A 144,179-nucleotide genomic window follows, 5' to 3' on the forward strand; every position below is an offset into this window, starting at 1 on the left:
ATCATTTTTATTCTTAGGTTTGTTTATATGGTGTATCACATTGATTGACTGATTTCTGGACATTGAGCCACATTTGCATCCCTAAGATAAATCCCACTTGATCATTGTGTAGAATCCTTTTAATGTATTATTGAATTTGGTTTGCTAATATTTTGTTGAGAACATCTATCTTCATCAGTGATATTGGCCTGCAATTTTCTTTTTTATGGTGTCTTTCTCTGGTTTTAGTATCAGAATGATGCTGGCCTTGTAGGTGAGTTTGGAAGTATTTCTTCCTCTTGAATTTTCTGCAATTATTTAAGAAAGATAGGCGTTAATTTCTTCAAATGTTTAGTAAAATTCACTTGTGAAGCTGTCTGTTCCTGGACTTGTGCTTGTTGAGAGGTTTTTTTTTTTTTAAATTAGTGACTCAATTTCATTACTGTGAATTGGTTGGCTCATGTTTCCTATTTCTTCCTGATTAGTCTTAGTAAATTCTGCATTTCTAGGAATTTACCCATTTTTTCTGGTTTGTCCATTTTATTAGTCTGTAATTGTTCATAGTAATCTTATTTAATATTTTGTACTTCTCTGGTGTCAGTTGTAACTTCTCTTTCATTTCTGATTTTATTGATTTGGGCCCTCTCTATTTTCTCTTGATTAGTCTGTCTAAAGGTTCATCAATTTTGTTTATCTTTCAAATCACCAGATTTTAGTTTCATTGATCTTTTCCATTTTTTTCTTAGTTTCTATTTCATTTATTTCTGCTCAGATTGTTGTTATTTTTTCTTCTACTAACTTTGGGTTTTTTCTTCTCCTTTTTCTATTTACCATAGGTGTTATGTTAGGCCGTTTATTTGTGGTTTTTCTTATTTCCTGAGGTAGGCTTGTATTGATATAAACTTCCCTCTTAGAAATGCTTTTCCCTGTTTCCCAGTTATGTTTCCATTTTTCACTTGTCTCCAGGTATTTTCTTTTTAATTTCCTCAATTTCCTAATTGACTTCTTCAGTAACTCATTGGTTGTTTGTTAGAATATTATTTAGCTTCCATGTATTTGTGATTTTTGCAGTTTTTTCCTTGTAGTTGATTTCTAGTCTCATACCATTGTGGTTGGAAAAGATGCTTGATGTGATTTCAATCTTCTCACATTTACTGAGACTTGTTTTGTGGCCTAGTATGTGATCTATCCTGGAGAATGTTTCATGTGCACTTGAAAAGGATGTGTATTCTGCTGATTTTGGATAGAAAGTTATATATATATGTATATATATATATATATATATATGTGTGTGTGTGTGTGTGTGTGTGTGTGTGTGTGTGTATAAAACTTGTTCCAATGTGCCATTTAAGGCTAATCGTTTTTTATTGATTTTCTGTCTGAATAATATTTTCTTTGAGGTAAGTGGGGTATTAAAGTTCCCTAATATTATTATATTATTCTCAATATCTCCTTTTATGTCTCTAAATATTTGCTTTATATATTTAGGTGCTCCTATGTTAGATACATGTAGTTTTATGAATGTTATATCCTCTTCTTAGATTGACCCCTTTATCATTATATAATGCCTTTTGTCTTTCATTATAGTCTTTGCTTAAAAATCTATTTTGTCTGATATAAGTATTTTGACCCCAGCATTCTTTTCATTTCCATTTACTTAGAATATATTTTCCATCCCCTCACTTTCAGTCTCTGTGTGTGTATCTCTTAAACAAGTCTTTTGTAAGCAACATATATGGCTCTTATTTTTCATTCACTCATCAACCATATGTATTTTCTTGGAGAGTTCAGTTCATTTACATTTAAGGTAATTGTTGCTAGTTATGTGCATATTTCCATTTTGTTAACCATTTTCTCATTTTTTCTGTAATTCTTTTTGTTCCCTCCTTTTTCTTTTGCTCTCTTCCTTTGTGATTTGAAACTATCTTTAGTGTTATGCTTGGATTCTTTTTTCTTTGTGTGTGTGTATTTATTATAAATGATTATTCTACATTGATTGTCTCTTAAGATTGATCATATTCTAACAACCCTGACTTTCTACTCCTCCCACTACATTTAATATTTTTGACATTATATTTTGCATCTTTTTCTTTTGTGTATCCCTTAACTACTTATTGTGGATATAGATATTTTACTACTTTGTCTTTTAAAGATCCTAATAGTGAATGGTCTACTACTTTTACCATATGTTTGCCTTTACCAGTGAGACTTTCTTTTATAATGTTCATATTTCTAGTTGTGATATATTTTTTGCTTAGAGAAGTCCCTTTAACATTTCTTGTACAGCTGGTTTAGTGGTGCTGAACTCTCTTGGCTTTTTTGTAAGCCCCTTGATCTCTCCTTCAAACTTGAATTATAGTCTTACTCTATAACAAAATTATAGAGTATTTTTGTTTGTAGATTTTATTCTTTAATTACTTTGAATATGTTATGACACTCCCTTCAGGCTCCTGTAAAGTCAGCTGGGAGTCCCATGGGAATTCCCTTATAACCAGCTGCATTTCCCTTGCTTCTTTAAGATTCCCTCTTTAAATTTTTTTTTTTTTGCCATTTTTAACTACAGTGTGTATTAGTATGTTTCTCTTAGGATTCATCTTATTTGGGACTCTCTGTGATTCCTGGACCTAGATGTCTGTTTCTCTTCCTAGGTTAAGGAAGTTTTCAGCTATTATTTATTCAAATAAGTTTATGCCCCTCTCTCTCTCTCTTCTTCTGGAACCCCTATAATAGGAATATTACTATGCTTGAGGTTGCCCTAGAGGTCTATTAAACTGTCTTCATTTTTTAAATTATTATTTTTTATTTTTTTCTGTTCAGCTTGGGTAATTTCCATTACTACATCTTCCAGTTTGCTGGTTCATTCCTTTGTATTATCTAATCTACTGTTGATTCCTTCTAGTATAAGTTTTAAGTTACTGTATCCTTCAGCTCTGTTTTCTTTCTTCCTTATGTGTTCTAACTCTTTCTTAATCTTCTCACTGTGTTCATCCATTCTTCTTTTGAGTTTGTTGTGCATCTTTATGATCATTACCTTGAACTCTTTATCAAGTAGATTGCTTATCTGCACTTCATTTATTTCTTCTCCTGTGGTTTTATCTTGTTCCTTCATTTGGAACATATTCATTTGTTGACACTTGTGCCTAAATCATTGGGTTTAATTCTATATATTTTTTACGTTAGTTACTTTTCCTGATCTTGGAAAAGTAGCCTTAGGTAGGAGACTTCCTATCTGTTCTGGTGGCACACTTTCTTCTGGTTGCCAGAGCTGTATGCTCTAAGGGTTCCCAATGTATGAGTCCTTATGTGGGGGTGGTTCTGATTACTGTGGATAAACTGATAAGCATGGCTAGCCCCATGGCCTCTCTGGTTGCCCAGCCCTCCTTGTTGAAGAGGCTGCTGAACTGCTGGTGGGTGGGGTCAGTTCCTATTGCATCTGGCAGCAGGGCCTGTGTGTCCCCAACAGGTGCTAGCCTGCTCTTGGGCATAGTAAGATCCCTTGTGGCCTCTGTGAGGCATTTTTCTAAGTGCTTTATATATGATAATGCAAAATTTTCAATGACACTCTAAAATAGGCACTGTTACTGATTTATTTTTCTGATAAGAAATTTGTGGCACATAGCATGTGTTGGAAATATCTAGACCATAGAACTCATAAGTGGTAGCACTTGAATTAGAACAGAGTAGGTCTGGTTAGGAGACACATTCTCAACAATTGACAAACCAAGGTGCTTCTCAAGACAGAAATACAGGAGGCTGAGTGTAGTGCTTTGGGGATACATTGACAGACAAGGATACAAAAACAGAACAAAAGATAGAGACAGACACAGAGGAAGAGAAAGAGGAGAAAGAAGAGGGTACAGAAAGATAATGGAATTTTTTAAAGTACAGTAACAGGAGATAAAAGAGAAAAGGAATAATAAATCAAAGTGTGAAATTAAAATTTTATATAATCCTTCAATCACACAATTAGAAAGAGGAACAATTAGTAACAGTTACAAGAGAACATACTGAGCAGTAAATATAAAGGGGTTAAAAGCTTAAGACATCATCACAAGATATCTGCCAATTAACATGCAGATTATCTTAATAAGACACATATTTATTTGTTCATCTGATGAAATAGTGGTTAAAATTATATTTAATTCTTGTGTCTTAATTGAACTTCACAGACAATTGAAGATTTATGAAAAAATGCATATGATATTTTAGTCACAATGACTTATTTTGCTCTAAAGTTCAATATTAAGAATTCTGTATAAAATATTTAATTTATTGATGATTTCCTCAATAATCTCAGGAAAGAATTAATTGCTCCAGAGGGTCAAAAGAGATGCCTGGTAACTTTGGTTAATATTGTAAAAAACATAGTCTATAAGCATCAATATTTTTTCTGTCATTGGAGATAATGACCCATTTTTTCTTATATTTGTGGAAAGAAAAATTTACTACTGTTTATTTTAAACATAGCATCTGAACCATTAAAGTTATGAGAAATAAATATTAATTTTCTCAAAAAATAAATCTGTGAATATGAATGGAAATCAGTGTCACAGTTTCTAGATTTGCTGTTTTAGTAGTATCAGTACTAACTGATAAAATATGGCCCAGAGAATTTGTTTCAAGATCACAAATATTAGAGAAAAAATCTATATCTCATTTACTCAGTGAACAGTCTATAAATTGGACATTCACAGAGGCACAAGATCATTGACTACTCTTTCAGAATTCAATTTTATGCTTCCTAAGTTAGATCTAGAGCTAGCTTATTTTGGGATAGCAGGTTGGGGATAATATACAAATTTGTAAAATCATGTTTAGCCCATTTTCAGCTAAATCACACTCAATTCAGGAACAAACCCCGAAAACAGATGAGTCAATAAAAAGGACTTGCAAAAGATTCCTTTGTGGATATTGCTATTATGTTTTAAAAAGATTTTATACAATGAAGTTAAAGATAATTGTAATTGATCAAACTTTGCATCTAGAACTTTTCACACAAAAGAGAATCGGTGGAATTATTTGTGTGTTTCAATTTAATCAACTGTATTTTATTTTAAATTTTTATTCTGTGTTTATGTGTGGTTTAGCTTAATTTTCCCTGTGACTGGAAGTGTATAAAGTTTAGCAGTAAAATGCTGTGCTTTAAGGAAGGCTGCTTATTCTGAAGAAAATGTTTCCTTCAATGACCTATAGGCACAGATATGATCATCTTATTATGCACCCTTTGTGTTTTAACAAAGAAAAAGAAAACATGACTTTTATGTTTGAATTCATGTAGAAAATCACACAAACAGGCATTACCCATTCACAATGATCATTTTCCTGCTTTGTTTGGAATAATGTTATTTTATTTTTATATTTTATTGGAGAATAGTTGATTTAAAATGTTGTGATAGGCTCAGGGGAACAGCAAAGTGAATCAGTTACACACATACACATATCCACTCTTTTTAAGATTCTTTTTCCGTATATGCCATTACAGAGTATTGAGTAGAGTTCCCTGTGTTATACAGTAAATCCTTACTGGTTATCTATTTTATGTATAGTTGGGTGTATATGTCATCCCAATCTCTCAATTTTTTCCTCCTGCCATTTTCCCACAGTAACCATAAGTTTGTTTCTACATCTGTGACTCTATTTCTCTTTGGAAATAAGTTCATTTGTACATTTTTTTATATTCCACATATAAGTGATTTCACATGATATTTGTCTTTCTCTGACTTACTTAGTATGACAATCTGTAGGTCCATCCATGTTGCTGCAAATGACATTATTTCCTTCTTTTTTATGACCGAGTAATATTCCATTCTATATATTACAACATCTTTATTTTCCACTCCTCTGTTGATGGGCAGTTGGTTGCTTTCTTGTCTTGGTTATTGTAGATACTGCTGCAATGAATATTGGGGTGCATGTACCTTTTTGAATTATGGCTTTCTCCAGAAGTGGGATGGTTGGATCATATGTTTGCTCAATATTTGTTTTTTTAAGGAATCTCCATACTCTTCTCCATAAGGGTTGTACCAATTTACATTCCCGCAAACAGGGTGGGAGGGTTCCCTTTTCTCCGCAACCTTGCCAGTGTTTATTATTTGTAGATTTTTTGACCATGGCCTTTCTTACTGGTGTGAGGTGATACCTCATTGTAGTTTTGATTTGCATTTCTCTAATAATTAGCAATATTGAACATATTTTCATGTGCCTCTTGGCCATCTGTATGTTTTCTTTGGAGAAATGTCTATTTAGATCTTCCAATCATTGTTTGATTAGGTTGTTGGGTTTTTTGTTTGTTTGTTTGTTTTGATATTGAGCTACATGAGTTCTTTGCATATTTTGGAGATTAATCCCTTATCAGTCACTTTGTTTGCAAATATTTTCTCCCATTCTGTGGGTTGTCTTTTTGTTTTGTTTATGGTTTCCTTTGTTGTGCTAAGCTTTTAAGTTTAACTAGGCCCCATCCATTTATTTTTGTTTTTATTTTCATTACTCTAGTAGCTGGATCAGAAAAGATCTTGCTGTAATCTATGTAAGAGAGTGTTCTGCCAATGTTTTCCTCTAAGAGTTTACAGTATCCAGACTTACATTTAGGTCTTTAATTCATTTTGAGTTTATTTTTGTGTATGGTGTAGAGAGTGTTCTAATTTCATTTCTGTTACATGTATCTGTCTAGTTATCCCAGTACCACTTATAGAAAACACTGTCTTTTCTCCATTGTATATTTTTGTCCCCTTTGCCTTAGATTAGTTGATCATAGGTGCATGGATATATCTCTGGACTTTGTATCCTCTTCCATTGATCTACATTTCTGCTTTGGTGCCAGTACCATAGTGTTTTGTTTACTGTAGCTTTGTAGTATAGTCTGAAGTCAAGGAGTCTGATTCCTCCAGCTCCATTTTTCTTTCTCAAGATTGCTTTGGCAACTCAGAGACATTTGTGTTTTCATACATATTTAAAATTTTTCATTCTAATTCTGTGAAAAATGCCATTGGTAATTTGATAGAGATTGCACTGAATCTGTAGATTGCTTTGGCTAATATGGTCATCTTCACAATATTGATTCTTCCTATCCAAGAACATGGTATATCATTCTGTTTGTATCATCTTTGATTTCTTTCATCAGCATTTTATACTACAAGCAACTATACTCCAATAAAATGGACAACCTAGAAGAAATGGAAAAATTGTTAGAAAGATACAAACTTTGAAGACTGAACCAGGAAAAAATAGAAAAAATGGACAAACCAATCACAAGTACTGAAATTGAAACTGATTAAAAAACTTCCATCAAAATAAGTTCAGGACCAGATGGCTTCACAGGCAAATTTTCCCAAATATATACAGAAGAAATAACACCTACCTTTCTGAAACTCTTCCAAAAAAAAAAACGCAGAGGAAGGAACATTCCCAAACTCAGTCTACCCTGATATCACCCGGATATTAAAACCAGACAAAGATACCACAAAAAAGAAAAGTATAGGCCAATATCACTGGTAAACATAGATGCAAAAGTCTTCAACAAAATACTACAAATTGAATCTAATAACACATTAAAAGGATCATACACCATGATCAAATGCGATTTATCCCAGGCATGCAAAGATTCTTTAATAGATGCAAATAAATCAATGTGATACACCACATGAAACAACTGAAGAATGAAAAACTTATGATCATCTCAATAGATGCAGAAAATGCTTCTGACAAAGTTCAACACCGATTTATGAAAAAAACACTCCAGAAAGTGGGCATAGAGGGAAACTACCTCAACATAATAAAGGTCATATATGACAACCCCACAGCTAATATCATACTCAACAGTGAATAGCTGAAAGAATTTCCTCTAAGATAAGGAAAAAGATAAGGATGTCCACTCCTGCCACTTTTATTCAATATAGTTTTGGAAGTCCTAGCTACAGTAAGCAGAGAAGAAAAAGAAATAAAAGGAATTCCAACTGTAAAAGAAGTAAAACTGTCACTGTTTGCAGGTTATATGATACTATACATAGACAATCCTAAACATGCTACCAGAAAATTACTAGAGTTCATCAATGAATTTGGTAAAGTTGAAGGAAACAAAATTAATACACATAAACCTTTTGCATTCCTACACACTAACAATGAAATATCAGAAGGAGAAATTAAGGAAACAATCCCAATTACCATCGCATCCAAAAATATAAAATATGTAGGAATAAACTTACCTGAGGCAAAATACCTGTACTCTGAAGTAATGTTATTTCAATCCACCTTAGTAAAATGTTTTGTCGCTGGGTATGACTTTAAATTTATTTTGCAGTATACTTACAATATTATTTAGATGAATCTCCTTGAATTGATTCCTATCATCTGACAGGGCAGTGGTTTTTAATGTGACTACAGGTTTATGTCTCCTGCAGGCACAAAACTACTTACATTATGATGTTAATTGTTTAAAATTAAAAAGAGAAAGATAAAATTAGTTCATATGTATTATTTTGTCTACAATCATGATCTTAAATAAATATAAATAATTAATGATATTTATTCTATTGAAATAAAATGTAGCATTATACTGCTACATACAACCTTTTCCTAAGTATTTTATGTTGAATACAATTCTAATGAAAGAGTTATACTGAGTCATAACAAGGCACTGACCAAAAAATAATCAGCAATAGATATGAAGATCAACATTATAAAAACTCTTAAAAGAAAAATTTGCCCAAATCCTCAAAATGATTTGAGGCTGGGGATAGCAGGGGGAACAAGAAAAGGTGGTGTTGTATTGAGAAATAGCTTTATATCTAAAACATATCATTTTTTTTAATATTCCAGGTATTTTGGTCTCCACAGTAGCTTCACTCTGTAAATCACTCATAAGATTCTGATGTCCTCTAAGGCTTGACCCAAATAACATGTGCTATTAATGAGGACGGGGTAGAAAGTAAAACAAAAGTTTTTGTTTGGGTAATGTGGATCTATTCTACTCTACACAAAGGATGGTTGCTGGTACTTCCCTGGTTGCTCAGTGGTTAAGAATCTGCCCACCCATGCAGGGGACACAGCTTCAAGCCCTGGTCCTGGAAAATCCCACATTCCACGGGACAACAGAGACCATGCACCACAACTAATGAGCCTGCACTCTAGAGCCTGTGAGCCACAACTACTGAAGCCCATGCACCTAGAGCACATGCTCCACAACAAGAGAGGCCACCACATTGGGAGATTGTTGACATATATACACTAATATGTATTAAAATAGACAACTAATAAGAACATGCTGTATAAAAAATAAATTAAATTTTAAAATACCAAAATAACCAAAGACACAAGAGAGGCCACCACAATGAGAAACCTGCGTACCACAACGAAGAGTAGCCCCCATTCACTGCAACTAGAGAAAGACTGCACACAGCAACAAAGACCCAATGCAGCCAAAAATAAATAAATAAATTTATAAAAATAAAAAGGGATGATTGCTGTTTTTTGTTTGTTTTTAATTGAATTTGCTTAATAGAGAATCATGAAATTGAATTCCATCTTAGCTGTTATCCAAGAAATGAAATGGGGGGAAATTAAATTTTGATGTCTCCCAGGGAGTGGAAAAATTTGACTAGGGCATGGGCTGATCACTGATGCCCAGAAAAGACAGACATGGAGAAAATGAAATAGTGGGCCTAAAGATCTGGGAGCTGGGCTGTAATCCATACTGGATATTTGTCATTTTGCATCAAAGTGGGAGAGGAACCAGTAAAATAATGGGAATAGTGAAGTAAGGCAGAAGTCAGAAAGGAAGTCACTACATTGCCACAGGACTTACAGTACAATTGCAAAAATAAGTATGATACAGATAATAACTACTAATTTTTAAACACTTCAAAGTTACAAAGAACTTTTATGTAAACTATTTATAGCAACAGATGTATATTTATATCAATCTATCCATCTATCTATCACCTATTTCATCTATCTATCAAGTGAAAGAGACAATGAGATACATAATTGGTAAGGCATATTAGTTCTGAGTGCTTGTAATGTAAATAATATGTATTTGATTTCTGATAAACCTGGATACATCTCTAGTATGAACATGACAAATAATTTAATCCTTCTGAGCATATTTTTCTCAACATCATGATGCTGCTTACCTTCTTTGCAAATTTATTGTGAGATTCTATGAAATCATTAAGTCTTTTCTTTGGGATTGGATTTAAAGTCCTCACTTCCAGAAAACAATTTAGAAAAAAAAAACTGCCTCCATTTAAGTAATTTTGAAAATTATCATCTCTCAGCTAAAGAGTGCACACATCTTTGGGTATCATATAAACATAAATTAACTATAGATACTTGTTAAATAATTGCTGGGAATTAGGAACATAAGTACAGATTTTACATTCATCCTATTTATTTTATTAACATTTCTTAAGCCAGCTGTCCTCTGAGAACCTCTTGGTTATTTTCATTGCCTTTACTGTCTACTGAAGTATGAAGAACAGCTAAAATAAAATTAATGTCATCTTTTGATAGAAAAAAATTTATATTCTTTATGTGGTTTAGCTTGAAAAAATTTACAGTTGTACAAATCAGAATGGGTCGATGAATAAACAAGTGAGTAGATGGTATGCTTTATTTCTAAAATAAATAATAAAAATCTGTCCACATCTGGATTATAGTGTCAAAAATATGGTAATGAGTCCATCAGTGAAATTACTCTTGGAATGTGATTACAAAATTGAAAAATATACTATTGTAATTCAGTTATCCTATATTTGAATGAGATTACCTCTTACTCTATTTTTTTAAGGCCATACAGTATTTTATTTTATTTTTTAACATCTTTATTGGAGAATAATTGTTTTACAATGGTGTGTTAGTTTCTGCTTTATAACAAACTGAATCAGTTATACATATACATATGCTCCCATATCTCTTCCCTCCTGCATATCCCTCCCTCCCACCCTCCTTATCCCACCCCTCTAGGTGGTCACAAAGCACCGAGCTGATCTCCCTGTGCTATGTGGCTGCTTCCCACTAGCTATCTGTTTTACATTTGGTATGTATATATATCCATGCCACTTTCACACTATATCACAGCTTCCCCTTCCCCTTCCCCATATCTTCAAGTCTATGCTATAGTAGGTCTGTGTCTTTATTCCCATCTTACCCCGAGGTTTTTAATGACTTTTTTTCTTCTTAGATTCCAGTATTTGTTTTTCTCTTTCTGACTTACTTCATGCTGTATGACACACTCTATGTCCATCCACCTCACTACAGATAACTCAATTTCATTTCTTTTTATGGCTGAGTAATATTCCATTGTATATATGTGCCACATCTTCTTAACCATTAATCTGTTGATGAACACTTAGGTTGCTTCCATGTCCTGGTGATTGCAAATAGAGCTGCAATGAACATTTTGGTGCACGACTATTTTTGAATTATGGGTTATTCAGGGTATATGACCAGTAGTGGGATTTCTGGGTTGTATGGTAGTTTTATTTCTAGTTTTTTTAGGAACCTCCATACTGTACTCCATAGTGGCTGTATCAATTTATATTCCCACTAATAGCGCAAGAGTGTTCCCTTTTCTCCACACCCTCTCCAGCATTTATTGTTTCTAGATTTTTTGATGATGGCTATTCTGACTGGTGTGAGATGATATCTCATTGTAGTTTTGATTTGCATTTCTCTAATTATTAATGATGTTGAGCATTCTTTCATGTGTTTGTTGGCAGTCTGTGTATCTTCTTTGGAGAAATGTCTACTTATATCTTCAGGCCATTTTTGGATTGTGTTGTTTGTTTGTTTGTTATTGATCTGTATGAGCTGCTTATAAATTTTGGAGATTAATCATTTGCCAATTGCTTCATTTGCAAATATTTTCTCCAATTCTGAGCCTTGTCTTTTGGCCTTTTTTATGGTTTCCTTTGCTGTGCAAAAGCTTTGAAGTTTCCTTAGGTCCCATTTGTTTATTTTTGTTTTTATTTCCATTTCTATAGGAGGTGGGTCAAAAAGGATCTTGCTGAGATTTATGTCACAGAGTGTTCTGCTTGTTTTCCTCTAAGAGTTTGATAATGTCTGGCCTTACATTTATGTCTTTAATCCATTTTGTCTTTATTTTTGTGTACGGTGTTAGGGAGTGTGCTAATCTCATACTTTTACATGTACCTCTCCAGTTTTCCCAGCACCACTTATTGAAGAGTCTGTCTTTTCTCCACTGTATATTCTGACCTCCTTTATCAAAGATAAGGTGACCATATGTGTGTTGCATTATCTCTGGGCATTCTATGCTGTTCCATTGATCTATCTTTCTGTTTTTGTGCCAGTACCATACTGTCTTGATTACTATAGCTTTGTAGAATAGTCTGAAGTCAGGGATCCTGATTCCTCCAGCTCCGTTTTTCATTCTCAAGATTGCTTTGGCTATGCAAGGTCTTTTGTGTTTCCATACAAACTGTGAAATCTTTTGTTCTAGTTCTGTGAAAATGCCAGTGGCAGTTTGATAGGGATTGCATTGAATCTATAGACTGCTTTGGGTAGTAGAGTTATTTTCACAATCTTGATTCTTCCAATCAAAGAACATTGTATATCTCTGCATCTATTTGTATCATTTTTAATTTCTTTCATCAGTGTCATAATTCTCTGCATACAGGTCTTTTGTCTCCTTAGGTAGGTTTATTCCTAGATATTTTATTCTTTTCATTGCAATGGTAAATGGGAGTGTTCCTTATTTTCACTTCCAGATTTTTCATCATTAGGGTTTAAGAATGCAGAGATTTCTGTGCATTAATTTTGTATCCTGCTACTTTACCAAATTCATTGATTAGCTCAAGTAGATTTCTTTTTCTTTTTTTTATCATTCCACAACTTTATTTTATTTTATTTTATTTATTTTATTTTTTATTTTTATTATTATTTTCTGCTTTATAACAAAGTGAATCAGTCATACATATACATCTGTTCTGCCATCCCTTCCCTCTTGCATCTCCCTCCCTCCCACCCTCCTATCCCACCCCTCCAGGCGGTCACAAAGCACCGAGCTGATCTCCCTGTGCTATGTGGCTGCTTCCCACTATCTATCTACCTTACGTTTGGTGCTCTATATATGTCCATGCCTCTCTCGCTTTGTCACAGCTTACCCTTCCCCCTCTCCATATCCTCAAGTCCATTCTCAAGTAAGTCTGTGTCTTTATTCCTGTTTTACCCCTAGGTTCTTCATGACAATATTTTTCTTAAATTCAATATATATGTGTTAGCATACAGTATAAGACTTCTCTTTCTGACTTACTTCACTCTGTATGACAGACTCTAGGTCTATCCACCTCATTACAAATAGCTCAGATTCATTTCTTTTTATGGCTGAGTAATATTCCATTGTATATATGTGCCACACCTTCTTTATTCATTCATCCAATGATGGACACTTAGGTTGTTTCCATCTCCGGGCTATTGTGAATAGGGCTGCAATGAACATTTTGGTACATGTCCCTTTTTGAATTATGGTTTTCTCAGGGTATATGCCTAGTAGTGGGATTGCTGGGTCATATGGTAGTTCTATTTGTAGTTTTTAAATGAACCTCCATACTGTTCTCCATAGTGGCTGTATCAATTTACATTCCCAGTAATAGTGCAAGAGTGTTCCCTTTTCCGCACACCCTCTCCAGCATTTATTGTTTCTAGATTTTTTGATGATGTCCATTATGACTGGTGTGAGATGATATCTCATTGTAGTTTTGATTTGCATTTCTCTAATGATTAATGATGTTGAGCATTCTTTCATATGTTTGTTGGCAGTCTGTATATCTTCTTTGGAGAAATGCCTATTTAAGTCTTCTGACCATTTTTGGATTGGGTTGTTTTTTTGCTATTGAGCTGCATGAGCTGCTTATAAATTTTGGAAATTAATCCTTTGTCAGTTACTTCATTTGAAAATATTTTCTCCCATTCTGAGGGTTGTCTTTTGGTCTTGTTTATGGTTTCCTTTGCTGTGCAAAAGCTTTGAAGTTTCATTAGGTCCCATTTGTTTATCTTTGTTTTTATTTCCATTTCTCTAGGAGGTGGGTCCAAAAGGATCTTGCTCTGATTTGTCTCATAGAGTGTTCTGCCTATGTATTCCTCTAAGAGTTTGATAGTTTCTGGCCTTACATTTAGGTCTTTAATCCATTTTGAGCTTATTTTTGTGTATGGTGTTAGGGAATGATCTAATCTCATACTTTTACATGTCTCTGTCCAGCTTTCCCAGCACCACTTATTGAAGAAGCTCTCCTTTCTCCACTGTACATCCCTGCCTTTATCAAAGATAAGTTGACCATATGTGCGTGAGCTTATCTCTGGGCTTTCTATCCTGTTCCATTGATCTATCTTTCTGTTTTTGTGCCAGTACCACACTGTCTTGATTACTGTAGCTTAGTAGTATAGTCTGAAGTCAGGGAGCCTGATTCCTCCAGCTCCATTTTTCGTTCTCAAGATTGCTTTGGCTATTCGGGGTCTTTTGTTTTTCCAAACAAATTTTGAAATTTTTTGTTCTAGTTCTGTGAAAAATGCCAGTGGTAGTTTGATAGGGATTGCATTGAATCTGTAGATTACTTTGGGTACTAGAGTCATTTTCACAATATTGACTCTTCCAATCCAGAAACATGGTATATCTCTCCATCTATTTGTATCATCTTTAATTTCTTTCAGCAGTGTCTTATAATTTTCTGCATACAGGTCTTTTGTCTCCTTAGGTAGGTTTATTCCTAGATATTTTATTCTTTTTGTTGCACTGGTAAATGGGAGTGTTTTCTTGATTTCACTTTCAGATTTTTCATCATTAGTGTATAAGAATGCCAGAGATTTCTGTGCATTAATTTTGTATCCTGCTAGTTTACCAAATTCATTGATTAGCTCTAGTAGTTTTCTGGTAGCATCTTTAGGATTCTCTATGTATAGTATCATGTCATCTGCAAACAGTGACAGCTTTCCTTCTTCTTTTCCAATTTGGTTTCCTTTTATTTCCTTTTCTACTCTGATTGCTGTGGCTAAAACTTCCAAAACTGGGTTGAATAAGAGTGGTGACAGTGGGCAGCCTTGTCTTGTTCCTGATCTTAGTGGAAATGGTTTCAGTTTTTCACCATTGAGGAAGATGTTGACTGTGGGTTTGTCATATATGGCCTTTATTATGTCAAGTAATGTTCTGTCCATGTCTACTTTCTGCAGGGTTTTTATCATAAATCGGTGTTGAATTTTGTTGAAAGCTTTCTCTGCATCTATTGAGATGATCATATGGTTTTTCTCCTTCAATTTGTTAATATGGTGTATCACGTTGATTGATTTGCATATATTGAAGAATCCTTGCATTCCTGGAATAAACCCCACTTGATCATGGTATATGATCCTTTTAATGTGCTGTTGGATTCTGTTTGCTAGTATTTTGTTGATGTTTTTGCATCTATGTTCATCAGTGATATTGGCCTGTGGTTTTCTTTCTTTTTGACATCCTTGCCTGGTTTTGGTTTCAGGGTGATGGTGGCCTCGTATAATGAGTTTGGGAGTGTTCCTCCCTCTGCTATATTTTTGAAGAGTTTGAGAAATATAGGTGTTAGCTCTTGTCTAAATGTTTGAAAGAATTCACCTGTGACGCCATCTGGTCCTGGGCTTTTGTTGGCTGGAAGATTTTTAATCACAGTTTCAATTTCAGCACTTGTGATTGTGCTATTCAGATTTTCTATTTCTTCCTGATTCAGTGTTTGCAGGTTGTGCATTTCTAAGAATTTGTCCATTTCTTCCAGGTTGTCCATTTTATTGGCATAGAGTTGCTTGTAGTAATCTCTCATGATCTTTTGTATTTCTGCAGTGTCAGTTGTTACTTCTCCTTTTTCATTTCTAATTCAATTGATTTGAGTCTTCTCCCTTTTTTTTCTTGATGAGTCTGGTTAATGGTTTATCAATTTTGTTTATCTTCTCAAAGAACCAGCTTTTAATTTAATTTTATTTTAATTTTATTTATCTTTGCTATTGTTTCCTTCATTTCTTTTTCATTTATTTCTGATATGATCTTTATGATTTCTTTCCTTCTGCTAACTTTGGGGTGTTTTTCTTCTTCTTTCTCTAATTGTTTTAGGAGCAAGGTCAGGTTGTTTACTCGAGATGTTTCCTGTTTCTTAAGGTGGGATTGTATTGCTATAAACTTCCCCCTTAGAACTGCTTTTGCTGCATCCCATAGGATTCGTGTCTCCATTGTCATTTGTTTCTAGGTATTTTTTTAATTTCCTCTTTGATTTCTTCAGTGATCACTTCGATATTAATTAGGTTAGCCTCCATATGTTGTATTTTTTTCAGATCTTTTCCTGTAATTGACCTCTAGTCTCATAGCATTGTGGTCAGCAAGGATATTTGATACAATTTCAATTTTCTTAAATTTACCAAGGTTTGATTTGTGACCCAAGATATGATCTATCCTGGAGAATGTTCCATGAGCACTTGAGAAAAATGTGTATTCTGTTGTTTTTGGATGGAATGTCCTATAAATATCAATTAAGTCCATTTTGTTTAATGTATCATTTAAAGCTTGTGTTTCCTTATTTATTTTCATTTTGGATGATCTGTCCATTGGTGAAGGTGGGGTGTTGATGTCCCTTACTATGAGTATGTTACTATCGATTTCCCCTTTTATGGCTGTTAGTATTTGCCTTATGTATTGAGGTGCTCCTATGTTGGGTGCATAAATATTTATAATTGTTATATCTTCTTGGATCGATCCCTTGATCATTATGTAGTGTCCTTCTTTGTCTCTTCTAATAGTCTTTATTTTAAAGTCTATTTTGTCTGATATAAGAATGGCTACTCCAGCTTTCTTTTGATTTCCATTTGCATGGAATACCTCTTTCCATCCCCTTACTTTCATTTGTATTTGTCTCTAGGTCTGAAGTGGGTCTCTTGTAGACAGCATATATATGGGTCTTGTTTTTGTATCCATTCAGCCAATCTGTGTCTTTTGGTGGGAGCATTTAGTCCATTTACATTTAAGTTAATTATTGATATGTATGTTCCTATTCCCATTTCCTTAATTGTTTTGTGTTATTTATTGTACGTACTTTCCTTCTGTTGTGTTTCTTGCCTAGAGAAGTTTCTTTAGCATTTGTTGTAAAGCTGGTTTGGTGGTGCTGAACTCTCTCAGCTTTTGCTTGTGTGTAAAATTTTAATTTCTCCATCATATCTGAATGAGATCCTTGCTGGGTAGAGTAATCTTGGTTGCAGGTTTTTCTCCTTCATCAATTTAAATATGTCCTGCCACTCTCTTCTCTCTTGTAAGGTTTCTGCTGAGAGATCAGCTGTTAACCTTATTGGGATTCCCTTGTGTGTTATTTGTTGTTTTTCCTTTGCTGCTTTTAATATGTTTTCTTTGTGTTTAATTTTTGACAGTTTGATTAATATGTGTCTTGGCGTATTTCTCCTTGGATTTATTCTGTATGGGACTCTCTGTCCTTCCTTGACTTGATTAACTATTTCCTTTCCTATATTAGGGAAGTTTTCAACTATAATCTCTTCAAATATTTTCTCAGTCCCTTTCTTTTTCTCTTCTTCTTCTGGAACACCTATAATTCGAATGTTGGTGCATTTAATGTTGTCCCAGAGGTCTCTGAGACTGTTCTCTGTTCTTTTCATTCTTTTTCTTTATTCTGCTGTGCAGCAGTTATTTCCACTATTTTATCTTCCAGGTCACTTATCCGTTCTTCTGCCTATGTTATTCTGCTATTGATCTCATTGAGAGTATTTTTCATTTCATTTATTGTGTTTTTAATCGATGCTTGATTCATCTTTAGTTCTTCTAGGTTCTTCTTAACTGTTTCTTGCATTTTGTCTATTCTAGTTCCAAGATTTTGCATCATCTTTACTATAATTATTCTGAATTCTTTTTCAGGTAGGCTGCCTATTTCGTCTTCATTTGTTAGGTCTGGTGGGCTTTTATCTTGCTCCTTCACCTGCTGTGTGTTTTTCTGTCTTCTCATTTCACTTATCTTACTGTGTTTGGTGTCTCCTTTTTGCAGGCTGCAGATTCGTAGTTCCCGTTGTTTTTGGTGACTGTCCCCATTGGCTCAGGTGGTTTCAGTGGGTTGTGTAGGCTTCCTGGTGGAGGGGACTAGTGTCTGTGTTCTGGTGGATGAGGCTTGATCTTGTCTTTCTCGTGGACAGGTCTACATCCGGTGGTGTGTTTTGGGGATGCCTTTGGGCTTATTATGTTTTTAGGCAGCCTCTCTGCTAATGGGTGGGGTTGTGTTCCTCTCTTGCTAGTTGCTTGACATAGGGTGACCAGCACTGTAGCTTGCTTGTTGTTGAGTGAAGCTGGGTGCTGGTGTTGAGAAGGAGATCTCTGGGAGATTTTCACCGCTTGGTATTATGTGGATCTGGAAGGTCTCTTGTGGACCCGTGTTCTGAAGTTGGCTCTCCCACTTCAGAGGCACAGCACTGACTCCTGGCTGCAGCACCAAGAGCCTTTCATTTACCCGGCTCAGAATAAAAGGGAGAAAAAGTAGAAAGAAATAATTAGTAGAAGAAAGAAAGAGAGAAAGAAAGAAATAAAGAAGGAAAGAAAGGAAGGAAGGAAGGAATAAAGAAATAAAGAAAGAAAGAAAGAAAGAAAGAAAGAAAGAAAGAAAGAAAGAGGTAGGGAGGAAGGAAAGATAGAAAGGAGGCAGGGAGGGAGGAAAGAAAGAGAGGAAGAAAGAGAGAAAGGAAGAAAGAAGGGAGGGAGGGCGGAAGGCAAGAAAGAAAGAAAGAGAGGAGGGAGGGAGGGAGGAAAGGAAGAAAGGAATAAAGAAAGAAAGGAGGGGGGAGGGAGGGAGGAAGGGAAGGTAGGAAAAAGAGAAAGAGAGAAGGTAAAGTAAAATAGAATAAAGTATGATAAAATATAGTATCATTATTAAAATAAAAAAGTAATTATTAAAAAAAACCCGACGGAGAGAACCCTGGGCCAAATGGTGGAAGCAAAGCTCTACAGAGAAAATCTCACACAGAAGCATACACATACACATTCACAAAAAGAGAACAAGGGGAAAAAATCATAAATCTTGCTCACAAAGTCCACCTCCTCAATTTGGGATAATTCATTGTAAAAAGAGGAAAAGGGGAAAAAGTCTTAAATCTTGCTCTAAAAGTCCGCTTCCTCAATTTGGGATAATTCGTTGTAAAAAGAGGAAAAGGGGAAAAAGTCTTAAATCTTGCTCTCAAAGTCCACCTCCTCAATTTGGGATAATTTGTTGTAAAAAGAGGAAAAGGGGAAAAAATCTTAAATCTTGTCCTCAAAGTTCATCTCCTCAATTTGGGATGATTCATTGTCTATTCATGTATTCCACAGATGCAGGGTACATCAAGTTGATTGTGGAGCTTTAATCCACTGCTTCTGAGGCTGCACAGAGAGATTCCCCTGTCTCTTCTGTGTTCTCACAGCTCCTGGGTCTCAGCTTTGGATTTGGCCCTGCCTCTCCATGTAGGTCGCCGGAGGGCATCTGTTCTTTGCTCAGACAGGATGGGTTTAAAGGAGCCACTGATTCGGGGGCTTTGGCTCCCTCAGGCCGAGGAGAGGGAAGGGCACGGTGTGCGAGCCGAGCCTGCGGCGGCAGAGGCCGGTGTGACGTTGCACCAGCCCAAGGTGCTCAGTGCGCTTTCCAGGGGAAGCCATCCCTGGATCCCGGGACCCCGGCAGTGGCGGGCTTCACAGGCTCCCCGGAAAGGGGGCGTGGACAGTGACCTGTGCTCGCACACAGGCCTCTTGGCAGTGGCAGCAGCAGCCCCAGCGTCCCACGCTCGTTTCCATGGTCTGCGCCTTTAGCCATGGCTCACGCCTGTCTCTGGAGCTCCTTTAAGCAGCGCTCTTAATCCCCTCTCCTCACGCACCAGGAAACAAAGGGGGAAGAAAATGTCTCTTGCCTCTTCGGCAGCTCCAGACTTTTTCCTGGAATCCCTCCGGGCTAGCCGTGGTGCACTAACCCCTTCAGGCTCTCTTCTCACCGCCAGCCCCAGTCCTCTCCCTGTGCTCCAACTGAAACCCGATACCCGAGCCTCAGCTCCCAGCCCCGCCCACCCTGGTGGCTGAGCAGACAAGTCTCTCGGGCAGGTGAGTTCTGGTCTGCACTGATCCTCTGTGCAGGAATATCTCCGCTTTTCCCTCCACACCCTTGTTGCTGTGCTCTCCTCCACGGCTCTGAAGCTTTCCCCCTCCGCCACCCACAATCTCCGCCCAAGAAGGGGCTTCCTAGTGTGTGGAAATCATTCCTCCTTCATGGCTCCCGCCCACTGGTGCAGGTCCCGTCCCTATCCTTTTGTCTCTGTTTATTCTTTTTTCTTTTGTCCTACCCAGGTATGTGGGGAGTTTCTTGCCTTTTGGGGGGTCTGAGGTCTTCTGTCAGCGTTCAGTAGGTGTTCTGTAGGAGTTGTTCCACGTGTAGATGAATTTCTGATGTATCTGTGGGGAGGAAGGTGATCTCCACGTCTTACACTTCTGCCATCTTCCCCCGGGATCGCTCTAATAGTTTTCTGCAAGCATCTTTAGGATTCTCTATGTATAGTATCATGTCACCTGCAAAGAGTGACAGCTTTACTTCTTCTTTTCCAATTTGGATTCCTTTTATTTCTTTTTCTTCTCTGATTTCTGAGGCTAAAGCTTCCAAAACTATTGAATAAGTGGGCAACCTTGTCTTTTCCTGATCTTAGTGGAAATGGTTTCATTTTTTCACCATTGAGGACAATGTTGGCTGTGGGTTTGTCTTATATGGCCTTTATTATTTTGAGGAATGTTCCCTCTATGCCTACTTTCTGCAGGGTTTTTATCATAAATGGGTGTCAATTTTGTCGAAAGATTTCTCTGCATCTATTGAGATGATCATATGGTTTTTGTACTTCAATATGTTTATATGGTGTATCACATTGATTTATTTGCATATATTGAAGAATCCTTGCATTCCTGGAATAAACCCCACTTGATCATGTTGTATGATCCTTTTAATGTGCTGTTGGATTCTCTTTGCTAGTATTTTGCTGATGATTTTTAAATCTATATTCATTAGTGAATTTGCCCTGTAGTGTTCTTTCTTAGTGACATCTTTGTCTGGTTTTGGTATCAGGATGATGGTGGCTTCATAGAATGAGCTTGGGAGTGTTCCTCTTTCTGCTATATTTTGGAAGAGTTTGAGAAGGATAGGTGTTAACTCTTCTCTAAATGTGTGATAGAATTAGCCTGTGAAGCCATCTGGTCCTGGGCTTTTGTTTGTTGGAAGATATTTCATCACAGTTTCAATTCCAGTGCTTGTGATTTGTCTGTTTATATTTTCTATTTCTTCCTGGTTCAACATCGGCAGGTTGTGCATTTCTAAGTATTTGTGCATTCCTTCCAGGTTGTCCATTTTATTGGCATAGTGTTGCTTGTAGTAATCTCTCACAATATTTTGTATTTCTGCAGTGTCAGTTGTTACTTCTTTTTCATTTCTAATTATATTTATTTGAGTCCTCTCCCTTTTTTTCTTGATGAGTCTGGCTAGTGGTTTATCAATTTTGTTTATCTTCTCAAAGAACCAGCTTTTAATTTTATTGATCTTTGCTATCATTTCCTGCATTTCTTTTTCATTTATTTCCAATCTGATCATTATGGTTGCTTTCCTTCTGCTAACTTTGGGGTTTTTTTTGTTCTTCTTTCTCTAATTGCTTTAAGTGCAAGGTTAGGTTGTTTTTTTTTTTTTTTTTTTTTTTTTTTTTTGCTGTACGCGGGCCTCTCACTGCTGTGGCCTCTCCCGTTGCGGAGCACAGGCTCCGGACACACAGGCTCCGTGGCCATGGCTCGCGGGCCCAGCCGCTCCGCGGCATGTGGGATCTTCCGGGATAGGGGCACGAACCCGTGTCCCCTGCATCGGCAGGCGGACTCTCAACCACTGCGCCACCAGGGAAGCCCGGTTAGGTTGTTTATTTGAGATGTTTCCTGTTTCTTAATGTAAGATTTTATTGCTTTAAATATCCCTCTTAGAACTGCTTTTGCTATATCCTATAGGTTTTGGGTCATCGTGTCTCCATTGTCATTTGTTTCTAGGTATTTTTTATTTCCTCTTTGATTTCTTCAGTGATCACTTCGTTATTAAGTAGTGTATTGTTTAGCCTCCATGTATTTGTATTTTTTACAGACCTTTTCCTGTAATTGATATCTAGTCTCATAACATTGTGGTCGGAAAAGATACTTGATACAATTTCAATTTTCTTAAATTTACCAAGGCTAGAGTTATGACCAAATATATGATTTATCCCGGAGAATATTTTATGAGCACTTGAGAAAAATAAATATTCTGTCATTTTTCGATGGAATGTCCTATAAATATCAATTAAGTCCATCTTGTTTAATATATCATTTAAAGCTTGTTTTTCCTTATTTATTTTCATTTTGGATGATCTGTCCATTGTTTAAAGTGGGGTGTTGAAGTCCCCTACTATGATTGCGTTACTGTCGATTTCCCATTTTCTGGCTATTAGTATTTGCCTTATGTATTCAGGTGCTCCTATATTACGTACATAAATATTTACAATTGTTATATCTTCTCCTTGGATCAATCACTACATCATTATGTAGTGTCCTTCTTTGTCTCTTGTAATAGTGTTTATTTTTTTATCTATTTTTATTATTTTATTTTATTTTTTTGCGGTACATGGGCCTCTCACTGTTGTGGCACCTCCCACTGTGGAGCACAGGCTCCAGACACACAGGCTCAGCGCCCATGGTTCACTGGTCCAACCTCTCCATGGCATGTGGGATCTTCCTGAACCGGGCATGAACCCATGCTCCCTGCATTGGCAGGTGGACTCTCAACCACTGTGCCACCAGGGAAGCCTTATTTTAAAGTCTATTTTGTCTGATATAAGAATTGCTACTCCAACTTTCTTCTGATTTCCATTTGCACGAAATATCTTTTACCATCTCCTCACTTTCAGTCTGTTTGTGTCCCTAGGTCTGAAGTGGGTTTCTTGTAGACAGCATATAAACGGGTTTTGTTTCTGTATCCATTCAGCCCCTCTGTGTCTTTTAGTGAGAACATTTAATCCATGTATATTTAAGGTAATTATCAATATATATGTTCCTATTCCCATTTTCTTAATTATTTTGGGTTTGTTTTTGTAGGTCTTTTCCTTCTCTTATGTTTCTTGTCTAGAGAAGTTCCTTTAGCACTTGTTGTAAAGCTGGTTTGGTGGTGCTGATATCTCTCAGCTTTTGCTTTTCTGTAAAGGTTTTAATTTCTCCATCAAATCTGAGTGTGATCCTTGCTTTGTAGAGTAGTCTTGGTTGTAGAATTTTCTCGTTCTTCACCTTAAATATGTCCTGCCACTCCCTTCTGGCTCACAGAGTTTCTGCTTAAAGATCAGCTGTTAACCTTATGGGGATTCCCTTGTGTGTTATTTGTTGTTTTTCCCTTGCTGTTTTTAATATGTTTTCTTTGTAGTTAATTTTTGATAGTTTGATTAATATGTGATGTGTCTTGGAGTGTTTCTCCTTGGATTTATCCTGTATGGGACTCTCTGTGAGAGTCTGAACTTGATTCCTGAAATTGATTAACTATTTCCTTTCCCATATTAGGGAAGTTTTCAATTATAATCTCTTCAAATATTTTCTCAGTCCCTTTCTTTTTCTCTTCTTCTTCTGGGACCCCTATAACTCGAAGGTTGGTGCATTTAATGTTGTCCAAGAGGTCTCTGAGACTGTCCTCAGTTCTTTTCATTTTTTTTTTTATTCTTATCTGCAGTAGTTATTTCCACTATTTTATCTTCCAGGTGACTTACCCTTTCTTCTCCCTCAGTTTTTCTGCTATTGATCTCTTCTAAATGTTTTTAAATTTCATTTATTGTATTGCTCCTCATTGCTTGTTTCCTCTTTAGTCCTTCTAGGTCCTTGTTAAATGTTTCTTGCATTTCCTCTCTTCTATTTCCATGATTTTGGATCATCTTTATTAACATTATTCTGAATTCTTTTTTTCAGGTAGACTGCCTATTTCCTCTTCATTTGTTAGGTCTGGTGGGTTTTTACCTTGCTCCTTCATCTGCTGTGTTTTTTTCTGTCTTTTCAATTTGCTTATCTTACTGTGTTTATGGTCTCCTTTTTGCAGGCTGCAGGTTCGTAGTTCCCGTTGTTTTTGGTGTCTGTCCCCAGTGGCTAAGGTTGGTTCAGTGGGTTGTGTAGTCTTCCTGGTGGAAGGGACTAGTGCCTGTGCTCTGGTGGATGAGGCTGCATCCTGTCTTTCTGGTGGGCAGGTCCAAGTCTGGTGTTGTTTTGGGGTGTCTGTGGTCTTATTTTGATTTTAGGCAGCCTCTCTGCTAATGGATGGGGCTGTGTTCCTGTCTTGCTAGTTGTTTGGCATAAGGTGTCCAGCACTGTAGCTTGCTGGCCATTGAGTGAAGCTGGGTCCTGGTGTTGAAATGGAGATCTCTGGGAGATTTTTGCCATTTTATATTACGTGGAGCTGAGAGGTCTCTTGTGGTTCAGTGTCTTGAAGTTGGCTCTCCCACCTCAATGGTAGATCTGTGACTCCTGGCTGGTGCACCAAGGGCCTGTCATCCACATGGCTCAGAATAGAAGGGAGAAAAAATAGTAAGAAATAAAGAGGATAAAATAAAATAAAGTAAGATAAAATAAAATAAAGTAAGATAAAATAAAATAAAGTTATTAAAATAAAAAAATCTTTATTAAGAATAAAAAATAAAAACCCCAACAACAACAGCATAAAAACGGGTGGACAGAACACTAGGACAAATAGTGTATGCAAAACTACACAGACAAAATCTCACACAGAAGCATACACATACACACTCACAAAAAGTGGAAAAAGGGATAAAATAATTTATCTTGCTCCCAAAGTCCACCTCCTCAATTTTGGATGATTCGTTGTCTCTTCAGCTATTCCACAGATGCAGGGTACATCAATTTGATTGTGGAGCTTTAATCCACTGCTTCTGAGGCTGTTGGGAGAAATTTCCCCTTTCTCATTGTTCGCACAGCTCCCAGGGGTTCAGCTTTGGATTTGGCCCCGCTTCTGTGTGCAGGTCGCCTGAGGGCATCTGTTTTCGCTCAGACACAACAGGGTTAAAGCAGCAGCTGATTTGGTGGCTCTGGCTCACTCAGGCCCATGGGGAGGGAGGTGTACGGATGCGGGGCGAGCCTGTTGCAGAAGAGGCCAGCGTGATGTTGCACCAGCCTGAGGCCCACCGTGCATTCTCCTGGGGAAGTTGTCCCTCGATCATGGGACCCTGTCAGTGGCGGGCTGCACAGGCTCCCTGAGGGGGGCAGTGTGGATAGTGACCTGTGCTTGTACACAGGCTTCTTTGTGGCAGCAGCAGCAGCCTTAGCTTCTCATGTCTGTCTCTGGGGTCTGTGCTGATAGCTGTGGCTCACGCCCGTCTCTGGAGCTCCTTTAAGCAGTGCTCTGAATCCCCTCTCCTCGCTCACCAGGAAACAGAGAGGCAAGAAAAAGTCTCTTGTCTCTTTGGCAGATCCAGACTTTTTCCCGACCCCCTCCTGGCTAGCTGTGGCACACTAGCCCCTTCAGGCTGTGCTCACGCCACCAACCCCAATCCTCTCCCTGGGCTCAGACTGAGAGCCTCAGCTCCCAGCCCCACCCGCCCCGGCGGGTGAGCAGACAATCCTCTTGGGCTGGTGAGCGCTGGTCAGCACTGATCCTCTGTGTGGGAATCTTTCCACTTTGCCCTCCACAACCCTGTTGCTGCACTCTCCTCTGTGGCTCTGAAACTTCCCCCTCTGCCATATGCAGTCTCTGACCATGAAGGGGCTTCTAGTGTGTGGAAACCTTTCCTCCTTCATAGCTCCCTCCCACTGGTGCAGGTCCCATCCCTATTGTTTTGCCTCTTTTTTTTCTTTTTTCTTTGGCCCTACCCAGCTATGTGGGGGAGTTTCTTGCCTTTTGGGAGGTCTGAGGTCTTCTGCCAACGTTCAGTTGGTGTTCTATAGGAGCAGTTCCACGTGTAGATGTATTTCTGATATATCTGTGGCGAGGAAGGTGATATCTGCATCCTACTCTTCCGCCATCTTCTCAAATCCCCTCTCTTACTCTTGAATAATATTCAAAATGGATTTACAAGATTTCGTGAATGAGAGACTTGGATTTTCATTAAATTTTGTTAGTTTTCAAAGGCAAACTCTAGGGCTTCCTTGGTGGCGCAGTGGTTGAGAGTCTGCCTGCCGATGCAGGGGACACGGGTTTGTGCCCCGGTCTGGGAGGATCCCACATGCCACGGAGCGGCTGGGCCCGTGAGCCATGACCGCTGAGCCTGCACGTCTGGAGCCTGTGCTCCACAATGGGAGAGGCCACAACAGTGAGAGGCCTGCATACTGCAAAAAAAAAAAAAAAAAAGAAAAAAAAAGAAAACTCTATCACTCCTTAAGTTGAATAGACTAGATCCATATTACTCAAGTAAAACCTTGTTTTCTGCTTACCAATGTACTAAAGAGATTTAAGGCACCTAATTTCCTTTTGCCTATAATATTTACCCAGTGTTGAATTTTGAGGCCTATTCCATAGAAACGATTTAGTCCTTTCCTCTCTTGAAGTCTACATTCTTTCAACTTTGCCTCCTAATTTGTTTCTCCTGTCTGCTTAAATTTGTAATGTTTTAAGTCCTACTATATTGCAGTTTCCAATAAAAGGAGATTGAACGCTTCTTTTAATCACAGCTGTGAATTCTGTATATAAATGTTTTGCATTTACGTTTGTGAACTGAAGTTTCCTAAATCCAGTGTTTATATGCTGAAACAAAATTATCACTTCCAAAATGTTACCTTTTCCTTGACACTATTTTCTTTCATTTGTATAATCTGTGTGCCCCCAAGTGTCACTGTTTTACAAAGACAACATTTTTTTCCTTTATTGCTTCCAGGGGCTCTAGCCAAGTCTTGGAATTTAAGAACTAGTGTAGGAGGTATTTCATTTTTTATTACAGGCTTGTGTTTTCAAGTTAAAAAGGTGGCTTACCTTAGTTCTGTAACTGAATAATGACAGTTTTTCAAGGAAATAGCTGGTCATTAGAACCAATACACTCATAGATAATGAGAACAACAAAATGAAGAATGACAAGAGCATACAGTGTTATGGCAACTTGTGTGTCTATTTGTAAATTAAAGTTACTCACACAGCTATATGAAAAACACAAGGCACATTGTACTGTATATTCAATAGATAAAAGGTATATCAAAGAAACTATTGACCTGTATCACTCAGAAGCATGCTTACAAAAAACGTATTTTGAAATGAATGGCAAAACAAATTGTGATCATAATGGTGAAGAATGAAAATTCTCTTGACTATATCATAGTGATTGTCAAACCTTTCAAAGATCCTAGCTAGATGGTATATATAATGCCAGCATAGCTCCATGTTGTCTGCTTTGCTAAAACTGTAAAATTGTTCTGGTTATCTTTTATGATCCCCTCTCTCTCAGAATCTTTATTCCTTAACTTCCATCCTCTTCTCACTTGGCCCATTTCTACATCTCAACAGGCCCTACAAAAATATATATTTTTAAATTTTTGTGCTGTAGCTACTTAAGGCAGTCATAGAAGATTCCAGCTGAGCTAAACAGTATATTTGTGCTTTGTTAAAACATAATGTGTTTTTGCTACATTTACAGTTTCTTTCTTATTACAGTGTTTTTCAAGATTCTATCTCTTTTACAACATATCTGTATTTCCCCAATGCTGTTTATGATATTCCAAAAATGTGTACACAACATTCTTCTCCATAGATGTTGATGTGATTCCCATATCATGATCCAGGAGCCCTCTCAATATAAATGTGCCCTTGATGGATGGTGAACACCTCTGATATTTATAGTATAATTGTTGGAATCACTGGATAGGATTAGTGATCTGTGAAGGAAACCTGCTAGGCTTGCTGAGACTTTGTGCTTTAGAGTTCAATTATACTGTTAACAGCAATTTATATGTCCAAGACATAAATATATAATTAAATTAATTAATTGTAATATGCACATGTTCTGCTCAATGCTCCTTTAATTAATTAAAACATCATGTGTCCTACTGTATTTAATTCTTTCTTCTAATATTTTTTTTTCTTTTATTGTATAGTTCATTACAAGAAACATTATATTGGCTGAGTTGAAATATAGATTTCCCTATCATACTTTGTATAACATTAAATTGAAGTAATGCTTAATTTTAACTGCAGATTCTATAACTTGATTATTTGACTCTTCCTAAAATCCTGCATAGAACTTCTGATTTCCAGTCTGGCCTATGAGAAACTTGGAAGTTGTCACTTCTTTTAACATGAGAGAAAAGAAAAAGACTGAATAAAAAGAAAAATATTGATCTATCAGAGAACTTAGATTACAGTGCAAACTACTGCCCCACCAACTTGAAGATACAGACAGGTGGATACAGAGCATCACAGCTTACTGGAACATAAGTGTAGAAGCAGAAAACTGCATTGGAAGGAGTACCAGAGTAAGAAAACCTAAACTTTTAAATTTCTGAAGGCTCCATATGGACAAATTTGAGAGATAAGATTCGGGGGATGGGGGTGCTGTCATAGAAAGGCCTTTCATGAATTTTATATCCAGCAGCCTTACTAGCTTCTTATGGTGAAGATCAGGGAAAAAAAAATTCCCTGCTCCATCAGGGATAGTGGAAAATAGACATTTTGTAATTCACCCAGAGTATTCTATTCTTCTTAACTCAGCCTCACTTCAAGAGTATTTCAGTGAGCCTGCCCAACTGAAGTATTCTCCCCATTTGACCTGGGGGAAGGTAAATACCAAATTCTAGCCCTCACTAACCATCCTGTTTCACCTAAGGGGGAGCAAAGAAAGCAAAACTGAACAGCACTTGTGTAGGTCACAGCACAGGAGCACAAGCTCACTAAAAGACTGAGATCTGGTCATGGGAGTATAGAACACCAACCCTCCACTCACAGTTCACTACCATATCAGTAAGGCTCCTGTGTAATAACTCAGGAATACAACTATAATCTCTAAACAATAAGCTGTGTATCTCACATGTTAAAAAGAAGTCTCTAGAGAAACCCAAAGACAACAAGGAAGACTAAAACAAGGACACTAGAGAAAATTTTAACCTTTAACAATTACAACTACAGCAAACAGTAAACACAGCCTAACCACTAGTCAGATAAATACAAAACTTCACACTAAAGGCTTATTTACCTAATTCCTTTTACCCAGTGTATCATATCCAGCTTTTCATTTTTAGTTACAAATCATACTAAAAGACAGAAAACACTGTTTTAGAGACATATCAAACATCAGAAACACACTCAGATATGGCAGACATGTTGTAATTTTTAGACTGGGAATTTAAAACAGCAATAATTAAAGTGCTAAGGACTTTAACGGAAAAGTGGATAACATTCAAGAACAGGTGAATAATTTCAACAGAGAGATTGAAACTCTCTTAAAAGATCACGTATTCATGAAGCTCAGAGAACATCAAGCAAGAAAATACCATAAAATATAGACCAAGTCATATAATAATCTACCCGCAGAAAAGTGAAGAAAAATCTTGAAAGAACCAGAGGAAAAAAATCTCAGTATCTCCACTGCCGCTTATAGCATTAGTTGATGCATCTTTAACAATTCTTGGTAGACTTTGGGCACTCTTTCTCAATCCTTGAAGTGCTAGTAAATGGCTCAGTCTCTCTCTCTCTCTCATTCCTTCTGACCAAATTTTTACTGGTTTCAGTATTCAATTAGTTAGTCTTATCTCTCCTTAATTTTGTTCTACCCTTCACCTGAGTCACAAATTTCAGGGCCATATCCTAGGAGTTGTCATTACCAATAGCTTCACTTACCTCATAATATCATTACCTCATAATCCACAATCAAATAGCAAACTCTATTTGCTATATAAATCTTGGTTACAACTATTCTAACTCACCAAGCATTCCAATTCATTGATTCTTCCTTTATAATTTCCTGTCATTTCTCCATCTAACCCCACTTCCATCCTTTCAATGTCTATATTCCTAGAGCTACCATAAAAATTTCTCACTGTCCACATCTGGTTCTAATTTCAATTCATAATTGCTCAAATCAGGGATGCCCTTAAATCTGCCCCGTAATCCTACAACATGTCTGTACTTTTTCACTTTCACCCTCTTCAAGACAATTACACACATCAGCCTATGCATAGCTTTGTTTTACCATGGGAAAATATCTATATACACAGAATCTGTCTTCTCAGCTGTTAAGATAGAAATGTTCATCAGTTATACATACACATATGTTCCCATATCTCTTCCCTCTTGCATCTCCCTCCCTGCCACCCTCCCTATCCCACCCCTCCAGACAGTCACAAAGCACTGAGCTGATCTCCCTGTGCTATGAGGCTGCTTCCCACTAGCTATCTACCTTATGTTTGGTAGTGTATATATGTCCATGCCTCTCTCTCGCTTTGTCAAATCTTACCCTTCCCCCCTCCCCATATCCTCAAGTCCATTCTCAAGTAGGTCTGTGTCTTTATTCCTGTCTTACCCCTAGGTTCTTCATGACATTTTTTTCCTTAAATTCCATATATATGTGTTAGCATACGGTATTTGTCTTTCTCTTTCTGACTTACTTCACTCTGTATGACACACTCTAGGTCTATCCACCTATTACAAATAGCTCAATTGTGTCTCTTTTTATGGCTGAGTAATATTCCATTGTATATATGTGCCACATCTTCTTTATCCATTCATCTGATAATGGACACTTAGGTTGTTTCCATCTCTGGGCTATTGTAAATAGATCTTCAATGAACATTTTGGTACATGACTCTTTTTGAATTATGGTTTTCTCAGAGTATATGCCTAGTAGTGGGATTGCTGGGTCGTATGGTAGTTCTATTTTTAGTTTTTTAAGGAACCTCCATACTGTTCTCCATAGTGGCTCTACCAATACACATTCCCACCGGCAGTGCAAGAGTGTCCCCTATTCTCCACACCCTCTCCAGCATTTATTGTTTCTAGATTTCTTGATGATGGCCATTCTGACTGGTGTGAGATGATATGTCATTGTAGTTTTGATTTGCATTTCTCTAATGATTAATGATGTTGAGCATTCTTTCATGCGTTTCTTGCCAGTCTGTATATCTTCTTTGGAGAAATGTCTATTTAGGTCTTCTGCCCATTTTTGGATTGGGTTGTTTGTTTTTTTGGTATTGAGCTGCATGAGCTGCTTATAAATTTTGGAGATTAATCCTTTGTCAGTTGCTTCATTTGCAAATATTTTCTCCCATTCTGAGGGTTGCCTTTTGATCTTGTTTATAGTTTCCTTTGCTGTGCAAAAGCTTTTAAGTTTCATTTGGTCCCATTTGTTTAATTTTGTTTTTATTTCCATTTCTCTAGGAGGTGGGTCGAAAAGGACCTTGCTGTGATTTATGTCATAGAGTGTTCTGCCTATGTTTTCCTCTAAGAGTCTGATAGTTTCTGGCCTTACATATGTATATGTATAAATGGTTCACTTTGTTATAAAGCAGAAACTAACACACACACACACACAAAGGAGATGGGGAGCAGGGAAAGAAAGAGATGGAGTGAGCAAACAGGTGCATTAAACAGAATTTTATGACTTGACAATTTTTGTTACATTATTATATTGATATAAACCTTGGCAAAAAAACTCTTTGAAGGTCCATCTGGAAAGAATTGACTACTGGACCAGAAAAATAACTCAGTAAATTCTTGAAGTATTTGAAATGAAATAATACTATTCTTTAAATTCCTTCATTTAAATTTTGACAAAATAAGTGAAACATGGAGATTCTCCAAGAAAGAAAAATAATGGAATAAACAAAAGGACAAAGCCTCCCTTCCTCCCCTCAATGATTAATGATATAAATAAAGAAGAAGAAACTGTATTTCTTTATAGAAAAATAAAAGATAGAAATGTTCAGCACCTTATCTAAACTAATTGCTACATATATGCTTCAGATCCCCTTCTCTATTGTTAGTCCAGGAATTTTCTCCAGCAATTTTCCCCTTTCTCTCCTGCATCATTAGTTGTTTGTTTTATGCTTTTTCTCCCTTCCACATAATTTTCCTCCCAGTATACAAAAATGTGTATCAATTTCTCTACAATCAAAATAAATTTCTTCTACAACCCAATATTCCACTCCTAATACTGTCCCAATTTTTTGCCAAACTTTATGGGAGAGGGAGAGGAAGGCTGAGAGAGTTATGTATTCTCTGTGTTCCTGTTTTATTTTTTCCATATTATCTTTCCCATTATAATTAGAATTTCACTCTCACTTTTTCAATGACACAAAACCTTACTTTTCCAAAACCCACTTCCTCTTTCTTAAAATACCCACCTCTGCCCCAGATATAATTCTCTCTTACCTTTCTTCCTTTTTTACTAGTCACTTCCTTTTAGTCTTCTGCTCTTAAACACTGAAATTTCAAGAAAATGTTTTGAGGAATATTTCATTGCTTTATTTAGATTTCTGTGTTTATTAAATCCAGATTATCTTATCCAAGCCCATATCTTTATAGACAATCTAATTACCAGATTTTTCTTCACTTCCATTCCAATTCTTGTCTTCTAGTACCCCCTCCATCTCTTGATGGTCTTTTGCAGAAATCTCCAACATTTCCTACCTACACCCATTCTTGTTCCTTCCATAATATCATATTCTCACAATTTTCCCTAGCTCACTTGTTTAAAGTTACAACAGTCTCCTTGGCATCCCTAGAATGCAATCAAATTGTTCATAGGACTTTTGCCAGCACTACTGTCTCTGACTAGGAAACTCTTCCCTGAAATATTTACATTGTTTGATCCCTCATTTTCTTCAGTTTGTGCTGTGAATTAAAAATGCCACCTGTCATATCAGTAAACAAAGATGTTGCAGCCGTCAAACTATCACATTACAGCCACCCCGATGGTGAGACCTGGAGGAACTCAGGATGGAGGCAGGACGCCCTCCATCTAGCAGTCAGCCACTGTAGCCACCCACAACAGTACACCCTGAGGAGACTCAGGATGAGATGCCCAGGATACTGGCCCCAGTTGAGGTACACATGAAAAGAATGATTTCAAGAAGCCCAGATTTTGCATCTCCCCATAAATAGAAAAGTGCTAAATTCCTTAACTTGAGATATCTGGTTTTCCTTAATTAACAGTTATCCTATGTTCTGACTTCCTCGTCTTTGTTGCAAAAACTCCTACATATCCTGGCTCCCACCCTTGCCTCTTTGGAGCAGTTTCTTAGAGTCAGTCTCTTAGAGTCATCTCTTAGAGTCATCTCTGAGATGCTGTGTCCCAGGCTTAACTCCTCAGTTTTGTCTACCAAATAAAACATAACTCTCAACTTTTAGGTTGTGCATTTTTTTTCTTTTTTCTTTTTTGTCAATGGTGCTCGTTTCCCTTTATGGAGGAATCTTCTTTAGACATTCTTTGTATCACAACTTTCTCAGCCTCATTCTTTTACAGCTTCTTATTCATTGCAATGATTACTACCTGAAATATATTTGTTTATTTTCCCCTACTAATGGAAGCTCCAAAAATACATTTTGAAAGAATGAAGGAACTAAATACATTTTTATTTTCAAGTAACTGAAGTATCTCTACTATTGTTTCCTTCTCTATTATTTCATAATGGTAATATCTATATTTTCCATACATTTTTTGCAACATAAGTCTTTAGGAAGAAAAGGATAACTTTATTCATTTATTTTTTTTTTATTTTTAACATCTTTATTGGAGTATAATTGCTTTACAATGGTGTGTTAGTTTCTGCTTTATAACAAAGTGAATCAGTTATACATATACATATGTTCCCATATCTCTTCCCTCTTGTGTCTCCCTCACTCCCAAACTCCCTATCCCACCCCTCTAGGTGGTCACAAAACACCGAGCTGATCTCCCTGTGCTATGCAGCTGCTTCCCACTAGCTATCTATTTTACGTTTGGTAGTGCATATATGAGAGCATTTTCTTTTTTCTTTTTCTTTTTTTTTTGCAGTACGCGGGCCTCTCACTGCCGTGGCCTCTCCCATTGTGGAGCACAGGCTCTGGACGTGCAGGCTCAGTGGCCATGGCTCATGGGCCCAGCCGCTCCATGGCATGTGGGATCTTCCCGGACCGGGGCATGAGCCCACGTCCCCTGCATCGGCAGGTGGACTCTCAACCACTGCACCACCAGAGAAGCCCTATGAGGACATTTTCAATTGTCTTAATTACAGTTCAGTAAAAGTAGTTAAATGCTCATTGAGTTTTATACAAGGTGGCCTTAAAAATCTTACCTCAGATAGGGCAGTGACTTACATTACAGTTGCTCATCTGAATTCTTATTGTCTGTATAATTGGTCATTTGTTACTCTTCTTAGTATTGTTACACCACACTTTCTAGTCTTTTAAACAGTGCAATGGTTTCTTCTAAACAGCTGTTCATTTTTAGAAAGTAGTTGAATTCTATTAAAAATTTAACCTAAAATAAATTTGCCTCAGGTATATGGTTTTTAAGAAAAGTTATCTTTGTTTATAAAGGAGATATTTCAAATTTAAGAACTGGAAAATATGTTGAGTGAAAGGCCTAGCTAAATCCCCTTAATCTTTCTTCAATTTGTACCATGTTTATTTAAGTAATCAGAGATGGGAGATACATAAATTCACAGATGCACCAGACATAAAATTAACTGCAATGACAAATAAGAGGCTGTAAAGGACAGGTTAATTCTAAGGCTGTCAATTGTTTTAAAATATCAACAATGTAAATGGCATTAAATTAAAATATGTGCAGTAATTTATGCAGTTGTAAGAAACTTCAAAATTTAAATGATTCCTATGTCCAGTAATAAAAAACTATTGAGATGGTTCTCCTTATGTAATTGTGTGTAAGAACTGTCTACAGTGTACTAACCAGACAAATGAAGAATATTGTTTCCCATTATACTTATGAATGGTATTGCTGTTAACCATATATGACTGAAAAGGCTAAAAAGTCTCATAGATGTCCTTGTTTAATAGTGAATTACATATCCCCTTCAAAAATAAATTGATATATTTGTTAAACTTACACAATCCGCACGTGTGCACATGGGTTTGTATATGCTGACACAATGGATTCAATTTTATTTTATCATTTTCCTGTACTTCTTAAATCTACTTTTCTAAAAACTTAAACACAAGCAAATTTAACATCAAAAGACAGTTTCTTTAAACCAAGCAATAAATAAATCAGGATACTAATATAGAAAGATATGAAAAAGTTAACTTTCAGAAGAACAGAGCAGTAAAAACAAGGTCTGTCCAAACTCTTCATTAATAATTGAAACATGGATGCATGAGTGAAATGTTTTGTAAGTAATGAGCTCTAGGTATAAATATTTAACATTTTGTTTATGATATGTCTTAAATTATGTCTAAATGTTAACAAGGATGTCATACTTGACAGAACAATGGACATAAATATTTCAAAGCAGCAAACTTGACAGGTTGAAGCAAATGAAACACAAAGCACCTTCCATGTTCTTCTGAGCTCTTCAACCTTCAGATATGTGCTTTTTAAGTTTAATCAGAACAAAGTATTTCTGCACCAAAGCCAATGTTTATATCAGTCAAGATCAAAGCTTTACTGAAACTTATTTAAAGTACACTTAACAGACAAATAATGCATACAAAGTAAAGTGTCTGTGATATAAGAAGAATCAACAAATAAGATGAATATCTGAAGTGAAATGATTTCCTTAAAAGCTAATGCATTCTATTTTGTTTTCTGACCTACCTTCTTACAAAGACATATGTAGATCATGGACAATTATTCATGGACAATTCATTTTTTGTGTGTCTTTATTTTTTTTAATTGGTGTAGAGTTGCTTTACAATGTTGTGTTAGTTTCTGATGTACAGCAAAGTGAATCAGCTATATGTATACATACATCTCCTCTTTTTGGATTTCCTTCCCGTTGAGGTCACCACAGAGCATTAAGTAGAGTTACCTGTGCTATACAGCAGGTTCTCATTAGTTATCTCTTTTATACATAATGGTGTATATATGTCAATCCCAATGTCCCAATTCATTCCATTGCTCTACACACACACTTGCATACATACACACACTTGCATACATACACACACACACATAGACATACACAGAAATACATAAACCTAGCAGAAAATGGATAAGATAGATTACACTTATCCTTTACCTGAAAAAAAAATTCTGATAGTGCTACAGTAATATAATATCATGTAAGATAATTTAGGCATATACTTCAGCCAATATTTTTTTCTTACCTAATAGCAAATGTTTTACCCTAACCTAATAAATGATAAATATAGACAAGATCATATAGATGTCTTTAAATAATAACAAATATATGGAAACAGGATTAAAACAAAAGCTCAGATTCCACCATAATTCAGCCACAGATAAGCTGTGTAGCTTTAGAAAAGTCACTCATTCTCCTGAAATAATATTGTGCTCATAAAGTAATAAAAGGAAAGGTTATCATTATATTCGATTATAATATAAAATTATTTGACAGTATAAAATTAAAAAGCTAGGCAAGCCTTGAAAGTGTTTGATGAAACAATATTCAAGGGCCATAATATAGAAACATCTCTATTAGTGTGAGCATCTAGACTGCTGACTCTCAGTAGTAGAGAGAGCGATTTTTACTAAATTATTGAATTTTACCAGACAATACCTATTTTTGCTTTTGTTTTACATGGTAATAGTCATGTTATGTTTCATTTTATTACTCTTGTATGTTTTGTTCTGACAGTATAATTTCCCTGAAATTACTCCTTCAGAGACTATCATCACTTTCCTATAGCTATATCAATGTTTTCTCAGAACGTTTTCTCATCCTAAAACACATGACTACCTATGACGATTCCAATTACTGTTTTTAACCTCCTCTCACACATTTTATTTATTTGTTTACCCATTTACTCTATAAATAAAATAAGTTTTTACTGTAAATTGTGGCTCTAATTATGACCCCTGAACTCTTACTCAAAACTTAACATTATGTTTCTAGTACATATTCTAACACTGCATACTCATTTCTGTTAAAATAAACCAATGATTTTAAAATTCCCCAAACGATCTCACAACTTAAAATTCAACTTTACTGTCAGAGAATAAACCTGGATATTTCCTTGATTCCTTCCCTAAAGTTCATTTCAATTTTGAATGCTGGTTGGTTTTCTGTTCCTGAGTTCATCAACTTCAAATACTTGAGTGTATAATTCAGTGTCTGCTGTTTCTTTAAACTGTGCTGAATTTTCTCATTTCTATCATAGGTGTCCATATTGTATAAATTTTACTTTATAATTATTTTTCAAATCTTTTCACTTATCCTTGTGACCACTGCTATTATGTAATCTTAGCTGTCATCCTCTCTCAGCTGGATTATTGAAGTTACACCTGAATTCTTTATTTCTTTAATAAACTTTCCTAGCATCTCTATACACTTAATACAAGCTTGTCATGCTGAACTGTAAAAATGATTGTTTCACTCATCATTATAAGAAAACCAATATCTTTTTTTTGGTCAAAATATAAAGGCAAATTTCTTAAGACAGAAGTTTCTTCATAGTTTATCTTGTATGACACTCTAAGTTGTTATCCAGTTTCTGTTCCCTATTCTCTACAATATTTCAGTCCTGTATATACTTCATGTTATTTCTTACTGTAGGGCCTTTGTACATGTTATTTCTTCTGCTTCCCTCCTCTTTTTTTTTTTTTTTTTTGCGGTACACAGACCTCTCACTGTTGTGGCCTCTCCCCTTGTGGAGCACAGGCTCTGGACGCACAGGCTCAGCGGCCATGGCTCACGGGTCCAGCCACTCCACGGCATGTGGGATCTTCCTGGACTGGGGTACAAACCCGTGTCCCCTGCACTGTCAGGCAGACTCTTAACCACTGTGCCAACAGGGAAGCCCTTCTCTCCTCTTTTTAACACAGATTACTTTTGGTCATTCAATCCAGCTCAAACTCCCTTTTCTATAAATGCATCTAGGAGATTCATTAACTTCTCATTTGAAAAACTTTTTCACAATCACAATTTTATTAATGTCTGTCTTTCACACTAGATTGTAAACCTATGAAGTCATGGAATATTTGTGTTTATATTCAGCATTATATCCCATGCATATACTAAATACTAGAAATCTGTTATATAAATGAACATCAAGAATAACATCTCATGTAGTTGTCCAGTTTTCCCAGCTCCATTTATTGAAGAGGCTATCTTGTCTCCATTGTATATTCTTGCCTCTTTTGTCATAGATTAGGTGACCATAGGTGGGTTTATCTCTGTGCTTTCTATCCTGTACCATTGATTTATATTTCTGTTTTGTGCCAGTACCATTCTGTCTTGATTACTGTAGCTTTGTAATGTAGTCTGAAGTTGGGAAGCCTGATTCCTCCAGCTACATTTTACTTTCTCAGAATTGCTTTGGCTATTCAGGGTCTTTTGTGTTTCCATACAAATTGTGAATTTTTTTGTTATAATTCTGTAAAAAATTCCATTGGTATTTGATATGGATTGAATTGAACCAAAACAAACAAACAAAAAAACAAAAAGAATAACATGTCAGCTTGGTCATTTTTGAGCCTAACACTATTTCTTTCTTCTTGTGTATAGACAATTGATCCTGATTTACCATTAGAATAGATTTATACTTTTCTGTTAGCTACCATTTTATTAATTTGTAAAAAGGAAATGATATAATGTAATGTTTATGATTTGCCTTAATTTAAAAAAACAACACATTACTAAAACATCTAGAGGAGATTTCAATAGTATACACTTTTACTATAATCTATATTTATGTGAAACTATCAAATTTAGAGCTAAAATAAATTGATATTTTAATAAACACATTTTTTTAGTTTATTTTGATTAAAAAAATTAAAAGTGGGCTTCCCTGGTGGCGCAGTGGTTGAGAGTCTGCCTGCCGATGCAGGGGACATGGGTTCATGCCCCGGTCCAGGAGGATCCCACATGCCGTGGAGTGGCTGGGCCTGTGAGCCATGGACACTGACCCTGTGCGTCTGGAGCCTGTGCTCTGCAATGGGAGAGGCCACAACAGTGAGAAGACCGCATACCACAAAAAAAAAAAAAATTAAAAGTATTTTTAACTTAAGCCAAATATGATTTATATTATTTTAATTGTCCAGTATGTTATAATAAAAATATTATTGTCATTATTATTATTTCTAATTTTAAAATTAGCATAAAATCCTTTACATATCAGTTACCCATTTTGTTTGTGTATATTGTTATTCATTTTACTCATATCTGTTATTAAATGCAAACCCATTCACAAATAAATGCCAATCTCATCACATATAACTCAGGTAGTTTTCCATAGGAAGAAGCACATTATTGCAGGAAAGATTTTCCAAATTAAAACTTTTTTACTCTCTTTATAATTTTACCATCAAAACTATTCCATATATTTGTTAACTTTTATAAGTAGCATCTCCTATAACATATAAGTGTTACAGTACTATAACTATTCCTATGCATTATCTTAAAAGATAAAAAAACCTGATCATTGGTTATTTGAGAGACATATTAAAATATATATTTTTTTCATTTTTCTTTTACCCACTACATTTCTTCCTGGAATTTTAAACTATTGTCTCTGAAGCAAGCATGCAGACTATGATGCATAAGAAGGATTTTGCTGAGGAAAGGGAAAATTGACTCAGTGTTGATGCCATTGTATAAAATCAGGTAAAGAGCCATAACACTATATCTGTTTATGAGTAACAGTTTTGGAAGCAGAATGCTTTCTATAATCCTCCCAGACAGCAAGGTGTTGTAGTAAAGAATACTTTTGGACATAATTTACTATAATTGTCTTATAAAGTAACTTCTTTTTTGACAAAGCGATGGAAACTTGAAATCTTATACCTTCTTTCAAGGTAAAGGTTTTCCAAAATATGCTTATATGTTTTAGCTGTGTGAGTTTAAAGAAAATGAAACTGTAAATAAAATAATCAGGGAACTAAGTACTGTTTTTAAGGTATATGTATTCAAAGAGTATTTTACTCACACATTCACTTATAGCAATTGCCATACTATATGCCAGTATTCTTGCATATAGTATGTATACAGACTAAAACATGAGTTTATTAATGTCAAAGAATTATGTGCCATTTTTTTATCATCTTCATTCCCCTACACAGGACACAGGAATTATTCAATAGATAAAATAAATATTCTTAATGGAAGATCTTTATTTCAACCACATATTTAAAATTTAAAATGACTTAAAACTATTTTTCTTTTATAACTCAATTATTTGGGAAGGGAAATGCTGAGGTAATTTAAAGGTTACTGTTTTGTAATTTCTAACCAAAGTAGAAAATGTGGGAAAAAATTTAAAATATGCATTACTTTCAAAGAAAAATTTATTGTCAATATCAACCTTTCAGAATGGAAATTTTTCATAAAGCTCGAAACTGATTTCACCACTGAACTCCTTAGAAAACACAATGTAAACTTTTTATATATATCTTATATGACCCAATGAGAGAATTTGGTACTAGTGAGAAAATTTTATCTGTCCCTCAAACTCTATCATCTCTTACACTTGTACCTTCAGCTAATATTCAGTAAGAGGGACTAGATTTACTTTCTTTCCTGAAACAAGTTAAAAATGACAAACTATATAAAACAACTGTTTTCAAATAATGGACATCAGGCAATCTCAAAGACTGATCCCTGAGAAAGGGGAAACAAATATATTTAAGCCTATGTTTGTTCCCAGATTATTATTTGAGGGAGTTTCCAGAGCAAGTGGAAAAACACAAATAGAGTCCACTTATCACCTTGAGTTGAGAAAATATAAGTGTAAGTCAGGGGGTACCAAGGCAGTTAAGTTTACAATGAGAGGAAAGGAGAGTGAAGAACTAAAAGGATAGTTTCATAAATCTACAGGGGTCCTCTAGAGATCTTAGTTTAATTCTAATCATATAATGTGAATGAAGAAAATGTCCAAGGCTGGAGAAAGAACCTCATTTCCCAAAAGCAAAATGAGGAAAACCCCCAGTATCACACAGACATTGCTTATATTTTCATTAGCCATAGTGAAAAAAAAAAGTCACATTGCATTAGATAGAGGACTCAGAAGGGTAGTTTTTCAATACAGGAAAAAAATTACCCCAGAATCTCTAGTTCTACATTACAAAACTTAAAAGAAAGATTCAAAATTTCAGCCATTTTCCAGATAACTGCATCCTCAGAGAAATCAAGAGTATTTATACACGTAAAAAATATATCTTAAGAGACAATATAAACTCTCAATGTCTCTTATACAACCAACACTTGTCAGATATGCAAAGAAAGAGAAAAATCAATAACTTATTGAAATGAATGCAGAAATCATACCATGACAGGAACTGTGAACAAGGATATTAGAATTCTGCTTCATCAAAGAAGGCAGAAGAAAGACTAAACTTGTTTAAAAGAGACATAGAAATATATTAAAAGACGGAAATAAAACTTCTAGAGACGAGTAAACAGTGAGAGATTAACAGCATACTGAGCACTGTAGAATAAAATGTTGATGAACTTAAAAAAGGCATATTATATACACAGAAAACAAGATCAGGATGACAGCTGACTACTGTCTAAAAAATGCAAGCAAGAAGACAGTGGAGAAGCATCTACAAGTACTGAAAAAAAATGTGAACTTAAAATTTTATATTCAGCCAACGTATCTCACATAATTAAGGGGGAAAGGGGCATATTTGTACATAAAAAACTGAAAGGATCCATCAACAGGAAACTCACACAACAGAAATGTTAAATGGAATTCTCAGAAGGAAAGCAATAGCATATAGAAATATAGATCTACAGCAAGGAATGAAAAAAAAATCAGATGTAGTAAAAAGGTGGGCAAACATAAAATATTATTTTTATTTTAAATATTTTTTAAAGATAATTGACTTTTTATAGCAAAAACATTACCAACATGTTTTAGGTCATAATATACCACTATGGAATTAAATTTGAAAGCAACACTAGAAAGATAATTATAAAAATCCCCCAATATTTGAACGAAAAAAAAAAAAAACCTCCTAAATGAATCATGGTTTGAAGGAAATAAAATTAAAGTAAAACATAAGATAATATTTTGGGCTTAATGAAAAATGAAAATACAATACAGCAAACACATATGATATGACAAAAGCATGAAAAATTTCTATATTAGTAAAGAAGAGACTGGTATTGGCATCATACTGATGATAGGCACTCCCTGTTCTTTCCCCTTCAATCTACAACCAGTAATACATGCATAACTTAACAAAGCTTCCTTGGCCTAACACACCAAGATGCTGGAAAGTTCCACACATCTGTTGCATCTAAAGGTGAGTGGACTGGAACATGCAGAAGAAAAGGAACCAGGGAAACAATGGAGGTGGTGACTACAATCCCAGTACCCTCGTAGTGGAGGCTGAGCCCACAGCACCAGAGAGACTGTAAGCAGCAGGGACAGTTGTGTTGTGTAGCTGTGTAGCTCTGGCCTCCCAACTCTAGTCATACCCGTGGCCACAGGGAACTGAGCAACAGTGACAACCAGTCCTGTGACCCTGATTCTCCTAGCCATAAAGTTGCCTGTGGCTCTGACTCCCTGTCTAACAATGCTCCCCACTACTTGTCCCCTCCTCCTGCAGTGGCAGTTGATGCCAACAACCCAGATGCAGCAGAGGTGCCTGTCATGTTGGTGCCCCAGCCAGTGATGCCATCAACAGCAGTGACACCAGCAGCATCAAGGCGCCAGTGAACCAGGAAGCACAAGCAGAGACAACAAGGGCTGTAGGCGACATCTCTGGCAGAGGTGGTAGAGGGTGAAAATTGCCAATTTTTAAATATAGCCAGAGACATTTCAAATGGGAGAAACTAAACACTAAAGATGTGTCACCTACTGAAAAAAAAAAGTTCCTAATTACCAACCTTTTGAATTGATAGAATCAAGGAAAACAAAACAAAACAAAACAAAACTTTACCTATGGAAGAAAGGTGTTAGCTACTTCAAATGCTCTGGCAGAGGAATAACTCATGCAAAATCATGGTAGCATAGTATCTCACACACAGACCTACAAGACAATTATTAAAGTTATGGAATATTGAAATCTAACTAATAAAGAATTCAAAAATAGCTATTATGAAGAAACTCAAAGAGCTACAAGAAAACTCAAAAAGGCAGTTAAATGAGCTCAGGAATAGAATTAATTAACTGGGGGAATACTTTACCAAAGAGAGTGAAACTCTAAAAGGGAATCAAACAAATTCTGGAGCTTAAGAACTCAATACATGAGATAAGAACTCATTAGAAAGCACTGGCAATAGATAAGACCAATGGAAGAGAGAATTAGCAAGGTCAAAGATAGAAATCTAGAAATGGTACAAGTAGAAGAGGAGACAGAACTAAGATCTTTAAAAAATGAACTAATTATATGAGAAATATCTGACTCCATTAGAAATGACAACATAAGGATAATGGGTATCCCAGAAGAAGAGAGGTAGAAGGGAACCAGAGAGTTTATTTAAAGAAATAATAGCTGAGAACTTTCTAAACCTGGGGAAGGAACTGAATATACAGACCCATGAAACTAAGAGAACACTTAATTATCTCAATGCAAAAAGACCTTCTCAAAGACTAATTATATTAAAATTGTCAAAAGTCAAAGACAAAGAGAATTAAAGGCAGCCAGCAGGGGAAAAAATGGTAACCTACAGCAGACACCCTCCCCCCCACAATTAGGCTATGAGCATATTTCTCAGAAGATCCTCTACAGTCTGAGAGAGAGTGGGCTGACAGAGTCAAAATACTGAAAGATATGCTATACAGCAAAGTTATCATTCAGATATGATGGAGAAATAAAGAATTTCCAGACAGACAAAAACTGGGGGAGTTCAGCACAAAAGACCTGCCTTATAAGAAATGTTAAAGGAATTATGCTTGAAACAAAAAGGTAAAAGTACCCAAAACTCTGAGTAAGATGATAAATAGAGAGACAGAATAAGTAAATTTCAACTCTATATGTGTTGTGAAACATTTAAGTGTAGCATTAAGGTAAAAGGAGGGAAAGCAGTAAAAATAACTATAGTGACCCAAATTAGTAATGAACTCACAATTTAAAAAGGTATAATTTAAGACAACCAAAACATAAAAGGGGATAGGGAAAAGAACAGAACTCATATAGGCAAATGAAGATAAGATGCTATCAGAAGAAAAAGTACTATTTTATCTATAGGATGTTATATACAGAACTCATGAATCACAAAAACATAAATTTAAAACAAAGACACAAAACATAAAAAGAGGAAACTGAGAAAAACAGAAAAGCCACAAAACTAAAATGGCGGACAGAAGCAAAAAGAAAAAGAAACAATGGCAATATAAAGCATCCAGAAAACAAAAAGATAAAATAGCAGTACTGAATCCTCATTTACCAATAATCACCCTAAGTATAAATGGATTGAATTCACCAATCAAAAGACATAGAGTGGCTGGATGGGTTAAAAAGCAAGACCTAAATATATATTGCCCCAGGAGACCATTTCAGCTCTAAAGAAAAAAGTGGGGTGAAGTGAATGGATGGAAGATGATACTCCAAGCAAATGGCAACCCCCCAAAAAAGTGAACATAGCCATATTCATAACAGACAAAATAGACTTCAAACCAAAAATGGTAACAAGAGACAAATATGAATATTTTTAATGACAAAGGTGGTAATCCATCAAAAAGACATAACAGTTATTAATATATATATATATGCACCTAACATAAGAGCACAAAAATATATAAAACTATTATTAGTAGACCTAAAGAGAGAAATTGACATCAATATAATAATAGTAGGGGATTTTAACAACCCACTTCCATCAATGGATTGATTATCCTGACAGAAAACTAAAAGGAAACCATGGCATTAAAAAGAACATTAGATGTTATGGACTTAATAGACTAATATAGAACATTTCACCCAAATGCAGCAGAATACATGTTTTTCTCAAATGCACATGGAACATTCTCTTATGTTGAGGTGCATAATGTCTCTATAAATATAAGATTGAAATCATATCAAACATCTTTTCTGATCACAGTGTTACTAGAAAACAACTGCAATAAGAAAACTGGACAAAACACAAATATTTGGAGAGTAAACAACACAATACTGAACAACAATTGGATCAATGAAGAAATCAAGGAAGAAATTTAAAAATACCTGAAAACAAATGAAAATGAAAATGTGACGTACTCAAATCTGTGGGATGGAGCAAAAGCAGCAATAAGAGTGAAGTTTATAGCAATACAGGCACAAGGAATAAGAAAAATCTCAAATAAAGGGTGTGGAGAAAAGGGAACACTCTTGCACTGCTGGTGGGAATGTGAATTGGTACAACCACTATGGAGAACAGTATGGAGGTTCCTTAAAAAACTAAAAATAGAACTACCATATGATCCAGCAATCCCACTACTAGGCATATACCCTGAGAAAACGATAATTCAAAAAGAGACATGTACCAAAATATTCATTGCAGCTCTATTCACAATAGCCCGTAGCTGGAAACAACCTAAGTGTCCATCATCGGATGAATGGATAAAGAAAATGTGGCACATATATACAATGGAATATTACTCAGCCATAAAAAGAAATGAAACTGAGCTCTTTGTAATGAGGTGGATAGACCTAGAGTCTGTCATACAGAGTGAAGTAAGTCAGAAAGAGAAAGACAAATACCGTATGCTAACACATATATATGGAATTAAAAAAAAAATGTCATGAAGAACCTAGGGGTAAAACGGGAACAAAGACACAGACCTACTTGAGAATGGACTTGAGGATATGGGGGGGGGGAAGGGTAAGCTGTGACAAAGCGAAAGAGAGGCATGGACATATATACACTACCAAACGTAAGGTAGATAGATAGTGGGAAGCAGCCGCAGAGCACAGGGAGATCAGCTCGGTGCTTTGTGACCGTCTGGAGGGGTGGGATGGGGAGGGTGGGAGGGAGGGAGATTCATGAGGGAAGGGATGTGGGAACAGATGTATATGTATAACTGATTCACTTTGTTATAAAGCAGAAACTAATAAAAAAAAACAATCTAAACTTACTTATAAAGGAACTAGAAAAAGAAGAACAAGCAAGGCTCAAAGTCAGTAGAAGGAAGAAAATAATAAATAGCAGAGAAAAATAAGTAAAATAGAGTCTGAAAATAAAGCAGTTCAATGAAACTAAAGAACTAGTTTCTTTAAAAGATAAACAAAATTGACAAACCTAAGGAAAAAAGAGAAGGCTCAAATAAGTGAAATCAAAAATGAAAGAGGAGATGTGACAAAAATATCCCACAGAAATGCAAAGGATTATAAGATAATATTATGAACAGCTGTATGCCAACAACTTAGACAACCTAGAATAAATGAATAGGTTTTTAGAATCATACAACTTTCCAAGACTGATCATAAAGAAACAGAAAATCTGAACAAAAGGACCACTAGTAAGGAGATTGAAAAAGTAATCAAAAACCTCCCCAAAAAACAAAGTCCAGGATCAGATGGCTTCACAAGTGAAGTCTACCAAACATTTAAGGAAGAGTTAATACTTATCCTTCTCAAACTCTTCCAAAATATAGAAAAGGACATGCCTCCTAAGTTATGTTATGAGGCCAACATTACCCTGATACTAAAGGACAAGGATAACACACAAAAAAATAAAATTACAGGCTAATATCTCTCATAAATGTAGATGCATTCTCAGGAAAATATTAGCAAAATGAATGTAGCAATACATTAAAAGAATCATACACCATGATAAAGTGGAATTCATTCCAAGGATGCAAGGATGGATCAATATCAATAAGTTGACCAAAATTATACACCACATTAACAAATGAAGGGAAAAAATCATACGATTATTTCAATAAATATACAAAAAGCATTTGAAAAGATTTAACACCAATTTATGATTTAAAAGCTCTTCATAAAATTAGTATAGAAGGAAAATACCTCAACATAATAAAGACTATATATGACAAACCCACAACAGAAATTATACTCAGTAAAGAAAAACTGAAACCTGTCCCTCTAAGATCAGCAACAAGACAAAGATACCCACTCTCATCACTCTTACTCATCCTAGTTTTGGAAGGCCTATCTAGAGCAATTAGGCGAGACACAGAAATAAAAGACAAATTGGAAAGGAAGAAGAAAAACTCACTATTTGCATATGAGATAATTTTATATAGAGAAAACTTTAAATATTTCACAAAAAAACTGTTAGAAATAAACAAATACAATAAAGTACTGTGTACCAAATCAATTTCAAAAATAGGTTGCATTTCTATATCTAACAGTGAACTAGCAGAATGAGAAATTAAGAAAACAATCCCATTTACAAATGCAATACAAAGCATAGAATACCTAAGAGTATATTTAAACAAGGAGAAGAAAAACCTGTACACTGAAAACTATAAGATAGTATTGAAAGAAATTGAAGAAGACACAAAAAATATGGAAAGATATCTCATGCACATGTACTGAAAGAACTAACATTGTTAAAATGTCCATTTTACATAAAGCAATCTGCAGATTCAGTTCAATTCCTATCAAAATATCAAGGCTATTTTTTGAAGAAATTGAACAAAAAAATCCTAAATTTTTTTGAACCACAAAAGACCTTGGAAAGTCAAAGCAAACTTGAGAAAAAAAAGCACAAAACTGGAGATTTTACACTCCATGACATCAAATTATACTACAAAACCATAGTAATCAAAGCAGCATAGTACTGACAGAAAAACAGACACACAGATCAGTGGGACAGAATTGAGAGCTCAGAAATAAAGCCACAAGTATATGGGCAATTAATTTATGATAAAGGAGTAAAGAACATACAAAGATATAGTCTCTTCAATAAATTGTGTTGGGAAAACTGGACAGCCACTTGCAAAAGAATAGAACTAGACCATTTATCTTACACAAAAATTAATGCAAAATGAATTAAAGACTTGAAGGTAAGACCTGAAAGCATAAAACACTTAGAAGAAAACACAGGCAGTATGTTTTTTGACATTGGTCTTATTTCTGATTATGTCTCTTCTGGCAAGGGAAACAAAAGAAAAAATAAACAAATAGGACTACATCAAACTAAAAAGCTTCTGCATGGCAAAGGAAATCATCAACATAAAAGACAATCTACCAAATAGGAAAAGATATTTGCAAATCATATAGGCAATGAGAGGTTAATATTCAAAATATATGAAGAATTTATTCAACTCAACAACCAAAAGATAACCCAATTTAGAAAATGATCAGAGGAGCTGAATAACATTTTTCCAAAGAAGACATACAGATGGCCGACATGCACATGAAAGTATGCTCATTGCCACCAATTATAAAGGAAATACAAATCAAAACCAAAATGAAATATCACCTCACCCAATAGGATGGCTATTATCAAAAAGGCAAGAAATAACCAGTGATGGAGAAGATGTGGAGAAAGGGAACCCTCATATCCTGTTGGTGGGGATATAAATTGGTGTAATCACTATGGAAAGAGTATGAAGAGTCCTCAAAAAATTAAGACTAGAACAACCACATATTCCAACTATTTTACTTCTGGGTATTTATCCAAAGAATACAAAAACACTAATTTGAAAAGATATATGGACCCTTATGTTCATCACAGCATTATTTACAACAGATAAGATAGGGAAAAACCTAAGTGTCCACTGACAGGTAAATGAATAAAGATGTGGTATATGCAAACCATGGAAAACTACTCAGCTATTTAAAAAGATGAAATCTTACCATTTGTGATAACATGGATGCACCTTGAGGGTATTATGCCAAGTGAAATATATAAGATGAAGAAAGACAAATACTGTATAATTTCACTCATATGTGGGTGAAAATATATAGCAAAAATACCAAACACCTAGATATAGGTAACAGATTATTGGTTACCAGAGGGAAGGGAGCTGGGGGGAGGGCAGAATGAGTAAAGGGCATCAACTCTATGGTGATGAATGGAAACTAAACTTTTGGTGGTAATCACACTGTACTGTATACAGAAGTAGAAATATAGTTGTACACATGAAACAAATAATTTTATAAACCCCCCCAAAAAAAGAAAAGAAAAGAAGAAATGTCTTACATCACTGACCTCAGCTTCTAATTTAAGTAGTTAGGAACATAAAGTAAAAGTGAAATAAAAAACAAGCAGAAAATAAAAGAATAATAAAGATAATTTCAGAAACCAATACAGTTGGCTTCTGGAAAGAGAAAAACAACAAAGAAAATTAATGACACACCTCTTTCCTTGAAAAAATCAATAATCCTAATAAACTTCCAGCTAGACTGACTAGGATACAAAAAGGTGAAGCCTGGGACATCCCTGGTTGTCTAGTGGTTAAGACTACTTGCTCCCAATGCAGGGGGCCCCAGTTCCATCCCTGATCAGGGAACTATATCCCTCATGCTGCAACTAAAAAATCCTGCATGCGGCAACTAAGACCCGGCACAGCCAAATAAATAAATACTAAAACACATTTTAAAAAGCAAAAAGGAGAAGGCACAAATTAGCAGTATTAAAAATGAAATTAGCAATATCACTACACACACTAGAGACATTAAAAAGATAACAAGAGACTGTTATGAATAACTTTTAGCCAGTCTTAAAATAATTGAAATATACAAATTTTTTGAAAGAAATAAACTATCAAACTTACATAAGAAGGAATATATAACATTTAATGCTCTCTATATATTAAATAAATTGAATGTATGCTTAGATACATTACCACAAATAAGACCTCAGTGCCAGATTTAACTCTATACATATTCTCTCAGATACCTACTCCTCCCGAAAATTGAAAAGGAATAATAAGTTGGCAGAAACACAAACCAACTAATTCTATGAAGCCAGTATTATCCTAATTAAAAAGTGAAAAAAAGGCATTACAAGAAAATAATAGACATATCTCTCATGAAGAAAAATATTAAAATAATCTTATTTAAAAGTTAACAACTTGAATCCAACAACATATAAAAATAACAGTACATGATGAGCAATCAGATTTTATCCCAGGAGCAGTTAATTTAACATTCTAATTGATCCATGTAATTCAACACATTAACAAACCATCAAGAGAAAACAATATGATAATCTCAAGAGATACAGAAAACTACTTGACATTTTTGAGAAAAATAATTCTCAGCAAACTTCTTCAAAATGATAAAAGTCTTTTATGAAAAGTGTACAGTTAACAGCCTTCTTAACAGTGAAAGTTCTTTTTATCTAAGATTGGGACAAGGCAATAATGTTCTTGTCTATCACTCTTAGTTAACATTTTACTAGATACAGGCATACCTTGGGTTCAATTCTAGACCATTGCAATAAAAAAAATCACAATAAATGAGATCCAGGATTATTTTTTTTGGTTTCCTAGTGCATATAAAAGTTATGATTATACTAGACTGTGGTCTTTTAAATGTCAATAGCATTATGTCTAAGAAACAATGTACAAATCTTAATTTTTAAAATACTGTATTGCTAAAGAATGTTAATCATCATCCGAGCCTTCAGTGAGTAGTAATCTTTTTTACTAGTGGAGGGTTTGAAATATTGCAAGAATTACCAAAATGTGACACAGAGACACTCAGTGAGCAAATGTTATTGGAAAAATGACACTAATTGACTTGTTGTACACAGTTCTGTCACAAACCTTCAATTTGTTAAATATGCAATATCTGTGAAATGCAACAAACAGAAGTTCAATAAAACATTCTATGTCTATATTTTAAACAATGAAATAAAAGATAAAAAAGATAAAAAAGCATAGCAGTTAGAAAGAAATAAAACTTTTTAATCACAGATGACATAACTGTATAAAATTTTAATGAATAAGCAGAAGTAATTATGAGCACTCATCAGCTAAGTTAACAAGATTGTAAGATATGAGGTCAATAGCCAAAAAATCAAATGTGTTTCTAAATTCTAGTAACAAACAATCCAAAATTAAAATTAAAACATTTATAATAATAAAAAATATAGGAAACACTTAAGAATAAATTTACAAAATATTTGTAAAACCTGAACTCTAAAAACTATAAAACACTAACAAAAGAAAACATAATTAAATGGAAAAATACACAATGTCTATGGATAGAAAAAATCAATATTGTTAAGATGTCAATTTTCCTGAAATTGATCTACAGATATAATCCAATAACAGTAAAAATCCCATTATGTTTTTCTAGAAACTGATAAAGTGTCTCAATAATGTATATGGAAACATGACTGAACCTAGAATAGCCAAAACAAACTTGATTGTTTTTTTGTTTTTGTTTTGTTTTGTTTTTTGGCTGTGTTGGGTCTTTGTTGCTGTGCACGGGCTTTCTCTATTTATGGAGAGTGGGGGTTACTCTTTGTTTTAGTGTGCAGGGTTCTCATTGCAGTGGCTTCTCTTGTTGCAGAGCACAGGGTCTAGGTGAATGGGCTTCAGTAGTTGTGGCACACAGGCTCAGTAGTTGTGGCCTGGGGACTCTAGATGGCAGGTTCAGTGGTTGTGGCACACAGGCTTAGTTGATCTGAAGAATGTGAGATAGTCCCAGACCAGGGCTTGAACCTGTGTCCTCTGCATTGGCAGGTGGATTCTTAACCACTGTGCCACCAGGGAAGTCACAGCCAAAAACAAACTTAAAAAAGATGAACAAAATTACAGTTCTCACAACACATATTTTAATCTTATTTATAAAACCACAGTAATCAGAAGAGAATGGCATTAGCTTTCTATCTATATGTCATCAATCTGTCATCTATCTATCTGTCTATCATCTATCTATCTCATCTCTTTTTCCAAAAATGGAACAGAATACATGGAGCTATATAATATGTACAATAGACTGTGGACACTTTTCCCAAGGCAATTTGAAGCATCAATTTATTCTTTCAACAAAGCTGTAGGAACAGTTGAGTATCTAAATAAAAAAGAAGTGAAATTCAACCCTTGATGTGACAGCGTATACAAAAGTTAACTTGAGATTGTTCACAGATCTGTATATAAGAAGTAAACGTACAAGCTTCTAAAAGAGCACAAAAGAGAAAAAACTTAGTAAAGATCACTCAAAATGAATGAAACTCAAAGCAATTATTTTGAGAAAAAGAAACCAGAGCCTACATTCCATGTATCACTTTATGTAAAATTCTAGACAAGTGAACTAATCTACTGAGACAGAAAGCATATCAGTAGTTGCCTTGGGATGATGGGAGAATGGAAGAGGAAACATAGATAACGCTATGAGGAAACTTGCGGGTGATGAATATGTTCATCATCCTGATTGTGGAAATGAATACTACAAATTACAATGTCCTTGCTATTCTACTTAAATATGATTAATTCTCTAATATTTTTTGCCCAAAGAAAATCTGACATAGCTGGCTTAAATAGTTCCTTTTTACTCAATAATTCATCAATCAATTCTGTTGTAATGAATTTATTCTGGACACATGCACTACAAATTACTTTCTTGTATGTGAATAAAGTAAATAGATGGTTCAGCACTTTTTCCAGTAAATTTGAACAATGTGTAAAATGGGTTTGCTTTTCTTTGCTGTTAACATAGACAAAAATATATAATTTATTTGCATAGTCCTTCCTTTTTATGTCTTATCTTCTAATCTCACTCTCTCCCTAATTTTCGGACTAATTAAACATTTTAATCCAGCTTTCCTTGGTTTTTCCACATTTTAACTTCACTTTTTCCTTTTTAATGCTTTGTTTTTATATATGGAATCAGATTCTCTCTTGAGATATATTGAATGGAACTGGGGTTCTTTTTCACCAATGAAGTGATATAATGCATTTCTCCATTGCCAATCTTGAAAATGTCTCCTGATAAGTACAATTTAAATGTTGGCTATCCCTACCTTCAGGTAGAATTAACCACTGTGTTCAGATAACTAATAATTTAACACATATTTATTGCATAACTAGGTCCTTGCTGAGGACAAAATATAAGATCGTTACTGTAACTATCAGAAAAATTTAATAGTATAGCACATTGTTACTTCAATATCTATCATGAAATTTATAAAAATTCATAGCAAGTGTTTCTATAGGTTTGTTCTCCTATTAGATCTGAATGCAGACCTTGAGTGTATTAGTATACTAGGGCTGCCATAACAGAGTACCACACATTCAGTAGCTTAAAAAAAAAAACAAACAAGAAAAAAACAGAAATTTATTGACTCACAGTTCTGGGGCTCAGAAGTCTAAAATCAAGGTGTTGGCAGAGCTCTCTGGAAACTGTAGGCATCTTTCTTTGCCTTTTCCTAGCTTCTGGTGGTTTGCTAGTGTCAGCTGAAAAAAATGTACAACCTAAAATATGAGAATTATGTTTTATTTGGAGGACTTTCTGAGGATTTCAAGCCCAGGAGACAGCCTCTTTGCTCTAAGGGACTGGTTGTCAATGAAGTAAGGGAGGATCCAGGATATATAGAAGTTTTGTAACAAAAAAAACAGGTAATCAGAATATCAAAAGATAACTGTTTTTAAAGAAAACCAGACTTCTAAAGTTAATGAGTTTAGTGCTTTTCCACAATATGTATGGGAAGATGTAAAATCTGGGCTCATTGAAATCATTCCTTTGATATGTACTTCAGCTATCTGGGGCTAGTATCCTGTGTTTTCCCATCCTGAGTCTCCTCAGGATGCACTGTTGGGGCTTCAGTGGCTGATGGCTTGATGGCAGGCATCTTGTTACCATCCTGATTTTCATCAGGGCCCACCATCAGAGGCGGCTGTAATGTGATGGCTTGATGGCTGCAACATCCTTTGTTTACTGACATAGCAGGCAACATTTTTCATTCACATTAGCAATCTTTAGTGTTTCTTGGTTTGTAGGTGCACCAAACCAATTTTCCATCTTCACATGACATTCTCCTTCTGTCTTTTTACATCATCTTCCCTCTGTGTGTCTGTGCCCAAATTTTCCCTTTTAATAAGGAAACTAGTTATGTTGGGTTAGGATCCACCATAATGACCTCATCTTAACTTGGCTAAGTCTGAAAAACCCTATATTCTAAGTGACTGGGATTAGAAATACAACATATATTCTTTCAGGGAAAAAAAATTCACTCCATAATTGTTACCCACCCAGCTTCTTGGACACTTTAATAAAGAGAAATTGATAAGAGGTCACATGAGAAATTCAGGTAAGACTTTGGGGGACTTGCAGTGTAGCACAAGAGAGTGAGAACAAGTAACAGATGGCCTTGCTTGCTCCCCAAGGGGAAGCGAGCTGGTTTCTTAAATAGGGTGAGAGTTGGGGTGGATCAGTGTGTTGGGATGAAGGAGTGGCTTAGGTGGTCTGCCCAGCCCCTTGGTGGTGCTGTGTGTAAGGATTATGCATAGTACCCTGTTTTGCTGCCAGCACCTCAGAAGTGGCAGTTGGGTTTCGGCTTTTTTGCATCTTATTGTTCATACTTTGCCCCAACTGTGCATGCATGCAGTTATTATTAGTCCCTTATAGTTGTTTTGTATTCTGTTGTTTGAGATGTTTGTCCAGGTGCAAGCATGCCAGTAAAGGGTCCCAGGTCCCAGGTCCTAGCCTGTCTCATAACAATGAGCATTATTTGTTTTGGGATTCCATTTCTTACAAAAGTGACTGGTATATAATATATGCATAATTGTTTATTATTTGGATAAATTAATGAATGACTATAAATTCAAAGTGAGGTTCTAGATATAAATTTATTTTAACTATAAATACAATCAATTAATCTAAAGTTTACATAAATATAAAAATATAAAAGTTAATTCCTCTTCTAAATTTTTCAAACCCATGTCTGTCTAATCTGTATTCTTTTATGGAGATGTCTAAATAAATTCATAGATATAGATCTAAATGTAATAAAATCATAGCTTCATATGGCAAAGTATTTTCTGTCAGCAAAATATTTAACATTATGTTTTTGAGGCCGCCATAGACTCATCATCCTAACATCAGATAATTCTTTATTTTGTATCTTTCTTACTTTTGCACAACACATTTAAATATATTTTATCTTAGAGCTTATTCTCTTAGTTGTTGAACTGATTACATTTCCCATGGATATGCTCCAATAAAGTTCTGATAAAAAAAGAAAAGTAGAACTTCCTGAAAATCTCTCTTCTCCTTAAATATGTCTTACAGTTGTGAAAAACTAATGGAAGATTTAGTCTATGATTTTTAAAACTTCACTCCATTAACAATTGTTGTGACTCTGTGAAAGCAAGGTGAAATATAGAACTGAGGTGCTTCCTGTCAAAATTCATCAGCATGTTTAAGAAACCTGAGTAACATATTTAATATATAAATCTAATATGCTTTCAACAGTTCCTTCCTAAGAGATTCTTCTCATTTTTTCCACCTTTGTTTTATATTCTTCTTTCTTTGACTGCATAATTTTTCTCACTTTTACCATTATGCCAAACACTAAATGATACTACAGAATAATCAGATTCCTACATAGTAGAATATCTGGAGTATAATCTATTTAATCTTCAGAAAAAATAGGTATGAGTTACAAATTCACTCATAGAATTATATGACTCTGTGCAAGGCAGATCAGAAACAAACATTAAAACAAGCAACCTTGTAAAACTTGCTTAGCTCATGATCTGTTGAAAGATAAAAAGATGATTCCTGGAATCTGGGACCAGTAGATTATAAGCACATGTGTCATCTACATACTTAATAAGTTTTTCAGCAACATCAATTACCTGTCTTAATCAATTACTTGAATACATGAAACAGTTTATAGTACAAACAGCAACCAGCTCTATATTGCTTTTAGAAGGGCTATTGCAAAAAATGACTGATTATTAACAAAATGTCTGTGCAATAAATATTTAGGCTTATGCACAAATAAGTAAATGTATATGTTAAAGTGAAATTGTTTGTTACTAAGTGCCTCCTCCTTTATTTCTTCTACTCAGTGAAGAAAGGACTGGATCCAGTAATCCTGCTTTGCCTCATATAAGATCTTATTATTAATCAGTGTTGCCTCAGATAAAGTATTTTCCAAGTTATCCATACTCACATTTCCAATTGGGTAAAATACTGACAATCATTTGAATGCAAGATGTTGAGGGGCATTTTTCTTTAAATAAGTGTTTTCATTTTCTTTGACTAAATATCCAGGAGTGGAATTGATGGACCATGTGGTAGCTCTATTTTTAATTTTTGGAGGAATTTCCATATTGTTTATTGCAGTATTGTTTACAGTAGCCAAGGTATGGAAGCAACCTAAGTGTTTCAATTGAGAGATGAATGGATAAAGAAGTGTGGCATATATGGAACATCACTCAGCCATTAAAAGAATAAAGTCTTGCCATTTCTTACAACTTGGATGGACCCGGAGGGTATTATGCTTAATGAAATAAATCAGACAAATACTGTATGATTTCATTTACATGTGGAATCTTAAAACAAAACAAATGAATGAATATACCAAAACAGAAACAAACACACAGAGAACAAACTAATGGTTGTCAGAGGGTAAGGGAGTAGGAGGATGGGCAAAATAGGTGAATGAGATTAAGGTACATATTATCGGCTATAAAATGTCACAGGGATGTAATGTACAGCACAGGGGATATAGTCAATAATATAACATTGTTGGTGTATAATCTATAAAAATATTGAATCACTATATTGTACACCTGAAACTAATATAATATTGTAAGTCAACTAAAACTGGAGGATGGATTAAGTCATGGAATTTTAATGTTGATTTGATATATTATAATATATATTTGTCTTTATTATTTAATTTAAACCTTTTATGCTAAATTGGTTTATGATGCCCTGATTTCAGTGGTTTAAAATAGCACTGGCTTATTTCTCATTCATGCTATATACCTAACTCAGGTAACCAGGAGGAATATACTCACCTTAGTTATGCACAAACAATGTTTCTTCCCAATTAGCCATTATGTTTGAAGAGCCCATTCTCCTGAATTGTCCACAGGTTGACCACTAGTGAAATGCTTCAGCCTGGAAATAACACTCATCATGTCAAATCACATGCATTTTCTTGTTATCTGTAGTCAACAGAACTGTGTCTGCTGGCAGAAAGACAAGACTTTACTATGGTGTCTTCATTCCTGGTAGCAAGGCTTTTCCCAGGGCCCTCATTTGTGTACCTTCTCCCTCAGTATACACAGCCTCTAGAGTAATTCCTGAGCCCAAGAATTCCTTGGTAAATTTCTGGTTAATTTGAGAACATAGATGTTTCCAACCCATTTTATGATACCCTATAATTCTATAAACATGTGCCATAGTATGGAGTAGGTTTTGTTCTGACCATGGCCTAAATAGAGCACTTATGCCTGGCTTGTGCTGTGGAATGATATAAGTTGGAAAAGAGTATGTGCACTGAAACTCCTTTATTGTACATAGTTTTCCCAAATAAACTTGATTTATATTTGCTCCATCAGGAAGTAGTAATGTGTGTTCAAAACTCCTATGCATGACATCCTTAGATGTGAAACATAGACCTTTTATCTGTACGTATCCACTCACACATATATGCACAAAATATAATAATTCCAAAACGTTGAAGGTTTTCAAAGTTCTCCTAATTTTAAATGTTTGTGTTTGAGACATGGTAAAGAGCATGGCTTTTTACTATCTTGTTCATCTTTGCTTGTTATACTCCCAGTGTTATTTCACCCACACACATAAATCATACAGAGTGCATATATAATTTCCATTATATTAAGAGCAATTCTACCCTTCCTTGGATATCTTGGTAACAATGAATCTCAGGCCCTGGAAGGCTTATGTTTTAATCCCAAACATTTATGAAAGAATTTCCCAACAAAACCACATTTTCTCTGATAAATTCTGTTGATGAGTTAAAATATTTTACCCATCTTGTTATATTAAATCAATGAAATAAAACCTGTAAACTGAAATTTTTCATAGAAATTCTATATGTATTCCATAAGAAACACAAGGGTATTTTAGAGTATATTTTTTAGTTATCATGGAGATAAAGGACATTATAAATTTGTGAATATTAATTTTAAGATGTTTAACTTATATTTACTATGGATGTGCAGTAGTCAGTGTAGCCAACTTTTTAAAAAAATTACTAAAGTTAAAAATTTGAACTTTAATATTATATAAAATTATCATTATGCTCTTTGATAAATGCCAGAGCCTCTAGGAAAGAACTACAGATCCCTTCTTCGTGTCACTAATAAAAATAATATCAAGGTAGCTTAAAGACAGCATTGACCTAATTCACAGTATCTTCTGAATTTGTTGTTTTTAAAAAGCCATTATTTGTATGTTATTCATAAATGAAAAAGTGAATAGTGGAATAGCTAGTCATAAAAGACATTTGATTAGTAACTAAAGAGATACAGTAAAAGGTGTCAAGCTGAGGGGCTTCCCTGGTGGCGCAGTGGTTGAGAGTCCGCCTGCAGATGCAGGGGACACGGGTTCGTGCCCCGGTCCGGGAGGATCCCACATGCCGCGGAGCGGCTAGGCCCGTGAGCCATGGCCGCTGAGCCTGTGCGTCCGGAGCCTGCGCTCCGCAAGGGGAGAGGCCACAACAGTGAGAGGCCCGCATAACGCAAAAAAAAAAAAAAAAAAAAAAGGTGTCAAGCTAATATATGTTTACTAAAATATAATACTTTACACTGATGCAGTTCATCTCTTCTCTGACTTCTTATTTTTGCACATTAGAAAATAAGCTGACTATAGACTATGTCTATATAAACTTATCAAATACTTTGAATAAAATGATTTGTCAACTTAATAATCAACTAATTTAATCAAATATGCTTTAATCAATTCTTATGAAGCTTAACTACACTGGCAAAACTGGTTGGTTATTTAGTGTTAAATTATGTAGGCAGTTTCCTACAATAATGGATTTTAAATGTGACCTAAACATTTTTTTGCTTAATACTCTAAAGATTCCAGGGTAATATTAATGAAAATTTTAGGTGTTTCAAGGCAGTTATAATTCAATTTTGGTATCAAATACAGAGGTTGATATAATAATTGTTTCTAACATTTTATAGCAAGAGAGCACAGGGACACAATGACATTGAAATTGTTTTAATCTTTTTACATAATTGTTTTAGGAGTGTTATATTTAAATTAACTGTATTATAAATTATTTTCTATTAAAATTGTGTATTCCTCTGATTTTATATGTACTTTCTTAATTTGCTTCCATAAAATTATTTTACAATATCAAAATTAATCTTCTTGCCCCTATATTTTTCTGGAAAATTAAGCTTATTTTGATTCACATCCATGATAACTTTCATTCTCAATTTCCCTTTGCACCTCCAATTTCCTGATATTTTATATAAATTAAGAGCATATGTAAAACTTCCAATATTTTATCAAATCCACTAGATTTATACAAACAACATACTAATAACTAGTTTTAGACTATCTCACTACCTTCAAAAATAATCAAAAATGAAGCAGCAAGCAAAAGACTCAGAATAGTTATCTAAATATTGAACAAAAATAAGTTGGAGAACTGACACGGTGGTATCTGATTTCAAGACTTAGTATAAAGCTACAGCAACCAAGACTGTGTGGTATTGGTGAAAGAACAGACAAGTAGATCAATGGAACAAAATAGGGAACCCAGAAATAGACCCACATATATTCAACTTTTTACTAATGAGCAAAGGCAAAACAAAGGAGCAAGTTCTCTTCAACAAACAGTGCTGGAACAGCTGGACATCTACTGGACATTCATTTTGAAAAAAAAAAAAAGAATCTGTACACAGATATCTATCACAAAAAATAGTTCAAAATGGATCATAGACCTAAATGTAAAACACAAAACTGTAATATTTCTAGGAGGTAACAAGAAAACCTAGAATACTTTGGGTCTGGTGATGATATTCTAGATATATCACCAAAGGCATGATTCATGAAATAAGTACTGTAATTGATACTGGGTTTCATTAAAATTAAAAACTTCTCCTCTGTGAAAGACAATTTCAAGAGAATGAGAAGACAAGCAACAGACAGAGAAAATATTTGCAAAAGACATCTGATAAAGAACTGCTAACAAAATATGCAAAGAACTCTTAAAACTCAACAATAAGAAAACAAACAACCCAATTAAAAAATTCAAAGACCTTAACAGACACCTTATCAAAGAAGATACACAAATGACTAATAAGTGTTTGAAAAGATGTTCCACATCATATTTCATCAGGGCAAAGCAATTTAAAAACAACAGTGTTAACTCCACAACATACCTATTAGAATGGGCAAAATCTATAACACTGACAACACCAAATGCTGGTGAGGATTTTGGGCAGCAGGAACTCTTATTCATTGCTAATGGGAATACAAGATGGTACAGTCACATTGAAAGTTTTTCTTGTTTCTTACAAAAACCAAGCATAATCTTACCATAGATTCAATTATGCTCCTTGATATTTACCCAATTTATGTTCACCTCAAAACTTACACATGAATGTTTTATTTATAACTGCCAAAACTTGGAAGTAACCAAGATGTCCTTTAGTACGTGAATGGATAAACTATGGTACATCAAGAAAATGGACTATTCAGCACTAAAAAGAAATGAGCGGGCCCGGAGGAAGATGGCGGAAGAGTAAGACACGGAGATCACCTTCCTCCCCACAGATACATCAGAAATTCATCTACACATGGAACAACTCCTACAGAACACCTACTGAATGCTGACAGAAGACCTCAGACCCCCCAAAAGGCAAGAAACTCCCCACATACCTGGGTAGGGCAAAAGAAAAAAGAATAAACAGAGACAAAAGGATAGGGACGGGACCTGCACCAGTGGGAGGGAGCCGTGAAGGAGGAAAGGTTTCCACACACTACAAGCCCCTTCGTGGGCGGAGACTGCAGGTGGCAGAGGGGGAAAGCTTCGGAGTAGCAGAGGAGAGCACAGCAACAGGGGTGTGGAGGGCAAAGCGGAGAGATTCCGGCACAGAGGATTGGTGCCCTCAGGCACACACCAGCCCAAGAGGCTTGTCTGCTCGGCCGACGGCGGGGGGGGGGGGGGGGGGCGGGGCGGGGCTGGGAGCTGAGGCTCGGGTATCGGGTTTCAGTGGGAGCGCAGGGAGAGGACTGGGGCTGGCGGCAGGAAGAGAGCCTGAAGGGGTTAGTGCACCACGGCTAGCCCGGAGGGAGTTCAGGGAAAGGGTCTGGAGCTGCCGAAGAGGCAAGAGACTTTTTCTTCCCTTTTGTTTCTTGGTGCGCGAGGAGAGGGCATTAAGAGGGCTGCTTGGGGAAGCGACGGAGACAGGAACGAGCCGCGGCTAAAGGCGTGGACTGCGGAGACGGGCGTGGGATGCTGGGGCTGCTGCTGCCGCCGCCGCGGGTCCTGTGTGTGAGCGCGGGTCACTGTCCGCCCCGCCTTCCGGGGGGCCTGTGCACCCCACCACTGCCGGGGTCCCGGGACCCAGGGAAGGCTTTCCCGGGAAAGCGCACAGAGTGCCTCGGTCTGGTGCAACGTCATGCCGGCCTCTGCCGCCGCAGGCCCGCCCCACAATGCGCGCCCCTCCCTCCCCTCTGCCTGAGTGAGCCAGAGCCCCCGAATCAGTGGCTCCTTTAAACCCGTCCTGTCTGAGCGAAGAACGGACGCCCTCCGGAGACCTACGTGCAGAGTCGGGGCCAGGTCCAAGGCTGAGACTCGGGAGCTGTGAGAGCAGAGAAGAGACAGGGAAATCTCTCTGTGCAGGCTTGGAGGCAGCGGATTAAAGCTCCACGGTCCACTTGATGTGCCCTGCGTCTGTGGAGTGCATGAAAGGACAGCGAATCATCCTAAATTGAGGAAGTGGACTTTGAGGACAAGATTTAAGACTTTCCCCCCTTTTCCTCTTTTTACAATGAATTATCCCAAATTAAGGAGGTGGACATAGAGAGCAAGATTTCAGACTTCTCAACCTTTTCCTCTTTTTACAACGAATTATCCCAAATTGAGGAGGTGGACTTGGAGAGCAAGATTTTTCATTTTTCCCCCTGCTCTCTTTTTGTGAATGTGTATGTGTATTCTTCTCTGTAAGATTCTCTCTGTATAGCTTTGCTTCCACCATATGTCCCAGGGTTCTATCTGTCCGGTTTTTTTTCAATAATTACTTTTTAATTTTAATAACGCTACTATATTTCATACTTTATTCTATTTTACTCTACCTGCTCTTTCTTTTTTTCCTACCTTCACTTCCTCTTTCCCTCCCTCTGCCCCTCCTTTCCTTCTTTATCTCTTTCTTTCCTTCCTCCCTCCCTCCCTTCTTCCTTTCCCTCTTTCTTTTTCTTTCCTTCCTCACTCCCTGCCTCCATCCTGTCTTTCTTTCCTTCCTCCCACCCTCCCACCCTTCTTCCTTTCAATTTCCTTTTCTTTCCTCCCTCCCTCCCTCCTGTCTTTCTTTCTTTCTTTCCTTCCTCCCTCCCTTCTTACATTCACTCTTCCTTTTTCTTTCATTACTCATCCCTCCCTCCTTTCTTTCTTTCTTTCTTTCCAACCTTCCTCCCTCCCTCCCTCCTTTCTTTCTTTCTTCCTTCCTTCCTTCCTTTCTTTCCTTCTTCCCTTCTTTCTCTCTCTCTTTCTTTCTTCTACTAATTCTTGTTTCTACTTTTTCTCACTTTTATTCTGAGCCGGGTAGATGAAAGGCTCTTCGTGCTGCAGCCAGGAGTCAGTGCTGTGCCTCGGAAGTGGGAGAGCCAACTTTAGGACAGGGGTCCACAAGAGACCTCCCAGCTCCACATAATATCAAGCAGCGAAAAACTCCCAGAGATCTCCATCTCAACACCAGCACCCAGCTTCAGTCAATGACCAGCAAACTACAGTGCTGGTCACCCTATGCCAAGCAACTAGCAAGGGAGGAAAACAACCCCACCCATTAACAGAGAGGCTTCCTAAAAACATAATAAGGCCACAGGCACCCCAAAACACACCACCAGACGTGGACCTGTCCACCAGAAAGACAAGATCGAGCCTCAACAACCAGAACAAAGGTACTAGTCCCCCACACCAGGAAGCCTACACAACCTACTGAAACAACCTTAGCCACTGGGGACAGACACCAAAAACAACGGGAACTACGAATCTGCAGCCTGCAAAAAGGAGAACCCAAACACAGTAACATAAGCAAAATGAGAAGACAGAAAAACACACAGCAGGTGAAGGAGCAAGATAAAAACCTACCAGACCTAACAGATGAAGAGGTAATAGGCAGTCTACCTGAAACAGAATTCAGAATAATGATAGAAAAGATGATGCAAGATTCTATTTCCATGATCCAATATCTTGGAAATAGAATAGACAAAATGCAAGAAACAGTTAACAAGGACCTAGAAGAACTAAAGATGAATCAAGCATCGATTAAAAACACAATAAATGAAATGAAAAAACTCTAGATGGGATCAATAGCAGAATAACTGAGGCAGAAGAACGGATAAGTGAGGTGGAAGATAAAATAGTGGAAATAACTGATGCAGAGCAAAATAAAGAAAAAAGAATGAAAAGAACACAGAACAGTCTCAGAGACCTCAGGGACAACATTAAACGCACCAACATTCAAATTATAGGGGTTCCAGAAGAAGAAGAGAAGAAGAAAGGGACTGAGAAAATATTTGAAGAGATTATAGTTGAAAACTTCCCTAATATGGGAAAGGAAATAGTTAATCAAGTCCAGGAGGCACAGAGAGTCCCATACAGAATAAATCCAAGGAGAAATACGCCAAGACACATATTAATCAAACTGTCAACAATTAAACACAAAGAAATCAAATTAAAAGCAGCAAGGGAAAAGCAACAAATAACACACAATGGAATCCCCATCAGGTTAACAGCTGATCTCTCAGCAGAAACTCTATAAGCCAGAAGGGAGTGAAAGGACATAATTAAAGTGATGAAGGAGAGAAACCTGCAACCAAGATTACTTTACCCAGCAAGGATCTCACTCAGATTTGATGGAGAAATTAAAAGGTTTACAGACAAGCAAAAGCTGAGAGAGTTCAGCAACACCAAACCAGCTTTACAACAAATGCTAAAGGAACTTCTCTAGGCAAGAAACACAACAGAAAGAATATACCTACAATAACAAACCCAAAGCAATTAAGGAAATGGGAATAGGGACATACATATCAATAATTAACTTAAATGTAAATGGACTAAATGCTCCCACCAAAAGACACAGATTGGCTGAATTCATAAAAAGCAAGACCCATATATATGCTTTCTACAAGAGACCCACTTCAGACCTAGAGACACATACAGATTGAAGGTAAGGGAATGGAAAATGATATTGCATGCAAATAGAAATCAAAAGAAAGCTGGAGTAGCAATTCTTATATGAGACAAAATAGACTTTAAAATAAAGACTATTAGAAGGACAAAGAAGGACACTACATAATGATAAAGGGATCGATCCAAGAAGAAGATAAAACAATTGTAAATATTTATGCACCCAACATAGGAACACCTCAATACATAAGGCAAATACTAACAGCCATAAAAGGGGAAATTGACAGTAACACAATCATAGTAGGGGATTTTAACACCCCACATTCACCAATGGACAGATCAGAGATAAACCCACGCACATATGGTCAACTTATCTTTGATAAAGGAGGCAGGAATGTACAGTGGAGAAAGGACAGCCTCTTCACTAAGTGGTGCTGGGAAAACTGGACAGGGACATGTAAAAGTATGAGATTAGATCATTGCCTAACACCACACACAAAAATAAGCTCAAAATGGATTAAAGACCTAAATGTAAGGCCAGAAACTATCAAACTCTTAGAGGAAAACATAGACAGAACACTCTATGACATAAATCACAGCAAGATCCTTTTGGACCCACCTCCTAGAGAAATGGAAATAAAAACAAAGATAAACAAATGGGGCCTAATGAAACTTCAAAGTTTTTGCACAAAAAGGAAACCATAAACAAGACCAAAAGACAACCCTCAGAATGGGAGAAAATTTTTGCAAATGAAACAACTGACAAAGGATTAATCTCCAAAATTTATAAACAGCTCATGCAGCTCAATAGCAAAAAACCAAACAACCCAATCCAAAAATGGGCAGAAGACTTAAATAGGCATTTCTCCAAAGAAGATATACAGACTGCCAACAAACACATGAAAGAATGCTCAACATCATTAATCATTAGAGAAATGCAAATCAAAACTACAATGAAATATCATCTCACACCAGTCAGAATGGCCATCATCAAGAAATCTAGAAACAATAAATGCTGGAGAGGTTGTGGAGAAAAGGAAACACTCTTGCACTGCTGGTGGGAATGTGAATTGGTATAGCCACTATGGAGAACAGTATGGAGGTTCCTTAAAAAACTACAAATAGAACTACCATATGACCCAGCAATCCCACTACTAGGCATATACTCTGAGAAATAATTCAAAAAGAGTCATGTACCAAAATGTTCATTGTAGCTCTATTCACAATAGCCCAGAGCTGGAAACAACCTGTGTCCATAATCGGATGAATGGATAAAGAAGATGTGGCACATATATACAATGGAATATTCCTCAGCCATAAAAAGAAATGAAACTGAGCTGTTTGTAATGAGGTGGATAGACCTAGAGGCTGTCATACAGAGTGAAGTAAGTCAGAAAGAAAAAGACAAATACCGTATGCTAACACATATATATGGAATTTAAAAAAGAATTGTCATGAAGAACCTAGGGGTAAAATGGGAATAAAGACACAGACCTACTTGAGAATGGACTTGAGGATATGGGGAGGGGGAAGGGTAAGCTGTGACAAAGCGAAAGAGAGGCATGGACATATATACACTACCAAACATAAGGTAGATAGCTAGTGGGAAGCAGCCACAGAGTACAGGGAGATCAGCTCGGTGCTTTGTGACTGCCTGGAGGGGTGGGATGGGGAGGGTGGGAGGGAGGGAGATGCATGAGGGAAGGGATGTGGGAACAGATGTATATGTATGACTGATTCACTTTGTTATAAAGCAGAAACTAATAAAAAAATTTAAAAAATGAGCTGTCATGCCATGTCTTTCTTTTTTCATGAAGAAACCTTAAATGCAAATTACTAAGTCAAAGAAAGTAATCTGACAAGGCTACCTGTCATCTGATTACAACTATATGACATTCTGGAAAGGCTAAACTATTGAATCAGTGAAAAGATCAGTGATTGCCAGGGGTAGAGGAGGGGAGGGATAAATAGAGCACAGACTTTTAGGGCAGTGAAACTTCTCTATATGATACTATTGTGATTGATACATGTCATTATACATTTTTCCAAACCCATAGAATGTACAGCAGCAAGAGTGAACCATACTATAAACTATGGCCTTTGGGTGATAGTGATGTGTCAGTGAATGTTCATCAATTGTTACAAATGTATCAATTATGTAGGACACATGGATAATGTGCCAGCAGGGAGTATTATGAGAAATCTCTGTATTTTGTCCTCAATCTTGCTGTGAACTCTACTCTAAAAATCTCTTAATCAACAGAAAATGTATATAATTACATGGAAAAAAGTGTTCAAAATGAATAGTAGTTGTGACTAAAATGATACCAAAATATTTTTTCTAGCTAATGTAATACATTTCTTTTTCCTTATAAAAAGGCAGATGAGGTTAATCTAGTATTCCAGACTCAAAGAACTAGAAGGTAGCACTCATAATTCAGAAGGATCGAAATAAACTATGAGTTAAGTTAGGTGATGAAATCCTGTCACAATAGTTTCAATGGCAGTATGTGAAAGTGATAGAAAGCTTCATTCATGGAAAAAACAGAATTAAAAAGTTAGCCTTGGGGCTTCCCTGGTGGCCCAGTGTTTGAGAGTCTGCCTGCCAATGCAGGGTACACGGGTTCGTGCCCCAGTCTGGGAAGATCCCACGTGCCGTGGAGTGGCTGGGCCAGTGAGCCATCGCCGCTGAGCCTGCGCGTCTCGAGCCTGTGCTCCGCAACGGGAGAGGCCACAACAGTGAGAGGTCCGTGTAAAGCAAAACAAACAAACAAAAAAACAAAAACAAAAACAAAAAACCCCAAAGGTTAGCCTTGTAGATTTCCCATTTTTAAAGAGAAAACGCATGGATGAAAGACAAATAAATAATATTTGGCACAAAATATTCTCTCACTAAAAAGGATTACAAAATACAAATATCAAGTGACAATTTTTATTCTATTTTCATGCTCTCACAAATGTTACAAAATAAAATTTATCCTTAATTACAAAGTATTTCAGATACTACCCATCTCGAAAATTATTAATTAAGCCATGAGCGCTTGGAGGCTGCTATGTAGCAAAACGTTGTGGGTTTTTTCCCTCAATATATTATTATAGTGTAAAATATAACTGTGAAAATGACATTGTGGGCCGCTATATGTATACTCTCAATGACTTGAGCAGCACGTCAAGTTTATTTAGTTTATATTTAGTTTTATCACTTTATGCGGCAGGCACAACCTGAGAGAAACAGTTAGCAGTTGATTTCTGCTAAATTCATCATTGCTCATAATAGGAACTCAGCACTTGAATTTGTCAAATTGATTGATATACTCAGGAAGATACTGTAACACTGGCAAATAATGATTAATACCCTAGTCCCAAACAGATTTTCTTTTGCTTTTATTAGTATTCTAGATGGTCTTAAATCTAACAGTACGATAAAGTAAAGTGAAACACCTTTTCCAAATATTCCTGGAGAAATACATCTATACTAGAAATTAAAATCCTACTGATAATTAAAAGGCATCATTAAGTTATTTTATGTAAAATTTAAAAAGAAATGTGTGAAAATCATAACTATTTAAAAAGCCCTTTACAAGGCTTTGTGTTTTAGGATAACTAAGTAGCAATTCTGGGGAAAAGGCATCATGCTATAATACAAGATGGAATAGGACTTGGATGCAAAATGTTGATTTTTGAATTGTAGTTGCTAAATGCACTGTTACTTTGAGGCAATGATAACTTCATTATGTCTCAGTGTTCATACATGTAAAATCATAATAGTATCTGATTTACTGAGCTATTATTAGGGGACTTTAAGACAATGTAGGTCAAAGATTTTTGTAGGCTATATAGTACGGATGCTTTGATTAAAATCTGTATTTTGAAAGAGAGTAAAGAAAGTCTGGATTTTCTTATGGTAACAAATAATTGTAAAATCTCAAAGACTTAAAACAACAAACACTTATTTTACAATCATATCTTTTTGCAAGGGCATCTGTTGAGCATAATCACACAGAACCCAAACTGATGGAGCGGTTGCGAATGCTTCTGTTTGCTTTACCATATGGAAATGGAGAATTGCATAGACAAGTAAATGATCTAGACCAGAACTGACACACATTCACTTCTGCTATAAGCACTTATTTTCCAGTACAAGGAAACAGATAACAATAAATAAGCCAGGAAATACAGATTTACCATGTACCTGGAAAGAAGAAAATGGAAAATAACTGTCAAAAGCAATAATGGTTATCACAAACCATAAATCTTGAAGACTGAAGTAAAATAGATAGTAAAAATCCATTTCACATGGGCTTTTCACATGAGAATAACAAACTTTAAGTCTTACAATTCTGAACATTAGCAAGGATGTGAAGCAAAGAACATTCTTATACACTGGTGGTAGAGTATAAATTGATGCATGACATTTAGAGAAAAATTTGGAAAAAACCCAAGAAAGTGAAAAACATGTAAGCCCTAAATCTTAATTATTCCACTAATTCAATTTCACTACTTGAAAGTAAAACTGTCCAGATGCAGAAGAAGTTATTGAGACTTGCTTGTGAGAGCAAAACATTGGAAACAATATACATGTCTACAAGTTGAGTAAACTAGAATTATATGTAGCCACTTGAATAAATCCCCCAGCAACAAAACTATAGAACTTTAAAAAGGAATTAACAGAATGATATCCATAGTATGGTAAAACTTATATAAAACAAATGCAAAACATAATTAGAGCATTTATGGCAGATAAATATCTCACACATAACTTGATATTTATTATATTATATAGTTTAATTTTTATACATTTAAATAATAAGTATAGTATATATATATTATTTATTATATACATTTATTATAGTTATTTTATTGACTTTAGATGTATATCTGTTTTTAGTTTGTTTAGATGTGTTTTTATAAAAATAAGTATAGAATGGGAAATAATTTTGATAATTGTAAAAAGTACAGCTGAGAGAAAATTAGTTAATATTAGCATGTAGGAAGTGATAAAATGATCAAAAACATGCCTAAACTGGACATTCCACAGTTTAAATGAGTTAAAACTGTGCTCACAGGTAAAAATTTAAAAGAAAAAAATAATTCTTTAAAATAAGAAAATGAACTATTTTATGTAATGAGAAAAAATAACCACACTTCCTCTGCACATCCTGGCCAAAATCACAATAATGAAAATTAGTGACAAATGTATAGTTCCATATACATTTCTAGAATCAAAATTTCTGACATTAAAAAAACCCAAAACACCATCAAAGCTTATCTCACAATTTCCTGCTCAAACTTGAGCCAGTGGTGTGTTGACTCTATTGGGTACTGAAAGTAGAACTTTAAATACTCAGGAATTTTAAAGTCATTTATTAAAACACAACTTTATGCAGCCATGGTGAGGTGTGTTCACCATGGAAACACTACAAATCTGGGGTTTTACCCTGAAAGTTTCTTTTAAGTATATTTTTTATTTCTGAAATTCAGTTTAACTTACCTGTGCAAACACTAGATATAGCACTTGCAAATTTCTTTGCATAGTCCTTTAAGCCCATACCTGCAAAATGATTTCTTTCCAAATTTAAATACACTTCCTTTATCTGTTGGAAATCCCTTCAAATAATGTTAGATAAATAAAATTAAAGTTAAGGACCTGCAGTAGAACACTAATATTCTTGTCTAAATTTAGTGTTAATAATGATTCAATAATCAGTTCTACATCATACAATATGCAGGGGGATAAGTACTAAATACGAATCACGAAACTTTTCCAACACTACTGGATAATAGTGACTAACGATTACTTATGTATACAATAAAAATAAATAAATACAATAAAGAAGAAACAGGTTTTAACACAGCAACATCTCCAGAATGGCCTAAACAGTCAGATTCTGCTCTCTCCTAAGTCTTCAATCGATATTGGAACCCATTTTGGTTTCTGAGTATAAGAACTGTTGCAAACTCTGGATGTGATACTACATAGCTCTGAGGAGGCTGAAATGTCTTCGTTTTTATACTCCATTTGTTTTATGCAGGAAGAAAATCTAAGTGACTTATTTCCATTTCCAGCCAGTTGAGCTTCTTTACTTTACACATTTCAGATTTATTTTTGATAAGCAGTCTAGGCAGACCAGGTATTTTGTTAAAACCAATCTAGCATAAGAATTTCCTCAGTCATCTTCTTGTTAGTAAATTCCAAAAAGTGCTCACAAGAAGGTCTGATACAGGCCAATATAGGAGGAAGAAGATTATTTACAGATCTTCTCTTAATTCTTTCCTTCCCAAATGCCTATTACAGAAGGCTTTATCTTGACTACATTTGATACATAAAAGCCAATATGATATCCTAGATTTCAGAATTTTAAGACATCAAGAATTTTGAGCAAGTTCCAAGAAAGTGATTAAGAAAATAAGGGAATAACCAACTGTCTCAAAATAAGAATACCTAACACATGGTGCATTATGTCTACAGTAGAGATTAGGTAATATCTATGTTTTATTAGGGAAGAGAGTTTAAATTTAGATTGAAGATTGCAAAGTTCATAGAATGAATGGATAAAGTTTCTAAGAAGGCATATTTTGGCACAATTGCAAGTCAATGAAGATTAACTTGGCTGCCAATGAAAAAATGAAGTAAAGAAAGCTCTTTGCCATTTTTTTCCAATCTAACTGCTCACTCCTAGTGAGTTGGAACATATACTCAAGCATATTGTTATTTTTCAGATCACTGACTTGAGTCACATTGATTTGTAGGTCACAATAACTAGTTGAACTGAATAATTTAGTGTATGAAATATTTTTCTTTTGTTTCTTTTTAACACATGCATAAAACTATTAAAATGGGCCAAAGCATTTTGTCACATGGAAGAAAGCCTGGCCATCATCTCCCTGTCTTTTTTTTTTTTTTTACATCTTTATTGGAGTATAATTGCTTAACAATGGTGTGGTGTGTTTGTTTCTGCTTTATAACAAAATGAATCAGTTATACGTATACATATGTTCCCATATACCCTCCCTCATGCTTCTCCCTCCCATCCTCCCTATCCCACCCCTCCAGGCAGTCACAAAGCACCGAGCTGATCTCCCTGTGCTATGTGGCTGCTTCCCACTAGCTATCTACCTTACGTTTGGTAGTGTATATGTGTCCATGCCTCTCTTTCACTTTGTCACATCTTACCCTTCCCCCTCCCCATATCCTCAAGTCCAATCTCTAGTAGGTCTGTGTCTTTATTCCTGTCTTACCCCTGTGTTCTTAAGGACATTTTTTCCCTTAAATTCCAAATATATGTGTCAGCATACAGTATTTGTCTTTCTCTTTCTGACTTACTTCACTCTGTATGACAGACTCTAGGTCCATCCACCTCATTACAAATAGCTCAATTTCATTTCTTTTTATGGCTGAATAATATTCCATTGTATATATGTGCCACATCTTCTTTATCCATTCATCCGATGATGGACACTTAGGTTGTTTCCATCTCCGGGCTATTGGAAATAAGGCTGCTATGAACATTTTGGTACATGACTCTTTCTGAATTATGGTTTTCTCAGGGTATATGCCCAGTAGTTGGATTGCTGGGTCATATGGTAGTTCTATTTGTAGTTTTTTAAGGAACCTCCATACTGTTCTCCATAGTGGCTGTACCAATTCACATTCCTACCAGCAGTGCAAGAGTGTTCCCTTTTCTCCACACCCTCTCCAGCATTTATTGTTTCTAGATTTCTTGATGATGGCCATTCTGACTGGTGTGAGATGATATCTCATTGTAGTTTTGATTTGCATTTCTCTAATGATTAATGATGTTGAGCATCCTTTCATGTGTTTGCTGGCAGTTTGTATATCTTCTGTAGAGAAATGTCTATTTAGGTCTTCTGCCCATTTTTGGATTGGGTTGTTTGTTTTTTTGTTATTGAGCTGCATGAGCTGCTTATAAATTTTGGAGATTAATCCATTGTCAGTTGCTTCATTTACAAATATTTTCTCCCATTCTAAGGGTTGTCTTTTCACCTTGTTTATGGTTTCTTTTGTTGTGCAAAAGCTTTGAAGTTTCATTAGGTCCCATTTGTTTATCTTTGTTTTTATTTCCATTTGTCTAGGACGTGGGTCAAAAGGGATCTTGCTGTGATTTATGTCATAGAGTGTTCTGCCTATGTTTTCCTCTAAGAGTTTGATAGTGTCTGGCCTTACACTTAGGTCTTTAATCCATTTTGAGCTTATTTTTGTGTATGGTGTTAGGGAGTGATCTAATCTCGAACTTTTACATGTCCCTGTCCTGTTTTCCCAGCACCACTTATTGAAGAGACTGTCTTTTCTCCACTGTACATCCTCCCTGTCTTTTTACTGACATGCTTAAATTTTCTTATGTTTTTTTCTTCTCTTTTCCTAATGTACAAATGTTTGGGTGTAGATTACTGAGGAAAACGTGAACATCCACACACTACCCCACCTCAACACACACACACACACTCAGAATTTCCAATGGGGAATTTTGCCTTTGGGTTTGAAACAAAAGCCTGACTTTAAAAAAATTTCTTAACTTTCTTTTGACATTTTCCCCAGTGGGTATATCTACCTCTGTGATTAGCTCAAGTCTAGATTGATTAGCTCCAGTCATGAAAACTCTATCTTTGAGTCTTCTAGTTTGGAAGTAGCTACAGAAATTGCCAAGCCCTGCCCAAGAAGAACAAAAAGCACAGACTCCATTTTAAACAAAATTACTAAGATAAATAAAATTAGAGAGTAGACTGAAAATCAAAAATGACTTATCAGAAAAACCAGGAAAAGTAAGCTGCTTCCCCCATCAAATCCATAAGAGTCAGGAATTAGAAGGATGTAAGGGAAAAAGTTAAATTTAAGCAGCCACTGTTTAAAAACAAGGGCCTGATTGAAAGTCATTATGATAAGTCTGACAGATTACTTTATCCCAAAACTAAACTATTCCCACAGAAACTAGAAGGTGTACTCTATGAATATATTTAGCCAGAGACTGAAGTCACAGGAATACAAGTAATAGCAAAATGTCTAGATGAGGAATCAGACTAAACTGGGGATTTAAGGAATACAAATAACCTAAAAGAGGGCTTGAACAGTAACAGTGGCAGTTAGAGAAACCCAACTGTGGGGAAAATAAAGCTTACAGGACTCAAAATAGCAATGCATACAAATCTAACATTGTTACTAAAAAGTGATAAAATTAGTGTAAGGACCTGCATCATAGTTGCTAGTTGGAATTGTTATGTCTCTGTAGGGGTCATACAGGATATGCTTTCTATTTTAAATCAGGAAACCACCAACACATGCACAAAACACCTCAGCATGAGGAAGCTCGAGAGTCTCAACTGTGGTTTCTTACACTCTAATGTTCATATAGGCATACTCTCAACCAGCCCTAATGGTATAGCCTTCTTCCAATCTTGGAAAACCGGCTACAAATATCAGTATTACAGCTATCAATAAATAGTGTTGAGGGCTTCCCTGGTGGTGCAGTGGTTGAGAGTCCGCCTGCCGATGCAGGGGACATGGGTTTGTGCCCCAGTCTGGGAGAATCCCACATGCCGCGGAGTGGCTGGGCCCGTGAGCCATGGCTGCTTCACCTGAGCGTCCGGAGCCTGTGCTCCACAACGAGAGAGGCCACAACAGTGAGAGGCCCATGTACTGCAAAAATAATAATAATAATAATAATAATAATAATAATAATAATAATAATAATAATAATAAAATAATAAATCAATCAATCAATAAATAGTGTTGAGATCAACACTATTATCACTGGTATCATTAGTCCAGAAACTTGCTTCGCATGCATGGTTAAGAAGTTACACTCTAAAACAGTATGTTTTATGTTTTGACCAGGGATCGTAGACACCCAGGTACACTTCTTATTTCAGTAACATAGCTTAGCCCATTAGACCTGCTGCACTTAATGCTCATAGCACAATTTCCAAACTCTTTTAACCTTCCATCACAACTCCAGAGTTTAGAAAGACAGTTTAATGTCCTTAACAAGGGATTAGGGAATCTTTCTGTGAAGCAGCTGAATTATTTGCATGCTCTGATATTTTGAGGGGGGAAAAAAAAACTCGCTAGCTACCTGGTGTGACTGATGATGAGATACAGAGATGTCCACAATGTACACAGATGTTCCAATCAGCACATTAATGTCTCACTTTTAAATAAGCATGTTGGCAATATGATTTGAAGTGTAGCTGTCATCTAGTCTAATTTAGAGTTCTTCCCAAATTACTATATCCACATTTACATATTTGTGGTCAATATAAAATTCAATTCCTAATCAAGAGACACTGCAAACAGTTTAACAGAATTTTAAACTAACCTACCAACCTAAAAAAAAAAAAAACAAAAAACTCAGAATCTTACCCTCAGAGGTAAGGAAATACATTGTATCTATGCTAAAAATAAGAAAAGTCAGAGAATATTATAAATATTAGATGTTAAACGTGTGATACATAAAATTAATAGAAATAGACAAAAATGTGTAAGTTAAAGTTATATAAATCTCTTAAAATTTAGAACAGAAAGATAAAGTCAATAGATGAAAATGAAAAGGAAATTAGAGGAACAGTCATGACAGTTCAATATCCAGCTAAAACAATTTTTTTGCTGAAAAGGCAGTGACTGGATTGGGATGAGAGTAGCAAGAAAATGTTCAGAGAAATAAAAAAAATATTATAATTGAGTGTCATAAGTAGCCAGATGAAAAGGATAATCTATTGCCCAACTAAGTTATAGGTCCATATGAGGGTGTGTAGTGTAAACTTTTAGAAAATCAGGGAAAAATAATACATACTAAAAGCTCCTTGTAAGAAGCGACAAACCAAAATCAGGTCACACTGAAGTAGGATTTAAAATATAAATTGTATTAAGCTTCTGAACACTAGTACTGGAGGCTAAAATTCAGTGACATAATTCCTTAATTTTATGAAGTAAAATAAATTTCAATTTAGAAATTGATACTCAGACAAATTATTCATTAAGCATAAAGCGTGTAAAAAAATATTCTCAGAAGAGAAGTCTCAACAAATTTTCCTGATATGTGTCCTTTCTCAGGATATTTCAAGGTAGAAAACAGGAAAGAGACCTGTGATGGACACAATGGAACTAACACAAGAAGAAATATGTCTGTGTGGCATGGAGTTTTGGGTCATTGAGAGAATTCCTATAATGACCATACAAGGAAACCCTAGAGTTACAGTAATGTAGGAGAAGGAACAACTGTTCATTTTCCTTTTTAATGTCCAATAAGGAAAATGAACTTTTCAATTATCTAATGGGATTAAACATGTGAAAATTTATAAATATATTACAGAGCTTTCAGAAGTTTGGAAATATTTTAGTATAAATTCAAAAAAAGTTATGCAAATGAAAAGTTCACTCAGGTATTTGAGTAAAAGAGAAAGTTTTACAAAAATGGAAATGTAATTAAAATATATTGCTTATCTTGGTAGGGAACAATATTTTCACAAGCAGAATAAGAGATTTAAACAAAAATGTGAGATAGCTATATTTGAAGAACAGAGAGGAGGAGGAAAGTGGTTTAAGAGTGCTACAGTCTTTATCTAATATAACATATATTTAATGATCTCTATTATTTATAATTAAAATATAGCAGGTTTTTTTTTTTTTTTTTTTTTTGTGGTATGCGGGCCTCTCACTGTTGTGGCCTCTCCCATTGAGGAGCACAGGCTCCGGACAGGCAGGTTCAGTGGCCATGTCCCGTGGGCCCAGCCGTTCCACTGCATGTGGGATCTTCCCAGACCGGGGCACGAACCTGTGTCACCTGCATCGGCAGGCGGACTCCCAACCACTGCGACACCAGGGAAGCCCTAAAATATAGCAGTTTTTATCATGCAGCTTTAGGGAGATGAAATAACTAGAAAGTTGGAAACTATTTATTTTGAGAAGGGAGCTTGAAGAAAAGAGGATATTGTTTTTAATCTTGTACTTATGTCTTTTAAAATTTTATTTTAAAAATATGTGCAATTACAAATGATGAACATTACAACTGATAAAAGAAGAAAAAAGTAAAGTATATTTCTATAAGAATGCAGTACTTAGAATTATTTCAGCAAGGCTGGACACCTTGTTTTATGGAGTATTTAATTCCATAAATTTTAAACTAACTTCAAATCCTCAGTCTAAAATTCTCTAATTTTCCTTTTTTTACTTTTAGTACTATTCCAAAAATTCTGTTAAACTGTTTGCAGTGTCTCTTGATTAGGAATTGAATTTTATATTGACCACAAATATGTAAATGTGGATATAGTAATTTGGGAAGAACTCTAAATTAGACTAGATGACAGCTACACTTCAAATCATGTATGTGTATCCACATAACTTAAATGACAGAGGGCCAAGTATAAGAAAGTATTCAAATCTGCTGGAGGAAGTAGAAAACCTGTTGCAATCACATTTTAACTTTAAATTTGCATGTTAGAATCAACATGCATCTAAAGTGATTTGCTTATCACTTTAAGATGCATTTATATTCAAGTGGATAGCTTATTTCTTACTTTTTATCCTACTAATCTTATCATGCATTACTGATAAAGGATGTTTATTCTCTGCTTCAGGTAGCCTTCAGCCATTCTCTATCCGTGTACTGAACTGGGACTCTAAATTATTATTTAAAAAAAAAATCCTCTTTTAGCAAAAGCTCTCACCTTGTGTCAGTTCTCATTTCTTGTAATACTTGACTATTTGCATGACTCCATCACTCTTCAAATGTTATACTTTTGTGTTTATTTGCCTAATTTTTCCTTCAATCTTTTCAAATGCCCCCCTTTCTTTATTTCCTTATATTTTTACTAAGTAGCATTGCCACACTGTTAGTAAAGATTCTCCAGAATTTTTCTCTTTAAGATCAAGTCTTTCTTACAGATTTTTCCAACACCTTTCTTCTGACTTCCAAATATATATCTCATTATGTAATCTTTCTTCAAAGCACAATTTTTAATTGCCTATAGAATATCTCCACAAAGATGATACCTAAATTTAACAACATTTAGGTGTTAGGGAGGCTTTATAAGTATTAACTCATTTAATTCTCATAAAAATCACATTAGGTGACAATATTATTATTTTAATTTTACAGATTAAGAATTGAAGCTTAGGGGTATCCCTGGTGGTGCAGTGTTTGAGGGTCCACCTGCTGATGCAGGGTACATGGGTTCGTGCCCCGGTTCGGGAAGATCCCACATGCTGCAGAGCAGCTAGGCCCGTGAGACATGGCCACTGAGCCTGAGCATCCGGAGCCTATGCTCTGCAACGGGAGAGGCCACAACAGTGAGAGGCCCGTGTACTGCAAAAAAAAAATTGAAGCTTAGAATGATTAAACAACGTATCCAAAGTCACAAATCTAGTAAGTGACATAGGAACTGTGTCTCTGGAATTCATGATTTTTAATATTATATGATAGCCATATTTGAACACATTAGAACAAAGGAGATGCTCCACCCAATTTATTTATCTATTACGGAAACAAGGTATTTAGCTCTCAGGCTAGAAATTGTCTAATTATCTTGTAATTTATTCCCTATACACAATTAGTAACCATACACTCTGTCTACAACATATTTTTTACATCTCCCATGTTATTCTCACTGCTATCACCAATGTAATTATCAGCCCTCATAATTTAACAAGAGGTTATTAACTGGTCCTTCCACCACTGGCCATCAGTTCCCTTCTTCCATTCCCTTTCCTTTTTCCTTCCTTCCTTTCTATTTTTTTCTTTATTTCTTTCCCTGTTTGCTTCATGTTGCCTAGAAGACGAATTCCAACTTCCTCATCTATGACATGCAACAGGAAAGCTCAGCTTCAGCCTTCAGATGCCTATGTTGATCTCCAGTATTTATATGTACTACTAAGTCTTTACTCCTATTTACCTTTTTGACTTTGCCAGCTCTATATCACAGAGCCTGACTTCTACAGTATCTGTTTCCCAGGCTCCTGTATCAAGTTACATCAGCTGGTTTCAGACAAAGGGAGTCACTGACAACAGAAAGAAGGCATGAACGTTCTATTTTTTTCTCTGCCTTATGTAGATGCTACTGCATTTCCTCTGTGTCTCCAGCTCCCTCCAGTGCACGCACATTCAAAGTGACTACAGGCCTTGAACTTTAAGAATACAGCTGATTTCATTAATGCCGACTTTGGGGTGATGAGGAGTTCATGCTGTTGTTTATCACTGGGTTGTCCAACAGTACCTTCTGTGGTTTCTCATATTCTATCATTTTTTGTGTCAATACCTGTGTTAGTTTTTTTTTCCATTTAAATACATGGAGTAGTTTTTTTTTCCCACCTATATTGGGCTGTACACTCTAGGCCTACAAGCCCTGTACTTGCCCAGCTTCAAGTCCAAAGAAAGAACCCAAAGTCAGAAAAAAAGACATCAGTGATTTAATGGATAAAGGGATCTTACATGTCTGAAGAAAGGTCCTGGAGTGATACCACACCATGTGTGGCAGATGGTGGGCAGGACATAGCAGCCGTCTTTGCTTCTGGGGTAGGGGGAGGTTTCTGGTTATAAGGGGAATTGACATCAGGTTGGTTTATCAGGTACCAGGGAAACCAGCAGAGAGGCATGCCCCTAACTACCCCTTTGATAAGCTATCATGGTGGAGGTGTTCTGATCTAAAGATTAGAACAATCATTAGCTGGGGCTGGGGGCAAGTATGTGAGAAGGTCAGTCATATAAGTAGCGTGTAGGTGAAGGAGGCACTGGTCAAGCAGAGGATGTACAGAGAACAAGAGAACAGCCATTTAAGGTGGCTTGACCATACAACCCTTAAAAATAATAAAAAGCAAACCAAAATTATTCAAATATTACTTTCCCTTACATATGTTGCCTGTCTGTAGCTCACATTGGTACTTTAATATATATTTTTTTAATTCCTATGGCATTGTTAAAACCATTTAATACTTACTTTATAATATTGAGTTGTTTTTTGTTTGTTTGTTTGTTTGTTTTTGCCATAACATTCCTAGATGCTTCATCAGCACAACTAAATTTTTATGTTCAAGAAGATAGCTTAATATTTCTTCTGTAGTCATCACAATGGTATGTACCTGCAGTAAAGTTCAGTGAACAGCTTTCCACAAGAAAAAGAAAAAAATTTAGACACCTTACAACTTCTGTTTTTTATCATCCAAATATAAATGTTATTCAACTTTTATAAGTCTCAGTCCCTTCATTTCTAATGTACAATGGTAATATTGATATCCCTTAGGCCATTTAAAAAGAAAATCATAGTACATAGAGGGGCATTGCTGAGGATGATAGATTTATAGGACCAAGTTCAGTGACTATTGTATGCTTACTCTCAAGTGCTGCATGATTCCACAGCATATATGACAATGTCTCTATAGTATTATTTTGTGCTGCTGATTAAGTATTTAAAAACCTGCATGGGGCTTCCCTGGTCCACAGTGGTTGAGAGCCTACCTGCCGATGCAGGGGACACAGGTTCATGCCCCAGTCTGGGAGGATCCCAGATGCCACGGAGTGGCTGGGCCCATGAGCCATGGCCATTGATCCTATGCATCTGAAGCCTGTGCTACACAACGAGAGAGGCCACAGCAGTGAGAGGCTTATGTGCTGCAAAAAAAAAAAAAAAAAAAAAAGGCGAAGAAAACATAAAATCTGCACATAAAAACAATGAAAGAAAAGAAATAAACAAGGAACAGAAATAAGAAAAAAACACAAAGCCAGAAAAAAGTAAATAAAAATGGAAAAATAAAAATTATATGTATTTAAAAAGATAAAAAAGTAAAACTAAAAGAAAAAGATAAAAAAAAAAATAAAAGTGACACCAACAACTGAGTATAATGAAACAAACAAAAAAAGAATAATTGTAATACGAATATTTTTCCGGGCATCCTCTGTCCGTGTCCTTGCTCCCATAGTGAGCCAGAGCCAGTCACCGCCTCCCTGGAGGCCTTCCAACACCTCTAGATAGATCTCTGTATCTGCTGTGGGTGCTGTGGAGCCAGTTCAGACTCTGACCTGGCACAGTTCCCATGTGTACTTGTTCCCTGAGTCCAGTGCTGGGAAAGTTAGACTGGTCTCAATTGTTGAAACACTTGTTGTCTATTCAGGTATTCCACAGACACAGTATTTACCCAGCCAATCTCAGGGATTTAATCCACAGCTTGTTCAGATTCACAGAAAGTTTTCTGTTCCTCTTCCTTAGTCACACCACCCCTGAGGATCATCTTTGGTTTTAACCCCACCTCTGAGTGTGCAGTGCCCTCAGGCATCTGTTCCTTGCCCAGGTGAGAGGGAGCGAAAGCAGCAGTTGTTTGAGGCACACTCACTCACTCATGTCAGGGTAGTGGCACTGCAACCACAACTGGAGTGTCTGCAAGTTGCCTGTGGCAGGGGGACTGGCAGGCAGTTGGAGCAGACGGTGGTGCACTCACTCCTGTGGGCTTCCCTCCCAGTGTCCATGGAGGCCAGACTGGCATATGGGCGAGGTGGCTGCCCTGTCCCCTGAGTGTCTTTCAACAATAGTGCCTCAATTTTCAGGCAGACCATGCTTTCTCTAGGGGCATTCCTGGATGCGCATTCCCTCACTCCCATCCTCTCTGCTATATCTATGCAGCCAACAGCATTATTCTCCCTGATCCATTCTCCCAATCCTATGTTTCAGCACTCAGCCCCCACCAGCATAAGTGAGCTCTCATCCCAGGCAGGGGTGCCTATGGTTGATTCCCCAGGAAGTTTTGGGATACGTAGCACTCAGGCCCCCAGAGCCCTCGTGGGTGGAGGAGACCTCAGCCCAACGGAGGAATGGGGCGGCTCAGATGAGGGCTCCTCCCCATGCCCACAGACACTGAAGAAGCTACTAGTTAGAGAAATGGTTTATAATGGTGGTTCTGCCCCTTGCATGTCACTCAACGATGCTTTGCTTTTATGGTATCTCAGTTTTTTTCTGCAGACTTTCCCAGCTATTGAGCTTCTTACTCCTGTCCCTTCAGGCTGTCTTTTCACAGCCAACAGCTGTCTTCTCCCAAGGTCCATGCTCCAAACCCCACTTTCCAGCACCCAACCCCCTTTCACAACAGGTGACTCATGATTCTGGCTGGAATGTGCAGAGCTGTGGTGTAGAACATGCATGCGGTTCTTACTTTGTCCTGCCTTCCACAGACCATCTGCTGCATTCTCATTTGATCCCCCAAAGGTCTTTTTCTGTCCCAGGTGATTTCCCCACTATGAGGGAGTTTATCTGGGTGTGGGGACCTCCCTTTACCTTCAGGTTCCTGCCAGGGTAACCCTTTTTTGATTCCTCTTTTTTTTTTTTTCTTGTTTCATCCTTTTAGATGTGCAAAGTCTTCCACTGATGTTCAACAGGTGCTCTGTGGGAATTTTTAAATTTGTAGATGAATTCTTGATATACTTGTGAGGAGCGACAAATTCCACATTCTCCTATTCTGCCACCTTCTGTTCAAAACCTGTTGGTGTATTATTTAAAAGACTTGGAACACTAATGTTTCTATAGGCTTCTGTGAGCCTTCCTCAATTAAGTAACATACCTGAGAATAGAATCAAAGGCTGTTTCAATCCACAAAGAAGGAATAAGTTCCCAAGGTATTCAGAGGACCCATTTACAAAGCGACCCCCTAGGTATTTTCCTCGCAGTATTGTTTTGGTAATAGGAAATGATGTCTGGGTTGGATAGAGTTAGTGATTATTATCTGATACTTGTAAGCCTAGCATTGTTATATTTCTATGTGCTGTGGAGGTTAGCTAAGTGTGCCTAAGGTCAATGGAAGAAAAGTCTTTCAGAATGCATAGTTAAACAGGATACTCATATTAAGAATGTAGTGGATTTCTTCTTGCTATGTGATCTAATTACTACCTAATATGTTCTTTCCTTTGGTAGAAAGAGATACTAGAAGTGTGAGGTATGTTGTGTATAGTTTAAGAGAACTTTAGTCCTACACTTTCCAGAGGTAATTGAAGAATTGCTTGGTCTATGTACCAAAGGAGAATAAATGTGAGGATCTTTCAGACCGTCTGGAAAGACTTGTTTTTCATTGTGTAAATGTATGTGTTTTTTACACACTGGATGAAAGATACTTTATGTAGTGTTCTATCAGTATATGGAACTTGTTCCCCAAAAAGTTATGAAAAAACTGAAAGATGTGAGATACATGTATGATTACACTTTCACAGGATTTCTTTAACGCTACACTAAAGTCTGTGCTCTCAAAGTGAACATCTGTGAAAACTATTCAGAAGACATGGAAGGACCTGAATCCCATATATTAACACATAGGGTTTTTTTCATGAGACTCTTAGATAAAAGAAATTTGATGCCCAGTGTTCTTTCAGCATAGACAACTTACCCTACTGGCTGAAGCAGGTAGTGTATTATTCAAAATACCTGTACCCCTGTTGTTTGGATTCTTTAAGCCTTTCTTCAATGCATTTACTTAACAAATAATAGGATCAAAGGGTTTTTCACCCCTCATAGAACAAAGAAGTACCTGGAGTATTCAGAGGACCACTTGACAAAGCTACACCTGGCAGTGTTCTTGCAGCAATAAGAAATTGTACCCAGGTTTGATACAGTGACTGATTATTATCTGATACTTGTAAACCTAGTGTTGTGAGAGTTACAGTTAACTGAGTGGGCCTAAGGCCAATGGAAGAAAAGCCATTCAGAAGGCATAGTTAAACAGCATTCTTGTATAAGGAATGTAGTGGTCTGTTTCTTGTGATGCAAACTCAGTACTTGTCACTGTGTTCTTTCATTGAGTGGAAGAGGAAAAGGAAGTGTGATGTATGGAGTGTATAGTTTAAGACAACCTTAATACTACACTTTGTGGAAGTATCTGAAGCTACTCTTAGGTGTATGTTCCAAAGGTGAATAGGAATATACAACTTTCAAACTGACTGGAAGGGATTGATCCCCATAGTGTAATATATAATATTTTTCACAAGCTAGCAGTACAAATCTTTTTTTGCAGAGTGTTCTCTCAGTATATGAAACATGTACCCCAAAGTGGCATCCTATACTCAAAGATTTGAGAGTCTTGCACACCTACAAATGCTAACGTTTATTTTTTTAATTTAATTTAATTTTTTATACAGCAGGTTCTTATTAGTTATCCATTTTATGCATGTTAGTGTATATATATAAATCCCAATATCCCAATTCTTCCCAACACCACCACACCCCACTTTCTATCCTTGGTGTCCATACATTCTCTACATCTGTGTCTCTATTTCTGCCTTGCAACTGGTTGTCCTGTACCATTTTTCTAGATTCCACATATATGCATTAATATACGATATTTGTTTTTTCTCTTTCTGACTTACTTTACTCTGTATGACAGTCCCTAGGTACATCCACGCCTCATTAAATGACCTAATTTTGTTCCTTTATATGGCTGAATAATATTCTATTTTATATATGTACCACATCTTCTTTATCCATTCATCTGTCGATGGGCATTTAGGTTGCTACCACGACCTGGCTATTGTAAATAGTGCTGCAGTGAACACTGGAGTATATGTGTCTTTTTGAATTATGGTTTTCTCTGGGTATACACACAGTAGTGGGATTTCTGGGTCATAAATTCTATTTTTAGTGTTTTAAGGAAGCTCCATACTGTTTTTCATAGTGGCTGTACCAATTTACATTCCCACCAACAGTGCAAGAGGGTTCCCTTTTCTCCACACCCTCTTCAGCATTTTTGTTTGTAGACTTTCTGATGATGCCCATTCTAACCAGTATGAGGTGATACCTCATTGTAGTTTTGCTTTGCATTTATCTAATGATTAGCAATGTTGAGCATATTTCATGTGCCTCTTGGCTATCTGTTTGTCTTCTTTGGAGAAATATCTATTTAGGTCTTCTGTCCATTTTTTTATTGAGTTGTTTGATTTTTAAATATTGAGCTCTTTATATATTTGGAGAGTAATCCTTTGTCTATTGATTCATTTGCAAATATTTTTTTCCCATTCTGAGGGTTGTCTTTTCTTCTTGTTTATAGTTTCCTTTGTTGTGCAAAAGCTTTTAAGTTTCATTAGGCCCCATTTGTTTATTTTTGTTTTTGTTTTTATTTCCATTACTCTAGAAGGTGGGTCAAAAAAAATCTTGTTGTGGTTTATGTCAAAGAATGCTCTTCCTATATTTTCTTCTAAGAGTTTTATAGTGTCCAGAAACCCACAGCAAACATTGTTCTCAATGGTGAAAAACTAAAAGCTTTTCCTCTAAGATCAGGAACAAGACAAGGATGTCCACTCTCACCACTAGTATTCAACAGAGATTTGGAAGTCCTAGTCTCAGCCATCAGAGAAGAAAAAGAAATAAAATGAATACAAATTGGAAAAGAAGTAAAATTGTCACTGCTTGCAGATGACATGATATTATACATAGAAAATCCTAAAGATGCCACCAGAAAAATACTAGAACTAATCAATGAATTTGGTAAAGTTGCAGGATACAAACTTAATGCACAGAAATCTCTTACATTCCTATACAGTAACAATGAATGATCAGAAAGAGAAATTAAGGAAACAGTCCCATTCACCATTGCAACAAAAATAATAAAATACCTAGAAATAAACCTACCTACAGACGTAAAAGACTTGTACTCAGAAAACTATAAAACACTGATGGTAGAAATCAAAGATGATACAAACAGTTGGGGAGATATACCATGTTCTTGGATTGGAAGAATCGATATTGTGAAAATGACTATTCTACCCAAAGCAATCTACAGATTCAGTGCAATCCCTATCAAATTACCAATGGCATTTTTTACAGAACTAGAACAAAAAATCTTAAAATTTGTATAGAGATGCAAAAGACCCCAAATAGCCAAAGCAAAAGACCCCGAATAAACAAAGCAATCTTGAGGGAAAAAACAGAGGTGAAGGAATCAGACTCCCTGACTTCAGCTTATACTACAAAGCTACAGTAATCAAGACAATATGGTACTGGCACAAAAACAGAAATATAGACCAATGGAACAGGATAGAAAGCCCAGAGATAAAACCACACATCTATGGTCAACTAATCTATGACAAAGGAGGCAAGGATATACAATGGAGAAAAGACAGTCTCGTCACTAAGTGGTGCTGGGAAAACTGGACAGCTACCTGTACAAAATGAAATTAGAACACTCTCTAAGACTGTACACAGAAATAAACTCAAAATGGATTAGAGACCTAAATGCAAATTCTAAGTTTTCTTGAAAATTTCATTTAAGCTCTGTGCTCTCAAGGCAATATCAGTGAAAACTGTCTTAAAGTCATGGAGGGACCTGTTTCTCATATACCAAATATATGTACTTTTTGAATCTTGAAGAAATAAATTTGATGCACAGTGTTCTTTCAGTATTGTGAACTTAACCCAGTTTCATGAAACAGGTCATATGTTATATAAAATACGTGTAATTCTATGGTTTCTATAGTCTCTTTGAGACTTTCCTCAATGCAGTTACCTAATAAAAATAGAATCAAAGGCCTTTTCAACCCACATAGTAGGTAAAATTTCCCTCAATATTCAGAGGACCTTATACAAAGCTAATCCCAAGTAGCTTTTCTGCCAGTGTCCTTTCAATAATAGGAAAAATTACCCATGTTTGATACATTTAGCAATTTTTTTCTAACATTATTAAGCCTAGCATTGCTGTATTCCTATGTGATGTTGAAGTTAACTGAGTTTGCTTAAGTACAATCAAAAAAAAAAAACCTTTCAGAAGGCATAGTTAAGCAGGATTCTCTTCTAATGAATGTAGCAGACTGCTTCTTTCTGTGTGAACTAAGTACTATGCACTATGTTCTTTCATTTCATGAAAGATATACTAGAAGTGTGATGTATGTAGTGTGTACTTTTAGAGAACATTAATGTAGCTCTTTCTAGAGGTAATTTAAACTGCACTTAGGTTTGTGTTCCAAATGTGAATAGTAGTGAGAACCTTTCAAACTCTCTGGTTAATCTTGTTTCCCATAGTGGAAATATATGTATTTTTCACAAGCTAGTTGAAAGAAATTTTATGCAGAGTGTTCTCTCAGTACATATAACTTGTACCCAAAAGCATAAGCATGTACTGAAAGACTTGAGAGACCTGCATAGCTATACTTCCTAAGATTTACTTTAAAGCTGCACTAAGTTCTGCACTCTCAAGATGTATATCAGTGAAGACCGTTCAGAAGACATGTTTCTCAAATATATTTTTTTATAAGCTAGATGAAAGAAATTATATACTCTTTTCTTCAGTATAGAAAACTTACCCAAACTGGCTGAAGCAGGTAGTGACTATTTAACAGAAAAATAAAAGTCTAAGCTCTTTGAGTTCTTCCTCAACACAGTTACTTGGTAATAGAATCCAGTGCCTTTTCTACCCACATAGAACAAAGACGTTCCCACAGTATTCAGAGGACACTTTTACAAAGCTACCTCCAAGATGGTTTCTTGGTAATGTTCTTTCAGTAATAGGAATTATAGTTAATTTTGATATATTTAATATTTCTTTTTGATACTTGTAAGCCTAGCTTTTCTATATTCCTGAGTGATGAAGTTAACTAAGTGTGCTTAAGGAAGAAAAGCCATTCAGAAGGCATAGTTAAACAGTATTATCAAATAAGGAACATAGAGGAACATGCTTCTTGCAAAGTGAACTAACTCTCTATTCTTGCAATGAGTGGAAGAGATATTAGAAGTGTGATGTATGTAGTGTACAGTTTAAGAGAAAGTTAATAGTGCTCTTTGTAGAGGTAGTTTAAGGTACGCTCAGGTCTATGTTCCAAAGGCAAATAGAATTGAGAGCCTTTCAGACTGTCTGGAAAGACTTGTTTCCCAGAGTTTAAATGTGGGTGTGTTTCACTATCCAAATGAAAGAAAACTTATACAGTGTTCTTTCAGTATATGGAAATTGCACCCAAAAGTTTGAGCATGAACTGAAATACTTGAGATCTGCACACCTACACTTTCTAAGGTTTACTTTAAAGCTGCACTAAGGTCTGTGCTCTCAAAGCAAACATCAGTGAAAATTGTTCGGGAGGCATGGAAGCACAACTTCCTGTATACTAGATATATGTGTTTTTTACAATCTAGATGAAAGAAATTTGATGCACAGTCCTCTTTCAGTATAAGGAACTTACTCCAACTGGCTGAAGCTGATAGAGTATTATTTAAAAAACATGTAACGCTAGTGTTTCTATAGGCTTATTTGAGCATTTTCTCCATTCAGGCTTCTAACTGAAAATAAATGTAAAGACATTTTCAACCCACATAAAATGGAGAATTTCACATAGTAACCAGAAAACCTTTTCATACAGCCATCCACAAGAATTTTTCTTGGCAGTCTTCTTTCAGTGAAAGGAAATCATACCCAAGTTGATACACTTAGTGATTTATTTTCCTACATATTGTTGAGGCTAAGTGTATTTTAGATGATTGGAGTGGAAGCTTTTCAGAAGGTAAGGTTAAACAGATTTCTCCTATAATGAATATAGAGGATTTCTTCTTGTTATAAACAGGTTTGATAAAAATCAAATTTGTCAGTCTTACAGTACTTGATTCCAGTACTTAATATAAAGCTACAATAATTGAGATAGTGTGGTATTGATGTCATAACTCACAAATAATTTAAATTAACATATGATCTAAAAATGGATCCATGCATATATGATCAATTAATTTTTCAACAACAGTGTCAGGGTTATTCATGAAAAAACATAATTTTTGTAACACAATGCTGGTTGTGAATATCTATATAGAAATAAATGAACTTAGATCCTTATTTCACTCATACAAAAATATAACTCAAAATAGATCTGAGACATAAATTAAAGCTATGTCTATAAAATTTCCAGAAGAAACAAAGTAGAATCTCTTTGCAACTTTAGGTTGTACAGAGATTAGATACAACAACAAAAGCATGACCCATAAAAGGATAAAAAAGTGATTAATTGGACTTCCTCAAAATTTAATAGAAAAGTTTGCTTTTCAAAATACATTATTAAGAAAATTAATAAATATATCTCAGACTGGTAAATTATTGGCAATAATATATATGATGAAAGAGTTGTATCCAAGAATATGTATAAGACAACTCTAACACTTAATAAGGCAAACAATCCAATTTAAAGCTGCACAAACTCAGCAATAAAAAAGAATGAAATTTTGTCTTTTTTGACAACATGGATGACATGGAAGTTATGCTTACTGAAATAACTCAGACAGAAAAAGACAAATACATCTACTTATATGTGTGGAGTCTAAAAATTAAAACAAATAAATATAAAAAAACAGAGGGCTGAAGGTTGGGAGGACAAAATAAGTGTAGGGATTAGGTAGTACAAACTACTATATATGAAATAAATATGACAAGAATGTAATATACAGCACAGGGAATATGGTTAATATTTTATAATAAATTAATATGGAGTATAACCTATAAACTATCAAAGCACTATGTTATATACCTGAAACTAACATTATATTGTAAGACAACTATACTTGAATTTTAAAAAATGCACAAAAGTTTGGACAGTTCACTAAAAATATATGAAACGGCAAATAAACATATAAAAAGATGCTTAACAAAAATATTAATTTTAAAATGTAATGAGATACAATTATACATTTATTAGATGGATTAACATTTATAAGCGATGACCATACAATATGTTGGCAGGGAGATGAATAAACTATAACTCTGATGGACTTTTGATGGGAGTGTAAAATATTGCAGTCACTTTGAGAAACAGTTTAGCAGATTTTTAAATGTTTACATATAACTTCTATATAACCTAGTATTTCCACTCCTAGGTATATACCATGATAATGTGATTATCATATCTTCAATTCCAGGGGGTTTATTTTATTGAGCACACCAGCTGCTTAACTCTGAAACTGATTACTGTTTTCACACAAGGTCAGGCTTTCCATGAGTTACTTCCAGCCAGTAATTGATCATTAAAATGTTACTGACACAAGCCGATTCCCAAGGGGTACAGAAATCCTTTAAGAGTAGAGTTTGGCTTGAGGGCCTCTGTCTTGCCAAATTTTCCTTGGATATATGGGACATCCTAACACTTTCACCTAATCTTCCTTTCTTCTCGCCTTCACTTGAGGTCAAACCTGCATTGAAATCTAACAATCTCTCCCAGGTTCTTCAACACCCTTGTTATTTTCCTTAATAGTTCTAATGAATAACTTGCATATTTAATCCTGTCTTGGTTTTGGTTTCTCAGAGGACCTAACCAAATATGAGATTATGTATTCTCTTACACAGTCAATGCACATTAAGATTTAGCCATAAATTTACACTTTCTCTTGCTCTTCTTTCCTAAACTTCTGAGCTTCCATCTTGTATCACTTAATTTCCTTCTATAAAATACCTATTAATATTATACTTTTTCTACTAGAGACAAATTGTATCAGTTTATGTTTGTCTGAAAATATATTTATGTACCTCAATTTTTTGCTCTAAAAAATATAAGTCATTGTTAGGGCTTATGATTCAGTATTTTCTTGTCTTAGGGATTGTACAACTACTAGATTCTATTTGATGGCATGTTGTGATATTCCTTTCTCAGAAGCATAGATATCTTTTTAAATGTTATTCTTGTTTATAACTGTCATGGATGGATGAACCAAAATAGTTGAATTTGGTACAAGTTCAGTGCTATTTTCCTTAAGAATTAATTCATCTTTCTTCACTTAAGGTATTAAAATAGTAACACCTGGCCTAAAGCAAAACCTACAGAATTTTTTTTTTTATCCACATAGTTTCAGATTTTAACAAAGGGATCCTTGTTCCAAATATCAATATTTATGGGGAAGTGAGTACACACAGATCCTGTCTTGTAATAGAAGCCAAATGCCACACCTTTGATCGTATTTGGCATGTGACTACAGACCTAGAAAACCCTAACAAAACATTTCTATTTACAAAACATTAGTGAACATGAAACTTTATTTATTTTTTTAAAGTCAGAGTTCAGTATGAATGTCGTACAGTTCTTCCACATAAAAATTTTTTTTTAACATAAATCACCTCTTTCTTCAGAGTAATCTTGACTTAATATTGAAAATTTTGTTTCTGAGAATGGTTGTTATTCTAAAACTGCATGTTGTTCAACTTTATATTTTCTTCCAGAACTTGAAAGAGCTTATCTTCTTGAAATCTAGTTTTCATTGTTTCTATTGAGGAATCACTGTTATTTTTTCTCAATGCTCCTTTGAAGGATATGTGTTTTTTCTTCAGTCTTTAAAATGTTTTTCTTCTTGTGTTTAGTTTTCAAAATACATGAGATGCTGTGTGTCTTAGGATGTATTCTCTTGAAGCAAAACTTGAGGGAGTGATTCTTGTGGAACTTACTGTGGAAGTGTTCTCAAGGAAAGGATAGTGAGCAAAACAAGGTGGGAGATATGATAAAAAGCTAATTAAAAATGTGATATCAGCTGAAATTTAGCTTCGACCTGATGCTTCAGGAAGCTCTGCAGTATGAATTGCCCTATTGAGTTGGACTTACCTAAGGAAATAATTTGAAGTCCAGCCTTTCCTATCCCTTTGACCTTTGTTAGTCAGTAATTGCATGAGAGTCTGTACTTGGGGACAGGTTGATCTCCTTCGTGTGGTGGCTCCCTTTTGCTTAAGAGCAATTATCTGAAATGGGTAGTTTTCAGCAAATGGCAAATACTACTCACAGTAGTGTGTAAATCTTTGTATTGGCCTGGTTACTGAGATCTAGTTGTGATGTATAACAGAAACTATAATGTGCTTAGCTATGTTTTTTTCTGTTTTTGTCCAGATTGGAGTTCTTAGTGTTTTTGTGTTTGTATTTTAGAGTCTATCATGAGTTTCAGATTTTCTTAGCCATTTATTTACTTTCTTCATTGGTTCAGATTTATTTTCTCTATTGTGATTCTGGGACTTCAATTACATGGTTATTATAACTTTCACTATGTCTTTAATATCCCTTACATCATTTTCTCTACTTAAAATTATTTTACCTTTAGTATAAATATTTAACTCTGACTTAGTTTTATATTTAATTATTCTGTTTGCACGTATTTCTAATTTGCTATTGTACTCAGGCATTTAGTACTTAAATTTATGTTTTTGTATTTTAGGCACTAGAATTTCCTTTTGCATAAGTTCCATTTCTGCTGAAATTTTCTACTTCATTTTTAATTCCTTGAATTTATTAATGAAAAATATTACAAAGTTCACATAGGATAATTCAATTATTTGTAAGTGTTGTGTATGTATCTATCGTTTTGGGTGTTTTTTTTTTCTTTTTCTCTCTGTTTTCACTCATCTAGTTTTCTTATAATTACTTGCTTATTATGATTGAGTACAAGTCATTACATTTGGGGAAAATAAGAAATAATTTGAGACTGAACAATTTTATCTTACTCCAGAAGAAATTTAGTTTTGCTTCTAGTGATCAATCTAGTGGCATGAGCAATTCTAGATAAAATTTAGTCAGTAGTAAATTGATAAGATTTGAAGATGAGTTTCAGTCTCTGTGAGACATGGTTTATTTCCCATTCATCATTACATCTAAGGTGTAGAATTTTGAAGTATAGACTAAAAGTCCATAAAGACTCTAAAGTTCAATTTTTGTTTTACCAGCTCTGTGAGTCTGCATAAATCTATGCTCATTTCACTTCATCTTAGGTAATACTTGTGTTTCAAGAGAAACATATTCCAAATGTTGACTCACGTCTCTGAGCATAGTTTCTCTACCAGATAAGAGCTTAGCTCCACAAATCCTCCTTATCTTCCTTGGTAGATTTCAAAGGGACTTAAAGAGCTTTGTAAATATTTTATCTAGGTTTTCTGGTTGTTCTAAGTGGATAATATTAGTCTGAAAGTAGTACTTGCTGAAGAGCAGTACTCTATAGAATCATTCTGAGAGAGGAAGTGGCTCTTGCTATATGTGGTTCATCTTCATATTTGGCAACCATGCACAATGTGGTATCCTCTTTGAGAAATAACCATAGCAATAGAAGTGATTCTGACTCCTGGCAGAAAATTATGGATACTCAAATGATACTACATGGTGGTCTGATGGTAATTTCCATTACCCAGTTGCAGCGTATTGAAAGTGGTCCTGTCTTAGACCCTTGGTAACAATAAAGAGGTCAGAATCAAAAATCTGTATTCCTATATTAATATATTTCATTTATAATTATGACTGACAAACTTAAGGCAATTTTTTACTATTCAAGGAGCCTGTTTTTATAAAGAAAAGTTACATTCTTGGGAATCATTGATAAGTATTATCTATGTAATTTTAAACTACAGTGAGCTTTCTTTTACCAAGTATAAGAAGCAAAAGTAATTATCATACTTCAACTTATACCTTGTAAGATTTTTTAGTTCCTTGTCTAGTTAAATGGGTCTGAGGTATATCTGCTGAGGATTCTATAAGAAAATAAAGAACGAGTTCTATAGAACTACATAGATTGTTGGAAAGACAATACCTGTATATTTCCTGTGTGACAAAAATTATCTTAAATAAGAAACTAGCACATAAGGTCCTAAAATCAAAGTAAAATATCTTGAAATTTTCTTTATGAAGCAGATTTTCCTAGATTTTTAGTTTCACTTAAAGTAATTTATTGAAAAAAATATAGTTTTGTCAATTTTCTCATAAAGCAAAATCATTAATTTGCTTACCTAGCATCATGGGCAGAGATAAAAATATGTTAGTGCTTTCTTGCTCATATCCATAAGTGTTAAAGTTTACTTGAGTAACTGTACTCTGGATTCTTTATAAAGACAGTTGAAGTTAGATCTCTGCAGCTTGTTTATTATTATTATAATTTAATGATTGACCAATCCTGATTTCAGGCAAATGTTAATTTCGAGATATTGATAATCTGAAAAATAGGTCATGGTTGGTTTATTTGACATTAAAACGTAACATTAAGGCACAAGACATTGGAATATATTTAATATCATTTAACCACATCATGCAATTTAAGAGAACAGTCATTATAAGCTAAATTAGAGAGTGATCATTGTAAGATAATTAAAAAAATAATTTATATGTATGTGTGTATATATATATTTGGTGGTATGTGGGCCTCTCACTGTTGTTGCCTCTCACATTGCGGAGCACAGACTCTGGACATGCAGGCTCAGCGGCCATGGCTCATGGGCTCAGCTGCTCCGCAGCATGTGGGATCTTCCCAGACCAGGGCACGAACCCATGTCCCCTGCATCGGCAGGCGGACTCTCAACCACTGCACCACCAGGGAAGCCCTTATATTATTTTTATATTGCTACATATGGGAATAAAAATTGGCACAAATACAATAATTCAGCTTGGATTTGGCTACATTCTGCTATCTCTTTTATTTCTCCATTGCTGAAAATGGCTAGAATTTAATCAGTTCTCAAAAATTTACCAACTGTACTTTTTTTTTTTTTTTTTTTTTTTTTTTTTTTTTGCGTTATGTGGGCCTCTCACTGTTGTGGCCTCTCCCCTTGCGGAGCGCAGGCTCCGGACGCACAGGCTCAGCGGCCATGGCTCACGGGCCTAGCCGCTCTGCGGCATGTGGGATCTTCCCAGACCGGGGCACGAACCCGTGTCCCCTGCATCGGCAGGCGGACTCTCAACCACTGCGCCACCAGGGAAGCCCCCAACTGTACTTTTTAATCTCTGTTTTTATTTATGTTTCCTATACTCTTAAAACTGCTTAAGATGTATTCAACTGAAAAATGCTTTGCTTTTAAGTATTTGCTTATCATGTGCAAATGTATGAAAATGCTTATAAATATTTGCTACCTTTCAGAAAGTAGTATGGTAGTTTTGATAAATGCTGAATTGAAGGAAACAGAAGAAAAAAGAGATGCTATTATTGCTTGAAACATCACTCTGAGGTAGTTAATCGTACTAACTCATAGATAAAAATAACTAAGTTGATTGGATATATAACATGCCCTATGTTACATAGATATTAATTAAGAGAAATTTAATGAAATCAAGGTCTGTATGATTTAAATTTCAATGCATGAAAATGGAACATAAGGGAAAGTTAAGCTTGGAAGAAATGAATGAATACCAGAGTTGAGATAATATTTTGAAAATTCATTTTCATAGAAAAAAGTGAATCTACATCTGCATGTCAAAATACCAGAGAAATGTACAACCCTTAAAATAGGCTTTAGATTATAATCACCAAAGGAAAACTAAAAAGTAAAAATAGAAATAGCTGTGAAAACATCCAAACAATTCATGCACTATAGTCAAATATCTGGATATTCCAAAATAGTTAGAAAATTGATTGGATTTCTCAGTTATCAACCAACACAAAGACAGCAGTTAATGTTGATTCATTTGAGCCTTGTATTATTGAAATCAAAGTTTACTTAATATCATTTTGTGTTATCAACAAAGACTAACATGTTAAAGCTAAGTCAGCTAATTTGTGTATTCAGCCTTTTCTCAGCTTGTCCTTGACCCACTCAAAATGCGTTCACAGACACACACACACACACACACACACACACTCACTCACTAACACAAATTCTCACGGGTATACTTTTAAAATTTCATCCTGACACTTGAATTTGCAGAAACAGCCACTGAATATTTCATCCACTACACATAGGGAGCTTCTTGAAATTAGAAGTAATATTGTACTTATCACATTCAAAAATATATGTGTGCATATATAATAAATAATACATAAAATTACATATACAAATATATAATTTTTCATAGTACAGTAAGAGGGATATTTTAAAACACATATATGACTATATTAGTTCTATATATAAACACCTTGACTTGTGTATTTAAGAGTAACAATAATGTGTAGTCTTAGTATAGTCCAAAAGGCTGCCTCTTGTGTTTCATCTTGAACCAGTCCCTACCGCATTCATTCTATAGCTATTCATTCCTAGTATTGCATCCACAATGGCCCTCTTTCTTATCTTCATACATATTACACTAAAAGTTTTTTTTAGAAATGCTTTACCCTCAGTTTTGAATGCTTATTTTACTCCCTAAATTTGACCTTAATTTTCTTTGCACTAAGAAAATAATTCCTGATCAGACTGCTCCCTCTCCTAGATCCAGTTGCTCTCCTAGTGCATCCTTGTACTTCACTTTTGTACTAAGTATTATGATTACTATCAATAAAAATCATCAGTTATTTGTTTAGCATGTATCCCAGTCACCAACAGTATTAGATCTGAGACCATGACTGTATTGTTCATTACCATATTCACAGGACCAAAAATATTGATAGGTTTATTCATATAGAAATGCAGTAAATATTTAATAATGTAATGTGTTCCTTAGCACTTATTAAGCATCATATTTATTGAATAAATGAGAAACCTAAAAACAATGGCTCAGAATAAAAAAGATAAGTCAATCATTAATTGATTAATTAATTAATTATTATAAGTGCAAAAATGATTTAAAAAATATTTAAAAAGCAAAAAGAATTGCCACTCTCATTCTCATGAAAAAAAATGTATGAAACCCTCCTTTGTGATCCAGAAATTTCCTCCTTTGTGACCCAGAAAACTCAAGCTAATAAACTATAAATAAGGCAAAGAGCCCAAAGGATTCCCACTTGAGAAGTTAAGCCAAATACAAATCAACAATAAAAACAAAAATAAAAACATAGATACAGGATAGACACAACATGAGTTAAATCAGAAAAAAATCAAAAGCAGCAATAATAGAAGCCTGAATATTTTGAATACTATAATTTTCTGTCTCAAAACCAGAAAATAAAATAAAAATGAAAAAGAACCCACAAAGTATTATAAATAAATATAAGAAATTATCAAAACCCAAGAATATTTGAAGGGGAAAACAATTTTTAGACATGAAAATTGAATTATTAAAACAAAACTGACTGGATAAATAAAAGAGATAGAAGAAGAAAGAATCAGTCAACTAGATGATAATCTAAAGAAGTTTCTCAGAAGTAAGTTAGAGACAATTAAATAATTATGAGGAAATTTAACAGACATGTAGAGCAGAATGAGAAGACATAATGTATGTAATGGGAATAGAAGTGCTGAGATGAGAAAATATAAAGAATAGAAGAAAGGCAATATTTGAAAATACAATGGCTTAGATTTTTCAGGATTGTCAATAGATTTCAATGTGAATATTTGGAAACCACTATAAATGAAGAGAAAGCTATATAAAAAGATATCACCTACATATACTTTAATAAAACTTCAGAGCATCAAGTACACACAAAAAAACCTTTAAAAAGCCAGAATTTAAAGATACATTATTTTCATAAGAAAAATAATTTGATCTCAGTAGACTGTTATTTAAAAATATAGAAGACAGAGGAAAGTGGAAAATTCTGTGAGAGAAAATAATCCTCAAACCAATAATTTGCATTCAACTAAATTATAATTCAAGAAAATTGTAAAAGGTAGTTTTAGGCTAATCACAAGAGACTTTTAGTAAAAAAATATATATAAATGCTACCCTAAAGAGAGAATACACATGCTTCTAAAATAAATATAGAGCATGAAGAGTAACAGTGGGTGGGGGGGGGAAACTCTAGAAAAATTTTAGAATGTTAACAACATAATCTCGTAACACATATTTAATAAATTTGGTCTCAGTAATATAAAGCTAGTATTCAAGATTATCCAAACATTCAGAAAGCCACAAACTTTTTAAATCATATGTTTAAGAAATTAAATTAAATTTACATAATATTTAGAAACAACTGTTCATCTAAGAAGAATAAAAAAATTACTAACCATTTAGAATAGAAAAATTTGAAAGAGTAGACAAAATCCCTCACACCAAAAGACAACAGAATGAGTGACTTTACAATACAAATTCTACCAAGGCTTCGAAGAAGTGATGATTTGTAATTTTACTCAATATATTCTGGTGACCAAAAAAAAATGATTGAAAGATTTATTATATTTATGCATTAGGTGTCTAGTGTAAATTTAGTTACCAAAGTACTAGAACAGGCACATAAAAATATTAAATATAAGCAAGTCAAATATAGTCATTTATAAAAATAGAGGGCTTTTTAGCAAAAAATATTATTTTTTTCACTATATTATGAAAATATAGTGAAGAAATTAAATTAAACAAGAAAATTAATATAATTTCAATAGTGAGTAAAAAACTTTGCTATAATTTAACCAATATTTATCATTTACAAGAAACAAAATGAACAACTCTAACCTGAAACAGATGTGAACATTTCTTACTTAGAAGGACATGGAACATTTGTGTACAATTATTTCCTTAAAATTGTATACATGAGATTAATCCTTTTTCTGTTGCTTTGTTTGAAAATAGTTTCCCTATTCAGGGGGATGACTTTTTGTCTTCTTTATGGTTTCCTTTACTGTGCAAAAGCTTTTAAGTTTCATTGGTCCCATCTGTTTATTTTTGTTTTTATTTTCATTACTCTAGGAGGTGGGTCATAAAAGATCTTGCTGTAATTTATGTCAAAGAATATTCTTCCTATATTTTCCTCTAAGAATTTTATAGTGTCCACTGTTACATTTATGCCTTTAATCCATTTTGAGTTTCTTTTTGTGCATGGTGTTAGGAAGTGTTATAATTTAATTCTTTTACATGTAGTTGTCCAGTTTTCCCAGCACCAATTATTGAAGAGGATATCTTTTTGCCATTGTATATTCTTGTCTGATTTGTCATAGATTAGGTGACCATAAAGGCAAGCATTTATCTCTGGGCTTTCTATCCTGTTCCATTGATCTATATTTCTGTTTTTGTGCCAGTACCATACTGACAAGATTATTTCAGCTTTGTAGTATAGTCTTAAGTTGGGGAGCCTGATTCCTCCAGCTCTGTTTTTCTCTATCAAGATTGCTTTGGCTATTCAAGGTCTTTTGTGAATGAAGCAACAGAAAAAGGATTAATCTCCAAAGTATACAAACAGCTCATCAAACTCAATATCAAAAAAAAAAAAAACCCAGTCAAAAAAATGGGTGGAAGACCTAAATAGACATTTCTCTGAAGAAGACATACAGATGGCCAAGAGGCACATGAAAAGATGCTGAACATCACTAATTATTAGAGAAATGCAAATCAAAGCTACAGTGAGTTATCACCTCACACCGGTCAGAATGGTCATCATAAAAAAATCTACAAACAATAAGTGCTGGAGAGGGTGTGGAGAAAAGGGAAACCTCCTGCACTGTTGGTGGGAATGTAAATTGATACAGCCACTATGGAGAACAGTATGGAGGTTCCTTAAAAAAACTAAAAATAGAACTACCATATGACCCAGCAATCCCACTCCTTGGCATATACCCTGAGAAAACCATAATTCAAAATGACACATGTACTCCAATGTCCATTGTAGCACTATTTACAATAGCCAGGACATGGAGACAACCTAAATGTTCAACAACAGATGAATGGATAAAGAAGATGTGGTACATATATACAATGGAATATTACTCAGCTATAACAAAGAACGAAATTGGGTCATTTGTAGAGATGTGATGGACCTAGAGTCTGTCATACAGAGTGAAGTAAGTTAGAAAGGGAAAAAACATATATTGTATATTAATGGATATATGTGGAATCTAGAAAAGTGGTACAGATGAACTTATTTCCAGAGCACAAATGGAGACATAGACATAGAGGACAGACATGTGGACACAGAATGGAAAATGGAGGGTGGAACAAACTGGGAGATTAGGATTGACATATATACAGTACCATGCATAAAATAGATAACTAGTGCAAACCTGCTGTATAGCACAGGGAACTCAGCTTAGTCCTCTCTGATGACCTAGATGGGTGGGTTGAGGGGTTGGGAGGAAGGTCCAGGAGGAAGGGGATATATGTATACATATAGCTGATTCACTTTGTTGTACAGCAGAAATTAACACAACATTGTAAAGCAATTATACTCCAATAAAAAAAGGAATTATATATATGAAATTACAGCATACAAAAGGAAAACATCAATCAATTTTCAAAAAAATGCATAACCATGTTATCAGAAACCCAGAAAGCTTAGAATACCAGAAAGCTACCTCCAGTAACTAAATACTCTAAAAAAAAAAAAAAAAAAGTATCCGGTATGTTGACTTCCAAAATCATGAATTGGTATTGTTCATTTTGAAACTTTACATGAACAGTGTCATAAAATATGTAAAATTTGTTTCTTGCTTATTTTGATCAAATGTACATTTGTAAGCATTATGTTTGTTTGGAACAACTGTAGTTCATTAATGTCCATTATTGTTTAGTGTCCCATTTTATAAATCTATCTGCTTTATTATCCCAATGTTTGGTTTTTATGACTAATTATGATAAAAATGTATTCATGCTCATGGCTGTATTCCTAGGAATAGAAATTCTGTTTCATAGAGTATTCATATGCTATAACATGCCAAAGAGTTTTCTAAACTGGCGATACAACCAGAGTTGTAAAGAAAGTTTTAACACTTGATATTGTCAATCTTTTTCAATTAGTCACTCTTGCGGGTATGTAGTGTACTGCATTGCTACTTAAATTTGCTTTCAATATTATTTTCTCTCACTTTTAACCTCATACAATTTAATGAGTATTACACATTCCACCACTTCTCTGATAATGCTAGAACTAAAAGGCATGGTAACGCCATTTGCCTTATTCTGTTACATTTTCAATGAATTTCAATTTTTACATGTATTTTAAATCTTACCAATTGTTATTATTATTGTTTTAAAAAGTCAAAATTCAAAATGTTCTTTAACTATGCACATATTTGCTTTTTCCATTTGCCTCATGCCATCCCACAACTATATTTCATTCTGAGAATATTTTCCTTAGTTTTTCTTTTAGATAAAGTTTTCTAATGACAAATTCGTTTTTTTTAATTGGTTGAAAACTTATTTTCTCCTCTTCATTTTTGAGAGATATTTTTGCTATTTGTTGAATTCCAGGTAGATTAATATTTGACACTTTAGATAATTCACTCAGTTGTCTTTCAAATGCCAGTCTTTTGTTGAGCAGTTGGCTGTATTTAATACCATTTCTTGAAATTATTTATTTGCTTTTTGCTTTCAAGTTTTCTCTAAAAATCTACTTTTCAGCAATCTTACATATTCTGTTTGTATTTCACCAAGATTTTTGTATCTAAGTTGATGTGTTTCATCAGTTTTGGAAAAGTAAAATAAACAATATCACTTTAAATATTGATTTTGAATAGTTTTTAATAGCTAACGTCTTAAAATATTCTTTACTTCATTTCTCTCCTCTCCCTCTGGGGTGCAATTATATAAATATTAAACATTTTTCTAATATCCATGTGTCTCAATTGCACTTTTCTGTATTTAAATTCGTATTATCTCTTTCAGTAATTTGTTAAAAAATTTTATTGACTATTTTCCCTCTATAATCCTGCCTTTAAGTGTGTATTACCTACCCTTAATTCCTCTGAGTTTTCAATTTAGATTTTATATTTTGTACTCTATAATCAAAATTGGTTAATATATTCTAATTCTATTGTAAAATTGTGAATTTTTCATCTATTTTCTTTTCTTTTTTATCTGTGTTCTGTAACATGTTAACCACATGTTATAATAAAATCTTTATCAGCTCACTCAAATATCTAGGTCATTGTGAATCTTTTTCTATTGACTTTTTCTTCCCTTCTTATTTTCAATTTCATGCTCCTGTTTTCTTGGTATGCCTAATGTGTTTTAACTAAATAACATTATGTATTTAAAATTGTGAAGATCTGATATGATAAAAAAAATCACTTTGCTAGAAAAATGTTTACTGTAAGATAAATATATATTTTAAATCTAAAATATTACTGCACATTTTCTGTACTATAAAGCACATGTTTCTGAATATTTATGTATAAAATACACCTGGTAAAATATTTAAGTGGATAATATTTGAAAAAGAAACACATATTTAGATTGGAGGAGTGGTCAAAAAAGACTTTAATCTTATCTGTAATATGCTAATATTTTCAAAGAGATTAAGTTTATTTTATAAATACATTTATTTTAAGAATCGAAATACATTTTGTAAGCAAACATACATTTTTAGTAGTACAACCAAAAGAAACAATTCACAACAATATAAAATGTATATGAACATTAATTTTTATACATACATGTATATATGTATCACATTTTTGTTTATTGTTACACTGTAAGTGACATGTAAATAAATATATTGACATTTCTTCATCACTTTATTCTCATTGAAGAAGTGTGGTGCTCCAGGTTGAAAGGTTCCATGTAGGGATTCCTGTTATCGTGTGAACTAGCTTTTCTGTAGGAAAGCTTATATTTACAAATGATAGACAGTTTTTTCCAAATGTTTAACTTTTCTTATCTATAACTGTGTTTGCTAACAGTGTTGTTTGCACTGACAACAGACCATTGAAAAAAGAAATACCACTTACAGATCTCAGCACTTGTTTTCCTAAGCAATTACTGATGTCATTCAAGGACAGTCAGGAGTTCAAGATTTAATTCTCTAATAAAGCCACACATCCCAAAGTGAGTTATTTACAGTGATGCTGCATCATCATTAATGTGAATCCAGATGTCCTCTACATTATGGTGAAGAGTTTCAAAACTTATCTCCCCACAGAACTCCCAGGGAAATAAAACAGTATGAAACAAATCCTGATTTTTCACATTTACTACTATTAAAGAAAGGAACAAAGTAGTGATAAGAGGAATGAAAGAATAAAGCTATGGTTATTCAGTTATGAAGAAAGTAAATTAATAAAACTAACCTCATTTCTTTTGTACATGCTTTCAGTATATACCCCTGGAGGACAATTTCCTTTATGGAATAGAATAAGTACTGGCTCAGAAGGTTTGTAACAGTATTTTTAAGTAATGTTATGCACTTGCTGTGTCATAAAGACCTAATATGTCACCCTATTTGTCACATGATGTTTGGTATATTTTCCTATGGGCTATTTCTTTTCATAACATTTACTAGAAAATTTATAAATATTATGCTCTCTTTAAATACACCATATAAAGTATTATCAGGAAGGAAAGAAAACAATCCTGTGATTATATAATTTCTAATATCTTTGAAACATATATGATGCTCTGGGCTTGTGTGAAATACTGAATCAGTTTTTTTCTTTGTTTGGCAAAAATTGATAGCGTATGCTAGAAAAGCCTTTATTCACTTTGGCAAAGTAGACAACTGGCAATAAAAAGTGACTAGCTGAGTGATATATGTGTAGATATTTTCCAATAATCAAAGATCCTACCACAGGAATAAGAGTTCTGAGCCTTATGTCAGGCTCCCCAGCCTGGGGGACTGGCACTGGGAGGAGGATCCTCAAGAGCATTTGCCTTTAAAGGCCAGAAGGGCTTGAATGCAGGAGCTCCACATGACTGGGGCAAACAGAGACTCCACTCTTGGAGAGTGCACAAAATATTTCACATGCACTGGGATGCAGGGCAAAGCAGTGACTCCATAGGAACCTGGGGAAGACCTACCTGCAGGTATTTCAGGGTGTCCTGAGGAAGCAGAGGTCAACTGTGGCCCAATGAAGTAGCAAAGACACCGGTGGCAGAGGCCCCTAGGGAATATTCTTCAATGTGAGCTCTCCTGGAAATTGCCATTTTGGCAGAAAGATTTGGTCTCAACCAACAGCCTGCAGGCTCCAGTGCTGGGACAACTCAGGACAAAAAAAAAAAAGCAAAATAGGATGGGAACACAGACACACCCATAAACAGACAAGCTGCCTAACATTACCCTGAGCCAACAGTCACATGTAAATGTGTCCCTTGACAGGACACTGCCCACCAGAGTAACAAAATCAAACTTCACACACCGGTGGACAGGCACCCGTACATTTCACCAGGAAGCCTGCTGAAGCCCCTGGATGAACCTCTCCTACCAAGATGTACACACCAGAAGCAAGAAGAACTAGAATCCTGCAGCCTGTGGAAGAGAGACTGTCAACACAGAAAGTTAGACAAAATAAGAGGTCAAAAACTATGCTCCAGATGAAGGAACAAGATAAAACCCCAGAAGAACAACTAAGTGAAGTGGAAATAAGCAATCTATCAAAAAAAATAATAACTCAGAATAATGATAGTAAAGATGATGCAAGTTCTCAGAAAATGAATGGAGGCCCAGACCAAAAAGATGCAAGCAATGTTTACAAAAGAGCTAGAAGAGTTAAAGAGCAAACAGATATGAACAATACAATGAATGAAATGAAAAACGTATTAGAAGAAATCAATAGCAAAATAAATGAGGCAGAAGAACAAATAAGTGAGCAGGAAGACAAAGTGGTAGAAATCACTGCCACAGAACAAATAATAAAAAAATAATTTTAAAAAAATGAGAAAAGTCCAAGTGACTTCTGGGACATTAAATGCACCAACATTTGCATTATGGGGGGGGGGGGTCTCAGAAGGAGAAAGTAGATAGAAAGGGCTTGAGAAAATATTTAAAGAAATAATAGCTGAAAACTTCCCTTACATGAGAAAGGAAACACTAACTCAAGTCCAGGAGGCACAGAGTCCCATACAAGATAAATGCAAGGAGGAACACACCGAGACATATAGTAATCAAAGTGACAAAAATTAAAGACAAAGAGAATATTAAAAGCAACAAGAGAATCAAGAAATAACATACAAGGGAATCCCCATATGGTTTCCAGCTGATCTGTCTGCAGAAACACTGCAGGAAAGAAGGAGTAACACAATATATTTGAAGTCATGTAGGGAAGAACCTACAACCAAGAATAATCCACCCAGCATGGCTCTTGTTCAGATTAAACAGAGATATCAAAAGCTTTACAGACAAGCGAAAGATAAGAGAATCAGCACTAACAAACCAGCATTACAATAAATTCTAAAGGAACTTCTTTAGGCAGAAAATAAAAGCCCTCACCAGGAAACAAGAAAATTGTGAATGGGAAAACTCATAAGTAAAGTCAAGCATATAGTTAAATTAGGAAATTATCCACACAAAAATATGATATCAAAACCAACCATCATGAGAAGAGTAGAGTATAAATGCAGGATATTGGAAATATATTTGAAATAAAGTGACCAGCAACTTAAAACAATAACACACACACACACACACACGCACACACATGCACATATATAAATATGAAAGTAGGGTATATGAAAAACACCTGGTAACCACAAAGCAAAAATCCACCAATAAATACATACATTAAAAATATAAAAGCAATCCAAACACAACACTAAAGCTAGACATAGGGGCTTCCCTGGTGGCACAGTGGTTGAGGGTCTCTCTGCTGATGCAGGGGATGTGGGTTCATTCCCCAGTCTGGGAGGATCCCACATACCACGGAGTGGCTAGGCCCGTGACCACTGAGCCTGCACGTCCGGAGCCTGTGCTCCATGACAGGAGAGGCCCCAGCAGTGAGAGGCCCACGTACCACACACACACACAAAAAAAGATAGACAGCAAATCATGAGAGACATCAAATTATTTGATTTGTCATCATATCATGACATCAAAGACATAGAGAAGAAAAAAGACCTACAAAAACAAATCCAAAGCAATTAAGAAAATGGCAATAAGAACATACATATTGATACTTACCTTAAATGTAAATGGGTTGAATGTCCCAACTAAAAGGCATAGAGTAGCTGAATGGAAAAAAAGAAAAAGAAAAAGACCCATATATATGCTGTCTACAAGAGACTCACTTCAGATATAGGGAGACATACAAACTGAAAGTGAGGGAATGGAAAAAGGTATTCCATGCAAATGGAAATCAAAAGAAAGCTGGAGTAGCAATACACATATCAGACAAATAGACTTTAAAGACTGGCAAGAGACAACGAAGGACATAACATAATGATCAAGGGATCAATCCAAGAAGAAGAGATAACAATTGTAAATATATATGTACTCAACATAAGAGCACCCCTATATATAAGGCAAATGTTAACAACTAATGAAGAAGAAATTGACAGTAACATGATAATAGTGGGGGACTTTCACACCCCACTTTCATTAATGGACAGATCACCCAGAAAGAAAATCAATATGGAAACACAGGCCTAAAATGACACATTAGACCAGATGAAATTAATTGATGTTTATAGAGCATTCCATCTAAAAGCAGCAGAATACACATTCTTCTCAAGTGCACATGGAACACTCTCCAGGATAGATAACACACTGGGCCACAAAGGAAGCCTCAGTAAACTTAAGAAAATTGAAATCATATCAACTATCTTTTCCAACCACAACACTATGAGATTAGAAATAATCTACAAGGAAAAAAATCTAGAAAAGATACAAACACATGGAGGCTAAACAATATGCTTCTAAACCACCAATGGATCACTGAAGAAACCAAAGAGGAGATCAAAAAATACCTAGAGACAAATGAAAATGAAAGCACAACAATCCAAAACCTATGGGACACAGCAAAAGTAGTTCTAAGAGGGAAGTTTATAGCAGTGACTCTTACCTGAGGAAAAAAGCAAATAAAGAATCATAAATAAACAATCTAACCTTACAATTAAGGCAACTAGATAAAGAAGAGCAAACAAAACCCAAAGTTAGTAAAAGAGAAATCATAAATATCAGAGCAGAAACAAATGAAATAGAAACAAAGAAAACAATAAAAAAGATCAATGAAACGAAAAGCTCGTTCTTTGAAAAGATAAACAAAATTGATAAAACTTTAACCAGACTCAAAAAAAAAAAAGAAAAAAGAGGTAGAGGGCCTAGATCAATAAAATTAGAAATTAAAAAGAAGTTAAAACTGACACCACAGAAATAAAATGGGTCATAAGAGATGCTACAAGCAACTAAATGCCAATAAAATGAACAACTTAGAAGAAATGGACACATTCTCAGAAGAGTACACTCTTCCAAGACTGAACAAGGAAGAAATACAAAATATGAAAAAAACCAAAACTATTTGTGTAAGATTATTCCAAAAAACTGCAGAGAAAAGAACACTCCCAAACTTATTTTATGAGACTAGAGTAATCAAAACAGTATATTACAAAGCTATAGTATTCAAAACAAAGACAGACATATGGATCAATGTAAGAGGATAGAAAACCCAGAAATAAACCCACACATTTATGATCAATTAATCTAAGACAAAGGAGACAAGAATATACAATTGAAGAAAGACAGCCTCTTCAATAAGTGCTGCTGGGAAAACTGGACAGCCACATGTAAAATAATGAAACTATACCATTCTCTAATGCCATATACAAAAATAAACTCAAAATGGATTAAAAACCTAAATGTAGGACTGACATTATACAACTTTTGGAGGAAATCATAGGCAGAACATTCTCTGAGATAAATCACAGCAAGATCTTTTCTGAGTCTTCTTCTAGAGTAATGGAAATTAAAACAAAAACAAACAAATTGGACCTAATTAAACTCAAAAGGTTTTGCACAGCAAAGAAAACCATAAGCAAAATGAAAATGCAGCACCTGAAATGAGAGAAAATATTTTCAAATGATGTAGCTGACAGGGATTAATCTCTAAAGTTTACAAATAGCTCTTGCAGCTCAATAGCAAACAAAACACAATAAAAATATTGGCAGAAGACCTAAATAGACATTTATCCAAAGAAGGTGTCCAGATGGCCAAGAGGCACATGAAAAAATGCCCAACATCAATAATTATAAGAGAAGTGCAAATCAAAACTACAATGAGATATCACCTCACACTTCTTAGAATGGCTATCATAAAAAAAAAAGTCTACAAAAAATAAATGCTGGAGAGGGTGTGGTGAAAAGAGAACCCTCTTATACTTTTGGTGGGAATGTAAATTGGTACAACGACTATGGAGAACAGTATGAAGGTTACTTATAAAATTAAAAATAGAACTACCAAATGATCCATCAATCCCACTTGTGGTCATATAGCCAGAGGAAACCATAATTGGAAAAGATAGAGGCACTGCAAATATTCATTGCAACACTATTTCCAATCACCAAGACATGGAAGCAACGTAAATGTCCATTGACAGATGAATGGATAAAGAAGATGTGGTACATATGTACAATGAAATATTACTCAGCCATATAAAAGAATGAAATAATGCCATTTGCAGTGACATGGATGGACCTAGAGATTATTATACTAAGTGAAGGAAGTCAGACAAAGACAAATATCATATGATATCACTTATATGTGGAATGTAAAAAAAAAAAAAGAATGATACAAATGAACTTACTTCCAAAAAAGAAACAGACTTACAGACTTTGAAAGCATCCTCATGGCTACCAATGGGGAAAGGTTGGGGAGGGATAAGTTAGGAGTTTAGGATTAACAGATACACACTATTATCCATATAATAGATAATCAACAAGAACCTGCTGTATAGCACAGGGAACTCTATTCAATTTTTTTAAATAACCTATATGGGAAATGAATCTGAAACAGAAAGGATATATGTATATGTATGACTGAATCACCTGAAACTAACACAGCATTGTAAATGAACTACACTCCAATATAAAATAAAACTTAAAGAGAAAATAAATTAAAATATTCCATATAGTTATCAATTAAAATAATATTAAAGATTAGTAAACAAAGAATCCCTTTGTTTAGCTAGCAGATTGGCATGCAGGGATTTCAGAAATTATGGGGATATATTCTGTTTAGTTTTTAAATCCTTGATTATTGTATAATTAAAGATGACCTTCCAATTCTCAAATATTGTATCCTAAAAAATCTGTAGCCAAGTTGTCAGGAAAATATTGACTCCTGTCATTCTCTATAAAACTATTGAATTTCTGGGGTGTGGAGATTGTACTCTGATTTTTAAACAGGATTCCAAGTTGATTTTTCAGTCAACAGCTCAGAAAAAATACCCAGACTGAAGTCGAGGAAACATTAATCTAAAGAAGAGTAAAAGCAACTGAAGCACTTCAAAAGTGTATGTAAAAATTTCACTCAGATAATCACTAAAATAAAACATTTATCTATCAAAAGTTGGAAACATAGAAATGTTTAAGCATGGCAACAATAAAATTACACAGTACCTAACACATAGTTGGCTCTCAATAAATGTCTGTTAAATGAATGCCTGATAAATTAAAAACAAAATAATATGCCTGAATGGGACAACACTGTATCAGAATAAAAATATTTTAGTACATAATTGCAATACATAATATAATATATAAAGTATATGAAGTCTAGACTGCATTTACAGGACACAGACTAAACAATATTTGCCTTAATCCTAGTTAAATCATTCATTAATTTAACAGAAGCTAAGTGAAAAGAGTCACACTTCCTACAACTTTTCAGTTATGCACAGATAGATTCTTTAGGTACACTTCTCTTCCTACTAAAAAACTCATTCCTTCCTAGAGAAATGGAAACCGGGACCCTGCAGCAAAATTTTCATTTTGTTGATGCAACATATGTACTAAAGTAAAATCTGTTTTATCAACTTCAGTAGTAACTTTAATCAACACAATTTGAATTAAAGCCAGTCTTTTAAAAGTTTACCTTGTGTGATTTCCTTGTATAGGAACCTGAAATATTTTAGTGTCTATAGATAAAGATGAGTGACTTTTTCTCGACTTTATGGTTGTATTATTGAGTTGAAATTATTGTAAGAGAGTTTTCAATCATCAGGTATAATTGTAAAAAAATGATTACATTGAAATTTCAAACCCCAGCTTGGCAACGTTTTCTTATTCTCACAATAAATCCCTGAATATTACTATGTTCACATGACATCTTCTTAAGCACAATTTACTTTGTAAAAAAATAATTATTTGTAATTTCTTGCCAAATGTTTAGACTACACAGTTTAATAATGAGTACAACTTCATTTCACCTAAACTGTTAAATATAACAATAAGTACATACACTATAGAGAGCAATAATATGAAAATATATCTTGATAACTTCATATTAATGTTACAAATACAATATTAACTCTGATTTGATTTGAATCTGAGCTGCATACTTTAATTGAAAAAGTTAAACTTAAAGAAACAACAACAGCAACATTACTCAAATTATGCAGAGAAATAATTTTAATATATCCACATTACCCTGTGGGAATAAAGCAAAATGTGTATAGTACAATATGATTCTGATGTTAGGATTCTCTATGAGAGAAAAACAGCTCTGTAGTCGCCATAAGGTGATTGTATAGATCTCCTCCCAATAAATAGGCCAGATGTCCATGCTCATAACTTAAACACACACTGAGAAGGTATGAAAAAGTTTTACATTATGGTACTTTCTGAAAAGAGCAGTGCAGTGCCTAAGGTGGTACAAAATTGGCTGGAGTGACTTGAGAGAATAAAGAGGTGAGTGGGTCTGGTCTTTATTCTGGGTGGGAGTGGGGTGAGGGTTCTAAAGTATGCAGGACTTGTGTTATTAGAACGTCTTGTAGCACTGGGTGGAGGGTGAGGGCAGGCTTTCTTATTAGTTTGTCCAGATGTGGGACAAGAAAGGAAGAACTGGCACTTGAGATTTATCAATAATCAAACATTTAAAAAATTCAGAATAAATAATAAATAAATAAATAATAAATAAATAAATAATAAAGCTGGTGTACCAGCTTTCAAAGGTGTAATAGTCTGACTTTTAATAATTACTGTCCATCTTCTATCCTACCATGGGAATTTAAAACTCACTTGATCATTAAATATTCACTTTCTTACTCCCTTCTGGGTTTCAGACAGTCTTCAAAATTATTAAACAAGAGTTATTATCTGTTTTATGAAGTTTGTATGTAGTGGGGTATCGGGCAATGAGTAAACAAAAACAGATATCTGATTGTTATATCTTATACATAAAATAAATTTGAGAACTATGATAGAGAGTATCTGTGGCCTACCTCAGAGTATATAGTTAGAGAAGGCATCACAAGAGACACTTCTGCAGTTACAACAAAATAACAAGTGTTAATTAGTCATGCAGTTTCTGAAGGACATGGAAAGCCACAAATAGTTTTAAGTAAGGGAGTCAATAGCTTAATTTATTTATTATTTAGTCAGTATTAAGTCATTGTTCGCAAACTAGAGAGTAGAGTCCAAAAAATGGTCAGGGTTGGAGGTTATAAAGGTGGTCCAGGATAAAAAAAAAATATGGTGCTTTTTCAAAGGTGATGATACTGAATGCAGAGAGAGCTGAAGTCTTTTGAGCATATTTTTAGGTAAAACTGATAGAATTGGCTTAGAGATATAAGACAGAAAGTAAGAAAGAGTGACTTTGGCTTTCTTTGTTTTGGTTTTTGGCTTGAGTTTGTGGATGAGAAGATGATCATGCCATTTACTGAAATGAGGGACAAGAGGTATTGTGAGAAACAAGAGTTATTCTTTGGGGATATTAATAGTAAGATTGCTATTTGATATTAAAAAATTCATTAAAGCAATTGGCTGGCAAGATGCTGGAGTAAAAGGACATAAGCTCACCCCATCTTACAAAAACACTAAAAATCACAACTAACTGCTGTATGACGATCAGAAAAACCCACTGGAACCTACAGAAAAGATACCCTATATCCAAAGACAGAGAAGAAGCCACAACAGAGACGTTATTACAGAGTGTTGAGTAGACATCTCTTGCTATACAGAGGGGTAGGAGGGGCACAATCATGATAAAATCAAATCCCCCACCTGCCAGGTGGGTGACCCACAAACTGGAAACTAATTATACCACAGAAGATCTCCCACAGGATTGAAAGTCCTGAGCTCCATGTCAGGCTTCCCAGCTTGGTTGTCTGGCAATGGGAAGAGGAGCCCCCAGAGAATCTGGTTTTGAAAGTCAGTGGGGTTTAATCATAGAAATTCCAGAGGACTGAGGAAAACAGAAACTCCACTCTTGGAGGGTGCACACATTGTCCATGTGAACCAGGTCCCAGGGAGTAAAGCAATGACCTCATAAGAGACAGGGCCAGGACTACCTGCTAATATTGGAGGATCTGTTGTGGAGATGGGAGGCGTCTTTGGCTCACTGTGGGGACAAAGACACTGGTAGTGGCAGTTCTGGTGAGTACTCATTGGCATGAGCCCTCCTGGAGACCATTTCCTCACCAAGAACTAGCTCAACGTAACAGATGGTAGGTTCCAGTGCTGGGATTCCTCAAGCCAAACAACCAACAGGGTGGGAACACAGCCCCACCCATCAGCAGAAAAGCTGATTAAAGTCTTCCTGAGCATGGTCCTGCCCACCAGAGGGACAAGACCCAGCTCCATACATAAGTGGGCATGAACAAGGCCCTCCCACCAGGAAGCCTATACAAGCTTCTTAGACAGCCTAATCTTCCACAGGGTAGACTGAAGAAGCAAGAACTATGAACCTGCATCCTGTGGAACAGAAACCACAATCACAGAAAGTTAGACAAAACAAGATGGCAGAGGAATATGTCCCAGACGAAGGAACAAGATAAGACAAGAAGAACAGCTATGTGAAGTGGAGAGAAACAATCTACCAGATTCAGAGCAATGATAGTGAAGATGATCCAAGATCTCAGGAAAAGAATGAAGGCACATATTCAGAAGTTGCAAAAAATGTTTAATAAAGAACTAGAAGAACTAAAGAACAAACAGAAATAAACAATACAGTAACTGAAATAAAAAATATACCAGAAGGAATCAATAGCAGAGTAATTGAGGCAGAAGACCAGATAAGTGAGCCTGAAGACAGAATGCTAGAAATCAGTGCCACAGGACAGAATAAAGAAAAAATAATGAAAAGAAATGAAGGCAGTCTATGAAACCTCGGGAACAACATTAAATGCACCAACATAGCATTATAGGGGACCAAGAAGGAGAAGAGAGAGTGAAAGAATCTGAGAAAAATATTTGAAGAGATAATAGCTGAAAACTTTCCTAACCGGGGAAAGAAAAGAGTCACCAAAGGCCAGGAAGGACAGAGAGTTTCAGGAAGGATAAATACAAGGATGAACGCACTGAGACACTAGCAATCAAACTAACAAAAAAATAAAAACAAAGAAAAAATATAAAAGCAAGAAGGGAAAAGTAACAAATAATCGACAAGCAACTCCCCATAAGATTATCAGCTGATTTTTCAGCAGAAAGTCTGAGGTGATGTAAGGAAGAACCTAAAACCAAGAATACTCTATCCAGCAAAGCTCTAATTCAGATTAAGTGGAGAAATCAAAAGTTTTACAAACAAGAAAAACTAAGAGAATTCAGCATCACCAGACCAACTTTATAAGAAATGCTAAAGGAAATTCTGTAGGTGGAAAAGAAAAGACCCCACTAGATACAGGAAAATTATGAATGGAAAAGCTCACCAGTAAAGACAAACATAAAGTAAAGATAGGAAATTATCTTAACACAAATATGATATCAAAACCAGTAACTGTTAGAAGAGGAGCACAAAATACAGGATATTGGAAATGCATTTGAAATTAAAATATCAGTAACTTAAAACAATCTTGTTTTTATATAGACTGCTATTTCAAAACCTCATGGGAACCACAAATAGAAAATCTACAATAGGTACATACACAAAAAAGAAAAAGGACTCCAAACATAACACTAAAGCTAGTCATCAAACCACAACAGAAGAGAACAAAAGAGGAAGGGAAGAAAAAAGAGCTACAAAAAAAAAATTAAGAAAATGACAATAGGAACACACATATGAATAACTGCTTTAAACATAAATGGGTTAAATCTTCCAACCAAAAGACGGAGATGGCTGGATGGATACACAAAAATACCCAATAACTATGCTGTCTACAAGAAACCCACTTCAGATCTAGGGACACATACACACTGAAAGTGATGGGAGTGAAAAGCTATTCCATGCAAATGGAAATCAAAAGAAAGCTGGAATAGTAACACTCATATCAGAAAAATATAGACTTTAAATTAAAGACTATAGTAAGAGACAAAAAAGAACACTACATAATGATCAGGGGATCAAACCAAGAAGAAGATATAACAATTGTAAATATATATGCACCCAACATAGAAGCACCTCAATAAATATGGCAAATGCTAACAGCCATAAAAGGAGAAATTGACAGTAACACAATAATAGTGGGGGACTTTAATACACGACTTACATCAATGGACAGATCATCCAGACAGAAAATCAATGAGAAAACAGAGGGCTTAAATAATGTATTAGATCAATTGGACGTAACTGATACTTATAGAGCATTTTATCCAAATGCAGCAGATTACACATTTTTCTCAAGAGCACTTGGATAATTCTCCAGGATTGATTACATGTTGGGCCACAAAGCAAGGCTCGGTACATTTAAGACAATTAAAATCATGCCTGGCATCTTTTCCGACCACAATGCTATGAGATCAGATATCATCTACAAGAAAATAACTGGAAGAGGCAAAAACAGGTGGGGGTTAAACAATATGCTTCTAAACAACCAATGGATCACTGAAAAAATCAAGAGGAAATCAAAAAATACCTGGAGATAATATCTCATTGAAGTTTTCATTTGCATTTCTCTAATGATTAATGATGCTGAGCATTCTTTCATGTGTTTGTTGGCAATCTGTATATCTTCTTTGGAGAAATGTCTATTTAGGTCTTCTGCCCATTTCTGGGTTGGATTGTTTGTTTTTTTGTTATTGAGCTGCATGAGCTGCTTATAAATTTTGGAGATTAATCCTTTGTCAGTTGCTTCATTTGTAAATATTTTCTCCCATTCTGAGGGTTGTCTTTTGGTCTTGTTTATGGTTTCCTTTACTGTGAAAAAGGTTTTAAGTTTCATTAGGTCCCATTTTTTTATATTTGTTTTCATTTCCATTTCTCTAGGAGGTGGGTCAAAAAGGATCTTGCTGTGATTTATGTCATATACTGTTCTGCCTATGTTTTCCTCTAAGAATTTGATAGTTTCTGGCCTTACATTTAGGTCTTTAATCCATGTTGAGCTTATTTTTGTGTATGGTGTTAGGAAGTGTTCTAATCTCATACTTTTACATGTACCTCTCCAGTTTTCCCAGCACCACTTATTGAAGAGGCTGTGTTTTCTCCACTGTATATTCTTGCCTCCTTTATCAAAGATAAGGTGACCATATGTGCATGGGTTTATCTCTGGGCTTTCTATCCTGTTCCATTGATCTACATTTCTGTTTCTGTGTTAGTACCATACTGTCTTGATTACTATAGCTTTGTAGTATACTCTGACGTCAGGGAGCCTGATTTCTTCCACTCAATTTTTCACTCTCATGATTGCTTTGGCTATTCAGGGTCTTTTGTGTTTCCATACAAATTGTGAAATTTTTTGTTCTAGTTCTGTGAAGAATGCCAGTGGTAGGTTGATAGGGATTGCATTGAATCTGTAGTTTGCTTTGGGTAGTAGAGTCATTTTCACAATGTTGATTCTTCCAATCCAAGAACATGGTATATCTGTCCATCTATTTGTATCATCTTTAATTTCTTTCATCAGTGTCTTATAATTTTCTGTATGCAGGTCTTTTGTCTCCTTAGGTAGGTTTATTCCTAGATATTTTATTCTTTTTGTTTCAGTAAATGGGAGTGTTTTTGTAATTTCACTTTCAGATTTTTCATCATTAGTGTATAGGAATGCCAGAGATTTGGGTGCATTAATTTTGTATCTTGCTACTTTACCAAAATCGTTAATTAGCTCTAGTAGTTTTCTCGTAGCATCTTTGGGATTCTTTATGTATAGTATCATGTCATCTGCAAACAGTGACAGCTTTACTTCTTCTCTTCCAATTTGGATTCCTTTTATTTCCTTTTCTTCTCTGATTGCTGTGGCTAAAACTTCCAAAACTAGGTTGAATAAGAGTGGTGAGAGTGGGTAACCTTGTCTTGTTCCTGATCTTAGTGGAAATGGTTTCAGTTTTTCACCATTGAGGATGATGTTGGCTGTGGGTTTGTCATATACGGCCTTCATTATGTTGAGGAAAGTTCCCTCTATGCCTACATTCTGCAGGGTTTTTAGCATAAATGGGTGTTGAATTTTGTCAAAAGCTTTCTCTGCATCTATTGAGATGATTATATGGTTTTTCTCCTTCAATTTGATAATATGGTGTATCATGTTGATTGATTTGTGTATATTAAGAATCCTTGCATTCCTGGAATAAAACCCACTTGATCATGGTGTATGATCCTTTTAATGTGCTGTTGGATTCTTTTTGCTAGTATTTTGTTGAGGATTTTTGCATCTATATTCATCAGTGATATTGGACTGTAGTTTTCTTCTTTTATGACATCTTTGTCTGGTTTTAGTATCAGTGTGATGATGGCCTTGTAGAATGAGTTTGGGAGTTTTCCTCCCTCTGTTACATTTTGGAAGAGTTTAAGAAGGATAGGTGTTAGCTCCTCTCTAAATGTTTGATAGAATTCGCATGTGAAACCATCTGGTCCTGGGCTTTTGTTTGTTGGAAGCTATATATATATATATACATATATATATATATATATATATATATATATTTGTGTCTGTGTGTGTCTGTGTGTCTGTGTGGTACACGGGTCTCTCACTGTTGTGGCCTCTCCCGTTGCAGAGCCCAGGCTCTGGATGCACAGGTTCAGCAGCCATTGCACTTGGGCCCAGCTGCTCCATGGCATGTGGGATCTTCCTGGACTGGGGCACAAACCCATGTTTCATGAATTGGCAGGTGGACTCTCAACCACTGCGCCACCAGGGAAGCCCTGTTGGAAGATTTTTAATCACAGTCTAATTTCAGTGCTTGTGATTGGTCTGTTCATATTTTCTATTTCTTCCGTGTTCAGTCTTGGCAGGTTGTGCATTTCTAAGAATTTGTCCATTACTTCCAGATTGTTCATTTTATTGGCATAGAGTTGCTTGTAGTAATCTCTCATGATCATTTGTATTTCTGCAGTGTCAGTTTTTACTTCTCTTTTTTCATTTCTAATTCTATTGATTTGAGTCTTCTCCCTTTTTTTTTCTTGATGAGTCTGGCTAATGGTCTATCAAGTTTGTTTATCTTCTCAAATAAGCAGCTTTTAGTTATTTTGATCTTTGCTGTCATTTCCTTCATTTCTTTTTCATTTATTTCTGATCTGACCTTTATGACTTCTTTCCTTCTGCTAACTTTGGGGGGGTTTAGTTGTTGTTGTTCTTTTTTCTCTAATTGCTTTAAGTGCAAGGTAAGGTTGTTTATTTGAGATGTTTCCTGTTTCTTACGGTAGGATTGTATTGTTACAGACTTCCCTGTTAGAACTGCTTTTGCTGCATCCCATAGGTTTTGGGTCATCATGTCTCCACTGTCATTTGTTTCTAGGTATTTTTTGATTTCTTCTTTGATTTCTACAGTGGTCACTTCATTATTAAGTAGTGTATTATTTAATCTCCATGTGTTTGTATTTTTTACAGATCTTTTCCTGTAATTGATATCTAGTCTCATAGCATTGTGGTCAGAAAAGATACTTGATATTTCAATTTTCTTAAATTTGCCAAGGGTTGATTTGTGATCTATTTGTGATCTATCCTGGAGAATGTTTGATGAGCACTTGAGAAAAATGTGTATTCTTTTGTTTTTGGATGGAATGTCCTATAAATATCAATTAAGTCCATCTTGTCTCACACCGGTCAGAATGGCCATCAAAATATCTAGAAACAATAAATGCTGGGGAGGGTGTGGAGAAAAGGGAACACTCTTGCACTGCTAGGGGAATATAAATTTATACATCCAGTATGGAGAACAGTATGGAGATTCCGTAAAACTCTAAAAATAGAACTACCATATGACCCAGAAATGCCACTACTGGGCATATACCCTGAGAAAACCATAATTCAAAAAGTGTCATGTACCATAATGTTCATTGAAGATCTATTCTCAATAACCAGGAGATGGAAGCAACCTAAGTGCCCATCATTGGATGAATGGATAAAGAAGATGTGGCACATATATAGAATGGAATATTACTCAGCCATAAAAAGAAACGAAATTGAGTTATTTGTAGTGAGGTGGATGGACCTAGAGTCTTTCATACAGAGTGATGTAAGTCAGAAAGAGCAAAACAATTACAGTATGCTAACACATATATATGGAATGTAAGAAAAAAAAAAGGTAGTGAAGAACCTAGGTGTAAGATCTTTGACAGCAAAGATCAAAATAACTAAAAGCTGCTTCTTTGAGAAGATAAAGACACGGACCTAGTAGATAATGGGCTTGAGGATATGGGGCGGGGGAAGGATAAGCTGTGACAAAGTGAGAGAGTGACATGGACATATATACATTATCAAACTTAAAATAGATAGCTAGTGGGACACAGCCACATAGCACAGGGAGATCAGCTTGGTGCTTTGTGACCACCTAGAGGGGTGGGATAGGCAGCGTGGGAGGGAGGGAGACACAAGAGGGAAGAGATGTGGGAATATATGTATGTGTATAACTGATTCACTTTGTTATAAAGCAGAAACTAACACACCATTGTAAAGCAATTATACTCCAATAAAGATGTTAAAATAGAAATACCTACAGACAAATGAAAATGAAAACATGACAATCAAAAATCTGTGGGATGCAGGAGAAGCTGTTCTAAGGGGGAAGTTTATAGTAATACAATCTTACCTCAGGAAACAAACAAAAAAATCACAAATATACAACTTAACCTTACAATGAAAGCAACTAGAGAATAAAGAACTAACAAAACCCAAAAGTAGTAGAAGGAAAGAAATCATAATGATCAGAGCAGAAATAAATGAAATAGAAACAAACAAACAAACAAAAAACAGTAGAAATGATCAATGAAAGTAAAAGCTAATTTTTTGAAAAGATAAACAAAATTGATGAACCTTTAGCCAGACTTATCAAGAAAAAATTAGAGAGGGTTCAAATCAATAAGATTAGAAATGAAAAAGGAGAATTTACAACAAACACCACAGAAATGCAAACGATCTTAAGAGAGTACTGCTAGCAACTATATGCCAATAAAATGGACAACCTGGAAGAAATGGGCAAATTCTTAGAAAGGTATAGTCTCCCAAGACTGAACCAAGAATAAATAGAAAATAAGAAGAGATCAATCACAAGTACTGAAATTGAAACTGTGATTTAAAAACTTCCAAAAAAAACAAAAGTCCAGGACCAGATGACTTTACATTTAAATTCTATCAAACACTTAGAGAAGAGTTAACACCTATCCTTCTGAAACTACTCCAAAAATTGCAGAGGAAGGAATACTCCCAAACTCATTCTATAAGGCCACCATAACCCTGATGCCAAAACCAGGCAATAATACCACAAAAAAGAAAATTATAGGCCAATATCAATAATAAACATAGATACAAAATTTCTCAACACAATACTAGCAATCCAAATCCAACAATGTATTAAAAGCATGAAATACCATGACCAAGTGGTGTTTATCATACCGATGAAAGTATTTTTCAATATCCCAAATCAATCATTGTGATACAACACTTCAAAAAATTTGAAGAGTTAAAACCAAACAATCATCTTAATAGATGCAGAAAAGGCTTTTGACAAAATTCAAAACCCATTTATGAAAATCTGTCCAGAAGGTGGACATAGATAAAATATACCTCAACATAATAAGGGCCATATATGACAAACCTACAGCTAATATCATATTCAATGGTGAAAAACTGACAGCATTTCCTCTAAGAACAGGGATGAGACAAGGATGCCTAATCTGGTCATTTTTATTCAACATAGTTTGCAGTCCCAGCCACAGAAATCATAGAAGAAAAATAAATAAAAGGAATCCAAATTCGAAAAGAAGTAAAACTGTCACTGTTACAGATGACATGATAATATACATAGAGCTCATCAATAAATTTGGTAAATTTGCAAGATACAAAATTAATACACAGAAATCTGTTGCATTTCTATAAATAAAAATGAAAGATCAGAAAGATAAATTAAAGAAACAATCTCATTTACCATTTCATTCAAAAGAATAAAATACCTAGATATAAACCTACCTAAGGAGACAAAAGACCTGAGGTCTGAAAATTATAATATGCTAGGAAAGAAATTGAAGATGACACATTTAGTGGGATATACCATGTTCTTGGATTGGAAGAATCAATATTGTCAACATGACTATGTTACCCAAAGCAATCTACAGATTCAATGCAAGCCCTGCCAAATTACCAATGGCATCTTGCACAGAACTAGAACAAAATAATCTTAATATTTGTATGGAGACACAAAGACCTCGAATACACAAAGCATCTTGAAAAGAAAAACTGAGCTGAAGGAAATAGGCTCCCTAACTTCAGACTATACTACAAAACTACAGTCATCAAAATAGTATGGTACTGGCACAAAAACCAGAAATATAGATAAATGGAACAGGATAGAAAACAGAAGTAAGCCCATGCACCTACAGTCAATTAATCTGCAACAAAAGAGGCAAGACCATACAATGGAGGAAAGACAGTCCCTCCCAAAAGTGCTGCTGGTTAAATTGGACAGCCACACGTGAAAGAATGAAATTAGAACATTCTCTAATGCCATATATAAAAATAAACTCAAAATGGAAAAAAGACCTAATGTAAGATCGTATACTACAAAACTCTTAGAGGAAAACATAGGCAGAAGACTCTCTGACATAAATCACACCAAGATCTTTTCTGAGTCATCAGGTAGTTGAAATTCAAAAAAATAAATAAATAAACAAATGAGACCTAATGAAACTCAAACACTTATGCACAGCAAAGGAAACCATAAACAAAACGAAAACACAATCCACAGAATGGGAGAAAATACTTTCAAATGATGTAACCGACAAGGGATTAAGCTCTAAAGTTTAAACAGCCCATGTGGCTCAATATCAAAAACAAATGAAACAAACTGCCCAATCAAAAAAATGGACAGAAGACCTAAATAGATATTCCCCCAAGAACACATCCAGGTGGCCAAGAAGAACATTAAAAGATGTTCAACATCAGTAATTATTAGAGAAATATAAATCAAAACTACAATGAGATATTACATCACACCAATCAGAATGGACATCATGAAAAAAATCTACAAACAATAAATGCTGAATAGAGCATGGAGAAAAAGGAACCCTTCTAGATTTTTCATGGGAATGTAATTTGTTACAACCACTATAGAGAACAGTTATGGAGGTTCATTAAGAAACAAAAAATTGAGTTACTATATGATCCAGCCATTCAACTCCTGGACCCATACCTGGAGAAAATCATGGTTCAAAAGGCTACATGCATCCCAGTGTTCACTGCAAAACTACTTACAATAGTGAAGACATGGAAACAACCTAAATGTCTATCAACAGATGAATGGATAAAGAAGATGTGGTACATATACACAATGGAATATTACTCAGCCATAAAAAAGAATAAAATAATGTCATTTACAGCAACAAGGATGGACCTGGAAATTATCATACTAAATGAAGGAAGTCAGACAGAGAAAGACAAATATCATATCATATTGCTTATATGTGGAATCTAAAAAAAATACAAATTATCTTACTTAATAAACAGAAACCGACTCACAGACTTAGAGAACAAACTTATGGCTACCGGGTAGGAGGGTGGTGGGGAGTGATTGAGTGGGAGTTTGGGATTGACATGTACACTGCTTGATTTAAAATAGATAACCAACAAGGACCTACTGTATAGTCCAGGGAATGCCACTCAATATTCTGTAATAACTTAAATGTGAAAAGAATTTGAAAAAGAATAGATATATGTATATGTATATTTGAACCACTTTGCTGTACACCTGAAGCTAGCACAACATTGTTAATCAACTATGCTCCAAATAATATAAAAATTAAAAAAAAAACAAAAAAATTAAAACAATCTACAAATAAAATGTTGAAAATAAAAAAAAATTATTTTGAAGAGTAATATTGGTAAATAGGGTACATTTTTTAAAATAATATGTTGTTAAATGGTAAAATTTGCACATCTGGGATTATTTAGACATGTGTTAAATGTATATATAGAAATATATACCTCATGTCATTTGTATATTAATATTTATATACAAATTATATATACACATTTATAATGAAAATATATACCTAAAATTAAAACTGTAAAAAAAACAAAAATAACAAAAAATAATTAAAGCATACAGTTGTTTCTAAGATTCTTAAAAGCTTAACTTAATCAGTTTTCAATCAATTATTGATCACTTACTATGTGACAGGCATAAATAACAAATGGTGAATGTGTTTTTAGTTTACTCACAATTTTTTCTTATGATCTTTGCATTTTATTAGTTACATCTTGAATAATATAATATTACACTTGAATAATATAATAGCAATTAATTAAAACAATATTTTGTGGTAATTAAATTCAAATGTATTGTGAAAAATACAGGGAATAATAGTTTAAAAAACCCTACTATATTAGAATGTTGACTTCAATTCATATTAGGATAATTTCTCTTCCAAAGTCATTTCAAAGTGCTTTGCTTTAGTCCAGTTTTATTTTATGACATGCACTAATAATAGTGTCTTGCTGTAGGTGTTTGGGGCCAAAATGGATCCTTCAAGATCTATGCTGCACCCATAGCAATAAAATTATGACAACATCTATATTTTTCTCTGGAAAGTATTTTATATTTTCACTTTTAGCCTCCATCCAGATTTATTCCTTTTAATGTGAAAAACTGAAAAACTGGAAATATTTACTCACTCAGTGCCTATGAAGAATAGCAATATTCTATATTGCTAGAATATAGCAATTTTTGTTTATTCACCTATCCTTTCTTTTTACTATAAAAGTCTTAAACCACTACCCAAGAAATAAGACTATAGGTATTTTAAGAATGTCTTATTTAATCATTGTACCTTGTTTTGCTATCAATGTAGTTTACATTAAGTGGTATATTTACTCCAAAACATACACTTGTTATCTCTTACTTTCTACTTATAACATTTCTCCATCCAGGTAATTCAGAAAAATGAGACAATCATAAATATCTTACACTTGTTTCAAATTAAGGCAAGACAATATATTCAGAAAAAAATTAGAACAATGTTGATATATTTTGACAAAAATGCAAAGTATTATACATTTATTGATGATTTATTATGTACTATTTTAAGGTAACAAAATTATTTTGGACGGTAAAATAGTTTTTGCAAGTAATAGGTTGACAAAGCTCATGTAGGATGAAAAGAAGAATACAAGGTTAAATTCCACAAAGCCTCCAATTTTGGAAGACTCTTTCTCAAAAGCATAAAACAACAACAACAAAAATTTTAAAAATCCCCAAATGTTACTTTAACTCTGATACTAGGATTATCCAACCTAATAAATTAACTGGGTAAGACTAATAGTATTAATAATGATGCTCTGGTTTACCACACAACCAGTAGTGCCATTTCCACCCAGTAGGAAGCCAATTCTAAAATCATATTTATTCTTTTCAATATAAATATTTTAGATGGGGATTTTAGTTTTATCAAGTAGTTTATAAACTGTGATAATTTGTTTTAGATATTGTATTTCAGGTATTGATGTTGTATGCAAATGTGTTCCTGTGTGTGAATGTGAATTTATAAATGGAATATTTAAAGTGTGTATGTTGCACTTGCTGATTGCATTATATTAAGGGAATGACAAAAGGACATATTGAGAATATCCAGAGTATAAAATATTTTTTTCAGAATCAGACCATGACCCTGTGCCTGAGCAGGTTAGAAATTAGAGTCAGTATATTTGGAAAGCATAATAGTCTACTTAGAATAAGAAAAAAATATTTCATATTGGTTGGCATTTCTGAAGGCTATGTTTAGAGCATATAATGTGAGTGAGCACTTTGAAGATGAGAAGGATTTCAACAAGCCTGTAAAATAATTCAAGGCTATAACAGGTGCATATCAAAGTTATGAAGGAAAACATTTTAAAATGCCCCCAAATCCAAGTTATTGGTATATGAATATGAATCTTGAAGAAAATTACTGTAAAGGGAATCTGGAAATAGATTGTGCCATTTTTATGTTTTTTTATAATGTGATGTTAAAAAGCTGAATGTAACTTGGTTCATTTTGTAAAATCATAACTATAAAAAGAACAATAGAGTTAGCAGCTATAGTTGTGTCTGAGTCTTAGGATTGGTGTATTATTTCTTTTCAGTTTTATCTCCACAAATTCTATTAATGTTACTATTTGCATTTATAATAAACACAATATTAATATATGATTTTGATATACTTAAGAGTTATAATTTGTAAATATCTACAGTGAACTATACATTTAAAATTAGTATAGTTACTATTCTCTGAACCAGAAATATTTTTGTGCTCTCTCTGGTTTTTAAAATTTATCCCATTCCCTAAGATTTGGTGAAACTCTACCATTTGAGAAACTCTGGCACTTAACTCTGCAATTCTCTCATCATTGAGAGTATTCTATTTCTCTCACTAACTACAATAGGAATTTTCAACAGAGTGACATATAGAATGGTTATATGTACTTGTGGAAAAATAAAACACAAAAAAAATTAAAAATGAATAATAGAATGGTTAATCTGTATGAGAAGTGTTGCAATTCAATAAGCAGCAGAGATTTAAAGAAAAGGCATTTCCCAATGGGCTACATTAAGATTATTTAATAAAATGCATACTTTAAGCACATGATGCCAATATATGAATATGTAAATATGTGTTTGAATCTGTGTATGTATTATATGTGTATATATAGCACTAAGGGAAACACAGATGGAATAATGCGAGTTCAATCTTTCTATCTGCTCAGATTTTCTTCTCAACATTTGGGTGATGTTTGAAATTTCACAGAACAACTAGTGTACCAAGCGTACTATTTAAATACTCTTGACAATTATGAAAATGTGTATGCATGAGAGCAAAGTAATTATATATACACCTTAAGTACACTTTTTCCACAAGTCTCACTGATAAAGCTTATGAAATGTTTTTCACAGAATTCCATCTACACCAGTGGTAATTACATAGTTTTCATTTTAAAGACCTTGCTTTATTTTTTGTATAAAATAATGTAATAACTTTCTAAATCTCCTCACTGGCTACTTCTTTTATTTGGTTTTAAGTGTGTCTTTTGTATTTCAGTCAGAATTTTCTTTGTCAAACTCAATCACAGAATCACTATAGTTTCCTTTGGTTTGAAGAACAACATTTGAAGTTTTTAGTTTGGTATTTAAACCTCTTCATAATATGCTCCATTTTACCTTCCTAGATTAAATTTCCACTCCTTCCCCTCCTCTGATTCTCTCCCTACTTTGTGGGCACAGCAAATTATAAACCATTTCCAAAACACATACACATTCATTGCCACTTTACTTTTAGCCTCTTTATTTTTAGCTCCCTCCCTGAAATGCTCTTCACGCTTATCACCACATCTAAACTAACTCTAGGAGAATGTCATTTTTCTGTCAAGATCCAAACTTTGTGAAATGATGATATCCTTTGTGACAGCATTAATTGCTATCTCCTTTCCCTGAAAAACCTTATACATACTGCTAACATAGTCGTTTTATACTCTAGATATTTACTTCTAGATGGCATGTATCCTCACCATATCATAAATTTCAATAAATGTGCTTAGAACATAACTAATGCAAACATATACATCTGACAGGTATATATCAGTATAATGTAGATATGTGCAAATTCTTATTGTGCTACACAAAGATTATTATTATTAAAATCAGAATGTAAACTATTTGAAAATATTATAGTTGAAATAGTTTCTATGGTCACTTTTTAAATACTAATCATTCAGTTTTTATGTCAAGACTTTTATAATATATTGACTGACTCTAAATATTTAAAAGCTTAAATTACTGAAAAAGCTTAAATTATTGAAATAACACATGTGGTATATCAAATGACAAAAATTAAAACAATCATGATGTCCTTTATTCAAGGGAAAACAATCCATGGATTGGGAGAGGGCAGTGCCACACAAGCAGTAGAGCATTCTTCCCAAGCGATTTGGAAAGAAAAAGTTTGACCATAGCTTAATCACACATAAAATTCCTTTCCCAAGATTCTCTTTCTACAAACCTTCTACAACATTGTATATTCATTCAAGTTTTGTCCTGTTTTATTATTTTTTCCCCATTCTGGGGCAACTAGTCATTTGGCTTTCATACAGATTATTTTCTTTCACCCTTATTATTTAAAGTAATTTTAATTACATATATTGATTATAAACCTTAACCCATATAATCCTTTATTCCCAGTGAAAGTTAAGAAGGAAGCAACTGTGGACTGTCACAGTAGCATTTTGTGGACTGGAAAATTTATAAATACATTTTATAATTTCTACAAGTATATTCACCCTCACAGTAAAATATTCAATGTTCACAAAACATGTCTACTAATAGGCTCAAATATATTTAGTTCCTCTATATAGGGAAGCCAAACGTGGATAAACCAAGGATCAATAATTAATGTATTATCCTATTTGGAAATGATCTTGGTATTCAATGAATATCCATCATTTAACTTACCTCAGTATAACTTGAATGTTTCAAGATACCAAAAATATTTTGGAAACTATTAAGTAGATGTACCATAAAGCAAAATTATTGTTGAAAATTTCAACAATAAGAAAAATTTTATCTTACATCTTTTTTTTTTTTTTTCTTTGCAGTACACGGACCTCTCACTGTTGTGGCCTTTCCCGTTGTGGAGCACAGGCTCCGGATGCACAGGCTCAGCAGCCATGGCTCATGGGCCTAGCCACTCCACGGCATGTGGGATATTACCGGACCAGGGCACGAACCCGTGTCCCCTGCATTGGCAGGTGGACTCTCAACCACTGCACCACCAGGGAAGCCCATATCTTACATATATTTAATTTACTTGTTCTTAACTATAATGTTTAGATTACTCATGAAAATTTCAAAAAATTTGCTCTTCAAAAATGAGACATTGAAGAGCAAGCCACCATCTTAAGTTATCTTTCTTGCTGACAAATTCTGTGACAGAGGTAACATGAGCTCATTTGATTTTTAGTAAACCTAGGTAGAATAAAAGCTGTATTTAATGCTGATAAATCTAAAGGTGTGCCTATTTTAATTAAACCAACAACTTAAACTAGATTTACTGAAGTTTATCTTAGACCATGTGAACTTTAAATACATTTGGCTAACCTTCCCTATGTCTGAGAGTATACTTGATTTATGTAAATGTTTGATTTTCTTTAAGTAAATTAAATAAAGTGTTTTAAAAATTAATTTTGGCAATACAATTTAAGGTAGAAAAATCACACATCTATAACATACATTTACAGACATACATAAAGATACACATGGATGCAAACAGAGATCTCATAGCTTCTGTTTTAAAATTTTAGCCACAAGATGGATACGGTAATGCAAAAATAATAAAAAAAAATAGAAAAAGAAGATTCCAGCGTTCTAGATTTAGAGCTGTTGTCCTTGGAATATTTTCCCACCTCTGGGCACATAGTTTCATTTTGGCTTAGGGAAGAAGGCCTCTAAAAAAATTCTTACCATGTTCTGAATGTCAGCTTCCAATTTGGCCAACTTCTGACCATAGAGCTACTTAAAAAAATCATTTTAAATATCTTGTCAAATTTCAGCTGGAACAAACAGTAAATACTCCAGGCAGTATTGAACAACACCAGGGATGCAAGAGGCATCCCCAAAGAGGTTACAAAAGATACTACTGTCTCAGGAACAAGAGCCACTTCCAAAGATAGCCAAAAGAAAGACTTAGATGATTCCTTTGAGAGTTGGCAAGAGTTGGTAGACCCCTAGCTAAAAATGGAGTGCAACTCACATTTCTGTTGGCCATATTTTGAGGACACCAACCTGAGAGGTGAGCTGCCTGTATAAGTGAGAACCAAAAAACCATGTGCCTTGGGAAGGCAGAAAGCAAAGCAAAGTTCTTAGAACAAAAGATGAGACAAATTAAGAAGGCAATTGCCATACGTTGGGGAGAAAAATATCAATAAACAGTGAATTTGGATTGTTTATTCACAAAAGTCTGGATTAGGAAAGGAGGGGACAATGTGAATTTTACCTTTCTTTATCAACAAGACCCTAAGGAGAGCTGGGAGAGCTCAATCTGGTAAAAATTCTCTGGTAGGGATTTTTCACTGGCCAGCCAGTTTTCCCAGGATCCCATCTGAAGGCTCCCAAGCAAATGGGGTTTAAAGTAGAGAGTATAGCCCTAGTATCTACAAATACTTGGCAAGATTTTCCCCTAATTCTAATTTTAGTTTCCTCCTGGCTGTTTAAAATAATAAGTAGTAGCAGTTTACCAGAGAATCTCTTGGAGTCCTGTTAATACTCAGTGGGGTCTATATTGAATCCTTCCACTGAAGATAAACAAAGGGACATTAGAGTTGGTGTGGAAGGATTTGACAAAACCATTGAGGATAATATTTTTCCCAATGTTTTTGATGATTGCAAATGAGACATCAAGTTCTGAGCCATTGTTTTGATGATGAGATCCTTGGAGGCAAAAAGGGGAAGGTCCAGTTGTTTTAGGTTTCTGGCCTTGGACCTGGCTGCAGTATTAAGGCCACTTATTTGGTGGACTTCTCTTTATGGCCTTGTAGTCTCTTCAAAGTAGAAAGACAATTCTGTTAGAGGATTATGAGACTGAGTACTCAGCTAAAAGAACAACAGAGAGGAATATTACGATTCATGTCAGTCTTATAATCTTTTGTTTTAATACCACTCATGTCTGTAACTTTTCATCAGATATTTACCATCAATCTTTCAATGAAGCTATTGTGGAATCTTAAAGCCTTTTTTACCAAATAGCAGAAAACACACAAAAAAGAAAAAGACATACAAAAACAGATCCAAAACAATTAAGAAAGTGGTAATAGGAACATAGATATCAATAATTACCTTAAATGTAAATGGACTAAATGTTCAAACCAAAAGAAACAGACTATCTGAATGGACACAAAAACAAGACCTGTATGTATACTGTTTACAAGAGACCCACTTCAGACCTAGGGACATATACAGACTGAAAGTGAGGGGATGGAAAAAGATATTCCATACAAATGGAAATCAAAAGAAAGCTGCAGTAGCAATTCTCATATTAGAGAAAATAGACTTTAAAATAAAGACTTTTACAAGAGACCAGGAAGCACACTGCATAATGATCAAGGGATCAATCTAAGAAGAATAGGTAACAATTGTAAATATTTATGCACCCAACATAGGAGTACCTCAATACAAAAGACAAATGTTAACAGCCATTAAAGGAGAAATTGACAATAACACAAAAATAGTGAGGGACTTTAACACTCCACTTACAACAATGGACAGATCGTCAAGACAGAAAACTAATATGGAAACACAAGCCTTAAATGACATATTAGACCAGATAGAATTAATTGATATTTATAGGACATTCCATCCAAAAGCAGCAGAATACACTTTCTTCTCAAGTGCACAAGGGATATTCTCCAGGGTAGATCACATCATGGATCACAAATAAAGCACTGGTAAATTTAAGAAAATTGAAATCACATCAAGCACTTTTTCTTACCACAATGCTATGAGATTAGAAATCAATTACAGAAAAAAAAACTGTAAAATATACAAGCAGAATGAAGTAAGTCAGAAAGAGAAAAACAAATACCATATGCTAACACATATATGTGGAATCTTAAAAAAAAACAAAAACGTTTCTGACAAACTTAGGTACAGGACTGGTATAAAGATGCAGATGTAGAGAATGGACTTGAGGACATGGGGGAGGGGAAGAGTAAACTGGGATGCAGTGAGAGGGTAGAATTGACATATATACACTACCATATGTAAAATAGATAGCTAGTGAGAAGCAGATACATAACTCAGGGAGATCAGCTCAGTGTTTTGTGACCACCTAGAAAGGTAGGATATGGAGTGTGGAAGGGAGACACAAGAGAGGAGGGATATGGGGATACATGTATACATATAGCTGATTCACTTTGTTATACAACAGAAACTAACACAATATTGTAAAGCAATTATATTCCAAAATAGATGTTAAAAAAGAAAAAGCACATGGAGGCTAAACAATATGCTACTGAATAACCAATGGATCATGGATGAAATCAAAGGGGAAATGAAAAAATACCTAGAAACAAATAACAACCAAAACACGACAACCCAAATCCTATGGGATGCAGCAAAAGCAGTTCTAAGAGAGAAGTTTATAGCAATACAATCCCACCTCAAGAAACAAGAAAAAATCTCAAATAAACCACCTATCTGTACATCTAAATCAATTAGAGAAAGAAGAACAAACAAAACCCAAAGTTAGTAGAAGGAAAAAAATCATAAAGATCAGAGCAGAAATAAATGAAATAGAAACAAAGAAAACAATAGCAAAGATGAATGAAACTAAAATTTGGTTCTTTGTGGAGAAAAGCAAAGCTGATAAACGTTTAGTTAGACCCATCAGGAAAAAAGGGAGAGGGCACAAATCAAAAAATTAGAAAGAAAAAATGAGAGGTTACAATGGACACCACAGAAATACAAAGGACCATAAGAGACTACTACAAAAAACTGTATGCCAAAAAAATGAGCAACCTGGGAGAAATGGACAAATTCTTGGAAGGTTGTACCTTCCAAGACTGAACCAGGAAGAAACAGAAAATAAGAACAGAACAATCACAAGTACTGTGATTAAAATTCTTCCAGCAAACCCAAGTCCAGGCCCAGATGGCTTCACAGGTGAATTCTATCAAGTATTTAGAGAAGAGCTAACACCTATCATTCTCAAACTCTTCAAAAAATTGTAGAGGATGGAGCACTCTCAAGCTCATTCTATGAGACCACCATCACCCTGATATGAAACCCTACAAGGATATCACAAAGAAAGAAAATTGCAGGCCAATATCACTGATGAACATAGACAAAAAATCCTTAACAAAATACTAGCAAACCGAATCCAAAAACACACTGAAAGGATTATACACCATGATCAAGTGGGATTTATCCGAGGGATACAAGGATTCTTCAGTATATGCAAATCAAACAATATGATACACCATATTAACAAATTGAAGAATAAAAACCATATGATCATCTCAATAGATGTAGAAAAAGTTTTGAAAAAATTCAACACCCATTTATCATAGAAACTCTCCAGGAAATGGGCATAGAGGGAAACTACCTTAACATAATAAAGGTTATATATGACAAACTCACAAAATATCATTCTCAATGGTGAAAAACTGAAAGCATTTCCTCTAAGTTCAGAAACAAGAAAAGGATATCCACTCTCACCTCTTTTATTCCACATAGTTTTTGAACTCCTAGCCATGGCAATCAGAGAAGAAAAATAAATAAAATGAATCCAAATTGGAAAAGAAGTAAAACTGTCACTGTTTGCAGTTAACATGACACTATACATAGAAAATCATAAAGATGCCACCAGAAAACAACTAGAGCTCATCAATGAATTTTGTAAAGTTGTAGGATACAAAATTAATACACAAAATTCTCCTATATTCCTAAACTCTAACAACGAAAGATCAGAAAGAGAAATTAAGGAAACAATCCCAAGTATTACTGCAACATAAAGAATAAAATACTTAGGAATAAACCTACCTAAAAAGCCAAAAGACCTCTACTCAGAAAACTATGATACTGTTGAAAGAAATCAAAGACAACACAAACAGATGGAGAGATATACCATGTTTTTGAAATGGAACAATTGATATTGTGAAAATGACTATACTACCCAAAGCAATCTACAGATACAATGCAATACATATCAAAATACCAAGGGCATTTTTTCACAGATCTAGTGCAAAAAAATCTTAAAATTTGTACAGAAACACAAAAGACCCTGAATAGCCAAAGCAATCTTGAGAAAAGGAAATGGAGCTGGAGGAATCAGGCTCCCTGACTTCAAACTATACTTCAAACATACAGTAATCAAGACAGTGTGGTACTAGCACAAAAAAAAAAAAGAAAGAAATATTGATCAGTGGAGAAGGATAGAAAGCCCAGAGATAAACCCATGCACTTGTGGTCACCTAATTTATGACAAAGCAGTCAAGAATATACAATGGAGAAAAGACAGTCTCTTCAATAAGTAGTGCTGGGAAAACTAATCAGCTACATGTAAAACAATGAAATTAGAACACTTCCTAACACCATACACAAAAATAAACTCAAAATGAATTAAAGACATAAATGTAAGGCCAGACACTATAAAACTCTTAGAGGAAAACATAGAACACTCTGAAATAAGTTACACCAAGACATTTTTTGACCCACCTCCTAGAGTAATTAAAATAAAAATAAACAAATGGGACATAATTAAATTTAAAAGCTTTTGTCCAGCAAAGGAAACCATAAGCAAGATGAAAAGACAACCCTCAGAATGGGAGAAAATATTTACAAACAAAGCAACTGACAAGGGATTAATCTCCAAAATATACAAGCAGAACATGCAGCTCAATATCAAAAATAACAACAACAACAAATAAACAACCCAATCAAAAAATGGGCTGAAGACCTAAATAGATATTTCACCAACGAAGACTTACAGATGGCCCACAAACACATGAAAAGCTGCTCAACATCACTAAGTATTAGAGAAATGCAAATCAAAACTACAATGACATATCACCTCCCAATGGTCAGAATGTTCATCATCAAAATCTCTACAAACAATCAGTTCTGGAGAGGATGTGGAGAAAAGGGAATCCTCTTACCCTGTTAGTGGGAATGTAAATTGATACAGCCACTATGGAGAACAGTATGGTGGCTCCTTCAGAAACTAAAAATAGAACTACCATATGACCCAGAAATCCCATTCCTGGGCATATACCTAGAGAAAACTATAATTCAAAAAGATACAAGTACCCCAATGTTCATTGCAGCACTATTTACAGTAGCCAGGACATGGAAGCAATCTAAATGTCCTTCAACAGATGAATGAATAAAGAAGATGTGGCACATATATACAGTGGAATATTACACAGCCATCAAAATAAATGAAATTGAGTTATTTATAGTGAGGTGGATGGACCTAGAGTCTGTCATACAGAGTGCAGTAAGTCAGAAAGAGAAAAACAAATATTGTGTAGTATTGCTTATATGTGGAATCTAGAAAAATGATACAGATGAACTTATTTGCAAAGAGGAAATAGAGACACAGACGTATAGAACGGACATATGGATACCAAGGGGGGAACGAAGGGGTGGAATGGATTGTGAGATTGGGATTGACACATACAGAATGCTATGTATAAAATATACATACATAACTAGTGAGAACCTAGAGTTCAGGGAACTCTACTCAATGCTCTGTGGTGACCTAAATGGGAAGGGAATCTAAAAAATAGGGGGTGTATGTATATGTATAGCTGATTTACTTTGTTGTACAGCAGAAACTAACACAACATTGTAAAGCAACTATACTCCAATAAAAATTAATTAATAAAAAATGATTTTGAAGGCTTCTGCATGCCAATTATAAAAGATATCCCATTCTGTTTGATTTGGGAGACTCTGCTTTCAAGTGCACTTCTTAAATGACTGACCTTGTCTAATTGGAACATTTCCCATAATGACCATTGCAATTCTAGGTTATCTTCGTAAGCTTTTGCCATTTTTGCAGATATCTACATCTTCCAGGACCACAGTTTTTAGACATAAAATAAGCAGGTATGCTGTAATGGGACACACTCAATTCTTTAAACTTGAGGATTCCCATTTCTATAGCTAAGTCTTGGGTCCCTCAGAGCCAAATTAATGGATGTGCTGCTGGATTAGGAATTTTATGGTATTTTACAGTGTTTCTCATTGAATGAAAACTTTCTTGAGGTTGGCAGGTGACCTAGTGTCAACCTAACCCATTCTGTGACCAACTTATCCTAGGAAAGTTGTCTTAGAGTTAGGTGGTGAGGGTTCTAATCACTCTCAAGTGCTTGATGTGTGCCCACCAATTTGGGGGCTTTGACTTCTGAGATTCCCATTGACAACAGATATATTATGCCTTTCATGAGAAGATTTATTTATAGTGGCAGATGCACTAAAGGCTTTTAATAGTCTAACTTGTGCCTACTAATATTTTGATGTTCCATTGGTCAAAATGGTCCAAATCGCTTGTCTTAATTTATTTCCCTGAGTCCTCTACCAGTTTATGCTGTGGATTTACCTCAAAGCTTTTCTGAGTCTTCCAGTGGCTGTCATCTTGCTTTCTTTAGATTGAGGGGTACCCATTACTTTCCCTTTTTGAAGTAATCCTATCCAATTCAAACAGATGTAATGTTTCTGGCTGCCTGTACACAGCTACTGAGAACTATTTAGGACCTCTTGAAGGCATTTACCTGGTAGATGAAGTTGGCCACAAACCCAAATGTTGAGACCCACTAGGTCTCACTGTAAAAAATATGGAGTCTATCACACTGCAGTTTTCTACCCACGAGCATTAACAGAAACAAACTTGAAGAGCTCAGAATGCAAAATAAGTGAAATCCAATCCAAGAGAACCTTACTGGAGATCTCAGAGAGTGGCTGAAGAGGCAGCAGGGCAAAGGGCTCCGTGGGTATCTTTGCCTGTGTTTGGGAGCTGTCTTGGAATATTCAACAGTTGTCTTCAGGTTCCCTCTTGTCACCAAAACAGTCAAACATCAAAAGTAAAACAATTTAGTAAAATATGTGATGTCCTCCATTCAAGGGAAAACAATCCATGGACTGAGGAAGTACAGGGCCTTACAAGAAACAGAGCACATTTTCTGAACGATTTTTGGCATGAGTGAGTATTACAGTGTTAGAAGCAGCACATAAAAACAGGGCAAAATTCCCTGGGGTTACAAATCTGACCTTATTAAAAAGATCAAGGAAAAAAGAAACAAGTATATAGTCCAGAGATGAGTTGGTATTTGGTGATTGGTGACTGCATATACTTCATTTCTAGTCAAACACAGAATTTACAGAAACAGGAAAGCTTGGTTTGCTGGTGTATTCTGGGCAGGAGTGGCTCTGTCTTGTGTCTAGAAATTTATATCAATACGTACAGACAAATTTGATCTGTACCTATAGCTTGAAGTTCTATCTAATCTAAGCCAGTGTCTTCATGCTTTCAAAGTCATAGATAACTGTTCAAAGCAGAAAACATTGGTAAATAAAATTTTAAAAATTTGAAGATAGGATAGTCATAGAATTCTTTTAGTTTCAATGAATTGTCAGCATGGGAGAAAGGGCATTTGATCAATATCTTGATTTATGGAATAAGAGGTAAAAAACTTAGACCAACAATTTTAATAAATATTATTCCCATGCCAATGAAGCTTTTATTTATTCATTATTTTTTTAAAATTTTTAATTGAAATATAGTTGATTTACAATGTTGTGGCAATCTCTGCTGTACAGCAAAGTGACTCAGTTATACAGATATATACATTCTGTTTTTTTACTATTTTCCATTATGGTTTATCACAGGATATTCGATAGTTCCCTGTGCTATACATTGAGACCTTGTTGCTTATCCATTCTAAATGTAATAGTTTGCATCTATCAACCTCAAACTCCCAGTCCATTCCTCTCCCTACCCCCATCCCTTGGCAATCACAAGTCTGTTCTCTATGTCTATGAGTCTGTTTCTGTTTTGTAGATAGGTTCATTTGTACCGTAGTTTAGATTCCACATATAAGTGATAGCATATGATATTTGTTTTTATCTTTTGGACATACTTCACTTAGTATGATAATCTCTAGTTGCATCCATGTTGCTTCAAATAGCATTATTTTGTTCTTTTTTTATGACTGAGTAGTATTGCATTGTATATATGTGCCACATGTCTTTATCCATTCGTCTGTTGACGGACATTTAGGTTGTGTCCATGTTTTGGCTACTGTGAACAGTGCTGCTATGAACATATGGGTGCATGTATCTTTTTGAATTATAGCTTTGTCTGGGTATATTCCCAAGAGTGGGATTGGTGGATCATATTGTAATTCTACTTTTAGTTTTCTGAGAAGCCTCCATACTGTTTCCCATAGTGGCTGTACCAATTTACATTCCTACCAGTGGTGTAGTGAGGTTCATTTTTCTCCAAATCCTCTCCAGGATTTGTTATTTGTACACATTTTAATGATGACCATCCTGACCAGTGTGAGGTGTTACCTCATTGTAGTTTTGACTTGCATTTCTCTAATAATTAGTGATGTTGAGCATCTTTTCATGTGCTTACTGGCCATCTGTATGTCTTCTTTGGAGAAATGTCTATTAAGTTCTTCTGCCCATAGTTTGATTGGTTTATTTGTTTTTCTGTTCTTGTTGTTGAGTTGTATGAGTTGTTTGTATATTCTGGAGATTAAGCCCTTGTCTGTCACATCATTTGAAAATATTTTCTCCCATTCTGTAGGTTGTCTTTTGGGGTTTTTGTTGTTGTTGTTTGGTTTCTTTTGTTGTGCAAAATCTTGTAAGTTTGATTAGGTCCCATTTGTTTATTTTTGTTTTTATTTCTATTGCCTTGGGAGACCTAAGAAAACATTGGTACGATTCATGTCAGAGAATGTTTTACCTATGCTCCAAAGAAGGTTTTAATATGCTAATAATTAAAATAAAATATTTTATTGCCATTTTATTATCTAATATACACTTTATAAATATTTATTAATATGTTAGCATTATTATATTATCATATAATAAAAACAATACAAATATTCAAAATTTTTCTAAATGTAAAATGCATTCTAATTCTCAAAACCTCTGACTTTTCAAAAGCTTTCTAAACACACTTTTAGAAAATTGAAGATTATGTAATACAAATTATGTTCACATGCAGGTTGTAAGAATTTATTTCATCAAAATATTTATACCTACCTCCATATTCTTCCATAAAGCCTTCTTATGACTCCTTTGCACTTAAAACACTACAACCAGTTTTGGTTATCAAACAGACTTATTTAGGTTCAGCACCTCTTCTGTCATGAAAGAAAAGTTTTAATGAGTAAATTCATGAAATTTAACTGATCCTGTTAGTAGAAGAGTCATACGCATCAAGAATTTTTAAAATACCTAGAAACTGAACAGCACAGAAATAATCAAGACTGTAATCCACAACATGGCTGAACACCATAGAGCTGTAATAACTCCAGTTATTTATTTCCCTAATTTGGACCAGATAATATGTCAGATAGTTTATATCTACATTGTGTATAGTACTCACAAAATATTCATAGCTTGATTCTCCAGACTACTGAGGATCAGAGTTTAACACTATATCAGGTGTCAGAGAGCTAATAAATGGCTAATGTCTGGTAAGCTGCCTGTATAAGCAAGATAGCACCAGATATTACATCTTTCCTAAACTATATGACGTTTCCAAAGAAAGTTGAAATGTCATACAGAGACTCATTGGAGCTACCAACAAGTAGAGAATCTGGGTAAATCTCATTTCACTAAGAATGATTTCAAAGAAAATACAATTTACATATAAAAATTCATACAGAAAAAGGAAAGGAAATCTTCTTATTGATTCTCAGAAGAAAATCAAATAGGAAAACTTTATATAAAACATAATGGAAGAAAGATTTGTAAAGATTATTAACACCAATAATATGAAAGAATGTTTAGCTTCTATAGAATAGAAATTGAAACAAAAAATAAAGCCACATATGAAGATAAAAGAAAAAAAGTGAAGTGAAAGTTAGATGTATGGCATACAGAATATTACAAGGAAACTAAAAATTAATAGAAAAATATTTTAAAAATTAGAGGAAAAATGCTTTGGAGAGAATAACTGATGTCAATGTGATTGATAGACTTGAATATACCCATTCAAATGAAGGGTAAAGAAACAAAGAGTGAAAAGGAAGACAGATAATGTTGAACTCAACCTAAAGAATCATAGGTGTCCTAGGAAAGAAAAGTCACTATTTTAAAAATAAAGAAAAAAATCATTAAAATAAATACAATATTTGAGAACATATTTTGGGAATATCCATTCAAAATGTGAAATGCACATTGAATATTTGAGAAAAAATGTTATATGTCTCAAATAAAATAATAATAAAGCATATCCTTAAAAACTTTTTGATGTACCAGAAAAAAAAAAATTACTAAACTTAAAAACAAAGACAAAAATCAAGGAAAAGAGAAGTGAGTTATGGAAGAAATAATAAAAGATGAAGAGAGAGAACATAAGAATTAATTTCCAAAATATTTACTGTCATAAAATTGTAACACTTTATTTTATTAAATGAAATTAGTTGGATAGATAATTTATATGTATTTGCTATGATTTTATGTATATGTGTATATATATTTCATGATCTTAATTTTAAAAATCTGAAACATGTATGTATTGTGATATTAAAATATTAAACAGTACTATGCATATATTATCTAGTACTATTTATAAATATAATAAAGGAAAAGACCATAGAGAGAAAATTAGTGGTTTAAATTATAATAAAGTAATTTGACATCAAAAATAATATATGTGGTATTGAAAATTTATTATAACCTTAGAACTTAGATTTAGAACATACATGACAGAAAAGTGTAGACATTCTTAATCCATATAGAATTTAAAATTTTGTTTTGTTTTTTTTGGTTTGGTTTTAGTAATGTGAGGTACTCCTTTAAAAAAAATGGCAAAAAAAAAGGATAGGCAATTCCCAAATGATGAAATACAAATTTAAATAAAAAAATGTGACAACCACACAAAAATGTCAAAGACTGGTAAACCATAACAAAGTGATATGATTTACTACGCATTAACTTGGAAAAGGTAGAATTTAGTAGTTCACTTATATGTATCAATGATACATCTGAATGGCCTGTTTCATTCAGTGTTGCTGGTCGTGTAGGTTGATTAAAATTTCTAGAAAGCAAGCTGGAAATGTTCATTGCAAACCTTTGAATTTTTCAAAAATCTTTATGTAAAAAAAAACTTAACCTATAGGTTAAAGTCTTATTTAAAGTTCTATTCATTTATATTATCTAGAAATTGAAACAACTTAAATTTTGAACAGTGGTAGGCTGGTTAGATAAATTACCATATTGATAAAGGCAAAAACATTATAATATCAATAAAGTATATTTTAAAAATATTTTAATACTATAAAACATTCACAATAGTTTATTAAATGAAATATGGTGGGTAGAAAATTTTACATATGTTATTTTTCCTTTTTAATTTAAAATTACATATGCACTGAAAATATTAAGAAAATTAATTACTAAATTTCTAAATGTTCAAAATGGAGGTAAATTTTCTATTTATTCTCAATGGAATACATTTATAATTAGAAGAAAAACATAAATACCATTTGAAAAATCAAGTAAAATTAGTTAAAGTAGAATTAGGTAAACAAACCACTGGCATCATAAGGCATTTCCTTCTCCAGCTACTGTCTGGCTCATCAGCCACTTCAGAGCAATGAGAAGTCATTAGAGCAGGTGGCTGCTCATTTTATTTTGACATGGAAGATTAACCTCAGAGCTATTTCTGCATTTACTAGAAAACAGTGAGTCATGACAATTGTAAAACCTGTCTCCACCAATATGCAACCAAATGATTTTATATTAGGGTTTACTCTTACATGGAATGAGTATTATAAAAGATTGTAAATTATTCAGAGTATCTAAATTATTCTTATTTTTAAAAATAATTTTATTCTTTGTGTTAGCTACTTGTATATGAAAACAAAATAGAAAGGCAGTAATTCACTGTCATGCAATAGTATGAGCTTTGTTTTCTAACACATGAAATAGAATTATAAATAGTGAATTGGTGTTGAGGCAATAAAAAAAAAGAAGAAAAAGAAAAATTGTCCATTGCCCCAAAGCATGGATATAAATCAGTTATTTCATTAAAATTAATCTAAAATAGATCTATCCATATGTGCATATTCCTTTTTGTTCTCAAAAGTGGCTATCCCTCTCCCCAGATAACTTTTGTTAATTAAATATCAACACATTTTAGATCAATATTAGCACTGGGGTTATCTTGACCTTACATTTGAAATAGACTTCCATTCAGGGATGAGACATGCAAGATAAATTTAGAAGAAAAAAAAATTAACATTTAGTTTGAATTATTTGGTAGGTTCAAATAATTAGCCTTTGCAAATTTGGCCAGAACATTATCACACTGCAGTAAGCATTTGTCAGTTCTCATCAAGAGTATCATCTACAACTATAGGACTGTCTTTGGTGTTTTCAAGCTATGTATCAAGAAACCAATTGATAATGATGAAAAGTAAATTGTAGTTGAAGGTGCAAACAGTAGACCTTTATCTTTAGAACAAAATAAATATATTTAAATGACCTAAAAACAAATTCCCCATAGGCATAAAACACATGCAGTTTACAAATTATGCTATACTGGAAACCACCTTAATTCCTTAATCTTTTAAGCTGCATATTTTACTTAGCCTCAGAAATAATAATATAATTAACTTTTATTAAGAGGGACATTCTATTAAGCTTATTATATGCAATGTCTGATGTCTTGGCAAACTATTAAAGCCCCAAACTGTAGTAATTCAATAAATTAATTTTGGATGAAATATTTAACTTTTTATTTATTATTTATTTCTTTATTTTTTGTGGTACACGGGCCTCTCACTGTTGTGACCTCTCCCTTTGTGGAGCACAAGTTCCAGACTCGCAGGCTCAAGCAGCCATGGCCCACGGGCCCAGCCACTCCGTGGCATGTGGGATCTTCCCGGACCAGGGCACAAACCCGTGTCTCCTGCATTGGCAGGTGGATTCTCAACAACTGCACCACCAGGGAAGCCCTATTTAACTTTTTTAAAATATGACTTGTGATAGTTAATGTTTATGTGTCAATTTAGCTATGCTATGGTGCCTAGTTGTTTGGTCAAACACTAGACTAGAGGTTGCTATGAAAGTATTTGTTAACAGTTGACTTTCAGTAAAGCATCCACAATCTGTGAGCCTTATCCAGTCAGTTGAAGGTCTTGAGAAGAAAGATTGAGATTTCTTGAAGAAGCAATTCTGTCTCAAGACATCAGCAGGAAAACCAGCCTGAGGTTTTAGCATGTTAGCCTGTCCTGCAGACTGTGAAGATAAGCCTCAACTCTTAACTGAATTTCCATCCTGCTGCCTTTTCCTGTGGCTTTCAGACTTGCCATCCCTAACAATCACATAAGCCAATTCCTTAAAAAAAAACCTCTCTCTCTCTTTGTGTCTCATCTGATGGCTCTGCTTCTGGAGAACCCTGACTAATAGAATAAACGTATGTGATTTGAGAGTTTCACTAATGTTAAATCACTGTGTTGTAAACTTACTAGATATTGTAAACTCTTTTCCAAAATAATTATACACATTTACACTCTAATCAAGAGAATATCAGAGTCCATACTGTTCCCCAATCTCACCTGTCCTTGCTACCCTAATATTGTTATCTTAAAAGTATTATCAGTTTGATGAATGTGAAATGGTATTGCCTAGTCCTTTATATTTTATTTGTTTATTGCCAATAACAAGTTATGTAGGCAGAGAATATTATACAAACAAATAATACGGGAGAGAGAATTTAAATTGTTTATTTTTGAGTCAATAAATATCCAGTTGGTATTTAAGGTATGGTGTAGTATTAGCCACTAAGGAATCTTACAAGCTCACGTGGCTTACCCATGGCATCCATGACATTCAGATTCAAGTCACATCACTCATAGTGGAGCACACTGCCAGTTGTCTCTTTTAGAAAGCAGAGGTTGATAAAGGGAGAGTTAGCAGGTGGCATTCCTAGTAATATTTGGTAATATTTGTGTGGCAAGAAGGTGGAAGAATAAATATTTAAGTTATTATGTCTCACAGAAGTAAAATTTTGTCACAGAATGCATAGGGTTGAGAGGAAAATGATATACTCAAAAGAAAAAAAATGCTATGTTAATGAGTATATTTATCTAGAAAGCAGTGGTTAAAGGATACTATTCAGCAGAGAGGTCAAGAATAAAGATAAGTTCTGAAAGCCCTTCTTACTGGATAATATTTGAAACCAGGAAATAAGCAAAGAGAATGCAGGAAGAAAGGGGGATAAAGAAAATAATATAATGTCAGAGAAGCCTAGAGAAAAAAAAAAAAATCCAAAGTAGCGTTTTCTTTTCTCTCTATTCCAATACTGCACATCCTTCTCCACTACCCACAACTGTTCTTTAGGTTTACACCTGCCTCAATATTTCAGAACCCTATTGTTGGACAAAAATATATACTATTAATGCTTGATGAATAAAGTTTAATATGGTAAAATTTCCAATCTTATCCATTTTTATACACAAGGAAAATCTGAATGCTAAATTAATACAAATCAAGGGGGTGAATTTCTAACATTTCTTAAAAATTTTGTACTTACCAAACCACTGGGAGATATATTTTGAAAGTGAGCATTTCCTGTTACTCATATATGCCATCTCTTATATTTTTACCCCATTACTAATTTGAACAACAATTTTGTCTATACATACTGCTATTTTCAATAAGCAACATAGGAAAGAGAGCTCCACATTTTATTGATCCATATTAAATGATATGAGGGTTTATTATAGAGCTGAGAAATCCTAACTGGAATATTCAGGAACTAGTTCCTGAGCAACACTATCAGCTTTAAGCATTTATCTCAAATTATTTTCTGTAATGAGGTAAAATATAAACAAACTGTAAGCTTTGCATATATAGACCAATTTCATTGACTAGTCAACAAAAGAACAACTTTTGCCTGCAAGTTTTCCTCAGGGATCTATCTAACCCAGAATGATTGTCCTTCTGTTCATGTACCCTTGCTACCCATTTCTCTCCATTAAACAAAAAACAAACAAACAAAAATACTGCCCTATTTTTGGTCTACTACAGCCTCGTAAACAATGAATTCTGCTTTATAATTGCTTGAAGAAGAAACTCTTACCTTCAAGTCATCCATTATAGACTCTGCACTCACCAACTCCTCTGAATATTTGTGCCATTTTTCCTCTTAAATTCTAAGTTTAAAAAGTTTTTTTTTCTCCCCGTTAAAAAGCAGATCCTTTTTGGCAAATACATATGATCTCAATTATATAAGGAATCTAAAATTAATTTTTAAATGAGTTTTTAGGGTTAAAGAACAGATTGGTGGTTGCCAGAAGTGGGGATTGGGGGGGCAGGTTAAGTGGGTGAAAGTCGTCAAAAGGTGCAAACTTCCAGTTATAAAATAAGTGGTGGAGATGTCATGTACACCATAGTGATTATACTTAATAATACTGCTTATATATGAGAAAGTTGATTTTAGTTCTCACCACACACAAAACTTGTAATTATGTGTGGTGATCGATGCTAACAAAAGTTTTTCTGGTAATTATTTTACAAGATATACAAACATATAATTATTATGTGTATAACTGAAACTAATATAATATGTTAATTATATTTCAATAAAAAAAGAAAGCAGATTTTTAAAGTCCATTTCTTTTCAAGATCATGTTAATTTCCCTCTTTAAGTATGTGGCCTCAGTGGTAGATGACATCTTTATCTGGGACCCTTTCGCATCACCAGAAATAAAATACCAGTCTTTTTCTTTTTTTTCTTAAAATTGAAAGTTATTTTGTAAGTTATCTACTGAGTGTTCAGTATGAGTAAATCTTCAACTTCTTTTTTGCCAAAAAGAGATAGTAGACAAATATTTTGTCTTGTGAGCACTCACACCAGAGAGAACTCAGATAATCATCTCTACTTGTTTTTCAGATTCCCATTTCTGGTTAACATTCTTTGACAAAGGAAGGCTTAGAAGTTCTATGTATGAGGGAATTCAAGCTATAGTATGTATGAGAGTTTGGAATGTTAGGGATATGTCTTAAAGTAGAATTTTCATTACAAGCATTACATACATTGACAGTTGCAGATTACTTAAAATAGTAGTTTTTCTAAAGCTGTTTTTGTGCACACTACATATGATAATAAAAATTAATTTTCCATATTAAATGATAGTATAAATTCTTTGCCAGTTTGGTAAGCCTGGTAAGCTGATATAGATTACAGGTGAGTAAAACCTAGGGCTAACCTATGGCACTGCTATCATTCAGGTACTCTCTGAAAATAATTATTGCATTTATTATAATCCTTTATTTGCAATGAAAAGACTCCTAAGTAACTGAATCAATGGAAAAAAATAAAAAAAACTTTTTGAAGTCTCAAATATCTATGGAAATATCCATAATATGTTTGAGCCACAGAAATGATTGGAAACAAATATGAAAATAACATTTTTTGTTTCTGTTTCATTCTGCATATCTCTTCCAGTATCCCCTATTTCAGATCATCCTTCAATACATGGAAGATAATATGTTAGTCAACATTTTCAATTTTCACATCTAAAATATTGTCTTTTTTGTTACAGTTCCAATTTAGAGAGAAAAACATTGAAGAAAACCAATTATTTTCATTCAGGCCACATGCCTATTACTGGAGCAATCAACTAGTTCTAGGCGACAGGACTGTTTTAACTGCATTATTTAGAAACTAATGCCAACCACTAGACTAATCTGACTAGACAACAAGAGATGATAAGAACTTGAATTTCCCTATTATCATCACATAATTGGAATCAGAGAAGGAACATTTCTCAGGTGAAAGAGTTCTAAGATTCTTTCTCAGATGAAAGGAGGACATCATACACAATCCACGTGAAAGATATCTACTATAAATACCATTTATAGGATAACCAGAATTTGCTAAACTGACACACTGAGTTTCAAACAATATTCGACTAAGAGAAAAAAAATATTGTACAGTCCACTCCTGTGTGATATTTGGCAATTGATTTAATCTGTGCCTCAGTTTGCTTAGCTGGGAAACAAAGACAGTATGAACACCCACTTAATGAAATTGCTAAATGACACAGTACATGCAAAGGAAATATAGAATTGAAATCACATACAATTGAGTGATATTCTACTGTAATTTTACTAACATTATTAAAGACTTACTAATTAAATTTTATGCTGAACATGTTTTTCTTTAAAATGAAGTCTAAAAATACTGAGCTCCACATCAGGCTCCCCAGCCTGAGGTTCTGGCATTGGGAGGAGACCCCAGAGTATTTGTCTTCAAAGTCCAGTGGAGCTTGAATGCAGAAACTCAACAGACTGG

This window comes from Mesoplodon bidens (genome assembly GCF_964165515.1).
Source record: "Mesoplodon bidens genome assembly, chromosome: 17".
Taxonomy (NCBI): Eukaryota; Metazoa; Chordata; class Mammalia; order Artiodactyla; family Ziphiidae; genus Mesoplodon; species Mesoplodon bidens.